Source organism: Carya illinoinensis, chromosome 7, assembly GCF_018687715.1.
Source record: "Carya illinoinensis cultivar Pawnee chromosome 7, C.illinoinensisPawnee_v1, whole genome shotgun sequence".
Classification (NCBI taxonomy): Eukaryota; Viridiplantae; Streptophyta; class Magnoliopsida; order Fagales; family Juglandaceae; genus Carya; species Carya illinoinensis.
The window spans coordinates 2,424,605-2,567,208 of record NC_056758.1 but is presented as its reverse complement, the minus strand read 5'-3'; the positions used below and the strand labels follow the sequence as shown (position 1 = coordinate 2,567,208).

Sequence of the window (142,604 nt, the reverse complement as noted above, 5' to 3'; positions counted from 1 at the left end):
TTAATGAATAAATTATCCATAGACGAAATTGATTATATATGTTGAATAAATAAAGATTTCGTCCATTTTTTTTACGAAAATTGACTATTTATGACAGATTATATGCAACGTAAATGTCTATTTAAGACCAAAACAAACTCATTTTTATATAAAATAAATATCCACAACTAAACAATTTTCTTGCAGAGATATGCCCATTTTTTAAAATTACATGAACTTCATTTCCAAAGACTATGAAATCTTTGGATCAGGAAGCAACTTCCCTAGCTAGAGCCTCAGCTAATTGCCAAATGCAAGTTTTCTAGTTCAAAAAACTGAAAATCCAATTAGAGAGTGAAAATTCAGTGATTTTTTTTTAATTATTTGATGTAAGTCATGTAACTCAGTTACCTATATGTTCTGAAAAAAAAAAAAATTTAAAACATGTCCTCAAATATTGTCTCTTTATTTGATCATTGCCTCAATGATCATTCGTCTTTAGTTCTTTTAGGTTTCCCCAATAAAGCTAAAGATTAAATACATTAAAATGTAGTCCCAGCTGGAATTTTCCATCTTTTAGCAAAAAGATCCTTTAGTTTTTAGGAATCTCATGAGATCACTGTTCCACATTTTGATTCAAATTTGTACTTTCGTCCAGATGGGTCTAATATTGCTCCGATCACAGCAGGGTGCCCTGTCAATACGGCCAATAGAATTGCCACGTGTCTTCAACCATGCCAATTCAGCTCTATACATAAAATGTCTATTAGCTCCATAAATGACATTCATGCATATATGCTGTGGAGCTAATAGACTACATGATATAGGCACAAGTATCGTTTTGAATCAAATGATTCAAAATCTGAATATCTAAAATGCAGACTTAATGAAAATTAAGGAGCCTTTTTATTTTGAAAAAAATGCAAAAAATCTAGATACCAATTACTTAATTAATTAATAGGTAAGATCATTATATATGCCTTAATATACTACAAGGTATATGCCCCATTGGTCGTTGATGCTCTGTTCATCCTTACCTATCAATTGCTTCAGTGGTGGTGACCACCACCATCTAGGCTTCTTCTGGATGAAATCGGAGTGCCGCAGCTTATCTCCGAGTGCCTGATGTCCGATGGCTACAAGGAATTAGATTCGGAGTCCGCGATGGATTCGAAGAACAACCGCCCCATTCGGTGCCCTGCTCTCACTCCGATTGCATATTCTAACAAACCCAAACCCCTACAATCCATTCAACTCACTTACCAAGCAGATCCGAAGATGAATCTCCAACACTAAAAATAAAATGCATAAGCTTTATCACTAACTAAAGAAAAATGAAATGTTGAAAAACTACAAATAAAACACATAAGTGTAACAACGATGGCCTCGCCTCGTGATCAGTGGCTCCACGGGGAGGATCAGTGAAACGGTGATAGTCTGCTGGAGCACTGAATGGCAATTTGAAGGACGAGAAGGGGAGCTCGTGAACAGGCATAGAGCCAAAAACAGAGACAAAGATGAGTGAGCTTTGTATAGAGAGAGACACAATAATTAAGTTGCGAGGAAATTGAGGGTGAAATGGATGGAGGAATAGGAGGTAAAATGGGGAGTGGGGAAGAGGGGGCCAGGAGAGAGGTGGGATCTAGGTTGGGGGTGTTTGGGAAGAAGGAAAATGAAAAAGTGGAAAGAGAAAAAGAGCAGAAAATAATGGTCTCTTCAAATTGGGGCGTGATCGGTTTTGACTGACATTAGAGAAAATAAACTTGTTATTGGCTTTGAACCGATGAACTCGACTAAAGTTGGGTGGGCCCATATCGGGCCTTTCGGATTGAACGGGCTAGACCATTTTATGCACGGTCCTAGTATATATATATATATGAGAAATGATATATATTTGCAATCGTTGAGTGCACAAACATCACATAATCGTTTTGAAAAAAATGAGTAAATATAAGATCTATATAAAAAAATTTTAATTTTTTAATAGTAAACCTTATTATTTTTCAAAACGATTGTGCGACATTTATACATTTTACGACTGTATATAATATATATATATATATATAGTCTTGGGCAGTACTTGGTTTGGACTTCCTTTAATTTCTAGTTAGAATTGCACTCTTTTTCTTCTCAAAAACTTCAGCACGCGGTTATAAATATTTATTTTTCCTGGAAAATGTTGGCAGCAAATGCAATATTAGTCTTTTTAAGTAAAATTAGAATGCAATTATCTCGTGGAAAAAAAATAAATTAAACGCTCAATAAAGATATCGATCCCCTTGAATAGTTGGATTAATTAAGACATGCAAGAAGAATAATATATGTCAGAAACGTGAGACAAATTCCTCTGTACTTTTTACGGAAATAATGAAACTTCTGTAATTGCATTGATAATTTATAACGTTATGTATTCGATCTTAAGCAGATGAATGTACATATATATGAACAACATCAACTAATTTCTAATGGGACAAAAGGATATATATATATATATATATAGGCCGGCTAGCTAGCTATTGTTTTACCTCTTTAAAACAAATAGACATTTATTTATTCCCTACCAAACAGAAATATATATGGCGCAAAGAGTGAAGCATTGAAGAAGAATCATTCTAAGAGTTATGCTCTATACTTCACCCTATATCTTATTTTTATCGAACGAATTAATGTGGCCCTAGTCATATTTGTTACCACATTACTTCACCCTATATGATCATATTTGTTACCACATTAATGTGGTACGAATTAATTTGGATATCGAACTGAGCTGAAATAAGTTGAATTTTTTTATGAATAATAGTAATTTAAAATAGTGAAATGATTTTTATAAGACTCACCTAAAATGAATTTAGATGAGTTTGGATGTTAAGATGAGTTTATATATATATTTATATGAAAAATTAAAAAAATTATAGATCTTGCGTGTAAATGATGTTGAGTTGAAAAATATTATAGATCCTATGTGTAAGAATATTTTAAATTGAGATGAGTTTAATGACTTGAGAATTGTGTATTTAAATATTAAACTTAATTTAAAATTAGACTAAATTAAATTAATCTAAATGCACTCTAACAACCAAACTGAGCCGTTAGAAAATTTTCAAGGAAAATGACATAAACAACTATTTTCATGATATTACTTTAAATGAGAGATATTTTTATAAAATAATTCATATAAATAATATCGTTTTACAAATATCTTCGATTACTTGATTGTATAAAAGATTTAAAAAAATTAAGAAAATGCTACGACGCTCGAGAGAAGTGAGAGAGAGAGAGAGAGAGAGAGAGAGAGTTGTTTTGTACGTTGTAACTATCGTTCAGTCCTCTCAATCAATCCTCTCGGGCATAATAGTACCACCCAAAATATTATACGTGTATTATTATTAAACTTTTAATTCAATAATTAATAATAAATTTAAAAAATCGATTACAATCTTACAATATCAAAATACTAAAAATAAAAGGTTTCCCTTCAAAATGTTTTTGGTGATTTTGTTATATTTTTTAATTTCTGGTGTCATTTGAATTTTGACTCCCTGAGATTTTGAGTTCCTGCAATTTGATTTATTTTCAAGAGTAATATTACATACAGTCATAGAATATATAAATGCCGCATAATTATTTTAAAAAAAATGAGATTTATAATTAAAAAATTATTTTTTCATGTAAATTTTAGATTAATTTTTTTTTAAAAATTACGTAATGCTTACACATTCATGATTGTAAATATTATTTATTTATTTTTAGACGTTGCTAGCGGATGAGATCTTATGGTAGAAAACTTGTCCTTTTTCTGCCCATGTTATTATAAAACTATTTAAAAAGCTACTTTGTTGCAGGAATACCACTCATGAGAACTCAAAATACCAAAACTGCCATTGTCTTAGCCGCCATAAATGAATCTTAAAAATTTCTTTTGATTGCTAAGTTGATTTAAGAAGAGTTAAATTTTTTATGAATAATAATGAGTTAAGAGAGTGGAGTGAATTTTATAAAGTTTATTTAAAATAAATTTAGATATAAATATTAATATGCGTTTTTATATATTTATAAAAAGTTAAAAAAATTATAAATTTCATGTATAAAGAAATGTTGAGTTGAAAAAAATTATGAGCAGGATCTCATGTAAAGAGATTTTAAATTATAATAAATTTAATAATTTAAGAATTATATATTTAAATATTAAATTTAATTTAAAATTAGATTGAACCGCATCGATGTTATCAGCTAGACGGGAAACTTAAATGGACATAAATACCATTCTCCGTCACGGGGGACACTGATCGAATCCTTATAGAAAAGGACCCGACAATAATACAGTAATTCCATTATTCACGTGGAGCGAGGGAGCAACTTCCCAGGTGGGGGGGCATTTTTGAGTATTTAAGAAAAAACTATGGGCATTTATGGGTATGGACTGCATTAATATGATACAATTTTGAACAAAATTTGTGACATGTCAATATATATTAAAATTTAAGTCCAACTTTCTTATAAATGGAATCTGAATCCATTACGTGTGCTTCTTAATTAATACACAAAATGTATATTTTCAACTCATGATGATCAGTTTAATTAATAATAAATTAATTTTGATTAATTAATATTTTCATGTCGCACATTTCGTCCTGAAACATGCTCTTTGCCTAACATACCATAATTACACGTCTATATCTCTGCATAAACGTTGTCCTCTTCGATACAACTTCCGGCCACGGCTTTCCAAGCCAATGGTAACAGAGAAAAAATAAAACAAAAGAAGGAAAAACCCAACCAAGACATAAGAATAATAGTAATAAAATGGAAAAGATATAATATAAATAATTATATATATTTTTTAATTTAAGCTTTTAATTAAGACAATATGTAGTTTCATTTGATATTAGAGCAAAAATTATAAATTTGTCCATTGATTCTATACTTCATCCTGGCCCTCTAATTAAAATTCAATGTGTTAGGTTGGGAGTCTAGCTCGCACATTTGGGCTATGAGTGTTAAATATATAATATAAAATATTAAAGAGAAACGATATTTGTAGTCGTGGTTGTGTAAATACTGTACAATCTTTTTGATAAAAGTGAATTAATACGAGACCCACATGAAAAAAAAATTAAGGTTGCTAATAGTCTTTTCGTTGTTGTAAATTGGTTGCAATTACCTATTTTTTTGTAGTACTTTTTAGTAGTAGACCCTACTTTTTTTTTCAAAATGATTATGCAACGTTTACACACTCTAGGACTATATGCAACATTACTCAATATTAAATTTATCTATTTTTCAATTAGTTTAAAATTAGAGATGAGTGAAGGCTTCGCAGAAAATAATATGAAAGTGCGCGCATATATACACTTCCATCTAAGTAGTTTCTATCTTCCTGTGATTACATGACAATATTGCATATAATTTATAAACTGATTTTCGTTTTTTTTTCGAATTAATAATAGAGATTAATAATATATATAATATTAGACCAATTAAAATGAAAGAATAATCAAAAATTTTATTTGTAGCCATTTTTATTTACTCATGAGTATTTTATTGATGGGATTAACTGTGTATTAAAAATTAATAAAAAAATATAAAAATATACAAAAATAAATACATAACACGTACCATATATAACTCAAATCAAAGCAGTACTGTGAGCTTTTGCATGTGCATATATAATAGGATCATGTTTCATATACCGAAATTCTCTGCCGATTAGTGTATTTTTTCTTTGACCAGTTTTTAAATTATTTAAATATTTTTAAAGAATAAAAAAAATCATATATTCATTTAAAAATACTTACTTAATAGCTAAGTAAAAAAATAAAAATTAAAAAACATTTCGGTAGTGATTTTCGGTAGAAAATCTATGGAAACTAGTATTTTCCTATATAATACCATGCATGCAAGAAATTGAATGGTTATAACACGAACAGCTCAGACGGCCATTAATGCATGTCTCTCTGCTATACGTAGTAGCAGTAGTAGTACTGTATGTAGGTACGTACGCAGGAAGTGTGCATGCATGGTTATTGGATTTTATGGGTGGCCACATTCTAGGAAGATGCATGTATTAATGATCATGTGAAAGCTGGCCTTGTCGGTATGAGCACATCAAAAAGCTGACTCATGATGTACGTCCTGATCATCTCTTTGCTTTTTTCTTTCCTTTGAGGTGCAAAGATTAGTTGCACGTAAGTAAATTACGCAATATATAATAAAATTGCACATATCATTATCAAGTACTTTTCTTCTTGTCTATTTTTGGATATATAATATTTGTATATATATAGAGCAAGTTATTAGTTTTGCTACCTTCGTCCCATTTTTTTTAATATAAAATAATTATTTTAATCAATTACATTAATAAAATATATAAATAATACATAAAAATTACTGTATGTAACATAATTCATATGTGATATGATTCTCGTGCATGCATGCATCATGTACTTATAATTGGTTGGAGTCGTTAATCATATATATAGCAGCCAAATGGACCAAACAGTTCTACATCATCATGTATTAATTGATATGATCATAGATCGGACGCATTAATGTCGAGGCTCTATCATGAATTATATCATTCATGGTGTGGAAGTCATGGGGTTTGAAATCAAACTTTTCCGAAGAGGATAGATGGGATGATTATAAAGGTGAGAATATTCAATATAGATCCAATAGTAATATCTCCACTCGTACGATCTGAGATGTTCATCGTGGGGACCGTCGACATGGCCAGTCGGATCGAAAATAATATATTCATCTCCTTGTCAATTTAGCTATGTGCATTATCCATTTCCATTTCTATTTGTTAGCTCAATCCACACTACAAATTAAAGATATGCCCATTTGCCACAAGTTCTTTTTCCAAGAGCCACGTTCGTGGGAATTACTCAGTTGATGCCACGGGAGACTTTCATCGATCGAAAGAAAAAATGGTAGTACTAGTGTGCTACTCCTAATACAATTTTAAGTATTTTTTTTTTTTAATTTTTTGCTTTTTCCTTATATGTATTTTTTAATACTTAAAAAAAAAATTCATAACATCAATAAAAAAAACTTCTTTAATCACGAAATAAAATAAAAAAATAAGAAAATCCCAGCAGGATCCCCCAACGGTCTAAAGCCTAGCATTATTCAAGAAAAAATATTACCCCGTACGTGAGCTGATCTAGTTAGACTCAAAGGTTGTTATTATATATACTCTATTATTAGCCGTTAATTAGCAAGCGACTTGATAAAACAAATTACTTCAAAGATGTATTAAGTAGATCGATCATGAGATCAACCTCAATTAATTTTCTTCTTAATTTTAATTGGTGGCAAGAAAAGTCCACCCTTTATCATCCCGACTAGGCTAAATATCAAACTAAAATAGATATATTAGCGGCGGCTGCACAATTCACGGTTTCAAATATCTTTTTATTCTATTATTGGGGTTGCATATCTTTCTCAGAGTTGGCATGGATTCTTCCACCTACTTTTGTTAATTGGATCACTTAATTAATTAACGAGAGATCAACGCGGGCTTAATTAATAATCTTTTGGGGTTATCTTTGATAATATAAACTATATAACGTCATGACTCATCTTGTATTCATGATTTCAACAACATGATGCATATATATAAAGCATGCAAGTGATCAAAACGTAGCTGTTGATGTCGACGGCGCCCAGCTTAGTCCATAGAAAACAAACGTTCTTATTTCTATCCTAAGCATTGGGTTTCTTAACTTCAAAACATCGCTTCAACAACCACGTACGTACGTCGATGGATCCAATGATTTCTATCCTAAGTATTATTTCTATCCGATGATCAAGTCATGATGTATTTTTTTTCCCTGCCATATTGCATCCAACGTCGAAATCTCAAATTAATACTCATCATGTACGTTTCATTAAAATGATCGAATTAGTTGAAATGGTCTTTTAAGAGTAATATTACATACAGTCATGAAGTGTGTAAACACCACGCAATCTCTTTGAAAAAGAGTGGAGTTCACAATTAAAAAATTAAATTTTTTTATGTGGGCCCTGGCCTTATTACTTCACTTTTTTCAAAAAGACTGTGCGGCGCTTGCATAACCACGATTGTAAATATAATTTTTCTTTTACAAAATATAAATATATATATATATATATCTATATATATTCAATGATAATTCGTAAAGAAATGGATCAATCAAAAGTTTCTACGTACCAATATTATATTAATTATAGTACTATTAAATGAAGTTTCCATCTGTACGTAGATCGGTACTGATGCAATAAGATCAGAGATCTATTAAAAATATATCCTTTAAATATATAAATTAGTTTTCCAGTAGTCAATTAATCAGTAGTTTGTAGCTGTGATGGGCCATTTAATTGCATGCCTCTTCTCTCTTTTAATTTGTATGACGTTATCTCTTCATCTTAACCAAACAAAATTAGCGTCTTGTCTTGATCAATACCTTTGATCGATGTACAACTTCGAGATCACATGAATAACTTCACTTTAATTAATTTCAAGATCAGCTGAAATAAATGAAAAAGCGAGCGCGCACCCAAAACCTGTGAAATTAAAGCAAAATTAAAGTCGATCGATCGGTTTAGTAAAATGATGTGCCAACTTGCCAAAATCTTGTGTCATTACTTGGTCAAATATCAGTCTTCGAAACTTGGCCTGTGCTGTTTTCTTAGTACACATGAAACACACATGCACGATCAGTACAACTGTCGTTTGCGTGGCAGTGGCAACGTATTTGAAATTGTCAAGTAGTACTTGCGCACTCATGTTCTATGTATATAAACATTTGAAAAGTCGTCTCTGATTATATCCATGCATTTTCTTGTCCATACATCATGTATAAGAACATGACTATATTTGGAATAAACAATTAACGAAAGTTATAAGGATAATTGCAACCGATGATCGATCGATATATAGGAAACAACAAGGGGGGACAGAAAGGAGAATTATTATGTCAAACATATGCATTATCAAGTTGTTGTAAAGACTCGACATTTTTTTGTATTTTTGTTGCTTGGAAAAGCACATATGGACCGATCGTCTTCGTTTGCAGATAAATAACTGAATTTTAAATCAATTAAACAGAAGGGAACAAAAACAATGTCCCAAACAAGTAGGTTACGTAATATCGCTCAAGCCAATTGCTTAACGACACAAATGACAACCATTGATTGATATCTACCTTCAAATATATATACATATATATATATGTATTTATATATTAATTGTCACTAATTAATGTGGAGGAATAGCTAGGAAAAGAGTTTTAATTAACTTTTGTCACGTACAGTCATTTTTATATAATTTTTATATACTTTATTGATGTGATTGATTAAAATATTTATATTATATTTAAAAAAGTAATATAATCAATTATAATAATAAAATATACAAAGAATATGCAAAAATGACTAGACATAAAATTTTTATTTAATCAATGGTGCAAAATATATATGACAAATTAGCTAGATAAAAAAAATGAAAGAAATTAGCTAGATATAGCTTTCCTTTTTTAATTATAACTGTGTTGAGAGAGTGAATTAAAGTACTTAATTTGTGTGTTGTATTCTGCATGGCAATGATGATAGCTAAACTTTTCAATTAAGAAATAATTAATTTTATTCGTAAGTACTACTCAAGGTGATTATCATGATTGTCCAATATATAGTAGTCATGATATGATTGAAAATTATGGGATGCATGCATGCACATAAACTTTTCGCAAGGGAATTTTAAACAGAGAACGGTTGGTGCAGATTTTAATTGTTCAACCCTACCGGCCTGATTGACATAACCCCTAGCCTCCAAAATAGAGGTCTAGAGTTCGAAACTCCACTCTCCCAAATGTTAAAAAAAAAAAAAAAAAAAAAACTTTGCTGGCATGTAAGTTTGTAACTCTCTCTCTCAATAGATCACATTATGTTCACTATATATATTATATGAAGGAAAGTTAAGATCATGATCAAAGACAATCTTCAATCATTTAACTAAAAGCAAAATGATTATTTCTTTTGGCCCGAAAAGCAGAAAGACTCATTCACCATGCATGATCGGCTGTGGAGATGCTAGCTGTTGGCTAAGCACTGGTTGCATACATACATGCAATATATATATATGAACCTGAAATGTCTATGTAGATTGAGTACTGGGCGCGCGCAAGTTTAAGGGTAAAGATGCACATAAAATTTAAAATGGTCAGAGTTGTTTTTTTTTTTTTTTTTCAATCTAGTTTAGATATTGGTCTAAAGGTGATAAAGGACTCCATAATGAATCGACCTGATCCCTTGCAATATATATTATTACTTCTGATTCTCTAGATGATCTATATCAGTAAGACCTGAAATTAGTGCCCTTCATTTGTTTGTTTGTGTTTCTAAAATATATTTCATTGACCAAATGTGGGAGGGGACTGTACAAAGAGATAGTACTCTTCCTATACTACAGCTTCTTAACTCCCTCCCTCTTTCAAAAGGAAAAGGAGATCAAAAAGAAAAGGAAAAGGAAAACAAACCTTTTGTTTAACTAAAGCATCTTGCTGATTATAAATCTGCTAGAAAGTAGATAAGGTTGTATTGTCTGTCTTTCCACATATGAAAAGGTTAGCTTTATGACTCCATGCTTAATATTGCAAGAGCTCGGTTAGAAATCAATTACTACTTTCGATCGAATTAAAGAGATCCCAAGATTCTAATCATGTCTCAAAGCTGTGGAATTATATATACAAGGCATGTGATCCTTTTAAGGGAATTCATTTATCCAATTTTAGAGTATACATACAAGTCTCACGTATTCTTATAGATAAACCTGAAACACACATGAGAAAAACATATTGTGTAATAGTGAAGTTCACTTTTTTTCAAAAAGGGTATGTAGAATTTATATACCTTAAGATTATATCTACTATAATATAGTACTGTTATGATCTTGAGGGTTAAAGGCTTAACAAAATTAGTATTTAATAATCATAAAGTTTTTGGATCAATAGTTGGGTCATTAACAATTGGTATTAGATCAGTAGGTACCATGTCACCAATTCAAGTTAAGGAGGGAGCGACCTATAGGCTGGATTAAAATGTCTTTGCACTATATATGAACATGTTGTTAAGTCATTGAATACTGATAGATGAGTGAAGTCGCCGAAAGGAAAAAAGTTACCACCAGATCATGAGTGTCGATAGAGTACTTGTGAGCCACTGTGAACATTGGATTAAAAAACGTGATGAAATATGATAATTCTGAACATTAAAAGCATAACCAAATTAGTATCCAACAGTTCTATCACTTTTGGATCAATGGCATGGGTGTTTAACTTACAAGTTTTCAAACCACATAACATTTTGCTTAGAATATAGTTTATAATTCAAGTTATACTGGCCCAGCAGATTTTAAATTCCAAAAAGTGGAGATCAAGAACATGATAGAAAGCACTGGGAAATTTCATAACCCATGCAGGCTGCAGCCTGCCTGCATGCATGCATGTGAGAAAAGGAGACATTTAGATATGGTACAATCATGTATCAAATAGATTGAAATTAAATAAAAATAAAAATAAAAAAAAAGGAAGGAGCGAGCGTCTTACGTACACAGTAACTGTACTTTGCAAGCAAAAGGATTATAACGTTTTATTATCGAGAAATGATTTGTACAGTCGGTAAATGCAGTCGATATACAGTCGGCGTGCAGTCGCTTTAAAAAAAATGAATTAATATGAGACTTATATGAAAAAAAAATTATTTTTATAACTTTTTTTTATTCATTTTGTACAACCATGAAAAAAAATATTTTTATAATTTTTTTTTTATTTATTCCGTACAGCCGACTACATGCCGACTACATTTACTGATTGCGTCTAGCAAAGCTCTTTATTATCACATATATAATGGTTGACAGGATACTGTAATCTCCCGTGAAACCCAAGCTAGCTGGATTATTGTCATTATATTAGTGAGAGCAAATGGGTCCCAATTGGAGCTACTTGATGACTGTCAATCACTTAGTAAACAAGCATAAAAAAAAAGATGACATGCAGTATGATCTGGGGCAACCTTTTTCCTCTGAAATTTCCTGGAAATGTTTCAATCTTTGTTCCCAAGGAAAAAGTTAGATCCATCTCTCGACATTGTTGATGTGGACTAACCTTGAAATGTACCTTGAGGATGATTCATTTGTAACCATTCCTGCAGTACCCTTGGTTTTCAAGGTTTTGATATATATATATATATATATATATAGGCATCATTAATTATTAATTAACTAAGCGTCTAGCCCTAGAGTTGGAGAACTCTAGTACCTAGAGTTTTGTAGATCCTAGCTTGACTCTTGATGATCATTAAAATAGAAGATGAAATGAAAGGAGAGGTGAACAATCTGTTGGCAACAGTTTGGATAGTAAGTTGAGTACTTGAAATGAAATGAAATGAGAATTGAAAATTGAATAAATATTGTTAGAATATAATTTTTATTTTTGAGATTTGAAAAAATTGTAATGATGAGATGAAATGAGATGAATTAAGAGTGTTTTTGAATCCAAACATCCTTTACTTTAGTGTTTTATAGATGACCCTTGATTATTTTTACAATTATTTATATAATTATGTTTTAAATGCAGAATATTTTTGTAGGGTAGCTTATAAAAATAAAATCACATTATATAAATATTCTCAATTTAAAATATATATAGTTGTAGAAAAAATTATAAAAAGAATTGTGGACGTATCATTACTCTTATTTAAAATAGAAGATGAAATGAAAGTATACAACTGACCTTACCTCAAACGATTATTATAAAAAATAAAAATAATTATTAATAAAACAAAGGGTTAGTTAGACCCCCATTGAAGTGTCGTCAGCCACTCCACAACCTGGTTTGAAATGGTCGGCCCATCGCGGTCAGGCCCATGGGCAAGCGACCATCCCAACGAATGGTTGGGGAATCACCTCATGGAGAACGGTTAATCTTGTCACCCGGCCTGCGAGATTAATTGGAGAATAACCCTACCTAGAGCATTCATTATCAGCCTGCATGGCTGCATGGATAGGTGGAGAACCAACACCCTTGGCATGTGCTTTAACACTTTGCATGGATGGCCATATATAGAACCACCGAGAAAAGAGGTACTGGCTCGATCCACCCATTGTAGCGACTAGCCACCCTCCCAAATAGTGCGCTTTGCCACCCATGGAAGTAACTCGAGTGGGTCGACCTCCCCACCCACCCTTTGGAGATGGCTAATTAATACTTAAAAAAAGATAGTCTGCCACCTCTTTATTTTTTATTAGTTACGATCTTTTTAGAATTTGTATTCATTAATACTAGTGAAATCGTCTATGCATTAGAGTTCTTTGAGAACTCGAGAGGATCATGGTACGAGATATGGAGTATTGGGACATTATATTTATTACAAAAGTCTTTTTAAGTATATGGATTTATGTACCAATTATGTTATACTAACTATTCACTCTTGTTTATATTAGATGTAGGGGTGGCAATATGTCACACGACCCGTTAACCCAACACGAACACGATACGATAATAGTGGGTTAGGGTTTAGCTTTAATGGGTTCGGGTCAAAACGGATTGACCCGTTAAGACACGATTGCTTAACGGGTTGATAACGGGTTAACCCGTTTTGACCCATTATAACCCGTTATGACACGTTAAGAAAGTTAAAGTTACAATTATACCCTTATATCTAAAAATAAAATTGTTAGAATTTCAATTTCGATATTTTTATTATTTGGATTGTAGTTTTGGACTTATAATTAGTTTTATAATTTTTATAGATATTGTAATTTTAACATTTATGTAAAATTATGCTAAATTTAGTCAGGTTAAAAAGGTTAATTTCAGGCCTATTCAACCCATTTATATAAATAGTTTAAAATGAGTTGTATTGTGTCATATTAATCTATTTCGTAATATTTTCTTAATTTATTTGTTTACTTATTAAAAAAACATATTTCGTAATATTTATTAATAGGTCAAAATGGGTTGACACGACACGACCCGTTATGTTAATGGGTCGTGTTAGGGTTTGAGATTTTGACACGATAAGCTTAACGGGTCGGGTTAGGGTTGGCCTATATGACCCGTTAACACAATTTGACACGATACGAACACGACCCGTTAACACGATTTGACACCCCTGATTAGATGTATGTTGTAACATTCCCATGGGGAATTAATCTCCCAACTCGCCTGCATGAAGTCGGAATCACTAGTATTTCCGGGTATCGGATAACCCGAAAACTCTAATTATCTTCTAATTTCTCAATTTGAGAATCAACACCAACACCTAAGCTTAGATCAAATTCCCAAGTATGTTTAAACTTGATCTACCATACATCAACCAAATCTCATTAGCATGCATGTCTCTGACAAATCCAAAAGTGTCATGCAAAAGTTTTAAGCATGTGGAATTAAACCCTAAAATATTATTTTTACTATTAATTTATGTGGCTAATAGTCCTTTGACCTGATGATAGCATCTTCACTAGTTACCCTGTATGGATTTAGGCTCAAATTACTCAAATCCCCCGACCCCACTTACCTGTAAACAAATCATGAAGCCATCTATTATTTTGATGATTGCTAGAACTTTAACACACTCAATCCGCACACAAAACAAAAAAGAAATACCAAGATTTCCTAAATTTCCGGCAAATTTAGAATCTAATTTGAGTAAATGACTCCTAAGACTATGAGATTTTTATTTTATTTTATTTTATTTTTGTAGATTGAAGGAAGGGAACGGTTCAAATTTGATATATAATTTTTTTTTTTTAAATTCTACATGGAAGCTTTATACCACATACTTCCGCCCAATTAAAATGTGATTTATCATTTTTGCCCTTATAATGTTTAAATATGTGTCTGTTTAAATAAAAAGATAAAAATAACAAATTACATGTTATTTTTTTTATAAACTAAATTATATGTTAATTAAGTAGAAATGTATGGTGTAAAACTTCCTTGTAGTATTTCTTAATCTAAAATAGTTTGTTTGATAAGTGAAATATGATTGGGAATATAGATTCTAAAAAATGTGAGCCCAAGCTCTTGTCCTAAATTAGGATAGATTTGGACAGTAAAGATGAAAATTTTTTATTTTAGATGAAAATTTAAAATATTATTTTTAATATTATTATTATTTTAAAATTTAAAAAAAATAAATTATTTATTATATTTTGTGTAGGCATGTGACTTCGGCTTGCTACAGTTACATAGTTCTCCACTGCTTTGTGAACCAAATGAAATCGAACTGCAAAATCAGACCCAACTTATTCAGTTAATGGGGGTACAAGTGGATGTAGCTCAACCTCACTGAACTTTTCTGCTCACAAAAGGTGGCTCAAGCCGGAAATAGATTCCATAGAATTTGTATCTATCCACAATATTAGATGTTCAATAAATGTTCAATAAATATTAAAAAGTTTACTTTATCTGACTCTCTCTCTTTTACAGGCTTTAGAATATGTACCCAACCTCTAGGAGTCCAAATCCGTTCAAGCCTATTTCCTAAAAGAATTTATGCTACACCACACAAAGATCGAAACTTTTCAACATATGATTCCATTTTTATTATCTTGAAAAAAATATGACCAACTGGTTATTGGTGGGTGTTTTGCCATCTAACACTCTTTTATCTGCCAAGTTATCGTGTGAGTCCCAGTGCAGTAGATTTTATCAGGTTAAAAAGGAATTTACGAATCATGGTTAATTTTCATGCAATGCCATTCGATTTATGACCATGCATTCAAGCAAACACAGATTGCTATACAAAGCTTAGTCCATCAGAGCAAATAAACAGTAGTACATGCTAATGACAAAAATCCCAACAGACTTGCCCCTTGCCAGCAAGATAAAGTTACTGTGCACTATTAGTGAAATACCCCAAAAGGAGTTGAGGCTGTATTATATCATTATTTTTTCAAATAAGCATTAGGGAAAACTGAATGTGTCCTGACATAAAAGTAAAATCACAGAAAATTTCAGTACTTTAAAAGTGAACATCTCAAGAAATTACAAGAAGAGTGTATTCATCACAGGATTATGCTCAACTAAGAAGACACAGAAACTCAATCTGTACGAGGTCCATTGAAACTGCCATTGCAAAGTGTGCAATTCAACCTCCATTCTGGTTGCTGATATTTTCACATATATGGCTAGTTGGTATGATCTAATTAGCCTGTCCCAAAGCTCCCTAGTTATAACTAGAATCATGACAACTTGCTTGCGTTTCAATACTGACAGCAACTCTTTCTTCAATAGGATCAAGAGTAACATCACAAGCTTCATTCACTCCATTTTCTTCCATTTCATTAGTCTTGGTACTTGAGCTACCACAATTTGAAGTTACTTTGACTCTGCCTTGGGCATTGTGGGAAGGACGAGAGAATGCATTTTCCAGTGACCGAAATTCTGAGCCCTTTTGCCTCCTTTGGATGCCTAAATACCCATTTGCAAGAGCTTCCAATGCTCTGATGCTCGGGGGTCGTTTTCTGGTGCTATGCCTCCTGGGGTTCATATTAGGCTGCTGTTCTACATTATCGAGATCCATAGAGGTTCTCAATGTGTCAGGAACCAGCTCCATTGTCTTAGATAGAAAGCATGAACTTTCATCATTTTTACCATTGATGTCTTCCACTTCCATTATTAATGCTTCACCAATTTCAGATTTCAGCGGAGCCATGGGCAGGTTCAGGTCAAGTGGTGGCTGAGGTTGATGTTTCTCATTCTCCCCACAGGACATGTCCGTGCCAAAAGAGTTACTAATGAGAAAGCCTCCACCAGTCTCGTCATCCGAACTGCCTTTAGGTGAAGAAGTAATTGAAGACACTTTCTCTTTAGGACCCACTTGAGAACCGACATTCTTGCCTGCATCTGGTGAACTCAATGGCAAACAGAGTCCCGTTTGATTTGACTCCATGCCTTCCGATAAGTCCTCAACAATGTGGTTTGTCTTTTGAGCACAAACAATTAATTTTCTCCTTTTTATGGCAGGAGATGCATAATTTAAATTACCAGGTTTTACTCTCCGACTAAACTGATGCTTGATAGTCATTTTAAGGTGCCTGTCATCTGACATAGTGGCCTTCTCATCCTGGTCACTAACCATGATTTTGTTTGCATTAGTATCTGAAATATTAGTCATTACCTTTCGGTCTGTGTGATCACTATCAGATACAATATTCTTTCCACAGTTCAACAGCATGTCAGCGGCATCCAGCTCAAGTGCATTCAGCGAATCCTCAGAGGAGATCCCTTCAGTTTCTCTCAAAAGTCTGGGACTCTCAGAAGTACTTCTAAATTCAACTGGTAAATATCTAAGTTTTCTCAGATTGGATGATTCTTCTCCATAAAGCAAGCTGGTATCAACAACAGTGAACTTCACACCATTTGGACCACTTTTATAAACTGTACCCATACTGTGGTTAAGCTTACTTGTATCTTTATCAAAATCCAATGGCATATGAGCAGCATATAGTTCATACTCATGCATTGACTCCTTAAGATGATTGGTGACATTGGAAGTAATTTTGGATTCAATTGGTAAATATCTGAGGTCTCTCACATTGGATGATTTTCCTCCATAGACTGAACTAGTATCAACAACCGTGAACTTCATATTTGGAGTACTAGTAACTTGTGGTTTAAGGTAACAATGGCGCTGATAGTTGGATGGATCATCTGGGTCTGATATCACTTCTTGAACACACCCATCCTCATCACAGCCCTTGAGTGTGGCTTCTTCAGCTTCAAGCTCAAGAAGTTTTGGTTCAGATGCCACTTTACTCAAAACATCACTGACAGAATCAAAGTAGTGGTCTCCCTTCACAAGTTTCCTCCTTGAGAACGTATTAATACCTGGTACAAGAAAAACAAGATACTGCTGGGAACTCACATAAGCCTGATTCTTAGGTTGCTCAGAATGCCATCCTCTTGCGAGCAAACGAGGCCAAACAGCTTCCCAGAAAATATCATTACACCGGGCTTTGCTCAACCGGAAGCCTCCAGTCAAAAACTTTAATATGTCTTTAGGTGTAAGAGAGGAACAAGCTTTGCCGGTTGGTAGGCTAGGACAAACTTGAAATATTTTATTGGTCTTTCCAGGATCCATGGCAAGGCCTGTGAGATCATCCTTCCCCTTACCAATACCTACAGCTTCCACAAGAGTGTGGATTTCAACAGCCGACTTCAAATAGAAGACATATTCTTCAATGGAAGTTCTTCCCTCCACAAATGACTTGGATCCCTATAGATCACAAGGAAGTGAGGATTGAAGGGCATAATAGTTCTCTGTCAAACAAATGACTTAAGTATACAGCTGCATACAAGATATAATCAAGATAATTGGAAAAGCAGTCTGTCTGCAACAAAGATCCAACTACGCTTTTTTAATAATGTAATTGGACTATGAATATTGCTGTTGCAGACACGTCATATAGAGGTTATAGCCCCCTATAATCATAGAAGCGTAAACAGCTTGCAATGGTTACAGCCATTACAAACAAGGATAGCTAATTACACATTCTGGGGAAGCTTATTTTTTTCCTAGGAATCATCAGGTTAAGAAAGCTGAAATTACATTTCAGAACCACACCATGTACTAACAAGAGGATGGAATTAGGATCTGATACATAAAATGAGGTTTCAAATTCAGATGCCATCTCACCATGTCATGGAATCCTTCCTTTACTTTAGCATGCATAAAATCATTGAGAAATTGGGAAGAAAGTTGAGCTCAATTATAAGCATTTTAGAATTGTATTTCACTTTTGATCAAAGTACTATTATACTGGAAACTGAAGATTTACATATATGGAAGAGAAATTGAAGTACCTCCAGCAAAGTATTTTGAGATTCCTCTGGGACATGGGGAAGCAAACGGGATAACAACATCTGCAGTCTCCATCCTGTAAATATTTTCCGTCCAGTCACGCATTTTCTACTTCTAACCTTCCGGGAATCATACCATCTACGGTAGTGATCAGAACTATAAAATTTTCCATAGTAGAATGACAATATTTCTCCCATCTCTTTGTTCTCTAGAAATCTCTTTATTGTAACAAAATTCTTCCCAAATATATATAAACCAAGGAGGAAAATATTAACATCAGCATCACTCCAGGGGTCACATTTTAAACCTGGAACTGGATAACATCGTTTGCTTTTTTGTATTCCAACTGTGCTTGTTTTCCCTGAAATGACGTTTTCAATATTTGCACTTGCTGATTCCTTTTCATTGTCCAACCCAACATTCAAGTGGTCAGTATTGATTGCTGAACCTTTCTTTTTCAACTTAATATGTATCTTTTTTCTATTTCTTGATCTGACTGGTCTGTTTGGGTTAACCTCTTCATCATGATTACTAATAAACTCCCATGTTTCATCTTCATTATTATTCACTTCCTGAAGCCACATGATTGGGATTGGTAAACCTATTTGAAAGGACTGAGAAACATCAACCATGACTCCTGAATCAGCAGGGTTCAGTAGAGGCTGAAGATGCTTATATTCCATTAGCAAGGAAGGAATTTCTGCTTGGTAATCATCGCCAACGCGTGTATTCACTTGTGGATCCCCAAAAATATCACTTCTATCTGGAGAACTTGGAGGAAATAACTGCTTGTCAGATGTTTCTTCAATGCAATTACCAGCATCATCCAGATGAACTGACTCCATCTGCTACACATAAAACAAAGAAAAAGGAGACTGGTGAATCCAATACAAACAATTAGGACTACAAGCATACAAACAGAAACACAAGTGATGTGCTCAACAACAGAAAGCACAATGTTCCAATGATAATTTAGTGGGGTTGAGAATTCTTGCCTGAGGGTCCTCAGATCATAGACAAGGAAGTAATTGCATACAAAAATAATTTAAAAACCAAGTTTTCGAAATGATAAAAGTTCTGTAACAGACAGAGCAAGCACACACACGCGCACAGAGTTCTTCAATTTAGAAAAGTATTGTCTATGAAATATTAATACGCAATATTTTCTTTTTCATAATACCATTAACCAATTAATCTATGAAGAAAACAAACAAAACTGATATAGTCCTATGGCCTGAGTTTTTTTTTTTTTTTAATAAATTACTGTAAAAAGAGATAAAAATAAACTTCATAAAAAGGTCAATTACAAGGACACCATGGACAATGTGACAAACTTTGCCTACCATATTTTCTACCATCCTCAACGAATTGCTGGCAGTTTTCAAAGGGTGAATTGCTAATTCTAACTTCTACAATCCCAAAAGCGGAAAAATTTCTTTTGAAAATGAGTGGGAGAATTCAAGACAAAATAATCTCAATGTGTACACTAATATATAGACCGTAACATGCCTGATATTCACTTCTGTGTCAAAGCTAAATATCTTAATCGTTGCATCAACTTCGATAAACTTAAAAAGTCTCTTTCATATCATTTCTCATGATCCTTCTCTCTTTGCTTCAAGCACCCATAATCATGCCTTTAGATAGCATAGAAGTAAATGGTCTCCCTTTCCCAGCCAACTAGAGGGAATTATCAATTTAAAAAAAAAACCAATATTGCAAGGACAATCAATTTTCCTGAGCCCCCAATAAATTCACGAATCAAACTCTTACACAAAGCCCCATCAATGGTACTGTGAAGAGACATGCATATGGTGATCACCCTGTTAGAGACACATTCTAAATAAGTGAACTCGACACAGAAAATAATTATAAGAAGAATAAGAAGGGAGAACATACGTAACAGCGAATTTCAAGGTCATTAGCCCAGAACAAAACAATCAACCCCAGATCCAGTTCTTACAAGATTTCAACATAAAAAACGATTGAGCATGTTTAGCAGCTGAATCAAACCATATAAAAATAGAAAATAATAAAAAACGGAATACTGAAACCAAACAAGTACCTTCATGCAAAGTTTGAAAACTAAACAAATCACAATAAACCTGATAACATCAAAACCGACCATTGAGAACCAAAAGTTTGTATCATCAATTATCATTGATCCCACAAAAAATTAACTAACGTTTACACATTACACGCATGAAAAAACAATACCAATGCCTAGAGTAAGATCACAAAAGATAAACAGTAGTGCAGTCAAGCTAAGATACAGAGAGATTAAGTATTCACTAACCTCCATGGAAGAGCTTGAAATATCAAAAGCCCACGTGAGAAACAAAGCCTGGGCAAATGGGTTTCCATGTTATGCATTGATTAACAACAACTATAAACTTTACCACGAAACACATCCAAACAAGTACCAAGCACGCTCTAAAAAATGAACGAGGTAGAGAGAGACAGAGAGATTACCTGGTTGAAGACAGAGAGGCAAGTTTTGATGGGTGTGAAGTTGAATTGACGGGGCCTAAGGGAGGGAGAGAGAACGAAGGAATTATACGAACCAAAGTTTCTTTTCTCTACATACCAAGTCCGTCCATAGGGAGAGTAAATGGTTTTCCTTATGGAAAATAAAGAAAAAATAAAAAAAGAAGTCTCTTTATGTCTTGCAACCAACGAGGCTTAGGTGAAAGAAAAGGATCAAAAGGCAGAGCTTTTACATATAAAGATTTTCACTTAGACCCATTGAATATTTTTTTCTGAGCCCAAGACCCATTGAATTTAGTGTGGATAGAGACCTCTTATGTTCCAATCCCCATTATCGTTTAGTGGACATTTCCCAGGGATCCTCATCGAAATGAGGACTACTCGGTGCAATATCGAATGCTTGGAGATTCTCGGATGCCCATAGAAGCTAAAAGAACTTAATGGATTAGTGATTTAGTGGAATCACTTATGATTATCTTGGTTTATAACCTTACAGATTTTGAGGTTTATTGGTCCAATGATATCTTAAGTTTCATTGCATCTTGTTATTTTTTCGGTGTTAAGATTTTTTTTTTTTTTTGAATAATTTTGTGTTAAGATTTATTTGTATTAAGAGGCCTCAATGTTACTTGTCAAATGCATAGATAATGTACAGTTATAGTATTTAATTCTTTTTAAAAAAAAAGCACGGCCCGTCTTTAATTTTATCATCTTTAATTATATTAACTGATACGGCATATTTTAAATGGTTATATAAGTTAACCATTAAATAAAAAAATCCGCTTAAAGTATGACACATTAGCCCTTTTTTATTACTTAAATAAAATTTAATTTGAAAAATAATATTTTTCTTTACAAAATAAAATATATCCCAAATTTAAATATAACAGAACTTTTAATTTCTAAGCTTGAACCTCGTAAATTAATCTATCAGATTGAGTTTGTATCACCCATCAAAAAGGGATTTTTTTTTTAATTTTAATTTTAATTTTTTATAATTATATGACAATACAAGGTGCCTGTTCCTTGATAACATTAGCTTGCCAATAGGCCAAAAATACTGTGATCTTGGAAAAGGAATTGCTATGAACAATAGAATTATGTTCAGTCCTTTGGTATGAAGCAAGGAAGAAAGGAGATATGGGTGTACAGTTTGTTCCCCCATTGACTTGCAAAGAACCAGACTTGAAGTGTGGTCATGGAACATAATTTGGACACTATGCTATTAATTAACATTGAAGGGTAGTTTATAACCTAGTATACTTGGAACATGATTTTAATAAATCAACTGCACAGAGTACTGTATTTATATCTAAAATCAAGAGGATTTCTTGCTATTGGGCTTTTAGAGTTAAAACCAATATTTAAGGAGAGATAAGGATCTCTTGGCTCTTTGCACGCGCGCACACAGAAATTGGACGGCATTCAACAAATAAACTAGAAGCATTGTCATCTTTTATCTTTTCACCTTTCGTAATCCTGAATACATAGTGACAAAAATCAATTTGATCTTCGATATTATTCTTACATTTTTCCGAGAAGAAAAAGAGTTTTGAAAGTGCATGATGTGGTGTATGTTCCTAAGAGGTGGTGATATATAGAATACGTTTAAAATTAAATTTTACTGTAAATAAAATACGAGTCAGCCATAAATGGAATGACTTGCATCCACGGATTCAGACCCAGAAACCCAGAAAATCAAGCACCATGCACCACAAATATAGCATATGGAAAATCCATGTAGGAGCTTTTATATCCACTCATGAAGAATTTTCTGCATCAATTTATAAAAAATTAAAATAAATGTGAAAGAAAAAGGGAGTGAAACTTGCATTTCGCTTTTGACAGCAGCATAAATTAGAAGGGGAGAAGGCCCCTAATTACCTCTTCGAGTGCTTGAAACTGTCGTGTTAGGATGACATCAATTTATGAAATCATTATACATTACTTTTCAACTTGAGCTTATCCTTGTTTTTAACTTTTTTAGAAGATTTTTTCTACCTCTTTTTTTTCTTAAATCTATTGGCTGATTCCTTGAATAATAAACTCTGGAATGTATAAAGGCATTTCGTTGCCTCTGAAGAGGTCGAAAACAGGGTCTTTGACCTTCTCCTACCTGTCAAGTGATTGAAAACAAAGACTTTTAAAACTATATTTCAAAATAAAAATAAAAATGGTTGTAAGCTAAAAGTCCTCTCTTGCACGTTAGGGAATACCACACTGATTGGACCTGGTTTGAGTTCTCTCAAGGTTTATAAGTGGCACCAAGTCCTCTGCTTTGATTTTTTTTAAGGATTTTCAGTAGTTTTTAATTCGTTTCTATCACTTGGGTTTGCTTTTGTAAGTGCCAAGGTGTTTAGATTATCATAAATACCATTGTCTTTAGAATTTACCGACGAAAAAGGTTGTAACTTTACCTTTATCCTTTTGCACAACCAGGTTTCTCCTGCCCTTTAACATTGTAACGTTCGTGACTCAATATCGCCTCTCTTTTTTTCTTTTCTTTTTTCAGGGGGTTTCAAGGATACCAAACGAAGAGTCTACATTTCAAAAGCATGTGATTCTATCACGCATCCAAATACCTATGTTGATAGTAAATCAATTCATTTTGATATCCCAAATAATATTCTAGAGATTCCACATGCCTTTGTTCCTAATATTTTCTTTCCTATTTATTCATAACGTATACGGATAAATATCGTCAGAATTGTAAGGCCGTTGACTGGTTTGATTCTTTGAATTCTTTGAGTAGGTTATAATAAAACTTTATAGAGTTGCCAAGATATTTTATTGTATTGAGTCTAAATCTTAACTACTGAAAGTTGAAATGAATAATTTGGTGAAACTCCATAAGAAAAAGATATAAGCTTTGTTTTCCTTTGTTTACTGTCGAAAGTGGAAGAGTCGTGGGAAGAATTGGAGCCGGTGTTCCCTCGCCGACTGCGCCTAAATTGCGCTCACTCCAACGGTCAACGCTTATTCATAATATATCAAATTGAACCGTATTAGATTTCTGAATTCACTAGTATATAATTTATAATTGATCGGAACGAGATTCTTGCATTTTTGTACCCCTCTTCACGACTTCACCAATAAGCAACCTGTTTGTTCAATTAAATTAAACCCAACAAAATCTGTTGTAAATTTTTTCCAGCTCTAGATTTAGATCTGTATCATGGCGAACGTGGAGTCTTTATGAAGTTTTTTTTTTTTAAAAAATATTATTATTATTATTATTATTATTTAAATTTTCAGTCAAGAGGGTTGCTAATAAGAAAAAGGATTAGAGTATATATGATAGAATAGTGAGGGAAATTCCAGAGAGTATATTTGACGCCTTGTGGGGATGAAAGGTCGGAGTGCTTTTGAACTTTCAAGTAATAGAAGGAGCATTTTGTTCAGACTTGTTAAGAAAAAGCGGTGAGCGAGCTTTATCGGTTGAAGATGCAGAGAAAGGGTGATTCAGCTTCATTTGATGCGTGTTTGTGCAGACCTTTATATGGGTATGTTTGATTTTTGATTATGAACGTTGGCTTTGTTTTATCCTTTGTGATGTAGTTTAAATTCAACTTCGGCTTCTTTGTTCTTGTCTTTGCCTTTTCTTTGATTGCTGGGAACAAACAAAAAGAAAATAAAAGCTTGAACCTTAAGCCTTATGCAGCAAAGTCAAATACTGTATTAATCTCAGTCGAATGAGGTTTCCTTTCAGGGGTCAAGAAAGATATATTGTCTAAGATGTAAAAAATAATAAAATAAAATCGTATACTTCCCCTTAATTTCTTGGGGGAACAAACAGAGCATGATTGTATGTTGTGTATTTTGATTGTTAGATTTAGGAACTTTTAATGATGCATGAATATTGGCTTTTGATTAGGTCGAAAATCTGAACAGAGAAAGGGCAACATTAGCATTTGGTGAGAGGAAAACTGCCTCGCATTGTGCATTATTAAAAATGGGAAAGTTGTGCTGCTTTCCAAAATTTAGGTTAGCCAGAATAATGGGCTGGCTTCAGATTGTACTGGGAGGGCTTGTTATAATTGTAAGCATATCGAGTCTCATTAGGTTCTACTCAGCCGGATTTTTCTCACCCTATGAAGATATGTGCCGGAAATTTTCTGGTGTGAAGGATGATTATGATGGTTTTGACATAAAAGCATTGTCTGATCGAGTCGGTGAAGTACTGAATAGGATGGAAAGCTTGCAAGAAAAGCTCGAGTTGAAAGTAAAAAAAATGGAGAAAAACAAAGCGGACTTGTTTAGAAATAATATCACTAGATTTGAGTATAAGAAGTATTTGGAAGAGGAAGTTATTGGACCTCTTTACAAGGCTCACATTGCTCTTAGACAGATTCGGCTGCCGAAGGTTGAAGGGATTGGGAACTCGACGATGAAGGAGGAACCTTTGATTAATACTTTTGTGACTGAGGAGATTAGGAAGTACATAACCCCAAAAGAGAATAAACTTGGGAAGATTAACATATATGGGTCAGAGAGGATACACAACACAATTGGGCATGCATGTGTATTATTTAAGAAAGAACTGGAAGAGTATATGGATTATGACATTGGTTCTTATTGCAAAGATGATTGGAACCTAGCTCAGAGGCTTATGGTCAATGGTTGTGATCCTTTGCCTAGAAGACGGTGCTTGACACGGGCCTCCAAGCTTTACCAAAAACCGTATCCGATCAATGAGTCTTTATGGAGATTACCAGATGACAGAAATGTAAGGTGGAGCAATTATCAGTGCAGGAACTTTGAGTGCTTGTCCAGCAAGAACCCCAAGCGGGGTTATTCCAAGTGTGTTGGGTGTTTTGAAATGGAGAAGGAAAAGCTAAAATGGGCGACTAATAAATCACTTCCAGTAGATTTTGTGATATATGATGTTTTGGCAATCAAGCCTGGGGAGATAAGGATAGGTCTTGACTTTGGTATTGGTACAGGGACCTTTGCTGCAAGGATGAGAGAACACAATGTCACGATTGTCTCAACTGCTTTAAACCTTGGAGCTCCTTTCAACGAGATGATTGCACTCAGAGGTTTAATTCCTCTGCATATGACATTGAACCAACGCCTTCCATTCTTCGATAATACAATGGATTTGATTCATACGACTGGATTTATGGATGGCTGGATTGACCTGCTGCTAATGGATTTCATCCTGTTTGATTGGGATCGGGTTTTGCGGCCAGGAGGGCTGCTATGGATTGACAGGTTCTTTTGCACTAGAAAAGATCTAGATGATTATATGTACATGTTTCTGCAGTTCAGATACAAGAAGCACAAGTGGGTTGTTGGTCCCAAATCAAAGGATGAGGTCTATCTCTCTGCAGTGTTAGAGAAACCACCAAGAGCCATTTAATCAGATTACGTTTCTTGCTTTCTAATTTGAAAAATGCATTGACCTGATGTTGTTAAAATACATGTTTGTAACACCAATGTTGTTTGTGGACTTGATACACTGTAAAAGAAAAAAGAAAATCTCACAAATGTGATGCACAGTAGGACTCTTTGTTTAATCAAACTTCAATGTTGTTTTATTCTGACTGGGAATTGTAATGATGACACGTCTACTTGGAAAAAAAAAAAATTGTCCCCTCACTGCGCTGATAGCTGATTCGTTTGATCTTCATGACCCTTGAGTCAACTTTCCACATGCAACAGCTGTAGCAATTACAAAGGGCATTGAACCACACCAGAGTAGTCCCATATTCTCATCAATATGAGCCGAAATTCTTGTGAAGAAAGCAAGTCTGTCTTCCAGGCAGCTTCCCCCTTTCTTTTTTTTTGGTAGCATATCCAGATCCATAGAGGGCATGCATCTCCATGCGACAGACTTCCATCAAAGAATTTGTACTTTCTGCATTCAATCAAATGCCGTCCTGCTCGACTTCATATACTACATATCGTTCGAGTGAGGCCGTCTCGACGACCTTACTCATTGCAGCTTCTAGGGATGCCCAAATGCATAATATAATTTTCAAGCCCATGAGTATGTTTCCTCACTTACCTCTATGTGCCATTCTATATGTCAGCCCAGTCTATCTGTTTGTCACTTTTGGCAAGCCATTCCTTCTGTCATATGATGACAAGCTTTATAGGGTAACTAGAGGTACATCTTTCTTGATGTTCATGAAAAAGAACTGAATAAGCCGTGATAAGTGAAGGAGGTCCTATGATTTTACCCTATATAATGGATACCAACTTTGTGGGACCAAGGCTTATCTGAGGAGGCCCAGGATTTCCTTTGGAGATTCCAATATCTTTTTAGCTTTAACCGATAGGAAGTGGCAATATCATCTGTTTTTGTAGATTTAGGGGATTGCCTTCGTAGCATAATAGCATTACTTCTTGGGCTTTGTTCACAATGTACAGAGTTGGGCTTGAATGGGAAGATTATCACATTGTTTTAAGAAACCACATGGGCAGTATGCATATATAGTACCATTCTCTTTTTGAACTCAACTACTGTTTCACTTCAAGGCTCACATTTGGTGGAAGCAACACCCTAATACCGAGTAATACGACAGTGATCAGTATCAAAAAAACCCAAAAAACTGTATGAAAACTTTTCATTTGCATCAAATGTGCACAGCTTGCCGTCTACAAAGTTCTAAGTGACCCTTTACCAGAGAAGGTAGACTCCAATTCCATCATAACAGATCGATCTTTGAAGAAACTCTTGCTCCCCTCCTTTTGTAATAAAAAAGTTTGAAATAGAATTTGTATCCCCATGAGCATGCTCAAACTTAGCAGAAAAAGGTTTTAAGCATACCCATGATCATTTCTTGCCATCCCAGACTAAGATCCAAAAAGTTCATCACAAACAGATTCTCAGGGTGCCTGACTAGGTTGCTTTTTACTAAAAAAACAAGAGCAAGTAGCCGAGTACAGTACTTGCGGTTGGAACTGTAGAAGCACCCATTGCTCCCCTTAAAAGGCCTAAGAAGAGGAGTATGATAACTCCTTATAAAGCCCAGGATGAGTTTGTTCCTAAGCCATGTGGGATTACTCAATACGCCCCCTCACGTGTGGGCCGGTATTTCCGGTACCATCATCGTGAGTAGGTCGCAGGAGTCTATCATTGATCATAGGTTAGCCTGCTCTGATACTATGTAGAAGTACCCATTGCTCCTCTTAAAAGGCCTAATAAGAGGAGTAGGATAATTCTTTATAAAGCCCAGGATGAATTTGTTCCTAAACCATGTGAGACTAATCAATAGGAACCATCATGGATAGGTGTGATAAGTATGCAATTGTGTATTTATGAGTATAAATTTGATAGATCTTTACATCGTTTCGACTTTCTAGCTGTAAATTTATATGCTCTTACTTCCTCATTAAATTAATTGGAGAGAAATATACTTAAATGAGAAGTTGAAAAGAATACATGCCAGTCCATCTGTGCAATCGTATAAAAGGGAGTGAAGGGAATCTCAGCAAAGTTGAACAAATGGGCATGCAATGAAAATGAGGAGACACCAAAATATTATATACATCTTAACATGATATATCCTCGAAAGATTTCAAGTATCTTGCGTCTATCAGGATCCTTTTATAAGGATAGGATGCTTGACACCTGCTTTAAAAAATGTATGCTAGCTATAATTTAACACAAAGATTTGCATAAAGCTACACTGTTAATGGAGCATTTAAATTTGAAACTATTTGGACACAAGTCAAACACGCGCAAACCTTATAATATGTACCCCTAGTGCATCTAAAAGGTATACTACTCATGAACAAGCCAACCACAAGCGACCTTATTTTCATAAAGAAGCAAATCCAAAGAGCATTAAATATATGTTTAATATATGCAATATTATTATATACATGACCTACTTGTAATACAGAAATGCCAGTACGTTAGCTAGCTAGCTAGCTAGAATGAATTATATATCTGCAAAGCATTAACTTTCCAGATAGCTAGATCAAATGCGCATGCACTATCTATATATCCATCCACTGGAATATTCCGAATCATATATTGTTGGAAGTAGTCGATCAGTAATAGTACCGAAAGTAATAAAAACCAGTCATAGCGTTTAATCTTTAGATTGATCATCGATCCTTATCCTATATAATCATGATGATCGATAGAAGTTGTTCTTTATCTTTGGGATATTTACTTGAAAATATTATTGTTTATCCGGCCTGACATGCACCGGGTTTTTGATCTTTTGGGATAACTTTTATAATTCATGATGCATGTAGGACTACTTCCGTTGAGTATTTGATTTCTCTTGACCAAGAGATTAAGTTTGAAAGATATGGAACTTAAATATTGCTTGACGTTTTTTCATCTTTCTCTGAGACAACCTATCTCTCTCAATTAGTCGGTCGAGTTTGAATAAATTCACGAGTCTATCAATTATAAAATCGGTTCAATAAAAGAGGTTTGTTCATTAGTTTATAAGTATATCCAATACCTTGTCCATAGACAATGTGAGATTTATTCCTCAACATCCTCATTCATGTGCAGGCCAGTATTTTTTCTGATTCTTATCACGGGGTAATTAGTGTGGGCTCACCGCCCATTTGTCTTGTGACAGACTCTAATACCATGAAAAAATTCATGAGTTTAATTCATCTCATAAAACCGATTCAACAAGAGATATTTAATTTGCTCATTGCTTATAAACATGCCCAAGACTTTATCCATATGTAATGTGAAATTTATTTCTCAACAGAGCTAAAACCTAATAACTTCAAATTTATAAAGAAAATTAATGTTTTGCCGCCAAATTGAAATTGCAAATGATGATCATGATCATGCTTTAAAGCACGAACGTAATTAATCAGACAAAATCTTTTATAATAATTTATTTTTAGGTAATGTTCGGTTGGAACCATGCCAAAACTTTAAACGTGCACAATTAATGTCGTCCACTCATTTGAATAGTGTTAAACTACAGATTGACATTAATATATTTACTAATTAATTAATACCATAAGATTTACAGATTATAAGGGCCGGTCTTACCGGGGTGGTGGGAGGGGACCATTATATTCTTACTATAATCATGGGTACGGTTTTCTAGGGTTTTGTTGATTTCAAAATTCAGATATGGCTCAGTTAAACTCTAGCAATTAGAAGGTAGATCTTCTACAATCACTGGTTAATTTACTTGGAACATGATTGCCAATTAGTAGATCATGCAATAACTGATCATGAGGAAGTCATGAGACCGATTGACTCGATCTGATGATCATTTATATATAGTAAAACAACTAGTTTGTGTTATGCACATGAAGTTCTAAGATCCATATATGTTAGCTAATAGCTAGCTATAGTTGATCTAGTCCCAATTTGTCTTTAATTCCTAGATGATCTGCAGGATTATGATCATCATGAGTTTACAGTTCTACTGCAAGTTCTTAAACATGGGCTAAAACCATGGCATGCATCCTCGGTCAGTACTGATCAAAATACTGATGTTGGGGGCCGGGGCAGGGGGTATGTGCCACGGCACGGCCAAGATCATGTCTCTAGATTATGTCTCTAATTAAGCATTTACATCAGTCGTATTGGCAGTACTCTGCAACACTCCTGATCATGACATTCAACATCTAGTACTACGTATAGTTCTTAAATCTTTTTATGACACTGATCGATATATATGAGGTAGAGTTCTTAAAACTTTAAAAAAGAAAAATTCTGAGAAATTAACCATATTAATTCGAACCCCAAACTACCACACATTTTGGAATGTACAATATCCTAAACTATAAAAAGTTGTAATGTTGTGCATATTCTAGATTATCAAGAGATCGATTTCAACGTTTACCCTTAGTTAAGTTCTAAAATATTTAAGACAAAAAAAAAAAAAAAAATACTCTCTGGCATAATCTTGATACTCATGCAGTATTAGTGGAAGTACCTACTAATTGTTTAGGATGGACATGATCACAAGTACTTTTCATATTTTAAGATATTATTACACATTGTAAATAGGTAGTTTGGGGATAAAGAATGGAATTAGCTCTATTTTTATTAAAAAAAAAAATTACTATCTTAACATCTAGCATCTTAAAGTACCATGCTTTGTGCACATATAGATATAATATATGGATGCATATTAACATCTATGTATATAAATTGAGCTGTATGCCGGCCGTCAAAGAGCAACATCGTCCAGAAATGGTTGATGAGCAAGAGAGGTTGCTGCCAATTGCAAACGTGGGTCGGATCATGAAGCAGATCCTTCCCGCAACAGTCAAGATTTCCAAGGAGGGCAAACAAACTATGCAAGAATGTGCAACAGAATTCATAAGTTTTGTTACCGCTGAGGCATCTGACAAGTGTCACAAGGAGAATCGCAAGACTGTCAATGGGGATGACATATGTTGGGCTCTGAGTACTCTAGGGTTTGATAACTACGCCGAGGCCATTGTACGGTACTTGTATAAATATAGGGAGGCTGAAAGGCTGAAAGCTAACCAAAACAAAAAAAACAGTTCTCAAGGCAAGCTTGAAGAATCAAATTATAGAAATGACCAACTTGGGAAGCAAACTGAAGGTCCTGCTCCATTAGATCAGTTTAGAGCTATTGAGAAGGGTGAACCCTCTCAAGCAGAAGCTTCTTGAACTAATGTTTCTACTGCTCTATGATGGTGATGAATGTGATATATCAGTACTGGAGGCAGAGGTTGAAGCCATGTGGATGTGATCAAAATGTGTGAGATTTGTATCTTTCTCCAATACATTCTTCATATATATTCATACTTGGCTAGTCTGAGGTAAATTTGCATCGATCTTTCTGCTGCCACTTAAATGTTTGCTCTTCCATATTTCGTCCCTTTTTTGTTTTGGTAAAGGATGGGAACTTCTGTAGAAGGTGGTCAACAATAATATATGTAGTTTTTCTTGCACTTTTCAGTTCATATATGGCAGATCTTAATGTTAAGATGGTAATTTAATTAGAACATCTGCAGAAGGTCATAATCAATATCTATATATATGCATATACATACATACATAAATATATATATAGTTCTGCTAGTTTGCTTATTGCGGAGTATACATGCATGACATGCAGCTCCTAATTTTCTGAGTGCATATAGTTCTAACCAGTTCTTGATTTTGAATGCATACATATACACACACACACACACACACACACACACACACACACACATGTACACATCTTTTTGTTATTGTGAGTCATTGAATGCATATCATGTGCTGGAGCTAGCATAGTTTACAGGGCATACAGTATATGAAGGCAATTTCTAAAGGATCACACCGGCTTATAATTCGGAGTAGTAGAGACAAAAACTTGGCTTAATTATTAGTAAGTTCATAGCATAAAATTAAAGAGGAATTTTATAACTTACATTATTAATTTGATCGATGGGGAACTAATTCTCGAAACGTTTTTATATATATTTAGATCAGTACTTAAGGCCGATCATTAGACTAGGAAGAACAGTATGGTAAATGACATTTTATGTACTTACACTACATATATTTGGCAACAAAGGCGCTGTATACAGTACTGCGTATAAGAGTACTTGAAATTTTTATATCATATTACGTACTTGCAGTACTGCAGGTCGATTAAATTTTTAACTTCGAATTTCCGTACGTAACTTTGAGCAATAATCCTGCAGAATGATCGACAAAGATCAATAAATTTAGGCCGTAGTGTCCGTGAAATTAATAATCATATATAATATAATGTCCGTGTACTGTACAATAATTGGCCGCTCTCCCTTTTCTTGTCATTCTATATATTTTGTAATTCTATATATTTCTGGCCAGAACATCGAAAGCAATAGTACTCTGATGATCTTCATTAATGAAGATTCTGGCAATCCAAGCGCTGATCTGCAGTTATCTAGTGCATGCAGATCACAAAATAGGTCAAGAACCAAAATTAAACTCTCTGTACATACGTGCAATTACTTCTTCATTCCCGTCATATATGTTTGTGTGTGTGTGTGTGAGCATTCTTCAAGATCGACCAATTTCAGAAGGGAAAAGAGAATGAAAAGTGAAGTTTTCAGCTGATGATCATGATATTCAAACATCTAATCACAATATTAGTAATTCTGATGATCAGCATGATCTTTAACCTCAAAGCTGTAAACATTTCATGTTTACAGCAAATATATAATATCATCAGGTAATTAATATATTACTCAAATACCAGTACTACTCTCTTAGTCAAAGTAGGCTAAAGATCATTGCCTACATGTATATATATATATATAATATATACTAGGTTTAGGATTTTGGTAACCCTAGAACCAGGGACCACAATCACGTGGCTTTACATAAACATGATTTGTCGTGAACATCCAGTTTCTCTGGCATGCTTATATTTTACTCTCAGAAAATGGATTAGGGTAATTTTCCCATAAAAAGTTGGCTGTAAAGTGCTACTAATAAGATTTAAATTTTGTAAGAGTTAAGGTTTCGACATGCATGCAGCCTAGGGTTTCTATGTACATGCTCTTGGGACCACTTCTCAACTATCACCTGCTATATTCTTTTCCCTCTCTTTTCTCTCTCATTTTCAAAAGACTAACTCAAAGACGCGCTTAATTCAATAGGTTTGAAAACCTCCACTAATTATGTTTGGTACGAAAGGTATGGAAGGACCTCCCACTACTTATGTTTCCCAATATAGAGAGAACTTGTCTCAAAAATGAGCATGAAAGATTAAAGGGAGAGTGCATATTTGATAGTATATGTTATACAAAAGCTAAAAACCTCGAAACCAACTATATCAGTACTGCAGCATGCATCATGTGATGCTTTTCTTGATAGAATAACTCCAGAAACTTCAATATATACTTTTGGACTAACTCTATATATGCACAAAGTCAGTCTTGTTTTATGGTGTACTAGTGTCCCGCCATTTAAACCAAGGCAGCTAGGATTGTTTCATGGTGTGTTCAACTAGGACAATTTTGAAAAGTTCGAAATTTAGGACTAATTATTCCAATGCAGTACAATCTAATGGTTTTCTTGATAGAATAATTTCGAAAACCTCAAAGATATTGGGACAAGCTACAATAAGGCAGTACTATTCAAAGATTTCCTTGATTGAATGATTTCGGATAAGCGTTGCTACCATGGACTCCGACCATGGATTTGCGGTATCGAACTTCATAACCTGCTCACACAGATGGCTAATTATCGAGTGCAAATTGGCACTTCGGCAACAGTGAATCTCATTAAACTATGACAAATCGGTGTTGCATTGCAATTATATATTGCACTCATTTTCCAGGGAGGGGGGCAAATGGCTCATGGGTTGTCATATATATGAGTGCAGCCATTTTTAAGAAAAATGCAAGTTTGTTGCAAATTGCAAGAATTAGCTAGCTAGGTACCCTGTATGATCATAACATGAAATAGTTGTTTACTTAGTGAAGCTGGTTTATGCAAATGATTTGTTGATATATAATGTGATGTGACTTGTGTATTCCTAGGGTCATAACAAATAGCCTAGCATCGGAGCTAACCTATTAATTATATATAAATCTGCACAAGCTAGAACACCACAGATTTTAGTGAGGATTGTGATATCTTATATTAATTTGCTATTAAATCACCTCATGTGATAGAGTTGCATGGATATAAGTCTTAGATTAGTCAATGTTTACTAGGTGGATATGGTCTATAAAGTAGGCTAGCTAACGCTTTTGATCTCTCTCTCTCTCTCTCTCTCTCTCTCTCTCTCTCTCTCTCTCTCTCTATATATATATATATATCATGATACCCTACGAAATTAAAAAGGCTTCATTGATATTCTAAATCATCAAATCTTTCGATTAAGACCCTAATGATCGTTCATCTATAAACCCTAAATGGCTCAGGAACTTATCTAGATATATATAAAATATATATACAGACCAAGGTAAAAACAGGTCGTAAACAATTGATTTCAGTATAGAACTGGTGCGTGCATGCAAAGCTTCCATAATCACCACCATGCAGTTACTTCCTCCATGATAATTGCAATTTCAAGCTGAACATATTTAATTGTGCTTGAACATTAGTAGATACCATCGCTACTGTGATAAACTGGACAAGAAGACTACTTAATCAGAGAAAATGTATAATCGATGATCAGGTGGGAGGATTGGTGATAACATCCCACTTTTGAACATGACACTGGATTGCAAAGATGAGGAAGAATTCAACAATAACATTAATCTTTTCTTCTCGGCCTCTTTCTTCCCTTGTCAGCCAAAAGAAAAGCATCAATGAAACAGCTAGCTTGCGTATTTATTATCATGATTGAGTTCTTGGCTTGGAAATTAGTTGGATGACAATGTGGAACTAGTCCTAGTATACGCACTAAAAGAGGCTTTCAATCTGCATCACCAAATAATAGATAACAGTTATCCATTTTTTGTAGCTTGGCTTAATCAAGCTAGCTTCAATTCAATTTATGATCAGTAGTATGTTAAACTCATTTGTATCATGTTGACGTCTATTATAAATATTGGTCGAATAATGATGTGTTGAGATTATATATATTACTAGTTGTTTCATTGAGCTACATCAAGGGTACGTATCTTCAAGATCTATGATGAGTTTTTAAAATTTTGGATCGATCATTATGACTTAAATATCAGTGGCTTAAGTTTTATAAATTCGATCGGCTTTAGCAACCAGCTGAGAGCCTGAAAGGCCCAAGGGTTTGATCACGGCCACTTGATGAGTTCTGAATCGACCTAGCAAGTGAAGAGCCTAAATTCAGGGTGATTAAGAGCGAGTTAGAACCTTTCAACAAATGAGAGAGAGAGAGAGAGAGAGAGAGAGAGAGAGAGAGAGAGAGAGAGAGAGAGAGAGAGAGAGAGAGTTGGAATCTCACTGCACAAAGAGAACCCAATTCGGGGTGGATGTAACCAGTTCGGTTAACTCGGTCTGATTTTGGACAGATTTTAGAACCAAACCGGTATACACCTATTTTGAAAATTTAAAAACCGATACGGACCAATTCATCACCAAAATTGAAACTTTTGATTTTTTCGATTTTGGTCCGATCTAGTCCAGTTTACTGTTTACATGTATGACACTATATAAGTTTAATATTATAATTTTTTTCAACACTAAACTTAATGGTTAGAATTTAGTATTTATTATTAACAATTACTAATTCATTAATGTTTAATTATACTAGTATGGTATAAGTAGTGTATAACTTACTAATAAGATTAATAAACTTGAACAATAAGATTAAAATAGTATAGTTAGTGTCTAATTATACTAGTATAAATAGTGTCTAACTTATCAAATGTTATATTAATTTTATCTTATAAGATTAATAGACTTGAATAATAACATTAGAATTTCATGTTATATCAATTAACAATTTAGCATATAATATATAATATAAAAAGAAAAATTATATATATATACCGGTCCAGTTTGATTTAAACCGATTTTCAAAACATGAAATTGATACTGCACCGGTTTAGGACCAGTTTTGGTTCTTAAGAAGCGGCACCACATCGGACCTGTTACAAACTGAGCAAAACCCACCAATCCAGTCGAGTTCAACCAATTTCAGGTTTTTTTTTTTACACTCCTAATCCCAATTACTTTTAGTTTGTGGCGAATTGTACATCTAATTAGATATGGTATCAGTGTGATCATAGAATAAGCTTTCAAATGTACCTAGCTGAAAATTAGACCCCTCAAAAATATATTTGTATCAAGTTAGATCAATTTATGTAATGAGCTTTGCTACTCAGCTGCCTATCTACGCACCACATATATTTTAATTTTTTTTTTATTCCTACTAAACTAATTGAGTTATTCTACACACCATCCCTACACCATATACTTGCTAAGGAAAAACATAAAATAAATGTGTAGAGTAAGGATGATGAGTATAATTTTTCTTATGTAATAACCCAACAAAAACTCATGCCACATCTTCACCATATTCTAAAAGGTAGACTAGTTAATGTTACAATTAGACTAGCCTCTTAGAATCATTTTATAGAAAAATAACTTCTCAATATATATAATAATATGGGATCTTCCTTTAAGGTCCAAGGGGTTGGCCCAAGTGGTGAAAGTCTTGATCTTAGGATATCACTCTCTTTAAGGTATAAGGTTCAACACTTCATAGGTGTAAACAATCATTTGGGGCCATACCGCATAGTAAAAAGCCAGCGATTTAATCAGTTCTGTGTAGATAAACTTCTAAGAGTGTTGTGCACGAGACTGGGATTTACTTTGTAAGGGTGAGTCCGAATGGCCCTGCCTTGAAGAGATTCTCTAACATAAAAAAATAATAATAATATAGAATCTCATTCACCACCTTTTTATGATCAGTTAGTACATCTTTAAGTCAATGCTTGCAATTTGCAAATAAGTATCATGAGACAAACCTCGACCAGATGGAAATGAATATAACTTGAGAAATTTGGGGGAGAGTTTGCAGGAGAGGGAACGCCCAATTTTTGCCTAAATTGCCCTTTTGAACCCGAGCATTTCCCAGTCTCAAAGAGCATATCTCATGCATGGGAAGAAGTCGACTTCAGTCTTGTTTTTGCAATCAACCTCACCTTTCTGTTTTAACAGAAATTCAAACCCAAAACCTACCCCAACTTCGGCCATTCCTTAACGGCCCAAGTCAAAGCACAGGGGCTAAATACTCATCGAACATCGTTGCCTAAGATAATTTGGTAATTTCTCCTATCAATCTAATCCTCCTCTACCTTTACATGTTTCTACATGGCCTTTAAATTCGTCGAAATCTGATAAACTGAAGAAAATATAAAACACCTTACATTTTCTATTATAGATTTCAGGATTTGCTTGGGACGAACTCATTGAAGCTTTGACCTGAAGGAGAATTGACTCTGGCGCTACTTCCATCCTCCTGATCATGGATCATGGAGAGTAATAGCTCCATCGTAGTTGCCTCGAATGCAACATCCATCCATACTTTAAAAAAAAAAAAAAAACATCCATCCATATGCAGTTTTCCTTTCTGGGGGGGTAATTTATGGATAACATTGGATACGAAGAGGACTTATTCGCAGAAAAATAATAATGACTTTGACATTTTTTTTTTCTTGCAAACTCCAAAATTCTGTCCATAAGTAACATTAAATCTGTCCATTTATTGTGCCCGACATTAACAACAGAGCAGCTCCGATGAGCCACATGAGGGCTGTCAAGAAAAAGCTCGGCTAGTACTTTGCTCCTACAAAAAGATACAAAAGATGATTTGGAAATTACCATCGTTCGTAGCACCGGGCATGACTTTGACCTAAACAGTACATGTTCTGGACTCTATCCTAACAAGCTTCCAATCATTGTTAGGAAAGAATACCTAAGATTAGCTCACTTGATTAAGGTTCGTAGCAAACAAGAAAGCAGAAATGGAAATGGGCAGCTCACAGCAACCTAATCGTGGCATTGTTGGCATGGCAAGTGTAGGTACATGCTCGTCATGATTCACATGAACGCCACAGTGAAATGGCAGATACTCTTAATTTGCACTAGAAGATATTCCTATACATTACTTGGATGCATGCCTAAATCAAGCAAATTAAATAAGGTGCCAATCCTTTGGTCAATTTGTGAGTGCAACCTCCTAATACCTCTTCCTGATAATTGCAAGCTGGCGAGTTACAGTCGAAGGTACTTAAATAGCTAAAGCTATGCTAGTTCAACTACAGCTTTGACCACAATTTTCTTTAATGGTGTAAGAATGTGGTGCTTCGTGTACTAGAGTAGAGTAGTATGCATCATGACCTAACATTCCACATTTGCCATTCATCTAGTAAGGTAAGCAAAATAAACCAAAAATCAAAAGGTTTGATTGACAAAAGCTTCAACAAAGCCCCAACCGTCATCAGGATCAGGTCCAACCCAATAACCAGCCATCACCATATGTGTATAATAACCTACATTCCAAGGATAGGAAGCAATTTCATAGACATATCTTGAGGGTGTCACTAAATGATGGCGATGGCTCCAACTCACAGACAAAATGCCGCTATTTGCATTGCAGGTGGCAAGAAGCTTTGGAGCTGCAAATGTGATTGATACTCTCAGCTCAAAAGTACAAGCACAGAGAAGGTTGTTCAAATGTTCTATTTAAATATTCTACACATTGTGGCTTATAGCATCTAAATAAATCCAATTTCTTTGTAGCGGTTCCCCTACCAATAATAATTAAATAAGTCATCAATTTTAGGATTTGATAAAATGAAAACCATACACTTTCTGTCATTGATTTCAATTGCATTGCATGTTTCTTTTTCTTTTTTTATTCACAAGGACTCATTCAATCAAGATTTGGACTTGGGTTTACAATTAACTAGAAAGAATTTTTACTTCCTCAACAAGCGGGCAAACTTGGGCTGAAGTTTCTAGACTTAATGTAGGGCTTGCACTGGGAAAAAAAAAATATCCTGTCACAATTTATGGTTTAGAAGCTTAAGCTTTTAGATGTTGTAATCCAACCTAAGTTGGATCTTAATATTTTTGTTCAAAATAGTCACCTCGTTCCATTTCCAAGAAATGTGCATGTCTTCGTAATGGAAACTTTTATCAACCAACACACGTTCCATTACTGAGAAATGTGCATGTCTTAGTAATGGAAACTTTTATTAACCAACACACGAGTGCGCACAGGTTTTATGCAAATAAACTGTACTTTCAACACTTGTCCAACCGATTCATCCTAACCTGGGGTTGGGTTGACCACATCCAGTACTAAACATAAAGTAACTGTTATTCAGCTCATCTTAACCTCGGCTTGAGTTTAGTGCATCCAACCAAGGATTAAACTATTATCCAACAAATTACTGCTAAAGGCCAAATTATTCAGCAATCTAATAAAAGTATGGTTAACGTTAACTCACACAAATGGCCTGGGTTAAAGATTTTCAAATCTGAACGGGTAACATGAGTTAATCTTATTCGTAGGATAATTGAGTTTTTAAGCTAAAGCTTTTTTTCATTTTCTTTTGTTTCCAATGTATACAGATTTTAAAAGAATGAGGATGAGTCACCGGCTATGGTTTGAACATGATGAAAACTAAAACCAAGTAACAATTATGCTTTAATGGCTTCAATATAATACTGTACGCGCAAGGAGAAAGGAAAAGCAAACCTGTTCTGGCATTTGCTTGCCTTGAGAGTCTACCAGGAGATAATCTCCTTGGATGTGCTTCCTGGAGGCAAGTCCCAACAAACAATAAGCATACAATACCAAACAAGCATTATGCCACTAAGAAAACGTCAAGAACAATGTGTCTAAGCAGCAATATTAAGAACTTTCTGAAAAACAAAATGAGTAAAAATGAAACAACATAGTTCTATACTTTAATCTTGACAACTTGCAGGACAGCCTAAAGAGAAGCGCCCCACCACCACCCCCCCCCCCCCCCCCCCCCAAAAAAAAAAAAAAAAAAAAAAAAATGTTGGACGAATTACAAGTGATACAAAACGCCACTCTTGGTATTTGACATTTTGTGATCCAGCGTGAAGGTCGCGCAAACCAAAAGTTTGTGATCCACCACCAGCTTCATAAAACAGAAAACAAATAACAAAATTTCTCCTTCAGAACTTTCTGGATGACAATGAATCATGATGTTAAAATTTATCGACCACATGGTTCAAGTCTCAACCTCTTACCATCTGCTGTTAGAAGGCTGTTAGAAGGTAGGAAATGAAAATTTGCTCATGCAAGACTCAATGGCATTCACGTTTAAGATTTAAATGTGATAAATCCAGGTCTAACTCTTACATATTTTCTCAGAGGATTTGCTAAAAAGGAAAAAAAATAAAAAATAAAAGCCCACGGCACAAATCTAGCAGAAAGGAACCGAAGCATGTGGATATAGAACCTGAATCGTAAAACACATATTTGAGTAATCAAACATGAAACTCACTAAAGCAAAATTCTGCCGCGTCAACTACGTAGTCTAATCAAGAAAAATTACAGAGAGATTGATATCTATAAACTATAATAAGCATTAGAAAAGAGCCCAGAAATAAATACACCATCCGAATGAGTCGGCTCTCATTCTTTCCACCCGTTCGGTTCCCGAGAAAATGTGAAGGAAATAAAAAAGGCAAAATTCCGAGTATGTTTGTTTTACATCCGTTTCAAGGGAAAAAAAAAAAAAAAAAAAAAAACCCAACCCAGCATAGTAATGTAGCTGTAACTTGGGTGAATTCGTTTTTTTGGCAAGCAGTGCTTTTACCTCTCGAAGACATTGAAAAGTTTGTCCTTTCTTTTCTTTTTTCCTTGAGGACTCGAAAGTTTTCTTTCCCGACATTTTCTCAGCAACCAAACAGAGGTCTGAGAGAGGAACTTTTGAAAGAGTGCTTCGGTACTAAAGGGTATAATTAACTTTTTTACCTGAAGTTGGATTCGTGGATTACAGAGAGGCGTAGAGAAGCTTACGGAGAGCAAGTACGCCATTGACGAAGCTTTTCACTTCTTCAAAGTCTTCGTAGGTGCTTCTTGGGTTTTAGAAGAAGATTGGACGACGCCGTTCTGGGCAATTGTGCACCGCTGTATTTATGCTCGTTGTCCTAGGTTTTTTCTTTTCTTTTCTTCTTCGTTTTTTTCTCACTTCCTTTTAGCCGGCCAAGCAAAAAGGTTTATTTATTTCACAAAACAATAAGAATAGACTTACTATCTATTATCATTCTTTTACTTTTTTTTTTTATATTTTTTAAGATTATGGTTAAATTTAGAATCACAAGTATTTTCAGATATTTTCTTTTCAAATATTACTTAAATATAAAATATTTTACAATTTTAAATCTTCAATATTTTTATTTAATCATTATCTAATAATTATAATTTTTCCAAACTTCTAAACACCACAAAAATTAATACAAATTTTTCACATTTTAAAATAAAAATTATATTCAAATAAATTTTCAAGTTTATTATATTTTTATGAAGTGTAATAGTACACTTACTACCTTCTTACTACTTAATAGTATATTTGTAATTTTTGTTTTTTTATTATTTTCTCTTAAGTATTATTTTAACATCCTTAGTCATTAAGAAAAAATTAAAAAAATATACAATTTCACTAACAGTTACTTTCTTAATCTTTAAATAAAAAAATTAATTAATTAATTACAAATTTATAAAAATAAAAAAAAAATAACAATAAAAATAAAAAAGAACAGTTAAAAAGTAGTAAGCTGTCTTATGGGATAATATATACCGTAAAAACAACATTCCAACCAAAAGTTGTCACACAAGTCTTTTCATGATAAGTTGAATAAACTAACCCACACACAATCAAAACACAATTTGATAAAATTAAGAATCTTCTATCATTAAAACATAAAAGAATCATCACATATCGATAAAATTCACATATGGCCATGTACGAGGATGTTGAAATTGCTTCAATGGCGTGAGTTTTAGGAAAAACTGTATCAGAAACTGATTCCATAATTTTGCTGATAAATTCTTCGTAATACGATTGAAAATCGTTGCAAAAAAAAATCAGCAACTTCGGATGCCATACGAAATTTTAAGTAAGGTGCAGTTTGAAAAGTGAGATGAGATGAGATAATTTTAGATAAAAATTAAAAGTTGAATAAAATATTATTTTTTAATATTATTATTATTTTAAAATTTTAAAAAGTTGAATTATTTATTATATTTTGTGTAAAAATTTAAAAAAATTGTAACGATAAAATGAGATGAAATAAAATACTTTCATTATCCAAACAGCCTAAGTGGTACGAGAACAAAACAAAAAAGGTACATAAAGACAACCCTGATTAGAGGATAGAAATTAATTTCCCTTCACAAATGTCTGATATATAGCTTGACTCTGAAAGGAACCGACTTCCAGTGGAGAAATCAATAAACATTACCTGAAATCAGAAAATAAATTCAGTCCGAACAAAACCAAAGTGGAGCAAAACCAAAAGAACAACTCAATCAAAGAGGGCAGAGCATACGATTCAGCAAGAGAAGCAACATGTTGCGTTTCATTTGAACTCTTCTTTGATTTGTGCTTTGATTTCTTATCCCGTTTCTTACTCCTGCCAAGCAGTCACATAGGGATTTTGGTACGAAAATAATAAACCAGGGAATTGGACTAACAATTTTATTTCTTTGTAAAAATAAAGAGTTTTAGAAACTACTCGTCGTGTGAGCCAAGACCCCAACAAGATTTCAGTTTCCGGTTAATGTGCTTCAAATCTTTTTCTGACGGGAACTGGTATCTCCTTGCCTGTATACATCACCACGAGAAGAGTAGACCAGTAAGCATAACGGAAACAACCACATTTCTCCATCTAATTTTGATTTGGACAATGCTGCTATGCCCCCTAATTTATACCACTCACTTTGCCTTCTTGACGAGGCAATGTAATGCCACGTGACTTATTAAAAAAATTTAAAACAAAAACATAAAAAGGTAAAGGGAATCTAGATTTTTACTGTTTTAGTTTAATCTTTGTGTTTTTGGGGGCTATTTTTGTTTTGAATATAAATTTTTTTTAATAAGCCACGGTGCCACGTCAAGGGAGCAAAGTGAGTGGTATAAATTAGGGAGCATAATAGCATTTTTCTATTGAATTACAGCACAGAATCTTATCTTCCCATGCCCTCGAGCAGGCAGCCAGCAAAGTATATTCAAGAAATCATCCCAGTCATATTAAGATTGCAAGAAGTAAACAAGCTTTTACCCAAGTATCTAGTGCATTTAGTGATTCAATGAGCTCTGAAATGGTATGTGCAGAACTCTGGCGAGAGAGAATGTTCCTCAGGTATCTGCAAAGAAGCATGCAAGTTGAAGAAGACTGAATCATTACTGTAGGCAACATTTCCTTTCCTGGCCAACAACTAGAGATTTAACCCCAGATCCCTCCCTTTCACACACAGTAGATTTGTTTGGCAAACAAATACAACCATGGTTTGCCTACCAAATACAAAAGAAGTATTGTAAAAACATTAGTCATAATATTGAGGCAAGACCAACGTAGGTTTAGACCTCTCAAAGTCGACAACTTGGTGCACCTCATTTGAACTACGCAAAGCAGCCAACGCCAGCTGCATCATATAAATAATAAACAATGTCAGTATTCAAACTAAAAAACAGATTACAAGATCAACCCGCAACCTAGCCCAGCAGAGTATAGGAGAGTCAACCAAGGTAATTAAAGACAGTAGGGAAAGGGATCCAATCTGAATTTAGTGGGATGTTAATTAGCTTAAGGAACCAAAGGTGTGAGAGATGCTCAGCAAAATAAGTAACCTGAAAGGATTAAAGTTATCATGGATCTTTTACAGATTCGTAAAGTTCTATAAATCATGTTATTGGTACCTGCCCGGGAGGGAATAGAAGAGGTGCATCAGTAAGCATGATTTTGTCAACTTCCATCCTTGCAGTTTCATGTAATGCCTACAAAACATTAAAGCAGCAGATGGATAAATAGATGCAGGAAAAGGTAGTTGAACCTCCATGTAAGCAAATCTAAGTGAATCATAACCATTATCAACAGGAACTATAGTGCCAAATAACATCTGCTAGGAATCTTAATCATGCACTACGATGTGGCACAAGCACAACTAGCTATCTTAAAGACATTAAAACTACTCATCATCTTCATGAAGATTTTTTTCCAAGTTTCAGTTTAAGCATAAATGGCATAGGACTCATATGATCAAGAGTACAAGGATCAGAGAGCAACCAAGATGAATAGACAGTTATAAAGATTAAATAGTATATAAGCAATTCACCTTCAGCATATGAGGTTGGTCATCTTTTGCTTGACAGAATTCCTAGGAATCAACACCAAATGTTAAAAATTACAACACAGAATTTGCAAGATAGATAAATAAATGTAATATCATGGTGAGACCAGAAACCAGAAACAGAAATAAGGAACTGTGACAAGAATAAAAGCTAAAGTTTTATTAAACAAACACACACGCAAACCCACAAATGAGTTTTCTTGTACAATCACCAAAACAGATTTCTTTGATAGGCACAATCACCAAAACAATAAAGCAGCATAATTAATGGATTAATCAACTTACCTCCATGTCATCGACAAAACCATCAATCGAGCGATACGGCGCATACACAATAAGATCAAATTCTAAACTCTGCAGAAATAAAGGATTAAGATGAAGGTCTAAACTTCTGCAAAGGAGATGCATATCCGTCGGTCAAAGAAAAGGAAAACAATAAAGAATAAACACTCAATATGCACGGCACATCCATGCCTGATAAACTATCATCTCATTATTGAGAATCAATTGATGATCCTGCGAGATCCCCTTACCAAGCTCCTCGGCTGAAACATGATTTTCTTCTATCTTACAAGCTGCGTAAATGCATGTTAACCTGTGCATGAAAAAGTAATCATACATACTGTCACAATTGAGTGCTATCCAATTTACCAAACCAAGCAATTCTAGTGGTGCACAATTTCCAACCATGCAAATTTCTTTGTTATAATTGATCACAGTTACAGCCATAGTTTGAAGCAATGCATCTTGAAGGCCGTCATGTGGCCAACGAAAAGCTACAATGAACATCAAAAATAATCTTACATGATGTTTTTGGGATGATGTTCCATGACTGACCATTGAAGATAAAATCTTTTGAAATATATAAGAGCAGTTGCCTGCAAAACATTAACCGATTCCAGAAATTTGAAAAGCCCGTCATTACCTATATTTTTGCACTGATTTTTTGGGGGAGAAAAAATAAACAATACCTGAATTTTATGAGGAAAGTGGAAGTTGTTACAAACTTCTTGAAGTTTATTCTCATAGAACACTCTTATATATTGCTCTTCCTCAATATTAAGAGGTTTCGAACGAGAATGCTTGTCAGCTAACATGAAAAGAATGGAACCATCGAAAAGATAGGTTAGAAATATTAACGGAAGAAAAAACACACACACACATCGGTCAGACACTCAACTCAACGAGAAAATGACAAAAAATGTGATTCTTAAAAGGAGTGTTTACCAGTATCTTTCAAGTTAATTGGAGGTGTTGGATATGACAAAGACCCATCCATATCTACTTCCATAAGCGTTGCCCCATACTTTAATACATATTAATAAATCAATCAGAAACAAAAGAATAATTTATCTTAATGCAACAATCATGAGCCCCAAATTAGGAAGGAAAAAAATTGAAACAATTTTTGCACGATACCTTCTCTAGTGCTTGTATTGCTCTTTGATTAGCAGCTTTGTATTTTTGAACCTATGTCATAGACCAAAACAGAAGCAATATAAAAGAAATGCACGCTTTAAAAGGGGAAAAAACTAAAACTTATAAACCTACTTACATTGGTTTACACATATAATAACACTCGCGAGGTTTTATTTTCTTGCCAATGGATTGATTTCTTTCTCTCCGGTAGACCGAACAGAGTTGTAAGGAAAGCAAATTCCTCACTCGAATAATCTTAACAGAAGTGTTTTACCATAAAAATAACTCACGCGTCTAAAATTATATTTTCCGTCTCGATTTGTTTAAATGATTTTCTTTTCCTACAGTTTCTCGGCAACCGAACGGGAAACAAATTGTGGTAATGGCAGCAAGTCGCTAGTAAGAAAGGAACGTACCAATTCTTGAGGAGTGAAGATCCACTTAGCGCGATGAGTCGAGGTCTGGAAATCTGCCATGGCGACTTGGAAACCCTAACTCAGATGCTTTGAGAAATTACAAATCATGACCAGTTATTAGTATCAAAATTTGTTAATTCATTACGAAACGACTGATTACTGAAGAAACTTTTCAGCATCAGAGATTCTTCCAGGAAATGCTTTCACTTTTTCACGCGCCTCGTGTTTTTTTTTTTTTTTTTCCGCCGTATTTTAAGCCAAGTGAAATGGAAAGAATTATTCGGGAAAGAATTAATTTTTATAGAATAGAAATTTAAATATTCTTTTATAACTATTTTATTATTTAATAATTTGTTATAATTTTATTTTTATTTTATAATTAATTTGTCGAGTAATCTTCTTTATTTATAAATATCTATAATAAAGTTTACGAGTTGTATTTATAAATAATTTGGCATCAAACTCCAAATATTGATTGAGACATTGGCAAGACATTGTGCCCAGTTGGGTTTATTCGTCTCTCGCGCTCGTCGGACAAGACACAGAAGATCTAGTGGCAGTGCAAATATCAAAAAGAAAAAAAATCTATTTATTATTTATTTTATTATTATTTTATGATAATAAATTTATAAATAAAATATAATAAATAATTTCTAATTATCTAATATCAAATCATGATATAAACAATACTCAATTAAAAATTACCCGCATTTGCACGCCATGATGGATATTGAGGCATATAAGAGAAAATAAAAGAAAAGAAAATAGTTTAGTCACAAATAAATTATATAAAAATAATCTTATAAATTAATATAATTTAATGTAATTTATCAGATTATAAAATTATTTTTATTGAAAAATAAATTTAATATATTAGATAAAGTCATATGAATTTGTGAATTATTTTTGTATAATTACTTTATAGATATAGCAATACTCTAAGAGAAATGAGACCGGCCGAGAAAAATTCATCACTAAGAAATAATTTTTGATAAAAAATAACTGGAGACAAATAAGTAATAATTGACGCTGAAGTTGGTCCACAAATTTTGCTCTCCTTGCACACTTGCTATGTTTTGGTTTGGTTCTCAGCCAGGTGAGGACCATAAGCAGGTAGGCGTAGTGGGTCATCATTTGGGCGAAGTTGAAGAGGATATCCAGGTAATTGTAATGAAATTTCCCAGTTTCCTGCTTGGCCATCATTTACAAATTTGGTTAGTATTAAATATGATAATAAAACTCGTAAATTGCCTAGTTTTTCGCCATTATTGTTTAAGTTTGTTCTGCTTCACCGGGTCCAGCTACAGCTATCTCCAATATCTGTGTGTCTCTGGATCCATGGGTAAATATATATATATATATATATATATTTATAAATATATATATTCTCTCTGCTCCCCTGAGTTAGTATTTAGTAGTATTGGATGTTCTGATTTATTTCTAGATTACTTGTAAGATCTTTGAATATGAGGCTGTTCTGAGATCTGTACAGAATTCCTCAAATAATATGCAAATCATGAGCTACGAGAACGGTCAGCCTGATCTATCAATAAAAGCCCTGTTATTTCATGAAGTATATGTTAATATGTTTCAAGTTCTTGTGAGTGATCATGCTTAGTTTACATGGTTGCAGATTACCGTTTCAAAACTCTTAAGTTTTGCAGTGTCTTCATTTAAAGCCAGATTAAGCATCTCCATATTTTTACTTTTTATCTCACCATAATATGTGTGAATATTCTTGTCTTATCTGTATTCTAATTGGTAGACAAAGCAAGATGAAAGCATGTTTGAAGCTGAAGAGGAAAGACAAAGAGGAGACGCCATTTATGAGGAATTCAAGACTGTTATTAGAGGAACGTATCGCCCTTTTCAATGGGAAATGCAATCCTATCCGTTTCTTTTCTGCCAAGGAGCTCAGCAAAGCAACAAACAACTATGACCGACGTCAACTTTTTCTGCGGGACGGTAGTGTTAAATTTTACAAGGGTTGTCTGGAAGGCCGCTTAGTTTCAGTTAAAAAATTTAATATTGGTTACATTACTAGATATGAGGACATTTTTAAAGACGTTGTAATTGCATCAAATATGAGTATTCACAACAATGTTCTAAAGCTTCTCGGATGCTGCCTAGAGACCCAATGGCCGACTCTAGTATATGAATATGTAGGGCACAAGAATCTCTTCACGCGCATTCGTTATCGATTCGAGTCTCCTTGGGTACTTGATCGTGATGATCCAGTCAAGTCTCAGCCGTTACCATGGAAGTGTAGGTTAAGGATTGCAATGGGAATAGCTAATGCAGTTGCATATCTCCATACTGCATTTTCCAGGCCCTTTGTACATAGGGATATTCGGTCACCCCTCATTATATTGGATGAGAATAATGTTCCCAAAATGGTTGATTTCTCACTCTCTTTATCTATTCCTGAAGGTCAAGTGCATGCAAACGACTATCGTGTTGTGAGCAGAATTGGTTGTATTCCACCTCACTATTATCTTACATGCAACTTTACTGAGAAGGATGACGTCTATCATTTTGGCGGATTTCTACTTGAGCTTTTGGCAGGATGGACGTTGAGTACAAAAATTACCAGGTACAATGAAAACCGTCTTCTACTAGACTGGGTGAAGGCCGAATATGATGAACAACGGTTGATTGAAATTGTAGATCCGGAATTGTTGAAAGAAAGTGTTGATCAGCAGCAGTTTCTAACTTTTGCAAACCTTGCCCTGAGTTGCCTCTCCGAAAGACGAGAAGACAGACCAACAATCACTGATGTGGCTAAACAACTCAGGCAGATTTATGATCAGTGTCTCACACCGCCTTAGATTAGCTAGCTACGTTGCATATTGATTAATGTTATATATTCAGGGTCTTCTATGCTCTATAATACATGCAGCATTCCAAGGCACAGGTCTGTCATCAAGAATGTATTCAGTTGAATAAAAAGGCGTACATGCAGCCATGTTACTACTTAGAGGACAAGGCTGGGTGTTGATTCCTCATTATTGCAGCTAAACAAGATTTACAAAGATGTATGAGTGTGGAATGTTGGTATTTTTTTAATAGATAAAAATTATATAGTTTGACGTTGAACTCTTCAAAATCTATTGGGGGAGGTTTCCACAAAATCTTTTCTTTTCCCGTTAATATTTATTTAGTTGTTTTTCGCCATTCATTATTTCCTAGTCAACAACCGACTAATCTAATAAAATCTTGTTTTATTTGCTTTTAACGGCTATGTGAAAGCTAGACCATGTGAAGCAGTCTTTCTTTTCTCTCTCTTATTCACTCTGTTATTCCTTTTCAGTTTTCATAAAAACTAGAATCAAACTTCTTGAAATCCTCTAGCCATTGGTTGTTGGGTTGCTTTCTATATTTTAGGAGCCACATGTGAGATCTGGTTTTAAAGGACCAAGTCACCAACATTCAGTTTTATGGCTTTTAAAACTTTTATGAATAGGTGGATGGGGTTGTACGTAACAAGAGGTAGAAGAAATTCATTTCTTCGTCACTATACGTATAGTGAAAACAAGATATATAGTGTCTTGAGATATTGAGAATTTTCAGACAAAAGAGAGGTATTATTTTTAGAGGAGCTTTGAACTGAGTTTATTCGAACTATACGACAATCAGTTGGGTTGTTGTATCCAGGAGGAGACAAGTCAAAAGGGAGTCTGTTGCACCAATTCAATTGAAACTTTATACACCGTAAATGGCTTGAATCTCCTTAAAAATAGCGACATTTCCGTACGTCAGTCCAAGCTGGTTTCGTTTGAATTTTTCATTTCATTGTAATTTTTTATTTTATTACAGTGTATTTCACTAGCAATTTTAAAGAGAACTCAAATATGGAGCTTACAAACGAAAAATCCATGGAAAATGTTGGAGATCTCAACAAGCCCTTCCGCTTCAAGGGAGCCCATTTCAAGATATGAAAGTGTAAGATGCTCTTCTATCTAAGCCTTGTCAACGTCTCATATGTTCTTTCTGCGAAGAATCCAAACAAGATCACTACCGAGAACATGATCGAAGCACAAGTCAAAGCTCATGAAGAAAAGATTGAGAAATAAACAAGAGATGAGTATAACTGTCGATGTTATCTTTTAAATTGTCTTGCTGATCAATTTTATGATTTCTATAATACCACTTACTCCTCTGTACAGAAGATTTGGAAAGCCTTAGAGAATAAATATGATATGGAAGAAGCTGGAGCAAAGAAGTATGCGGCAAGTCGTTTCTTTCAATATCAAATGGCAGATGGAAAGTTCGTCGCAGAACAAGCGCAAGAGTTCCAAATGGTTGTAGCAGCAGTTCAATCTGAATGCATCAAAATTGGAGACAATCTAATTGTCTGTGGCATCATTGACAAACTACCACCTTCATGGAGGGAGTTTCAAAAGTCGATGCACCACAAAAAAAATGAGACGTCTTTAGAGGCCTTAATTATGTATATTTGGGTAGAAGATGAAGCTAGAGACCGGGATGCATTGATGGTTCAAAATGGAAATGAGACTTCCATGATGAAGGTACATTCAATTTCTAAAAATGGTGTCTTGCCCAAAGGTCAGATTTCAAAAGATAGTAACTTGAACTCACAAAGAAAAAAATTCAAAAAATTTAGTAGACCTCACAAAAAAAGGTTTTTCCAACCAAAAGGACAAGAACCAATGACCCTTTTTACAAAATCAAGCTTGTTTTATCTGTGGCTATAGTGGGCATTTTGCTGGAATTTGCAAATTTCGAAAGCGAGGAAATAATCTTCAAGTGAATGTAACCGATGAGCCATTTGTAGCAACAATTACAGACATTAACATTATTCATTTTGTTGAAGGGTGGTAGGCAGATTCTGGTGCCAATAGGCACGTCTGCTATGTTAAAAAAAATTGATTCAAAAAGTATACTCCATTTGAAGAAGAGAAATCTATTATGCTTAGTGATTCAAGCAAAACCAAGATCCTTGGGAGTGGTAAGGTCGAGCTGAAATTCACCTTTGGATGTATATTGATGCTTAAAGATATGCTCTATATATTGTCTATGAGGAAGAATTTAATGTCAAGCTTTCTACTCAACAAAACTGGCTTCAAACAAACTATGGAATCTGATCAATATGTTATTACTAAAAATGGAGTTTTTGTGGGCAAGGGCTATGTTTGTAATGGAATGTTTAAGTTGAACGTTGATAATAAAGCATTGGATGTTTCTGTTTATATGCTTTCTTTTTTAAATTTTTGGCATGCAAGTTTATGTCATATTAATAGTGGAAATGTTGAAATCATGAATAGTTTAGGATTAATTCCCAAATTGAAAATTGATTTTCAAAAATGTGAAATTTTTAGTCAAGCAAAAATTTCAAAAAGGCCTCATAAAAATGTTGAGAAAAACACCAAATTGTTAGATTTTATTCACACTGATCTTTGTGAATTTGAAGGAATTTTAACTCGTGGAGGAAATAGATATTTTATCACTTTTATGGATAATTTTTCAATATATACATATATTTATTTATTAAAAAATAAAAGTAATGCTTTTGAAAAATTCAAAGAATTCCTCCATGAAGTTAAAAATCAATTTGGTAGAAAAATTAAAAGATTTAGAAGTGAAATAGGTCGAGAGTATGATTCAAATCCTAAAAGGAAAAATAGAACGTTAATCGAATTGACAAATGCCATGTTGATTGATTCAGGTGCTCCCTCAAGGTTTGGAGTGAAACAATTTTGACTATTTCTCATGTTTAAAATAGGGTGCCTTATAAAAATTCAAAAACTACACATTTTGAGTTATGGAGAGGGTATAACCCAAGTTTGGGATATTTTAAAGTTTGGGTTTGTCATTTTTAAGGCTAACAAATCCTAAAAAGCCCAAATTGGATGTTAGAATTACCACTTATATATTTCTTGAATATGCAAAAAATAGCACAGTCTATAGATTTTTTGATACTGAGAATAAAGTGATTTTTTAATTAGGCGATGCAATTTTGCATGAAGAAAATTTTCCTTTTAAATCTAAAAATAGTGGGGGTCAAGAATTTAGACAAAATATTTTTTCTAGAACTAGTTCTTCTACTCCTCTAAGATATGAAGAAAATTTTGGATTAAGAATGAGTAAAAGAGCTAGAATTGAAAAAGATTTTGGTCCTGACTATTATATTTATAATATTGAAGAAAATCTAAATACTCTACAAGAAGTTTTAGCATCACCTGATTCTGTGTTTTGGAAAGAGGCTATAAATGATGAGATAGATTCACTAATTTCTAATAGAACTTGAAAATTAGCGGAGTTACCACCGGGTTGCAAACCATAGGAAGTAAATGGGTCCTTAAAAAAAAAAAATTAGACTGGATGGAACCATTGAAAAATTTAAGGCAAGACTTGTAGCAAAAAGTTTTAAACAAAAATCTTACTTTGATTTTTTCAACACATTTTCTCCGATTACAAAAGTAACATCCATTAGATTGTTAATTATCATTGCAGCAATATATAATTTAAAAATTCATCAGATGGATGTTAAAACAACTTTTTTGAATGGAGACCTAGATGAAGAAATTTATATAGATCAACCCGAAGGTTTTATAGAGCCTAGCCAAAAAAAAAAAAAAAATGTGTAAGTTGACAAAATCCCTATATGGCTTAAAGCATGCCCTTAAACAGTAGCATGAGAAATTTGACTTTTGCATGATTGAGAATGGCTATAAGTCAAATGAAATTGATAAATGTATTTTATTGAACCCAAGGTTTCAAATTTCATGTGATTATAAATCTACACATGGATTTTGATGATAACAAATGAATTCAAAGAATAAAAGAGTTTCAAGCTCAAGTTGTCCACACAATAGAATCAAGCACATCAAACAATCAAGCATGAGCAAGAAGGAAACAAGTTCACATTAAAGTCATAGAGTAATGTTGTAAATCTCTTAAAATTTGAAATTAGGATTAATGTTCAAAATTAATATTTTATCATAAAGCATTAAAATATATTTTCCACATGTGCATGAATATTTTTGAAAATTAAATTTGAAAATTTTGAAAGATGATTGATTGTCATCTTTTACATGTGCATGGCTTGATTAAAAGGTTGAATTTTGAAAATATTAAAGATGATTGATTGGCATCTTTCACATGTGCATGTTTTATTTGAATATTTTCAGAAGTGATTGATGCTTTTTTAGACTTATACAAAAGGTAGATGATTTTGTTTGAAAATTTTGAAAAGTAAAGTGTGCTCATTTTGTCATATACAAAAAGTAAAAGATTAGGTTTGAATTTTTTAAAAAGGAAAGTGTGCTTCTTTTGTCATATGCAAAAAGTAAAAGATTAGGTTTGAATTTTTTTGAAAAGGAAAGTGTGCTCATTTTGTCATATGCCAAAAGTAAAAGATTAGGTTTGATTTTTTTAAAAAAGTGAATGATGTTGTCTTTGACAATTGAAAAGGAAGAACATTTTATTTGAATTTTTTGAAAAAGTGAATGATGTTGTCTTTGACATGTGAATCTTTTTAAATTTGAACATGAAGTCTCATATGCCTATAAATAGATCATTTGAGAGTTTTAGATTCACAACATCAAGAGCATACAACATTCATTCAAAGTTTTCATTCTCTCTTCTCTAAGCATTGAGCCTTAATCCTTGTTCATTTTGAGAGATATAGTTTGCACTATATTGTTCTTATTTTACTCATTGAGGAGTGTTTTCTGATAACCTACCCACTATCAGCTTTTGTATCAGAAAAAGAGTGTGTATAACCCTTGTGCGTGTAGAAAGTATTCTACACGGGGAATAGTTGAATCACCACGTGTAAGGTGATTGCAAGTGTAGAGGGTGTTCTACACGGATCCTTTGTAGCGGTGTTGTTCAAAGGTGTAATAGGTTTCTATCTCCACCTGAATGAGGTTGAATAGTGAATTTGGAAATCCTCAAGGGGTAGCTTGAGGCGAGGACGTAGGCAGTGGGGCCGAACCTCGTTAACATACTGAGTTTGCTTCTCTCTTACCCTTACTCTTTATATTTATTGTCATTTCATATTTTGTTTATATTTTATATTATATATTTGATTTATAATTGTTATTTTTTTAATACAACTCAATTCACTCTCCCTCTTCTGTTAGTCATCTGGGCAACATATTTATCATAAATCTTGAAAAAATTTCCATGTTATTATTAGCCTATATGTTGATGATTTATTGAGTTTTTGTTCTAATTTGCATGTTATAGATTATACAAATAGCATGCTTAGCAATCATTTTGATATGAACGATCTTGGTGAGACTAATTTTATTTTGGGAATGAAAATCACCAATACATGTGATGATATCTTTCTAGATCATTTGCATTACGTAGAAAAACTATTAAAGAAATATAATTATGTTGGATGCAAGCACGTTGTTACTCCTTCTGATCGTAGTGTTCATTTATTTTCTATTGCTAGCATGATTGGCAATTTACGTTATGCAACTGATTGTACTAGAACTGACATTGCTTATGCAGTAGGAGTACTTAGTAGATTTACTACTGAGCCTGGAAGAGACCATTAGTTTGCAATGGATTGGATAATGAAATATTTATCCGGTACAAAAAATTATGACTTGTTTAATGAAAAATATCCTATTGCACTCGAAGGTTTCAGTGATGCCTATTGGAATACCTTGTCAAGTGATTCTCTTTCAACTACTGGTTATATTTTTACCTTGAGTGGTGGTGTTGTATGTTGGAAGTCTAAAAAACAAACTATTATTGCTAACTCAACTATGGAAGCTGAGCTTATAGCTTTAGCTTCTGCAAGTGTGGAAGCAAACTGGTTGAGAGATCTATTTCATGAGATTCCACTGTGGGAAAAAGGAGTTCCACCCATATTAATTCATTGTGATAATACTACTACTATTTGTAGGATACAAAATTGTTATTATAACGGAAAATCCAGATCCATAAAAAGAAACCACAGTACTGTGAGATCTTATTTGAGTAATACTATCATTAACATGGATTATGTTAAATCTTGTGATAATCTAGCAGATCCACTAACCAAGGCCTTGACAAGAGAGAGTCTGGAATATATCGAGGGGAATGGAATTAAAGTCCATGCAATCATGAACCATACATGAGGATACCTAACCCAGAGATCAGAGATCCTGAAAACTGGGTTCAATTAGAAGAACGAATCTTTTGGTGGTAGTAAGAAATGCACTATTTACTTTATTTAAGAGTTTTCTCCATTCCTATAGTGTAAGTGCATTAATCCTATAACGATGGAGGATGAGTTTTATGAAAGAAATTTTTAATGAAATTATGTAGCTCTTATGAGTAGGGTGTTAGAATTACATGAGCACTATTGACAAATTTCACCTATGTGAGTGTGAGAGTGGGGTCTCTCTCTATGAAAATTGGACTTATTCTCAAATACACTCATGAAACCAAGAATAGCACAAGGTCGTAATGTGCTAATTAATAAAGCTCATGTCAGCATCTGGATTGTATGTGTGAACAATATTTTTTATTTCCCTTTATAAGTTCTAATTCAAGTCTGAGACTACTACTAACTTTTAAGTAAAAATTATCATTTCACTAAGTGAGAGTTCAATGCAGAGCATACCTTCATAATGCATAATAATCATTCTTTGTCTGAAAGTGTCTCTTTTATTTTTTTTTATTGTGGGAGAATGTTGGTATTGTTTTAATAGATTATATTTGAATAAAAAATTATAACTCTTCAAAATCTGTTGAGAGAGGTTTCCACAAAATCTTTTCTTTTCCTGTTAAGATTTATTTGGTTGTTTTTCGGCATTCATTATTTCCCAGTCAACAACGGACTAATCTAATAAAATCTTGTTTTATTTGCTTTTAACAGCTATGTGAAAGCTAGACTACGTGAAGTAGTCTTTCTTTTCTCTCTCTTATTCACTCTCTTATTCCTTTTCGGTTTTTATAAAAATTAGAATCAGACTTCTTGAAATCCTCTAGCAGTTGGTTGTTGGATTGCTTTCTATATTTTAGGAGGCACATGTGAGATCTAGTTTTTTAGAGGACCAAGTCACCAACGTTCAGTTTTACGGCTTTTAAAACTCTATAAATAGGTAGATGGGGTTGTACGTAGCAAGAGGTAGAAGAAATTCATTTCTTCGTCACTATACGTGTAGTGAAAACAAGATAGTGTCTTGAGATATTGAGAATTTTCAGACAAAAGATAGGTATTATTTTTAGAGGAGTTTTGAGGTCAATAACTTGTACAAAATTTATTCAAGCTATAAGACGATCAATTTGACTGTTGTATCCTAGAGAAGACAAGTCAAGAGGGGGTTTGCTATACCGGTTCAATTGAAAATTTACACACTATAGAGGACTTGAATCTCCTTAAAGAAAGCGACATTTCCGTACCTCAGTCCAAGCTAGTTTCGTTTGATTTTTCTTCATTTTATTATAATTTTTTATTTTATTACAGTGTATTTCACTAATATGGAATCCTATTAATTTGAAGTTTTTAGTTACTTATTGTTTATTGGTTGTGGGTAAGTGGTTTCTAAAGGGTAGGAGTTTATTTCTTGGTTAGAGCCTATTTGTAGTGTGATTATTGAGTGTAATCTAAGCAAATTAGTGTTATCCAAATTTCTTACTCTGTTTTCAATGCAACTTTCATTCTTACTATACATTCTGCTTTCTCTCAACCTCAAAGTTGTAGAGAGAAAACCCTTTTAAAGTGTTGAAGTTATCCCATATTTTTTCAATCATAAAAGTCGAGTCATTTGTTAAGGAATTGAGGGTTTTGAGTTTTTCTTATTTCAAAACTAGTGGGGTATGTAATGCTTATGATTTCAATCATTGAAATGAATTTTCTATTGCTTTTTTCATCTTCAGCTGAATCTCCATCATTATTTGCCTCTGATGTGGATAACTTAAATAACCATGCAATGATTGAAATTTGCAACTGAATGATCAATGACTGTTAATTTAGTGCATCCTAGAAGATCAATTTTCCATAAATTCTTGCAGTTGCTGAACTACCACTTGCAAAGACAAGCAATGAAGAGGGTATCTTTTTCATTAAAAGGGTCCTTGAATTCAGCAAAATTGAAGTACCAGATGCCTAATCTAGTTTCTGGACCTGTGCAAGGGAATGGGAGTGAAATATTGCTATTGCATATGATTTTCTAAGGGGAAACTGAAGTACTATCGTGCTGCTGCATACATACAAGTGAAGTCAACTCTCTTTGAGTGGGACTGTAATTCCTGTTAATCGTTATTCTCTCCAAGTTCTTTCACAAACAATCGTTATTATTTTATTATTATTTATTACTATTCACAAATTATTTAAAATTATCTCAGTATCCAAATATAGTATCAATTTGAGGTTATCCAAACATTGCCTCAATCTACGTGTTTAAGAACCAGTTGTGTTATGAGTCGTGCTATATGTAGTCCCTATTTTGGGACTTCTTTACGGTCTGTATGTGTATGTCAACTAAATGACCAAAAAAGCCATTGGTCTTCAACGAGCAAGGAGAAATCAGAAGTTCAAACCCTAGGCCATTCCCTCCTCTGGTCTTCAAAAGAGAGAGAGATCTAATCGTGCCATCGACTGCCCATAAGCCCATCGACACCCTCTCCATTAGATAAGAGATTGAGAGACTATACACAGCATAAGATACCAAGCTCCCCGTCGTCCATTACAATATTAGAATTTCACAAAGCAAAAATGTCAAGTCTTGTGGAAAGTTAACAAATTAATGGTTTTGATTTAACCCAGATGAAGTTTTGAGCCCAAATTCAAACAAGCTAAGTCAATTCTCCCTTCCATTACCGGCCACACAAAACAGAACTCACACACAATTCTTTGAAAACTTAATTTAATCCCAATTTTGCCACCATTCAAAAAAATACCTAGAAGAAAAGAAAAAACAGAAAACAAATATAGTAGAGCTAGGCTTCTCATCCGCCAAAATCCAAGCGAAAACAACAACAAAAAAGCAAAAATTTCCCTTATTTTCGTTCTAGAACCTAATCTAGACCTTTTACAGATTCAAAAACAAAACCAATCCATATGTGAACAAGACCTTGAGTTTCCAAAGACTTCTTGGTCAAATAACGTGGAACTAAAAAGCTGGAATTTGATGCATTTAGCTGGAAATGGGCTTCCCTTACCAGAATGTGACGGAATTCTAACAAGCTAAGCTGAGAGTTCGAGAAAAAGAAGATAGACAAGCATGGGAATCCATAGTAGTACTAGTATCGTGTTTTGTCTGGTTGTAATTTAATTGGGGAGAGGAAAACAAGGACACAACAAGACACCCTTTTCTGCATACAAACAATAATCACTATACTTAATCAAGCCATATCAGCCATAGCCCAAATGAGATTTCATGGCAACAAAGACCAAAAATTACTTAATCAAGCCAAGAATAACAGAATTCTAGTTGGAAGGAAAATGGCTTACCACCACAACCATGGAAGATTCAAATCACAATTTGAATCGATTGACTGGAAATGCGATTAAGGTTCTAGGAATTAAAAAGTGACGAAAAGAATCGAAGTGGGCAAAGGCGATTGGGCAACGCTAAGTGGCGATGATGATGTGGGATTCAGAGGCCCATGGTGCTTAGGGATTAAGAGAGTTGTTGATCCCCCCCCCCCCCCCCCCCCCCCCCCCCGGCCCGCGAACATAATTTCTCCCCTACACAGCAAAGCCAATGGCTTAGACAGCTGATTCCTTCACTTAAATGAAACGACTCATTTTGTTTAAGTGAGGTCTGCTTTGCAATCCTCCAAATTGGAGACTGCAACTAGAATATTTCTTGTGTTATTAGGATAAATGCTCAAGGTTTTTAAGCCATGATCAGTATAATTCTTTAGTATAATGTTTAATTATTTTTTTATGTATAAACTCAGAGTTCATTAATAGACCATCATTTATGATGAATGAAAACTTTAATTACATTATGAGGACCTTCGAATTGATGTGCTTGTAATCTAAGTGTAACTAGGCATCAAAATTGTCACTATAGTCTATTTACAGCGTAGAACTAGTAATCCATCATTGTCTAGTTTAAATGCCTCTGTAATTTGCCTTGCTCTGCACGTCATGAAATACCTCATTGATCCTTTTATGTTGTCGCAATACTTTAATGTATAGAAGTATTTCAGCAATTATGTGGAACAACAAATTACGAGCACTGGATTTCAGTGTTTGTTTAGCACAATTATTGTTTTGAGATTATTATTTGAAAATAATAAATATTTAAAAAATAATAATAAAACCAAGAGATGTAATAAAGAAAGAAATTTTCTTTGAAGAAAATAATTAAACAAATATGCATGACAACAATAGAAAATGGAAAATCTATGAAAATAGAGACTCATTATAAACTTTTGCTTCGGAGATCGAAACAGATATATATTATTGTAGTTAATGTCTTTTTTCATTTGACGTATTAGATATATAAAAATATATATATATATATATATATTTTGTGGCGGTAAAGCCACTTTTGTGGACTTTTATGGGTCAAAACTTTCAACAAATAGATAAAATGATAAGAAGCATTTTTCTTCTTCATTAAGAATTAGAATTTGTCAAAAATGGTGGGTTATTTGACAGCACATATCAAGCTGTTCCAGCTTGAATTCACATTGCCAAACCGTCATATTCTCACTGCCTTCATTTCCTATATATATATATGCTTTTGTTTTTCAAAATACTATCCCATTTTGGAAGCAAAATATAGAGAAATAGAGAGTTTTTTAGAGAGAAAAATAGTGAGGTTTCTCCTAAATATTGTCTTTCCTTTTATAAGAAAGAGTGTATCTTTTTTCTTTTATAAGAGAGGGTATTGTCAATTGTTCTCTTCTTATTTTAGAGAGAAATTCTTATAATCCTTTTGCTATAGTGAAATCCTTTTACAATTTGCCCATAGAAGATTTATTGCTCCAATTAGTTTAGAGATTTTTCCATGAAAAATATTTTGTATTCTTTATTTTTCATTCTTTCTCATTTCTACTTCGGTTGTAATTGTATGTCCCGTACCACAATGTCCTAACAATATTTTCATCTTTTTTTTGTTCGTAATATGTATTAATTTATAAATGCCCAAACACATTTAAGTTTATTTTTTGTTTGACTTGTACGTTGCATAATATTATGCAATTAGCATATGCAAGAGGGTAGATGAGTGTTTTAAGACAATTCTTGCGATTATTAAATAGGGGAATCAAGCAACTTGCTTCATTAGTATATTAAAAGACAGACTATTCCGGATAAGAGAAATAATATTTACAGTCTTAAAGTGTGCACACTTCACATTCTCTTTCTAAAAAAAATAGGTAGATATGGGCCCCATATAGAAAAATCATTTTTTTAATAGTAGATCCCACTTTTTTTTCAAAATGAATATGTAGGGCTTGCATATTCTAAGATTATATATAGCATTACTTGCCAGGTAATTACAATGAAGTTTTCAGTTTTATGGTTGGTCTTTATTTATAAGTTTCGTTAGTAATTAAATAATATAACTCATAAATTATCAAGAGACAAGACTTCCATATCCACAAGCTACAAAGTTGTCGTTTAAGTTTGTTCTATTTCACCAATTCTAGCTACAACATCTCCATCTCTTGTGTTTGGAATCCAGATCATAGGTATATATTCCCTCTGCTCCAAAGTTAATTTGTAGTAATTATCCCACGTGGCTGTGAGTTTTGGTATGTCAAATTATATCAAACGATAGGTAGTATTTGATGTTCTATTCGATTTCTAGATTACTTGTAATATATCTTTGTATACGATGTTATTTTGAGATTCGTGTTCTTACTATTGTTTTAATTGAATCTAGGACAATATGGCGTCTAGCCAACGAAAAGCTACAATGAACATCAAAAGTAATCTTACATGATGTTTGAAGAGCCCGTCATTATAACCTATATTTTCGCACTGATTTTGTGGGGGAGAAAAAAGAAACAATACCTGAATTTTATGAGGAAAGTGGAAGTTGTTACAAAATTCTTGAAGTTTATTCTCATACAACACTCTCACATATTGCTCTTCCTCAATATTAAGGGGTTTCGGACGAGAATGCTTGTTAGCTAACTTGAAAAGAATGGAACCATCGAAAAGATAGAAATGTAAACGGAAACACACACACACCGATCAGACACTCAATTCAACGAGCAAATGACAAAAAATGTGATTCTTAAAAGGAGTGTTTACCAGTATCTTTCAAGTTAATTGGAGGTGCAGGATATGACAAGGACCCATCGATATCTACTTCCATAAGTGTTGCCCCATACTTTAATACATATAAGTAAATCAATCAGAAACAATAGAATAATTTATCTTAATGCAACAATCATGAGCCCCAAATTAGGAAGGAAAAATGGGAAATTTTTTTGCACAATACCTTCTCTAGTGCTTGTATTGCTCTTTGATTAGCAGCTTTGTATTTTTGAACCTATGTCATAGACCAAAATAGAAGCAATATAAAAGAAATACACACTTTAGAAGGGGAAAAAAACTAAAACTTACAAACCTACTTACATTGGTTTCCACACATAAAACCAAAGGCGAGGTTTCATTTTCTTGCCAATAGATTGATTTCTTTCTCTCTAGTAGACCGAACAGAGTTGTAAGGAAAGCAAATTCCTCACTTAATAATCTTAACAGGAGTGTTTTTGTTAAGTTTCAGATGAAAACATGAAGCAAGCTTGAAAATGGAACTCGAGATGGAGCAAAGAGACTTGGAAATTAAGAAAAATGCTTTTAAGAAATTGACTGAATGAATTAATTACAAAAGAGGGTTCTGTATTTATATACAAGTGCAAGAAGAAAATAAACTGACTGACTGACTAACTAACTCTATTCTTTTTTCATTTTAACACGTGCTGCTTTAGACTTCAATTCTATTTGTTCAATGTTGGATGCTATGCTCCACCCCCCTCTCAAGATGAACATGTATGTTAATGATGTTTATCTTGCATAAAGTATGGTGAAATGGGAGAGAACCAAGACATTTTGTTATTATATCTACCAGTTGCAATCTTGAAGGAATGTGAACTAACTTGATGACTTTTTGCTGCATTTTTTCTCTGATGAGATGACAGTCTATTTTTATATGTTTTGTCCTCTCATGTTGAATAGGGTTTGTTGCTATTGATAAGGTTGCTTTGTTGTCTGTATAAAGCATAGTTGGTTGCTAGTGATTAATGCTTAAGTCTTGCAAGGCATAAAGAAGCCATTAGATTTCACATGTTGTTGATGCCATGGCCATGTACTCTGCTTGTGACGCCCCCAAATTTCGTTTAGGATCGAACGGACATTTGAAGCGTCGAGACATACAACACAAGGTTACCTACCCTCGTTCATGACATATAAGATACAATGTTCCTAACATGCATCTAACATTATGCAATATTCGCAGCGGATAAATTTTTTTCTTTAATAATACTATGCACCAAATTGAAAATATCCCAAATGCTTAAAACATACTTCATATATAAAGACACATTAAACAACTAAGATCATAACACTAGTCCAAAATGCTTATGATCCAAAAAAGTACTGGAGATGCAACTCCATCGTACAAGTAGTAATTTACGTTAACTACTATATTAATATTGAATTCGCATCGTCATTCAGTCAACTGTGTCTAATTGGTTAGCTCATGATTCTCCTTCAGGTCCTGTAACAAGATCTACCATTCGTGGGGAATGGTAGTTGGGACTACCAAAGTGAGATTTGATTACAAATCTCAGTAAGTTAACAAAAAATTTCCACACAGGCTAATAATGCATGGATGACAGTAAAAGCATGAATGCATAATCAAATTCATAAGTAATTAAAACATAACTTGACGTACAACATAGCATAACTGACATAACTTAAATTGAAACGTGAACTGAACTTGACTTGACATGAACTTGATCTGAAACTTGAGTTAACATGAACTTGATCTGAGACTTGACTTCAATGTTTTGAATACTGTACCGGATGGCGTACCGGTCAAGGCATTGGAACGAAATATTTCGGTACCGGTACCGTTTTGTGTACCGTTTCGGGATAGTCGATATATAAATAAATTATATGTATAAATATAAATAAATAAATTATATTCTAAAATAATAGTTTATATATGAATAATTTATACATAAATACATATATATATAAATTATAAATAGTCTGGTATAAATTGAGGGTCAAAAAATAAACTTGTAGTTTGAAAAAATGAAAAAAAAAAAAATAGAAGGCCGAAATACCGGCTGATACGGGCCGGTACGTAGGCCGGTACAAGCTGAAATATCGGCCGGTACGGCCGGTATTCAGACCGGTACGAAACATGTGCAATATCTGTACCGGACCGGTGACTGGTAAGGAATATTTCGGCCGTACCGGCCGGTACGGTACGGTATTTAAAACCATGCTTGACTTAACATGAACATGATCTGAAACTTATTCTTTAACTGCTTAAATACATACTCCACAGTTGTTGTGGCCCCATGTATTCTACGTGTCATAATTGCTGTGTCTCATGTAGTATATGCGTCACAATTGCTGTGACCGCATACATAAGTAATCAAAGCATAACTTGACGTATGACATATATAGCATAACTGACATAACTTAAATTGCAACGTGAACTGAACTTGACTTGACATGAACTTGAACATGAACATAATATGTACGTAAACATAACATGACATAACATAAACTTGATCTGACACTTGACTTAACATGAACGTGGTCTGAAACTTATTGTTTAACTACTTAAATACATACTCCACAGTTGTTGTGGCCCCATGTATTCTACGTGTAAATACATACTCCATAGTTGTTGTGGTCCCATGTATTCTACGCGTCACAATGCAGTTAAATACATACTCCACAGTTGTTATGGCCCCATGTATTTTACGTCAATTGCTGTGTCTCACATAGTGTATGCATCAAAATTGTTGTGACCCCATACTTCGTGTGCCACAGTTGTTGTAGACCCCATGAAACTGAATGTAACTCAAGATGAAACGTGACTAGAATACGAAAAGACAGAAGCCCTGACGTAACATAACGTGACTTGAACATAACTTGAAAGACATGACCAACTTAAGATAGGGTTATATCGTGACATGACTTAAACACCTAACACACAATATTTCATATATGATATCACATGTAACGGAAACATACTTAATATGACATACTTGCAACAGTGAATATGACATGACATATATGATAACGCACATACATACACTGTAATTCCTTTACTTAGCACACATACATAGTAGACTGCTAGTAAGTTAAAAGCTAACTTACCTCGATCTCCAAGTTTCTTATAAAACCTCAAGCGCGATTACGAGGAACTATAATTAGTGATTCTAAAAATTAGAACTAAATCACTAATAATTTTAAATATAGAAAATACTAACTTAAAGAATAAAATTTTCATTTTACCCTCTACATGTAGGAAAATGACCGTTTTACCCCTAAATTAAGGATTTTGCATGCTAATTCCAAAAGTCACCAAAATTTACATGTCTCATGTAAATTTTATCCTAAACTCAAATATCAATCTAGAAAAATTTAAAACTAATCACAACTATTAAAACTCCATAGGGCCGAAATTCTCATATGCTATTTCCATTGATTTTTGTTTCTAACTTGTTTTGATTAACCTTTTGATCTATGACTTATAAAGATGTGATCTTCAAACCAAACCATAAAATGATTTAAAAAGATGTCTTAAAATATATATAAGCTTCTAATTCAAGATCACATGGTTAAATATTAACCAAAACATAAATTGAGCTAAGAGCATCCATACTTTGGCCTATCCGAACATCTCTTTACATAATATTTCATATCTTTGAAACTAACATCAAATATCTTCAAAATAATATTCTAATATATATATAAAAGGCTTAAGATCCTCTAATAAAATTATCAAAGCCATTGGAATAGGTTTAAACTACCAAAGATTTATACTTTCTCAAAACAGTAACTGTTTTTCCTCTTCCAGTTTCTAAATTTCTAGATCTAAGAAAATATTTCATCAAAAAATTTAATCATGCAACAATCTTCAACCAATAATCATATACACATGTTAACAATACTCCATAAAAATTTCGGACCAATATCTATTCATTAGTTTGGTTAAAAATTTCAAATTATAACATATTCTTCAGTTTATCTCCCAGAATGACATTTCTAGAGTTTAAACAATATTTGACTGACCAAATGATCTTCAAATGGAACAATAAGATATTCACGCAAACTAGACTAAAAAAGGAACAACTTGTATGAAGGAGACTTTATAATAAAATACTTACAAAAGTTTCGAAATGTGCATGCAAAAGAACACCTAAAAACTGTCCGAGAGAGTGTTTGGTGTTCATCCAATGAAAAGTGTAAAGAAAAAAGATTTCGTGGGGAGTGGCTGGTGGTATTTATGGACAAAATATGAAAGAAGATGAGGCTGGAGTGAGAGTTAAGTGTAGGTCTCTCTTACCCGAAATGAGAGTTAAGTGTAGGTCTCTCTTACTCAGAGTGAGAGTTGAGTGTAGGTCTCTCTTACTCGGAGTGAGAATTAAGTGTAGGTCTCTCTTACCCAATAATACTTACAAAAATCAACTCAATATATTTTTATCTAATAATATCCACGAAATTAGTTTAAGATATTTTTATCCAATAATATCTACAAAATTAGCTTAAGATATTTTTATCCAATAATATCTATAAAAATCAGCTCAAGATATTTTTATCCAATAATATCTATAGTTTTGAACAGATGTTTCATCCGAAAATAAGAAAAAGAGTTATTGCGCCATAAAACCTTAAATAACCTACCGAGTCTAATGGCACAAACCATAATACATTTAGACACTTTTAAGTATCTCTAATAATCAAAAACACACTTCTGATAACATAATGAGTAATAACACTAATTATGTAGTTAGAATAAAACCTATATGATTAATGAATTCGTGAAAACTTATAGGGTCTTCACGAGGTTCCTAAAGCCAATAGAAATTCTACAATTGAATTTCTAGCGGCCTGTTACACTACTTCTACAGATGACCTACTTATTGTGGCATGCTTCTTACTTTTCCATGGAACCAGTCAACTGCCTAGGAAAATAGCAAACCCTGTTATACTTTTTTGAGTGTCAATGCACCCTGCCTAGTCATTATCTGAAAAGGCCTTCAATTGTAATTCTAATGATAAGGGAAAAAACAATCATTGTCATGGTGTTGCCTTCAGATATCTAAGAACTCGAGTGGCTACTTGATAATGATTGACTGCTGGCTTGGCAAGGAATTGACTTAAAACTTAAACTGAATAGGCAAGGTCAGGTCTGGTGATGATTTAAGTATAGCAATCTTCTAATCATTCTTTTGTAAGCTGATGGATCATCATATAAGGCAGAATCTGTTCCAATGAGTTTAAGGTTGGATTCCATTGGAAATGCAGCAGGCTTGGTAACAAGTACCCTAGTATCTTGAAGTATATCAAGAGCATATTTCCCTTGACTTATTGAGATTCCATTCTTAGACATTGCCACTTCCAATCCGAGGAAATATTTAAGTTCTCCCAAGTCTTTAATTGTGAACTTGTGATGTTAAAAATCCTTGAGCAATTGAATTTCTATCAAACTGTCACTAGCCAATAGAACATCATCTACATAAACCAGTATAGCTATGAAAGATGATTCAGGCCTCTTGATGAATAAAGAAGAATCTGAATTGCCTTGGACAAAACCATATTGAAGCAAGGCATTTGACAGTTTTTCAAACCATTGTCTACTTGCTTGTTTTATGACATAAAGACTCTTAAGAAGTTTGCAAACTTTGTTTTCTCCCTTTTCAGCCATACCAGGAGGAAATTTTATATAAACTTCCTCATGTAAGTCACCATATAGAAAAACAATATTTACATCTAGTTGGTGAATATGTCAATTTCTAATGATAGCTATTGTTAGGATCAACCGAATGGAAATAACCTTTGCTACTAGAGAAAAAGTGTCAAAAAAATCCAATCCCTCTTGTTGAGTGTAGCTTTTCGCTACCAACCTAGCCTTGTGTCTCTCTATAGTTCCATATGCTCTATATTTAATTCGAAATACCCACTTGCAGCCTATGGTCGGTTTGTGTTTAGGGAGAGTAACAAGTTCCCAAGTCTTATTTAACTCTAAGGCATTTATTTCATTTTGCCTAACAACTTGCCATTCAAGTATTTGGACATTTTGTTTAAAGGTTTTGGGTTCTTGAGAGGCTGAAATTGATGCTAAAAAGGCTCTATGAGATGAAGACGATCTACTTGCAGATATAAAGTCAGAGATGGGATAGAGAATACCTTTGTTATGAGAACAATCGGCATGAGGAGATGAAGAGTTTGCATTTATAATATTTTGGACAAAACCACAAAAATAATTTTGCAAGTATATAGGTGTTTGTTTAATTCTTGATGACCTTCTGAGCTACTAAGAATGATCAATATTTTGAGGATGTTGATCACCAGATGATTCAGTATTTAAAATTGATTCAATGGAAGAAGAGTTTGGTTTTGGCATAACATTTCAAACATTTGGTTCAATCTGTGTTTCAATGTTTGTCATTTGTTCAATCTATGGATTTGATTCACTAGAAGATGGATTTGATAGATTTTTAGATAAATGAAAGGAAAATTCTGAAGTAGAAGTATTTGGTGGAAATAAAAAAGAATTAGCTTCAGAATTAGATGGGAGAGCTTTAACAGGAAAATTGCTTTCATAAAATATTACATTTCTTGAAATGAATATTCTGTTTATATTTAGATCTAGCAATTTATATCCTTTGATATTAGGGGGATAACCTAAAAATAAGCACTTTGAAGTTCTTGAATCAAATTTATGTTTGTGATTTAAAAGTGTTGATGCAAAGCAAAGACATCCAAATACTTTAGATGAGAAAGATTAGGAGCTTTATGGAAGAGTATTTCTAAAGGTGTTTTATTTTTAAGGAAAGGAATAAGTATTCTGTTTATGATGTGTGCTGCTATCAACAAAATTACTCCAAAAAGTTAAAGGGATGTTTGCTTGAAACATTAGGGCTCTAGTAGTGTTTAGTAGGTGTTGATGTTTCCTCTCCACAAAACCATTTTGTTGTAAAGTTTCCACACAACTCTTTTGATGTATTATGCCATTGTCATGATAGAATTGAGTAAGAAGAAATTCAGACCCATTGTCTGACCTTATAATTCTGATAGAAACACTAAATTGTGTTTCCACTATTTTACAGAACATTTTTAAGATGGAGGAAACTTCAGACTTTGCTTTGAACATATATACCCAAACACAACGTGTGAAATTATCAACTATTGTAAAGAAAAATATGAAGCCAGAATAAGAGACAAACACCAAAAGGCCTCATATATCACAATGTATCAAATCAAACATATTATTTGAATTTGTTTGGGAAACAAGGAAAGAAAGCGTTGTTTGCTTTGCAAAGTGACATGTATCACAAACATTATTTGAATCAAGAGATATGAAAGGTTCTAATTGTCTAAGAAAATGTAATCTTGAAGCAGAAACATGACCTAGTCTATTATGCCAGATATCTAAATGACTTTGTGTAATAGCTAAAGCAAAAGGTAAAGAATTAAACTCATTCTTGTTGCAGGTAGTAGCTTGTTTGAAGTGGTAAAGTCCATATTTTTCATTAGCAATCTCAATCATCCTCTTTGCTGATTGGTCATGTAAAAGGCAGTAAGAGTCAAGGAAAGAAACAGAGATATTAGTATCTTTGGTTAGTTTTGAAACAGAAAGCAAATTAAAAGAAAAGCTAAGAACACATAACACATTATTCAAAGATAATGTGTCAGAAAGACAAATGGTACCAATGTAATTGGCAAGAACTGAATGACCATTAGGTAGGTTAATGAGAGTATTAATAGGTTTAGGTGTAAAGGAATACATAAGAGGTGAACAGATCATATGATTTGTCGCACCAATATCTAATATCCATGAAATTTCATGCTCTAAGACTGAACATGACAAGTTTAAAAGGTTACCAAAGAAGTGAGAAGTGGCAAGATTCATAGCTAGTGTGGGATTTGTTTGAGTGAATGTAGTATTCAAATTAGCAAGTGCTAGAAGTTTGTTAAATTCCTCATGAGTTAAAGAAAACTTTTAGTTCTCGTTACTATTGGAAGTGTAGACCTCTTCATTAGAAATGACTGCATTTGCAGTAGGTGGATGGCACTTTCCTTTAGGTCCAGTTCAACCAGGGGGATAGCCATGAACTTTAAGACATGGTCAGCCTATTGTCTCATTAGCAAAAAATCAAACAAGTTGCAGATACATGAAGCCATCTTCCCACAGTTACAAGTTGGAAATGGACTGTAATTGAGATATTCATCCCATAGTGTCTTGAACAAACTGAAGTACTCAGTGATCGTCAAAGAACCTTAAGTAATTGAACTTAGAGATTTTTTAAGATGAAAAACTCTAGGACCATCACTTCTCAAATATCTGGTTTTCAATTCATTCCATAGATCGACAATAGAGGCAACATAAAGCAAGCTATTTCTTATCTCTTTTGATATAGAATTCATTAGCTAAGAAAGTATCAAATTATTGGCTCACAACCAAGCAGGGTAAAGAACACATTGATCAGTAGGAGGAGCAAAAATCGATCCATCGATGAATGCGACTTTGTTCTTGACGGTTAACGCAATGGTAATCGATCGACTCCACGTGATGTAATTATTACCAGCAAATATTTTTGAAACAAGCAGCGCACTAGGATTATCACTTGGATGCAAATAGTATGGACTAGAAGAATCGTCCGAAGGATTTTGACGAAAATCAGATGAATGAACAAAGAGATCATCATCAGAAGAACTCATTTATGGAAATTGCTAAGAAATGCAAGAGAAATTTCTAGAGATTACAAAGATTTCGAAGAAAAACTTTGCAATAGTAGCAAGAATGTAAAGTTGCGGAAGCAGAGAATGTTCTCAATCTGATACCATGTTGAGTTTCAGATGAAGACATGAATCAAGTTTGAAAATGGAACTCGAGATAGAGCAGAGAGACTTGGAAATTGAGAAAAATGCTTTTATGAAATTGACTGAATTAATTAATTACAAAAGAGGGCTATGTATTTATATACAAGTACCAGAAGAAAATAAACTAAAAAGAATAAACTAATTAACTAACTAACTCTCTCCTTCTTTTATATTAACACATTTGCTTTAGACTTCAATTCCATTTATTCAATCTTGGATGCTATGCTTCAACAGTTTTAACATAAAAATAACTCTACGTGTCTAAAATAATTATTTTCCGTCTCAATTTGTTTAAATGATTTGTTGAGTAATATTCTTTATTTATAAATATGTAAAATAAAGTTTACGAGTTGTATTTATAAATAATTTGGCATCAAACTCCAAATATTGATTCAGACATTGACAAAAGGCATTGTGCCCCCATTGGGTTTATTCTTCTGTAGCACACGGACAAGACAAAGAAAATCTAGTGGCAGTGCAGTTATCGAAAATTACCCGCATTTGCACGGCATGACAAAAGAGCATGTGAAGTCATAACTCTACTATTATTAAATATTTTATTTTAAAATAAATCATAATATTATTAAAAAATATTTTCTTAATTACTAAATAAAAAAATTAAAAAAAAAATTTATCGGAATCCATCATTCTCGGCGGGTATATTTTTTCTCAATGGATATTGGGCATATAAGATAAATGTGAGCGACCGAGAAAAATTCACCACCAAAGAACACTGAAGTGGAAGAAATATCCCAAGCTCATATCAATGGACGTTATAGGTCCTGCCAAAGGTCTCTCGTTAGAAGACAAAAGAAAAAAAAGGAAGAAAAAAGGGGACAAGGCAAAGAATGTGTCAGAGGAAAAAGAATGTGGCTACGGAAAGATAAAGGAGAAAGTGGAGAAAATGGGGATGGTCAAACACACCAACGAGGGATGGAATAATGTGTGTTCCCAGTTTGGCAGGTAATTGCAATGAAATTTCCCAGTTTCCTGCTTGGCCATCATTTACTAGTCCATAATAAAACTCGTAAATTGCCTACTGCTTCGCCATTGTTGTTAAGTCTGCTCTGCTTCACCGGTTCTAGCTAGAGCTATCTCCAATATCTATTGTCTCTGGATCCAAAGGTATATATATTTATATAGAGAAAATATTGAGAGCAGTTACTATTCATCACTGCACACCACACACCTTATAAAAAATATTTATATATTCTATAAAAAACATCTCTATACCTTATAAAGTATGCAGTATGAATAGTGGCTGATGCATAGAATTACTCATTTATATATATATATATTCTCTCTGCTCCCCTAAGTTAGTTTTTAGTAGTATTGGATGTTCTAATTTATTTCTAGATTACTTGTAAGATCTTTGAAGATGAGGCTGTTTTGAGATCTGTACAGAATGCCTCAAATAATATGCAAATCATGAGCTCCGAGAACGGTCAGCCTGATCTATCAATAAAAGCCCTGTTATTTCATGAAGTACAAGTTAATATGTTTCATGTTCTTGCGAGTGATCATGCTTAATTTACATGGTTGCAGATGACTGGTTCCAAACTCTTAAGTTTCGCAATATCTTCATTTAAAGCCAGATCAAGCATCTCCATATCTTTATCTCACCATAATGTGTGTATATTCTTGTCTTATCTGTATTCTAAGGGTTCGGTAGACAAAGCAAGATGAATGCATATTTGAAGCTGAAGAGGAAAGACAAAGCGGAGACGCCATTTATGAGGAATTCAAGACTGTTATTAGAGGAACGTATCGCCCTTTTCGATGGGAAATGCAATCCTATCCGTTTCTTTTCTGCCCAGGAGCTCAGCATAGCAACAAACAACTATGACCGACGTCAACTTTTTCTGCGGGACGGTAGTGTTAAATTTTACAAGGGTTGTCTGGAAGGCCGCTTAGTTTCAGTTAAAAAATTTGATGACTATCACTTGCCTCAGTGGCCTTTTCCTCCTGTTACTAGATATGGCATTTTTAAAGACGTTGTAATTGGATCAAACATGAGTAGTCACAAAAATGTTCTAAAGCTCCTAGGATGCTGCCTAGAGACCCAATCACCGACTCTAGTGTATGAATACGTAGGGCACAAGAATCTCTTCACGTGCATTCGTTATCCAATCGAGTCTCCTTGGTTACTTGATCGTGATGATCCAGTCAAGTCTCAGCCGTTACCATGGAAGTGTAGGGTAAGGGTTGCAATGGGAATAGCTAATGCAGTTGCATATCTCCATACTGCTTTTTCCAGGCCCTTTGTACATAGGGATATTCAGCCGCTCGTCATTATATTGGATGAGAATAATGTTCCCAAATTGATTGATTTCTCACGATCTTTACCTATTCCTGAAGGTCAAGTGCATGCAACCGATAGTGTTGTAAGCTCGAGAATTGGTTGTATTGCACCTGACTATCGTCTTACAGGCAACTTTACTGAGAAGGATGACGTCTATTATTTTGGCGGATTTCAACTTGAGCTCTTGACAGGATGGACGGTGAGTACAAAAATTACCAGGTACAATGAAGACCTTCATCTAGACTGGGTGAAGGCCGAATATGATGAACAACGGTTGATTGAAATTGTAGATCTGGAATTGTTGGAAGAAAGTGTTGATCAGCAGCAGTTTCTAACTTTTGCAAACCTTGCCCTGAGTTGCATCTCCGACAAACGAGAAGATAGACCAACAATCACTGATGTGGCTAAACAACTCAGGCGGATTTATGATCAGTGTCTCACACATCCTTAGATTAGCTAGCTACGTTACAGATTGATTAATGTATATATATATTCAGGGTCTTCTATGCTCTATAATACATGCAGCATTTGAAGGCACAAATCTGTCATCAAGAATGTACTCAATTAAATAAAAAGGCATACATGCAGCCATGTTACCATTTATATGTGCAGAGGGCAAAGCTGGGTGTTGATTCCCCATTATTGCAGCTAAAATAGATTTATCCTTTCATTGTAAAGTAAGCAAAAAGGCATGTGGGACAAATCCAAGATTTCAAGTTGTCCACGTGAGTCCCAAATGAGGAAGATAAAGGACTATTCGGGCTCCCACCTAGTTCATCCTTTGAAATCAAAACTCAGATTTGTAAATCCATTCGAGAAGATCATCCATCAATGAATTATGGCTGAGATCTGACGCCACAAGGTTTGCACAATCAACCATAGACTTCAGCATGCTTCTGGAGGTTTCTTTCAAATAGAACTCGGTACTTGGCCAGTAAATCCATAGGCCAAGTATCGAGTTCTTGCACAGATTAAAATAGTTCCATAAGATAACACCGACCTGATCCAATCTTAAGATATGGAAATGGGAGAGACAGACAGAGGCAGAGACAGAGAAAGGCCGGATATCTACCTAGCATATGGTCTCTATATGGTGATGGCCGAACCTCTCGACGTTTTTGATACAAAAATATAGCCAGGCAGGGAGGGGGTAAGGGGTGAAGGAAGATGCTCAAAGTCAGAAATCAAGTTTTGTGTTGCGATTTGTAAAAGTGGATAGATAAGGTTTTCAAAAAAAATTTAATTTTTTTAGTAATTGGTTTTATTACGAAATGGTTAGACTGTCTTTGGGTGATACTCAAGTTGTGTTTGGTAAGTAAAGTAGTTTTAGGCTATTATTTTACTATTATTTACTACTATTAAAAAATTATTTAAAATCATCTCAACATCTAAATATAAACTCAATCTACATTTTAAATAGCCCATTTTCTCCTTTTCTTTGACCCATTTTCTTTTCAGCGTTTTGCTCATAGCCAAAGACCACACAACAAAATCCCATCTTCTCTACCCAAAGGAGGGGTGAAGCTTCAGCTTCTCCCTCCCTCCTCCCATCTAGTTAGACCAGAACCTATGCAGTCTTTTATTTTCCAATTTTTTTCCTTCCAAAGCATGGAGAAATGCCGATTTGCTATTTTCCAAAGTTCATCGACCACCACCTACTCCACTGTAGGATTCTCAACCATTGATCCTTCAAATGGCCAAAGATTTTCATTGAATGAAACAGCACGCATGGGGGTCAAAGCACACGTGAGATTCACATGCCAGTGCACTAGGAAGCTTTTGTTGCTGCCACACACAACATTTTTAGGGCCAAGGACCTCGGTTCCTTTATCCCCGACTACCTGCAACACTTTTAGTGTGGTGCATGTCTCTCACGCACCACCAATCCCTACTTATAGTCCTCCGGCAATTCGACTGCTCTATTGTTTTTTATATGCCTATATTTTGTTTTTTCCAACTAAGGATCAATGAAAATAAGTAGTGGAAGTCTCGTGCAGTCAATCTAGACCAGCAAAATGCAATACAAATCACTTCATTACTACTTTCAATCGTAGTATTACAGTCTATTTATCGAACTGTATCAAAACCACCTCAAGCAGTTTCCCCTTGAGGAAAAATGGGTGGGGGTCTAGTTATTGATCCCATAGCCCGCTTTTTTTATTTTTATTTCTTGTGTTGTATTTGCTGGTTTGAGTTGAATGTTGGGGCTTCCCACCCTCTTGACTATTGTATCATGTAACTTGTTAAATATATCTATAATATGCTTGTTTAGGGAAAAATAAAAAATCTACATTTTTAAGAACCAGTTGTATTATTAGGATAAATGCTCATGGTTTTTAAGCCATGATCAGTATAATTCGTTAGTATTATGTTTAATTTTCTTTTATATATAATCTCCGAGTTCATATGACGGAGGAAAACTTAAATTACATTACGAGGACCTTCGTATCGATGCCCCGTGCTTGTAATCTAAGTGTAACTATGTATCAAAATTGCCACTATAGACTATTTACAGCGTAGAACAAGTATTTAGTAATCCATCCTTGTCTAGTTTAAGTTCCTCTGTAATCTGCCTTGGCCCTTGGTATGCTGTGCATTTCATGAAATACCTCATTGATTCTTTTCTGAGGTCGCAATACTTTAACGTATAGAAGTATTTCAGCAATTATGTGGAACAACAAATCACGTGCACTGGATTTAAGTGTTTGTTTAGCACAATTATTGTTTTGAGATTATTATGTGAAAATAATAAATATTTAAAAAATAATAAAACCAAGAGATGTAATAAATAAATAAATTTTCTTTGAAAAAAATAATTAAACAATAGAAAATGGAAAATCTACGAAAACATAGACCGATTAGAAACTTTTGCTTAAGATATCGAAACAAATATATATTATTGTAGTTAATGTCTTTTTTCTATTGACGTTTAGAGATTTAAAAAAAAAAACATATTTTCATCTTTTTTTGTTTGTAATATGTATTAATTATTTGTATTAATTTCTAAATGCCCAAACACATTTAAGTTTGTTTTTTGTTTGACTTGTACGTTGCATAATTTTATGCATTTAGCATACGCAAGAGGGCAGATGAGTTTTTTAAGATAACTCTTGCGATTATTAAATAGGAGAATCAAGCAACTTGCTTCATTAGTGTATTAAAATACAGACTATTTAAGGTAAGAGAAATAATATTTGCAGTATTAAAGTGTGCATGTTTCAGATACTTTTTCTAAAAAAAGTAGATAAATATGGATCCCACATAGAAAAATCATTTTTTTAATAATACATTTCACTTTTTTTCAAAATAACTACATAGAATTTGTGTATTCTAAGACTGTATGTAGCATTACTTGTCAAGTAATTGCAATGAAGTTTTCAGTTTTATGGTTGGTCTTTATTTATTAGTTTGGTTAGTAATTAAACAATGTAACACATAAATTGTCAAGGGACGACTTCCATATCCACAAGCTACAAAGTTGTTGTTTAAGTTTGTTCTGTTACACCGGTTCTAGCTACAACATCTCCATCTCTGTGTGTCTGGAATCCGGATCATAGGTATATATATATATATATATATATTCCCTCTGCTACCGAGTTCATTTTTAGTAATTATCCCACACGACTGTGAGTTTTGGTATGTCAGATTATATCAAACGATAGGTAGTATTTGATGTTCTGATCGATTTCTAGATTTCTTGTAATATATCTTTGTATATGATGCTGTTTTGAGATTTGTGTTCTTACTGTTTTTTTAATTATATGTGTATCCCAACATAGTATGTGTGTGTATTATTGTCTATATGTATTCTAAGGGTTTGGTGGACAAATCAAGATGAATGCATGTTTGAAGCTAAAGAGGAAAGACACAGAGGAGACCCCATTTATGAAGAATGGAAGAATGTTGTTAGAGGAGCGTATCGCCCTTTTCAATGGGAAATGCAATCCTATCCGTTTCTTCTCTGCCATGGAGCTCAGCACAGCAACAAACAACTATGACGCAAGTCAACTGGTGGTTTTGAGTTTTACAAGGGTTGTCTGGAAGGCCGCTTAGTTTCAGTTAAAAAATTTAATATTGATCACAGCCCTCTTACTAGATATGAGGACATTTTTAAAGACGTTGTAATTGGATCAAATATGAGTATTCACAAAAATGTTCTAAAGCTTCTAGGATGCTGCCTAGAGACCCAATGGCCGACTCTAGTATATGAATATGTAGGGCACAAGAATCTCTTCGCGTGCATTCGTGATCGAGTCGAGTCTCATTGGTTACCTATTCGCGATCCAGTCAAGCTGTCTCAGCCGTTACCATAAGTGTAGAGTAAGGATTGCAATGGGAATAGCTAATGCAGTTGCATATCTCCATACTACATTTTCCAGGCCCTTTGTACATAGGGATATTCAGTCATCCGTTATTATATTGGATGAGAATAATGTTCCCAAAATGGTTGATTTCTCACTCTCTTTACCTATTCCTGAAGGTCAAGGACTCAAGTGCATGCAACCGAAGGTGTTATACGCTCGAGAACTGGTTTTTTGGCACCTGACTTTTGTATTACAGGCAACTTTACTGAGAAGGATGACGTGTATTGTTTTGGCGGAATTCTACTTGTGCTTTTGGCAGGATGGATGTTGAATACAAACAGTACCACGTACAGTGAAGGCCATCTATTAGGCTGGGTGAATGCCGGATATGAACAACGGTTGATTGAAATTGTGGATCCGGAATTGTTGAAAGAAAGTGTTGATCAGCAGCAGTTTCTAACTTTTGCAAACCTTGCCCTGACTTGCATCTCCAACAAACGAGAAGATGGACCAACAATCACTAATGTGGGAAAACAACTCAGCCGGATTTATGATCAGTGTCTCACACCACCTTAGATTAGCTACTTTACAGATTGATTAATAAATAAATAAATATATATATATATATATTCAGGGTCTTCTATGCTCTATAATACATGCAGCATTTGAAGGCACAAATCTGTCATCAAGAATGTATTCAATTGAATAAAAAGGCATACATGCGGCCATGTTACTACTTATATGCGCAGAGGACAAAGCTGGGTATTGATTCCCCATTATTGCAGCTAAACAAGATTTACAAAGATGTATGAGTGTGGAATCCTATTAATTTGAAGTTTTTAGTTACTTATTGTTTATTGGTTGTGGGTAAGTGGTTTCTAAAGCGTAGGAGTTTATTTCTTGGTTGGAGCCTATTTGTAATGTGATTATTGAGTGTAAACTGAGCAAATCAGTTTTATCCACATTTCTTCCCCTGTTTTCAATGCAACTTTCATTCCTGTTCTGTTTTCTGCTTCAGTCTCTCAACCTCACAGTTGTAGAGTGAGAAAACCCTTTTAAAGTGTTGAAGTTATCCCATATTTTTTCAATCATAAAAGTCGAGTCATTTGTTAAGGAATTGAGGGTTACGAGTTTTTCTTATTTCAAAACTGGTGGGGTATGTAATGCTAATGATTTCAATCATTGAAATGAATTTTCTACTGCTTTTGTCGTCTTCAGCTGAATCTCCATCATCATCTGCCTCTGATGTGGATAACTTAAATAACCATGCAATGATTGAAAGTTGCAACTGAAGGATCAATGACTGTTAATTCAGTGCATGCTAAAAGATCAATTTTCCATAAATTCTCGCAGTTACTGAACTACTACTTGCAGACACAGTCAATGAAGAGGGTATATTTTCCATTAAAATGGTCCTTGAATTCAGCAGAATTGAAGTACCAGATGCCTAATCTAGTTTCTGGACCTGTAAAAGAGAATGAGAGTGAAATATTGCTATTGCATATAATTTTCTGAGGAGAAACTTAAGTAGTATCATGCTGCTGCATACATACAAGTGAAGTCAACTCTCTCTCTCTCTCTCTCTCTCTCTCTCTGAGTGGAACTGTAATTCTTGTTAATCGTTAAACCCTGCAAGTTGTTTTTACAAACAATCGTGGTTGTAATCGAGTACAGAGCTATTATTGATAAAGGAAAGGGAGTGGAAAGAAAAGGTCTATGCACAGGAAAGACAATGAATTACACAAGAACTTTACATGGTACTTGGGGAAGAAATTAAAGATGTGCATATAAACATTTTCATTGTACCATTGATTATAGTGTTCCCAAGTTGAAGAAAGCAACAAGACTTCAGAGTTTTCCCATGAAAAGTTTTGATTTTTTTTTTTTTTTTCTCTTTTAAGCGGGGTTGTTTGTGTGCATTCTCGGGAAATCTATTCAACATCTTTCCAGAAAATCCCAAGGCACTATCATCTTGTTTGGGGGTGCGGAAAATAAAAGGGAAAGTATGTACCTTTTTGTTATAAAATGAAAGGAAAAAAATGTTATACATGACTTGATAATAAAATTAAAATAATTATTTGTTGAGAAATCTTTATATATTTTTACAAGATTCCTGAGAAAATGTCCCATTGCTAGACACAAAGATGCTTGCTGGTGAATCAGAAAATTGGTGAATGCCATACACAGCCCACCATTGTTTTCACTAATGATTGTGGAATAGACAAGACTTTGAGGCGGAAAAAAAAAATATTTCTTTTGGGTATCTAATCATGAGATTAGAATTTCGTACAAAGGGGCATTAATCAGAGGTCTTTTCTTGTTCACTAACAACCCGACCAAATTGCTTGAAAATCCTTCCAATACAAAGTCACATTTCACACCAATATTATATATTTTTATATATCAAATCATTGCTTGCGATGAGACAGACATTTTCACACACTCGGATGATGTTGCCAACTTATTTTTATGTTTTTTCTAGACTATATTCGAGTCTTTTCTTATTACTTCTTTATTATTTATAAATAATTTATTATTATTTACAATTCATTATTATTTACTTCTTTGTTATTATTTACAATCGATCTATTAATATTTATAAATTATTTTATTATTATTTTCAGATGATTTGAGATACTCGTAATTAAGGATGAAGATTTTTTAGTCCAAACCAGACCAAATTTATCCATACTTGATCTCGGTCCATGGTATCTCTAAAATTTGATTTTTGGTCTGGTCTCTAGGTGTATTTTTTTTAATCAGACTTGTCTAATCCGGTCTGATTCTTCGAGATAATCGGTCCACTCCAAAAAAAAATGATAGATCAAAATTTTCAATTTGTAACCTCAAATTAGATCAAAGTTGAGGTGAAGTGGTGTTGACGAAGTTGTTATATATGTAATTTTAAGATTTATGAATACCCAGAGAAAAACTTTAAATATTATTTGTATAACAAATATTAATTACTAAAATAAGTTGGCAACATGCATCGTACTCCATTTGAATATTAAGAGTTAATGGAGTCTAATATTAACTATTGAAAGTTATGTTTGGATGTCAAGATCATCTAACTCATCTCAAGCTAATCATTAATAGAATCTATTATTTTTTTTAAATTTAAAAAAAAAAAAAAATCATCCCAACCCACTTCATATATTCAAACACATATTTCAATTTATTTAAATTTAAACGCATCTTAATAGAACCTATAAAATATTATTATTCATAAATTAACTCAAATTATATGAAATCGGTTTAGTATTTAAATGCAAACTTAATAAATTAGAAATTGAGAATAATTTTTTTCCTTTTAATTTTGCTTCCTTTGTTTCTAATTATTATTATTATATATTTTTTGGTAAAAAGCGAAACCCTTTTGCTTGTGGTTAAAAAATAGACTGAAAAAATAAACCCCAATATCATCATCACCTTCTCTCTCTCTCTCTTTTCCTATCGTGGTGGAGCTGCCGGGAATCACGATTTGCCCCGGGGTCCACCGATGAAGGGCCATGATTCCAGGGGCCCACAGAGCATCACATCATCACCGTCCATCCCAATTAACTCCTGCACATCAGGTCTAGCTTCGACGTCTATGATTAGGTTCTTGCTTAGCCTTGCCTTTCTACCCACCTCCCCTATTATTATTATTATTATTATTATTATTATTATTTCTTAATTTTTCTTTGTCTTATATACCAGAAAATCTGCCTGAATATTATTTTGTCTGGTAACTTAGGCCACTATGAACAATGGCTTGGTATTCCCTCCTCTAGTTTTGATTTAGAGGCGAGGTATAGTGGAATAATTTTAAATAAAAATTAAATAAATTATTATTTTTTTAATATTTTTACTATTTTAAGATTTAAAAAAATTAAATTAAAATTTAAAAAATTGAATTATTTATTATATTTTATGTAGAAATTTAATAAAAATATAATGATGAGATGAGATGAATCTCTAAATCCAAACAAGCCTTAATCTTATCTCATTTTATATCATCTTTTTTTATTTTAACATTTAAATATAAATATTTTTCAATTTCAAATCTTAATTTTTTTATCTAATCATTAACTAATTATTATAACTTTTACAAATTTTTAGATGAAACATAAAAAATAATTTAATTTTTTAAAATACAAAAAAAATAATATTCAAAAAGTATATTCAAACAATATTTTAATTTTATAATATTTTAATTTAATTTATTTTATTTTATTTTATATTAAAAAAAATTTAATTCAAATAATTTCACTACTATTCATAAATTTTTAATTTCATTTTACCTCAACTCGACATTCAAAATAGAGAGGTTGAAAAGAATAATCATGCTAAGCAAATGCATCCGTATTTTTAAGCATCTCTTTGCTTATAATATATACAAAAATTTTATGTGCAGTTATTTTTGTGCACTTTTTTGTGCACTCTAGTGATATGATTGGTTGGATATTAAAAAAAATTAATCCAGCCAATCATATCAGTGGAGTGCGCAGGGAGTACGTAAAAGTGACTGTATGTAGCATTGCTCTAATATATATGTCAATTTTATTTTCTTATAAAAAATATTTAAAGTTTTTTTTCTCGTATTCATAGATCTCAAAATTATATACGCAATGACGAAGTTGAGCAACAACTTAAAAGCCGACGTTAAAAGTCTCGTTGGTACGATTCTTCCCAGCAGCGTTACCGCAAAGAATATGACGTCGAGTCAGGTCGCTTCAGCTGTGGTATTGTCGCTATAATTACTTTTCAGAAAGGTCGGAGCTTTCCTGGAATCTGGGGCGCTCAAAACGACGACGCCTCTTTTCTCTTCTTCACCTTCATGGTTTTACTGTAATTATCAGTTATTATGATCATTTGCTCGCTTCCCCCCCCCCCCCCCCCAAAAAAAAAAAAAAACTCTCTCTCAGACACACACACAGAGATTCTATCTCGGAGCCCACAAGACCATCGAAGATCCAACAATGTCACACACCCTCTCCGTTTTTTAGACCCCTTGAGGTTTTCTCCCTCTGGGTCACACTTTTTGAGCCCTTTCGAGTTCATTTCAATTACACAAGAAACAACTTCCTTGCGTTTTTAATTCTCCTCCAAGTTTCAAATTTTGGGGTTCCCGAATTCATTTGGTGGGGAATTATTCGTTTTGGGTCAAGATCATAGCTCAACCGAGATTCGAATTTTTTTTTGGCTTATTTTCGTGTGGAAATTTGGGTTTTTTTTTGTACTCGTGGAGCTTTTTGACTGGTTAAGAAATGCTGGGATTATCAGGTGTTGGATTTTGTGGTTGCTGCAAGTAGAACTTGTGGAGCTGGTGGTGGAATTTTCAGTACTTTTGGGTTGTTCAGTACTTTTGGGTTGAAGGCTGTGATTGGGGATTGGTGGTTTGGTTGTTGAAAATAGGGTTTTGCATGGCTTGGTTTTGATTTGGTAGGCTCTGAATGTGTAAGCCTTAAGGGGTCCTCTGCTCAGTTGTGGAGGATCCCTGTTGAAAAAGAAAAGATTCAAACTTGAGGTGTGATTATCGGAGGGTTCGTAAATTTTGTGATAAATGGTTATGGTGGTCGAATTGGGTGGATAATCAAGTGGGAGGTGTTGGAACTTGCATTTCGTGCGGTTTTATACAGATTTTGGTGGAAATGTTCGGTCCAGTTCCGGATAGGGGGCATGATAACAGTGCAGTTTCGGTACCAGTTTTGATTCCCTGGTCATTCGTGTGGCGTTATGGGGGAAGAAACGTGTCACTTTTCGGTTCTTTCACCAGGTGGGTCGCTAAGATTATCATATTTTGATCTTATGTTACTACCCAGATCTGAATTATTCGTGTGACGGTATCTAACATTCTTTTTTTTTCATAGGTGATATCTAACATTCTTTTGGCTCATAAAAAAACTAACAAATTTTTCTTTTCCTTGGTTACTAGTATATATTCCTTTTTCTATTTGTAGTTTTTTTAGTAGATAGATTGGATCTGTGATAGGGGTTTTTATTGGATTTATCATCTAAACAGGTGGTCAGGAAGTATACCTATGTCTCCGGTGGAGGGACGCGATGATGTATTTCAAGTTGTTTGCAACTTGACACCAGGAAATCACCAGGTTAATTAACTTGCCTGATTGATATGGGTCAACTAGATAGCCTTAATGTTAACTGCTCTTATGCCTATCATCGTTGTCATTGGCTGTAAGATAAAATCAAAATACAATCACAAGCAAGTGAATTCAGACAGTTCACAACCAATTTAGCTATCAAAGCTGTTGTGGATTGCTGAATTTTTTTATTAGAAGTTGACATATAATGCAAAATTTTATCCTTTCATTGTAAAGTGAGCAAAAGGGCATGTGGGACAAATCCAAGATTTCAAATTTTCCATGTGAGCTCCCAAATGATGAAGATAAAGGACTATTCATGCTCCCAACTAATTCATCCTGTGAAATCAAAACGTATTCAGATTTGTAAATCCATGCTGGAAGATCATCCATCAATGAATTATGGCTGAGATCTGACGCCACAAGGTTTGCACAATCAACCATAGACTCCATCAAGCTTCTGGAGGTTTCTTTCCTATAGAACTTGGAACTTGACCAGTAAATCCATTGGCCAAAAGGTCTAAAATCCCAAGGCTTGTCATTTCACTAATACAGTCTGAAACCTCACCAACAAATGAGTTCTTGCACATATTAAAATAGTTCCATGAGATAACACCGACCTGATCCAACCTTGAGATATGGAAATGGGAGGGGGAGAGAGAGACAGAGGAGGGGAGGGGGGGGGGGGGGGGGGGGGGGTAGATATCTACCTAGCATATGGTCTCTATATGGTGATGGCAGAACCTCTCGGCATTGTTGGTACAAAAATCACTGCCAGGCAGGGAGGGGGTAAGGGTTGAAGGAAGGTGCTCAAAGTCAGAAATCTAGGCCTTCATCATCTGGGAAGCAGGTCTCCGAAAGGCTGGGGCAAAATCAGGACTTCACCTGTTTTTCTTGGGTCAGATCAGGTTTTTCTTGGGTCAGATTAGGTCATATCTCAACGCTGTGAATCTTTTTGAACTGTTAGAAAGGTCAGTTCGTCAGAAAGCATAGTGAGAATTTTAAAAATGATTCTGATTTGCTTAATGTGTGCATTTGGAGGGAGCAGAATGACTGAAGCTTCGAGAATTGTGAGAATAATTTTTTCTTTTTTAGGTATTGTGAGAAGAGCATTAAGGAGCATAAAGACTGATTAGTGTGGAGGAGAAGACACATTGTGGTGAATGATTAATGTTTAATTCTTAAAAGGAGTGGGGAGTTTGTTGGCCATCTTTTATTCTTTTCGAGATGGCTAGTGCTGTGTAGTGACCTTTTTAGATAGATTGGTTAGATTTGGGCCATTACTATATTTCCTTTTTTTTTTAAAAAAAAAAAAAAACTCTGAACGAGGGTTAGAAAGGAAGCTCACAAATTGTAGCAGTGGAAGATGGCTCTACTTGCCTGGTATGGTGTATTTGGAGGGAAAGAAATGACAGGAATTTTGAGAAACATGACCAGATGGAGAGGAACTCAAAACTTTTATTTTTTATTAATCTTTTCCTTTGGACAACATCTATTGACTTTTATTGGCCAGCTTATTATGAGTTTCATATCTTTTTCTATTTCGAGATAGGTGAATCTCTTGTATACACTTTGTGTACCTGGATGCACCTTTTGCGGGGTTATTGAAGCTTTATTACTTATAGAAAAAGGTCTTGAGAAAATCTTGACAACAGATAATTTGAGAAGGTATGGTTTCATCACTATCAATTGGTGCTTGTGTTTAAAAGGAATGGAGAATACCTAGATCACCTACTTCTCCATTGTGAAGTGGCAAAGGTCCTATGGGATGATATCTTTGATGGCATTGTTATTGCCTGGGTGATGTCTAGGAGGGTGGTGGGTCTTCTAGCTTGTTGGAGAGGTATCCATGGTAATCATCAAATTGCTGCCATTGGGAAGATGGCTCCCCTATGTCTTATGTGGTGTATTTGGCTTGTGAGGAATGGGCATAGTTTTGAAGATAGAGAACGCTCATTGGGAGAGATTAGAGATTTTTTCTTCCATGCATGATCACTTTGGGCATCTGCTAGTGTACTTGATGGGGCTTGCTTTCATAATTTTATTGTTGCGTTTTCTACTTCCTCGCATGTAATTAGGTGTCCTCTCTTACTCCTTGTGTACTTGGGCTATGCCTAATTACTTGGTTTAATAAACTTCTTTTTACCCATTGAAAAAAAGGTCTTGCTATCTATTCTCAAGGTCGTGGATGGTACTTTTAATTGTTTTAAAGATTCTCTCTTAGTAAAAAGTAAATTAAAATAAACATGTGCTAATTGTTATGACCAATAATTAATGTCACAAATTTTCAGCTAATGAATTTTCTACTCCAGCAAAATCAAAATATTGTACCTTGGTTGTTGCTTAGACTAAATATGCTTTGAAACCCTTTTTTTTCTTTTTGCTTTACCATATTTCCAACACAATGTTGAGGTGAATTTTTAACATAATATGATGTGCATAGAGGACTGAGATTCCTTGCCTTTATTCATGTTAGTAGATGCACTTTAAGAAATTCTATTTGTATATTTATATGTCGCAACCAAGTCATCGTGGGCATGGGACCTGTCTACCCTTGGGATAAATATGCTTACACATTGATGCATAATGCTGATGGTTTGTTTACCTAACAAAAAATATAATGCTGATAGTTATTCAAATCTGTTGTTGATGTTCAAATTTGTTGTTTCCATTCATTTGCAGTACAAGTTTTGGGTTGATGGAGTGTGGCGGCATGATGAGAGCCAGCCATTTTCAAGGGGGGATTATGGTTTAGTAAATACCATCTTTGTTGGTAGGGAGCCAGATATGATTAATTCTACTTTTGGTTCTCAGACACCTGGCAGATCCAACATGGATGTGGATCATGATGACATTATGCCTGCAGTAAGGGAATTTCTACTCTGGAGTTATTTTTTCCAAAATTCTGCTAGAATTTTGTTAGTGTTTTTTCTTTTAATTGGTGTGGCTTCTGAATAATTATTAAGAATGTGGCACATAACTTTCCCCATCATAAAAAATGAAAGAGTCATGAGAAATGTGAGAGTCATTTTAGGTTGCCAGCCCCTTAGCAGCCAAAGAATCTGTTATCAATTATGTTTCTAAGAGGTTTCCCAAAGGAAAATTTCAAAGGGCTCCAATACATTGTTGATAATCATTGTTGGATGGTAATGTTTTTAGCTGTTCAATTTCCCATACTGCTGTTAAATAAAAAGGTGCACCCCAGGGGAGGGGGCTTATGTTATTGTTATTTAATTTGTCTTAATACCTTGTGGATTTTATGTTGTAATACAAAATAGGTCTCATTGTCACATGGTGCTTCACAAGAAGCCATTCCAAGGATATCATCTGCCGATTTAGAGGTTTCTCGCCACCATATATCTGTATTCTTGTCTACACATACTGCTTATGAGTTACTTCCTGACTCAGGCAAGGTTTGGATGCTTTACCCTGTTGAGGAGCTATTTATGGTTTTATTCACTGGGGTTTGACCACTCTAACTAGGTAAATTCGTCACTGTCAAGATCAGTTATCTAATAGTTTCTACTGTCTAGCATTGCAGATCATTACCCTGGATATTAATTTACCAGTGAAGCAAGCATTTCATATCCTACATGAACAGGTGACATACCCAAATGAATTTCTCTCTGTTAATACATTGCTGAGCATTAGCTTAGATTTTTATCTTTGCTGATTTAAGTTACTTCCAGGGAATCTCTGTGGCGCCTCTCTGGGATTTTTGCAAGGGCCAGTTTGTTGGAGTTCTCAGTGCATTGGACTTCATTTTAATTTTGAGAGAGGTATCTCTGGGATAAACTTCTGTCTTATATTGCAATGTTGTAGCTATGAAGAAAAATAGTTCTTTGTATTTTGAAAATGAAATGTACAAGGGTTGATATCGGAAGTATCTGAAAGAGTTTCTAGGCTCTGGTAGCTTTTAGAGAAAACTGTCATTTTTAGCTTATCGCTAGAAAATGGTGGAAAACTAGGAACTTTATTTAGGTTTACATTCTTTCTAGAGCCTAAGGATGTACAAGGTACAACATGATGCTCAGTCTAACAAAAGCTGCCAAATTAAAATTAGCACCTGTTTTTACCAAAATAAGCCATAAGGTCATCGATTTATCTTTTTTGTTTCATCTGATGACCTAGTGTGCTTAGGGTTTCTTGCACTCTTCACAATTGATTCCATGGCTACTGATCCCTGTTTATGATCCATAGCCAACTTCCTATTACAACCCTCCAGGACAGAAGTTTTAAACTGACATGATTTTTTTTGTCTGCCCTTTGTTCTCTTTCTAATTTAACTTTTATTTATTTAGTGGAATGCAGTTCAATGTCCATTTATCTTCTGAATGCTGTTTTCCTTGTCCATTTTTTTTCTGACACAAATAAGCTCACATATGCGTGGGTGAGAATAAACCCATTTAACATGTGTGACCCTTTAAATTTTAGCTTGGGAATCATGGATCAAACATGACAGAGGAACAGCTTGAGACACATACAATAGCAGCTTGGAAAGAGGGGAAGTTACATCTTACCAGAACAATGGATGGCGATGGGGGATCATTTCCTCGTCAACACCTTATCCATGTAAGTACTTCTTGAGATTCTATGCCAAGAGGATCTAGCATGCAGAAGACTTGCACACCTCTGCACTTTTGGTATGACTGTCCCTTATCAAAGAATTTGGTAAGGGTGGTACTCAAGCTTCATTCTGACTTGCATTCTCTACTGGTAAATTTGTCAAATGCTCACATGTAAAGATATAGATATCAAAATTTGAAATGTGTCTTAAGGGTGCCGTAATTTGCATGTTATATTGTGACTCCTTTATTTTCAAATCTCTGTAAGAACCCTATTTGTAGTTGATGGGATTTGGAGAGAGATGATTGGGTTAACTGGCCAGGACAACAGGTGTTCCCTACCAAATAAACTTGCAGAAGATGATGATTACTGATCTTAGGGTTAGATTGTCCTTTTCTTGGTAGGCTTTTGGAGGTATACATCAAGAAGCCTTGGGATAATATGGCACAAATGAGTCTGATTAATAGTTTGGCAAGCTGGTGGCATGTTGTGCAAGTTTGTCTGATTTTCACTGATTAGACTATTTGGACTTTTTGATGGATCTTGATATATTGCACGAACCCTATATACTTGTACTCTATCACCCCTGTGCAAAGTCCACCCCATCTTACGGATTGTCACCTTTATGCGGTTTTTTTTTTCCTAATATGTATATATACATTTAGTGGTGTGCCGATGATTAGTTTAGTATGAATTTAATGATTAAATATTGTTTTTGCCGATTGCTGGGAGAACTTGGACTTTTTAAACTCAGGAGTGCCTTGTATTTTGATGTTGGAATATGATAACTGGTAGTCTGATATATTTAGTTCTGAAATGCACAGGCTGGGCCTTATGATTGTATGAAAGATGTTGCTTTGAAAATTTTACAAAACAAGGTGGCCACAGTTCCCATCATCCATTATTCACAGGATGGGTCTTTTCCACAGCTTTTACATCTTGCTTCGCTGTCTGGAATACTAAAATGTAAGCTTCTTCCAAGATTGTCCCTTAAAGGTCCATGAATTGAAACTAATTAATGGACCTAATTTTCAGGTATCTACAGGTATTTTAGACATTCTCTAAGCTCCTTGCCCATTCTTGAGCAACCTATTTGTTCAATTCCTTTGGGTACATGGGTTCCGAAAATTGGGGAGTCAAGGCCATTTGCAATGTTAAGGCCAAATGCATCTCTCAGTGCTGCTTTGACTTTGTTAGTTCAAGGTGATTTCCTTCTCATCTCAAACTATTGCATAAGGTAGAAGTCAATTTTATCTTGTAGGAACTGGCATATTTGTCTTAACCTTAAAGTCTCTGCATTATATACCTGAACTTGTTTCTTCTTTTCTTCCTGCACACTGTTTCCTGCTTTCCTTCTTTTCTTCCTGCATACTGTTTCTGGCTTTCTGAATTCTCTCTAGGACAATGCTAATTATAATGCTTATTAGTTTGAGAAGGCATCCTTTTTATAAGTATTGCAGTCTGAGCATTATTTGTTGTTCATTATTTTCCATCTGCATTTGACTCAATAAGCAGCAAGCAGGTTCCATTTCAATTATTCCATCATCTTCTTATGTTATTACACCTTCCTTTTGCAGCTGAAGTTAGTTCAATACCAATAGTGGATGATAATGGCTCATTGCTGGATATTTATTCACGAAGGTAATCTGTTTTCTTTCAGCTGAAGTTATTACACCCTTCCTTTTGCTTTCTCAGTATTGCATGAAGGTATTATTTGAATTATCCATATTACATAACCATCTTGAGATGCGCTTGCTATTTCCTTCATAGTGATATCACCTCTTTGGCTAAAGACAAGGCATATGCACAGATTCATCTCGATGAAATGACAATTCACCAGGTAATTTCTCAATGTTACCCACGCATTGGACTCAATTAGGCATGTAGGCTGAATGATAGTTGGCCGCTTTGTACATAGATATATCCTTGGTTGCAAAACAATATATAGTAAATCTCATTCCAGATTATCATTTCTCAGTTTAATGTCCAGTACTTAGTCAAAGTGTGTTTTCCCCAAATTTTGAGTATATGAGTTGTGGATTAAAAAACAATTACAGTTGTTTGCTCATATTTATACAATCCTTGAAATGAACACTTGTGAAAAGTGTGGTGAAAATAATAATAAAATTTTATTGTTGTGCTAATTTTGAGCCAGTCAGTAATATGCATTCTTGCAAATGATTTGCATTGATGTATATGTGCACATGTGCATGTATATCTGAATGCATGCATATGTACACACACACTTCGTTTTACTTGTTTCTGAGTGTGTTGTTTAATGCTTATAGGCATTACGACTGGGGCAGAATGCAAATTCTTCTTATGGCTTCTTTAATGGGCAGAGATTTCAGATGTGTTTACGATCTGACCCACTGCATGAAGTGATGAAACGGTTGACAAATCCTGGTAATTTGCAATAGCTCTCATTAAGATTTTTTTTTTTTTGATGTTACCTCTCCCCCCCCCCCCCCCCCCCCCCCCCCAAAAAAAAAAAAAAAAAAAAAACCCCCACCTCTTCCCTTGTCATGATATGGCTTTGTTTGCTCAAATCCCTTCAGGGGTTAGGAGACTTGTCATTGTAGAGGCTGGCAGCAATCGTGTGGAAGGTGTAATATCATTGAGTGACGTGTTCAACTTCTTGCTACGCTAGCTGGAACTTGTTGGCCATCATTTCGCATGAGAGGGCTAATTATGGTGCCATTGTGGAAGTCACATTGTTTTTTCAACATCATGTATCTTTGAGCTTACTCTCTTCCTTCCCATTGTGAAATGTCTAATTTGTTTCTCTGAGTCTTGATTTACAAGCCTCGTGCTTATGAGCCCCCACCCCCCCTTTTTAGGATAGAAATTTTTAAAGAGAAAAGAAATCTGTAAATTGTGAGGATTCCATTTTTCACTTTTAAACACTGTGCCCTAATTGTTATCCTTGTAGCTGGCACAGTTGCCATGCTTGTGACTAGTGCTAACAGAAAATGAGGCCGGCAAAAAAAAAAAAAAAAAAATTGTTTGTGGCATTCGTCTTGCCATTTGGTGGGCTTGTAGGTAAAAAGTTGGCTGCTTAAATTTTGAATTTCTGATCTTTGCTTGTTTGTATCCAGCAAAGAAAAAGGTCTTTGCTTGTCATTTTTATTGTAACATTGGCGTTTGGGTGGCTGGGACAATTTAGGTCACAGGTTTTAATTTTGTATAAATTTAAGAGGACTTTTCTTTTTCAATCTATTGTCTACAATCTTGATCCTTTTGGGGTTTAATTTAAAGTGGGTCCTCCATGATCTAGAGATAATCTCTCACAGAGCCACTCATTCCCTGATCACCTTAATCTTTTACTATTTTATTAGTCTAGTTATATTATTCTCTTAATCATAACATAGCACTTCTGTGATCATTCACTTTCAATTGTCAAAGGACATCAATTTCTACTTTCCTGAGGAATCTAGCTTCATTTAAGATCAAGGCTTTTTTCTTTTTTTCTTTTCCCATAATAAATTTAGGACATTTTTGCCCTGCTATCCCAAGTACTGCTCTAGGATGTCTAACGAGTAATGATACACAAATAATATATTTCACAACACGTCGTAAAATAAGTATATTTTTGTAAAATGATATTTTGATAAGGTATTTTACGAAAATTACCCCTCATTTTAAAACATCCAGTCCAGCCAAATGACACCTTCCATTGCTACATTTTTATGTTTCTACTTTTCATAACTAATGATCAAGACAAAATGATAGTGGAAGGCTCTTACAGCCAGTCTACACAAATAAATTGCAGCACACACCGACTCATTGCGACTTTTAATCGCAATCTAATAGCCAATTTATCATATTACAACAAAATCGCTTTAAGTGACTTCCCCTCAATGAAAAATGGGTGGAAGCCATTTTTTACTCTAAATCTTTTTTTATTTTTTTATTTCACTAGTGTTGTTTTTGTTTATTTTGAAATGATTGTTGGAGACTCACCCTATTGAATCTTGTATCATGTATCCGCTTATTTTATCTAGGGGTGAATTCGGTCCGATCCGGTCGGTCCGCAGGGGGATTTGCGGACCGGACCGGACCAATTCGGTCCAGGGTTTTCCCACCCTGGACCAGACCGAAATGGACTAAGGACCGGTCCGGTCCGTCCCTTTCGGGGGGGGGGTCCGGTCCGGTCCGTCCGTCGGTCCAAATATGGACCATGTGGCCCATGGGCCCAATCGGCCCAACAGTGAAATCACATTAATTTTTTATCTAATTTTATGTCAAAAAATACCTAAAAATAAAAGATTTAAATGCAAAATAAAATTAAGCATAAAAAGGAAATTATCTATATACAATAAATTTGAATAAATGATTTTACAAGGAAAAAAAAATAAAGAAAATTGAAAAAGACCCATAAATTACAAAAAATCCATGACTTAATGTCTAAATTAATGATTTGCAAAGGACCTATGATTTCATTAAAACTTAAAGAGCACCACTTTTACATCCAAAAATAAAAAATCCAAAAATTCATGTCAAATCCTCACATACAAGCAATATTTTATATCAAATGAAATTTAATACATCTAAATTCTAATTCTATGCCAACTAAACATCCATATTTCAAAAGAAAAGGAAAAAAGTTGAAAAGTACATCTAATTCTTAACTAAACATCCAACTAAACATGCCAACTAAACATCCAAAAGTCCAAATAAAAGGGAAAAAAAATAAGAAACCAAAAAAAGTTAAGCAAAGGACATAAAAAATATTACAATTTACAATCCATGCATCTAGGCTTCTAGCCATAATAACTAATAAAGTGATATTACGAATTACAAGTGACTAAATAATAACTAATACAAATAACAAATAACTAAGATATGATCTCTAAACGGCAAACACTTGATCTCGTCAAAGCTTTCACCACCAAACGAAATGCTGCCAAATAGGACACAAAAATTCAATGAGAGACAATACAAAAGTAAAACTAAATTGGACAAGTCACAATTGAAGAAAATAATCTGAAATTTTAAAGAAAACAATTTAAGTTCTCACCTCATGAATTTGCATTAGATGTAGACATTGTATTTGACGCCTCCATAGAATTTTCACCCTCCTGAGCAAGTGCTATACAATAAAGGCAAAAAAAAACAATTTATATAAATTTTCACTACATATATAAATCATAAAAGTTATAAAATGAAGTAAATAATAAACATACGTTACATACCCATATCCAACTGCCTCTCAAAATCTTTCACATCATCCATTATAGTCCTAAGGCTGATTGGAGTAGATGAAGAACGAAGCCAATTTTGTGTACAAATGAGGCCCTCAACCATCATTGGAGATAAACTACTTCAGAAAGGATCAAGAACACGACCTGCTGTGCTAAAGCAAGATTCAGAGGCAACTGTAGAGACTGGTATTGCAAGTACATCGCGTGCAATTTTTGAAAGTACACGATATCTAAATGAGTTAACCTTCCACCAAACTAGAATGTCAAAACTTGCACTGTCTGTCTCACACTTTTCATCTAGATATCTATCAACCTCTAACTTACTTTCAAGAGAGTCCTCCGACTACAACCGTTGCTTAAATATGGCCATTCTCTGTGCACGAACATCCACGTCTGTACTTGCGCCATCTTCACCAATAAGATTTACATCTTCACGTGATAAACTTCTAGACTGCTGTTGTTGTTGTAAAGAGTTGCTATACTCATCATTTGCAAGGTATGCCTCATACATGCTGGTTAAAGTATTCTTCACTGAACAACTCAAATCAACTGCTTTTGTGGGATCATGGGCATACATCACTTCCAACTCAAAGTCAAGATATCGCATCTTGTACCGAGGATCAAGAAGAATTCCAACAAACAACAACATATTCATATTATCCAAGTTGCCCCAATATTTGTTAAATTTTTTCTTCATATTTGTGGCCATTGATCCCACCACAAGGTTTTGATTTTGACACTCCAAATCAATTGCACCGGATATTGTAGCTAACTCTGGAAAAAAAGAGTTGCAAGTTGCATACAGACCCCCCGAAAAGCGTAAAGTTGCATCATGAAATAGTTTAAGAAACTTTACAAACAACCTTGTCTTCTCCCAATCAATATTATTGGGAGGCCCCAACTTTTTTGACGTTCTCTTATTCACAACTTGCTCTACATCTTCCTCATCATCGTCATCATCATCTCCAATACTAGTAAGGAAAGACGAATCCTCTTCTTCCAACCGTTCAAACGCTTTTTGAAATTTTATTGCTCTCTCTAACATAAGATAGGTGGAGTTCCACCTAGTTGGTACATCTAAGCAAATGCCACTTTTACACGTAATTTCTTCCAACTGTATATATTTATTAAACATACTCCACCTTTGAGGTGATGACTTCACATATTTTACAACACCTCTCACATTTGCAATAGACTCATCAAATTCCCTCAACCCCTCACGAACTATTAAGTTTAAGATGTGGGCACAGCATCGAACATGCAAAAATTCATGTTCCAAAATAGTATCCTTCCTATACTTGGTTTTTTTCTTCAAATAAGAAACTGCACCATTATTAGAACTTGCATTATCAAGTGTGATAGCAAGATATTTTGGTCGCCCCCAATCATGCAAACACATCTCAATGGCCTTACCAAGTGTATCCCCTTTGTGATTCTCAACCAAACAAAAAGAAAGAATTCTCTTGTGTAGATTCCAATCATCATCAATAAAGTGTGCAGTAAGACACATATAATTGAGATTTTGCACGGATGTCCATGTATCCGTAGTGAGGGAAACTCGTTGCCCTTGAAGAGCACTTCTCAACTTATTTTTTTCTCTCGTATACACACTAAAGCAATCCTTTGCAACCGTAACACGAGATGGAATCGTTACCCACTTAGGGCAAACAGTAAGCATAAACTTCTTGAAACCCTCTCCCTCAACAAACCTAAAGGGTAGCTCATCAAGAATTATCATCTCTACTAAGCTTTGTCTACAAGCATCAACACTAAATGCTATAGACACAAGTTCTCCACTACCACTTCCTCCATCCGCCTTTCAAGCTAGGGTAGTTTGAGACTTATCCGTCCTATTAAAATGACATTTCTTACATTGTTTTTCAATATGATATTTCATGGACTTTGTACCGTTGGTCTTCGTATCACATGCATACGAAGCAGTACAATAATTACATTTAGCCCTAGGTTTACTTGGATCACCGTTTGGTATTCTAGTAAAATGATCCCAAACCATTGACCTATGTCTACCACTTACATTGGGTGCAAGTGGAGGTAGGGCTGTACCACTTTGTGTAGGCATACTTGACTCTACATCATCTGTAGTAGAGTCTTGAATCTGGTCCCCGTCCATCTACAAAAATATACTAGAAGTCTAGTAGTCAGTAGAGTCTTGAATTCCTATAAAATATACAAACCATTAGATCAACCCTCATTTTTAAAAACAAGTCCAAGACTTAATAAATAACATCATATCAACAAAATAAGTCTTGAATTCCTATAAAATATTATTTACCAACCATTAGATCAACCCTCATTTTTAAAAACAAGTCCAAGACTTAATAAATAACATCATATCAACAAAATAAAATATAAGATATAGATATAAATTCCTATAAAAATCCCAACTTGCAAACTTCTAGAACCACAGAGGGTTCTCACCCCCAATCCTCACCGAACAGCAACATTTGTTTCTGTTTATTTTTTATTTTTTTTTAAATATAATGCAATTCGGTAAGAAATTTCCGTGGGAATAATATTTCCCTTATTTTTTGATTATCAACAAAAAATATGGTTTATGTGTAAGTGTAACCTTTCACTGAAATAAACACATTTATTGAAATAAAATGGTATTAAATATTACGGAAATAAATATTAGAGGTATTAAACACATTTATTAAACACTGGTATCAAATGGTATTAAATATTACAGAAATAAATATTAGAGGTATTAAACACATTTATTAAACACTGAAACGGCGAGCTGGGGGGGGGGGGGGGGGGGGGGGGGGGGGGGAAGGTATTTATTAAATGCATGTATTATTACCTTTAGCTTGATGCTTGTTGTAACGGCAAGGGCTACCGCTGCTCGTTGAACGGACCGGTTGGTTTGTGGGAAGGATGCGACGGAGGGGCTAGTTTGTGGGAACTGGAAGGTTGCGACGGAATGGGTTGCGACGGAATGGGTTGCGACGGAAGGGAGGGCGATGGAAGGGGGCCAAGGGTCTGCTGTGGTCTGAGTAGAGGTCGGCCGTGTGAGGGTTAGGGCTGAAGTAATGGGGGGAATCGATGAGCTGGGGGGGGGGGGGGGGGGAGAGAAGGGTTCGGTCAAAATTTTAGGGATAAAACGGCGCCGTTTCACAGACCGGCTCATTTTAAAAAAATAAACTCGATTGCATGAAACGGCGCCGTTTCATGCAATCCGGTTTTAATTTTGGTTTCCACTGGACCTAAACGGCGCCGTTTAGGTCCAAATTTACATTAAACGGCGCCGTTTTCTATAATGCCTAATATATTCATCCAATATTATTTATCTTCTTGGCATATAAATTAGAAAATATTTAAATTAATAAAACTAAAGTTAAGTAAACTAATTGATGTAATAATGTGGATTATTTCATTAACTCAAAAAATAATTAATTAAACTATATATTGATGATGTTAAATTGTTAATTACTAAATTATTGATTCATTACTAACTTAGAGACATAGACTTATAGTATGTCAATGAATTAATGAGTTATATTAAACTTATAGAGGCAAATTTTTTTATATGATCATGAATCATGATTCATAGATGTAGATGTTAATAAACTATAATTAGTTAATAGTGAATTGGTGATAGGTTAGTTAATTGATATCATATATTAGTTCATTAAAATTTACATTAATATTTATAATTGCTTTATATTTAGTTATAAGTTACAACTTAGGTATTAATTAAAAAATTTATCTACTAACTTTAATTAGATCATAGATGTAGTGTAGTCTTGACTCTTGTATATGTTAATAATTAACAGTAACATAGTTAATGGTGAATTGGTGATAAGTTACTTAATTGATATCATATATTAGTTAATTAAAATTTATACTTGATTTATATTTACAAAGTTACAAGTTACAACTTAGGTATAACTTGTTTATCTAATAACTTTAATTAGATCATAGATAATAATTATATTAGTAATTAGTTAATTCACCTACTAATTAGTTAATGGTGAATTTAATCAATTGATAATAACTACTATAATATTAATTTAAATTTAAAGTTTTATATTGTTAAAATTAATGGTAATATTTTAGATGAAAATTACATAATTATTTATACAATTATTATATAAAATAATATATATAATATATTTTAAAATAACAATTTCCATTCGGTCCGGTCCGGTCCGGTCAAAAAAAGTCATAGACCGGGACCGGACCGAAAACCGAAATCACTTTTTTTGTTGGACCGAGACCGACCGGCTCTAAGGCCGGTTCGGTCCGGTTCGGACCGAATCAGTCGGTCCGGTCAGTTTTCCCGGTCCGGACCAACTGACTGGCTTTCACCCCTAATTTTATCTATGAATTTGCTTGCTTAGAATAAAATAAAAATGTTGTGAAAAGTGATGTGATTATCATTTTTCATGTCCGATTAGGTTATCTATGGGCAGGTGGGGTGCAGCTCTCGATTTCACCCCCTACAATTGCCCAATGCACAGGAAACGCAGGATGGTAGCGGTAATACAATACTGGGGTAAGACAGTGATCATGACGCTCAATAAGGCTTACATGTTGCCATGTAATCAGCTTCATATTTTGATGATTTTCCTCACACACACACACACACACACAGAGCATCCTTTCAACACATGCATTAACTTGGCACAAAGAAATATATATTAGATTAAGCTGAATTACAAAATAACTGTCACTAGTGGAAGTGCTAATCCCAATTAGCTTGATCATAAAAGGAAACTCCGAAAAGAAAAAAAAAGGCAAAACTGAGGATGAAATCAAAATTCGAGCATAATACTTACAAGGTTAATTGAACAGATCAAATTAGGAAAGCATAGCAATCAAGTTGGTATAAGAGCCAATATTTGGGTCTTGATTCGTCCCACGCACATTTGAATCTCTCTATAAATGGGAAGGTTCTGAGGACAGCATGGGTGCAAACTTGTGAGAGCAGAATCTAATATCTGAGCCACATCAGCTGGAGGATACTGTCTTTCAGTACAAGTCTGCATGTTACGAGAAATTACACTCAGTATAATAAGCTTTTATGAGAATAAAGAGAGAGAACGTAAACCTGCAAGTGAAGAAAAAAAAATCACAGTAACGAGTCATGATCATAGCTACCTTTACTACAAGCTTTTCAAAACCCCATATATCTTGGCTGATTACAATTCTATTACTTAAGTACATCATATGGTGTAAAAATGTACACCAGCACTAGTCTACCAAAAAGTGCATATTGAAGCTTTAAGATAATTCAACTTTCTTTAATGCAGTACCAAGATAAAGTAAACTGATCCTGACCAAGAAATTCCTCATGATATCAAAATGAATTAATAAAAATTAAATGCCTGTTGAATGCAACATAGTAAAGATCGAAATAATAAAAGCAAAAAATAGTAATGTTTACAATCCACAAGGGTAATACTCCAAAGATTTCAGCCATTAGCATTAAAGATCAAGATCAGGAGTTTGTGGCATCATCTGTTATCCATCAAATTCAAGAGAAGGGAAATGGAATGATTGCAATTTTGAGAAAAAGCACCAGTTGAAACAGAAATAAAGCTGTAGATGCTTTTGGCAGATGTTCAACTATTGCCCATCACGTTCAAGAAAGGATGAGTTCGAAACTAATTGACTGAAAAATAGAACCAATATGACAATAGGAAGTGGTAGATGCATTGGCCAAATGCATCAAAGATCAAGCAATATGACGGTAAGAGCTGATATGTTTTGACTAAAGGTGTTAGACCATTACCAGCTGTTCACAGCCGCAGTATAAACTATTCAAAACGTGTGACCTAGTAATAAAACAATACAAGACAACATAATTCACTAGGTGGAGATACAAGACTTCGTTGGGTAGAGCTGTTCCAATGGGCACGTTGAGTTTCTTTGACGTATGAGATGTTCAGTACTTGAGATATGATAACAGTAGCCTGGCATTGGCCTATGTCTGAGTACTTGCCACCTGACAACATTAGCCAGGCATCGGAACTGTCCTCCGTGATAGAGGTGGAGGCAAATCAAAGCCTATAAAAAGAAAGTCCTCTATGTTGTTTTATTGGAATTCACACACGCCAATACATGCATGGCACAGGTTGAGGGGAAGAGAGGAAGAGAACTCGCCTCTTGAATACATTAAGTTAAAATATAATCTCCAAATTACCTGTATCATGAGCAAAGCAGCAACACAGGAAGTGATAAGCTCCGATGGGATTTGTGCCTCAATTTCGTCAGAATCATTGCACAGCCTTTTCACAGATGCATCGCTAGTAACAAGGGGCTCTGATGTGTAGAAAGACATCTGACTGTGGTTACCTAGACTGCCAGTGTCCTGCTGTTGACGCCTGATCACTGGTACCCTAGAGTCGGATGTTAATTGTTGGTTATCAAAAGAATCTAAAGCTTGTCCGATCCTCACAAAAGCATCTTCCCCTTCTTTCCTCAATGTGAATGCCTGAGATGAATATTACATGATAAAGCATTATCAGCCAAACCGCTCTCTCTTCAAAATAAAACATAAATGCTTAGATTGTAAGGCAAACAAACAAATGAAGTCAAGATGGATAACACGTTCAAATACATCAATATATAGCTGCATAAGAACCAGTTGATCCAGGCCATAAACCAGGACTTGTGACCCACAAATAGACATGGCAATATATGCTACAAGCCAACATCATATATCATATTTGGCAACTACGAACCAAATGTGGAGCATAAATGTTACTGAATGGCAATATGGGGTCCTCCAATAAAAGGACATCAATCTTTGGTGCTTAGTCACACGAAATAAAAGACCAAGTGAAAGAAAAAGATAACGCATAGTTCTTTCAGATTGTAAATTCTACAGAAGCTTCTGTAAGCAATCAGTCTGTTTTGCCGTTCCCAATAATGAATTCATCTCTCCCACCCACCCACCCACTTACCCGCATAGCGACATGTGCACGTGCACACCAATGAGTGCAAAAACACGGTAGTACACAACCTCACAGAGAGAGAGTACTGAAGCTCTTCATACCTGAATAGCCGCATCTACCATTGTATGCGCTTTCAATCTTGAGCCTTTGACAATTTCAACTATGCTAGATGCTGATTCTCGAGATATAGAAGAGTTATCAGAACTTGTAAGACCACAATGGACATTGGAATTGGTTGGAAGCTTCATCCAAGGAGGTAGGGTATTTCCTGGATAAGTATTGCGCTGCCTTAGATCAAGCAAAGCAGAAGAAACCTGCACGTGGGAACGATAATCAAATTTGCTTCAATGCCAACGCAGAGAATAGTACACTTGATGTAAAGATCCAAAACCTAGTGAAATTCATGGAAGCCACATGCCTGGCCACTGGCTTCCTTTAGCTGTACAAGTACCATGGCATAATGCTTCTTGAAAGGTTCAGAATCCTTTAGAGAGCAGCCTCCATTATTTTGTTTCTCCACTACATCATTGTTTGTGCTCCTAAGCTCCATCAATAATGCTTCCTACACAAAAGCAACAGAAAAGCCTCACAGTATGAGTATCATACACAAGGGGTCAGATTCCTAAAAACATCTGTATATAGTGCAAGACAAATGCTATTATGAAAAATAGAATGGCCAACCCTGATGTTTGAGAGGATGAACAACAGATATAAAGCTACAATGTCCACTTTTTTAGGAAATAAAGGATGGTACTTTGTAAATTTATAAGTTTATTAGGCATATTCACCAGAAACGATGATGAACACAATCTCACAGATGTTAAAAGATGTCGGGTTGATATGGCTAAGAAAATAGAAAATTTCAAAAATAGGTTCATCAATCATACATGTACTAAATTGTATAACCTTTCTATCTAGAGCACGATTCATTTCAGAAAGAGCTATTATATCAGCCTCCCTAGCTTGATTCTGGGCCAGCATACAAGGTTGATTATTGGAAGCTTGAATGATGTCAATAGCTGCTGCCTTAGCTTGTGAAACAGCATGGTTTGCATCCACCTGTGAAAATATTAGAGCCAATTAGATATATAAAAATTTAAGCTCAAACTTTAACATTTAATCTATGGCACTGCATACACAGGCAATGGAATTTTTCGATAAGTAAAAGATTTTATTCATACTAACAGAAGAATAGGCATAGCCCAAGTTCAAAATAATAAACTAATATAATGCTGTTATTTTAGAAGAAAAGGCATGGCCTGAGCTTAAAATAATGCTTTGATGAGGATCACAGGAAGAATAGGCATAGCCCAATCACAGATAAAAGCCTTCAAAACTAGATATTAACTTCAGTAAAGATAATATTTAGTTTTACCTGTAATGCTGTTATTTTGCAAAAAGAAAAGGACATTGGAACCAAAGTTGTAGTGCAACCAATTAAGATACTCTTTAAGCTGTGCAAGAAAAGGGACCAACCTAGAACAGTTCGTCAATTTAGTTGTCCTGACTAACGTCGTTACAAGTATGATAGAGAATAAAAAGAAACTATGCTGATTTGATCAATGTAAATGAAACTGGGTTGCAGAAATATTGGGGTACAAGACCCTGATAACCAATCAGTCTGTTTAAGGGAATCTTGGGAGCATCCCCACTGACTTTACAGTAATAGATCAGGATTTCAAGCAACCTTGTACCATGCAGGGGTAAAAGGTGGTTTGAGTGTGCCATATGCAATGTATCACTGCAGACACGGGGAAAAAAAGAATTTGTTGCCTGGTACCTACTTTAGATTTAAATTTCAGTCTATGGTTTTCCTATATCCGTTAATCTCTGATGTCAAGAGGCATATACTTTAGTCACCAAGCTTGGTAGTTGAACCCTCACCACAATATTCTAAAAGAGAAATACTTTAGCTACAAAGGAATTATACAAAAGTAAACCCATAAACTGATGTGGCTTGATACAATTCGTCAGATTATAAAGTTACTTTTATTATAAAGTAGATCTAACGGATCACATGAAGTCACATAAGTTTGTAGATTTATTTTTGTGCACTCTCTTTGTATATGTACCACTTCTCATTCTAAAATCCAAGCGACAAAAATAATCTGAAAATTGATGTGCAAAAATAAAAATAAAAGTGAATAAATACTGGTGTTTGGTAAACAATCTGACCTTTCCCTGCTTTAGCATAGAATTCACAGCGCTTGAAACCCTCTCCATATGACCACTTGAAGCACTCATCATAGATCCTTCAAAACTCAGATGTCCATTAATTTGTGGCTCCTTTGATATAAGAGAGAACTTTCCAGTAGCAAAATTTTGTCTCCTAAGAGCTTCTGGCATGTTATCCGACGGATTTAAAGGCATGCAATCAATATCCTGTAATGAATGTTTTCATGTCATTAGGGAAGGATAGAATGTGAATCATCCTATACCAGATAAACAGTTCACTGATGACTGCAATTTCCTTTTTTTGGATAGGTAAAATTAGAGTTTTATTAATAAAAAGATGGTGTGGCCCAATTAAGCAGGAAGTACCTAACAACAACTAGGGACTGCAATTTCTTTGCTATGAAAAGAAGATTGAAATAAAGAGCAAACCATCACATGGGCATATACGAAACCCACCAAATATAATAAATGAACGGAAAAATATAACTTTGATAAAACAAAATAATAATTTTCTGATCAACATAGTGATAGTCCTTGGACCACGTGTTCTTCATTTAAAACATAAATGGACAAAAGAAAATGTACATAAACAAAAAGTTAAAAACTCTGCTTCCCATTATCCCCTCAAAATACCATCCTGAGTATAAGTTTTAAAGGATTAAACAATATGCTTTTTCGAAGGAAGGGAGAATACTTTTTTCATACGTAAAATTCTCATTAATTTTAAAAGACAAGTAGACATTTCCCAAAGTACACAGGAAATGTACAAGAGGAAGCACCTAGCTAGGAAGAAGAAATGTATAAATAAAAATATGGAAGTCAAGCCCATTAAAATCAATAGCTAATGCCCATATAAATAATGTATTGACAAAGCGATATCTAAGCTCCTCCAGTGATGACAATCATGCATAGGTGTTGCTCTTGTATATGTCCCGTGTACGTGGGCTATGCCTACTTTTCTTGCTAATAAAGTTCAACTTTACTGATAAAAAAAATCTCCTACAACGAATGTTCCCTATCTTTAAAACTCCAATCATTTTATTCCTTCCAAATACACCACGAAAGGCATATGGGGAACATCTTCAAGACTGCTGCAATTTGGGGAATACTGTGAAGACTTTCTCTAGTTGGTAAGAAGCTCAACCACATTCACAGGCACAACCCATGCTAACCCAACTCTTCCAAAAACACTCAACCGATAGGGCCTAGCAACCTCACAATGAAATAGCAAATGATACATCAAATTGCTCTTTTTCTAGACATGCAACACATTAAATAACAATGAGTCAGCATTTCTGTAGATTGTTCGTGATTAGGATCTTCCCCATGGACGTTTTCCATACAAAGAAAGCTGCCTTTAAAGGCGTTTTAGTCTTCCAAATGCTCTAGTTTTCTAAACATGCAACACAATGAATAACAATGATCCGGCATTTCTGTAGGTTGTTCGTGATTAGGATCTTCCCCATGGAAGTTGTCCATACAAAGAAAGCTGCCTTTAAAGGAGTTTTAGTCCTCCAAATGCTCTAGGGAAAAGAATTTTAATCCTGATACACCACTTTTTCTACACATGCAACACCAGTCAATAACAACCTCTCTAGGAAAGATTCTTACCATGGATTTCTTTAGTGGCATTGGGTCTGGATTGGGTCATGCCCAAAAGCACAGTGGGCCTTTTTCCTCTTGGAGAGGATTAGGTGGCAATGCACAAATTTCAACAGTGGAAAATGGTTCCTAAATGCCTCATATGGTGTATGGAGGGGAATGAATGATAAAGATTGGGAACAGGTAATGGAGGTGCTCAAGACTTTCTTTTCAACACTCTCCTCCTTTGTACAGCTTCTATAGACTTTAATGGGCTTAACCTTCACCACTTTTTTTTTAATTTTTTTCTCCTTTTTAACTAGATGACTTTCTTCCACACAGCTCTTTGTACTTAGTGCACCATTTGCCCTTTTAATAAAATTGTTATTACTTGTAAAAAAAAATACTGCCAGTCTCTATGTTTCTCTCTCATACGCAAACGCACATATTCAGGCATGCATGCACAAATAATATGTGCACATGCATGTAATGACGTATAGAAATAACAGCATCAAAAACACCCCACAAACTGACAATATGGATCAACCAGGAAAGAACTGGAATGAACTTGTGTAAAAGAAAACCCTACCATGACAAATTCAACTCCTATCTCAGGACTGTCAAACTGAACCCTGCATTTGTCATGATCAACAGTGAGCACACTTCCATCGTAAAGTTCTCTGGTTTTAGGATGAAGTGCAATTACTCGTTGTCCAACTGATAGAGGCCTGGCTAAATCTGTTGGAAGTCCTTCCCTAATACCAGCACGAAGTTCATTATAATGTTTTCTCACAGATTCCCGATATTGCCTAAGTTTCTCTCTTTCTTCATGAAGAAAATGTTCAGAGAACCTCCGAGGTTTACCAAGAGAACTGCAATAATAACCAAACACAATACATGTCAACAGTGTTTTCAATAATTCCATGCCATAAGCCAGCTCTAATGAAATGTACGTGCAGTTAAAAAATACCTCCTTATGACACCCCATTCGACACGAGTGAGCCTTGGGATGTGCCCCAGTCCAACATGATTTAAGTACTCCACAAACTCCCTTTTTGCAAACCAAGGGTAGTCAATTGCGCTATAAAACCATTCAAAAGTGCACCATCTACGGACCATACGAGATGAAAGGTAACATGAAAGCTTTTCCTGAAATTTAAAAGGGAAAAAAAATAAATGTAGATCTAAGCTTCAACAAAGATTTAAATATTAAGAGGAAGGGAAAGTTTACTTTTAGGAGGGCTTTGTCATGTGATGAGGTGGAGTATTTAAGTCTATTTTTCAAAATTTTTTCATAAGACTTTGTCTCTTCTGCGGTTGATAACTTCGGTAGACTCATTTTACGTCTCCTTCGTCGTTTAGTTGATAAACTAGCATGGTTCGCCACAGGAATTTGTTCAGCTGATACAGCTAAATCAGCCTCCACTCTTCGATGATCAATATCCAAGGAACCTTCTGACAATTTCCATTGTTTTGAGAAGGTAAAACTCTGACCAGAGCGTTTAGCTTTGACCACTGGTTTATTCTCTTCTTCAGTTAAGACCTACAAACATGCATATAAAATGGAGAAAAAAACACTATCATTTCAATTAACAAGAAAAATAAGAAAGAAAAAAGAGAGTTAACAATCATATACCCCAAGTAGACCTTACTCCACATCCAGTATACGACCAGACTTCTTGAATACAAAAGCACAACATATTACATATATACATGTAGATGATTGTCTCATTTCTGTTTTTGTGAATCTATGTTTTAGTGTTTAAGAATTAACTGAAAACAAGTATTACTTCTTGTGGGATAACCAGATAGGTAATCATTTGTGCCCTTACATGGGATAGAACCTGGGACCTTAACCTCCATCCCTTACGAAGGAAGAAACACCATTTAATTCAGTGACCATTATCTAAAAAGTATTGCTTATAATATGAAAAATCTAATAACCTCCTCTCACTTATACTGTCAAAATGAATTGGGATGACTGGATACTTTTTACTTTCTATGTAAACAAAGCCATTGTCGACTTAAAGTGCTGTGGCTCTAATGAACATAGAATACAAGCATTTAAACTGATGATGCTATGGAAAAACAGATGATGCTATGGAAAAACAATCACATTCCACAAGATTGGTTTATTTTGTTGCTAAAGTAGTTCAACTCGCCATGTTCAGCATGCTTACCAACTGTGTCATCTTGTCTTGTGAACTTAGCATGAAAACCAACCATAATTATTTTAGATGGTCAAGTCTAAAGTTAGTAAGGAATACCACCCTCTGGACCATGTTAATTAAATGAAATCTGCTGTGGGATAGAGGTAAGCAACCATGACACAACTCTCATTTTCACCTGATAGATATTAAATTTTCTTTGTAAAATTGTCAGCTCATAGGAAGCTGACATCACACTGTTTGGGACCAACTCAATTCAATTAGAGTTGTAACTTCACAATGAAATATCAACTTCAGAGATAGTACACATTTTTGTAGAAATAAAAAAAGACACTTGCTCATGTGCCTGTGTCTTCAAGGGCAATTAAAAGATAATCAACAAGAACTTTGTCATTTAATATCTGCAACTTTGATAAGAGTTGGCTTGTCACTAAATCAATTAATACAGAAATAGAGATTCACATGTTCAGCATAGAGAAAAAGATTCAAATGTTTAGTTAATGTGTACGTGCAGGGGTGTGTTAGAGAGAGAGAGATACAAATATATATATAGAGAGAGAGAGGAAGAATTCTGCTTTAAATGGAGGCTTAAACAGTTTTCTCCACACAAGTTTCCATTTTTCCTGATGATCATTCCCGCTGATCGTCGTCGTCGTTGCGAGTCTTTTTCCAGTTTGGTAGTAGCAAGTTTGTGGTTTTTCTTAACATGGGTTACTCAAAACTGGTTCTTGTAGAAACAGAAGTGGTCGAGATTATGGCAAAGGATGGCAGGTCGGTACACATTTTAGAACGAAGCAGGAAGGTATGGAAAGAGAGGGTTTTGAATGTCTACATGGTAAAGTGGTTCTACAGACTTTGAAGGACTGTTCTCGGCTGGATGGAGAGCAGGAGTTTGTCACAATCTCTAGTGTTGGCAGTAAAGCTTACATAGCTCAAAGTGGTTCAAATGATTATGGTAGATATCTGACCTTGGTGGAATACAGTGGTGAGGGGAGAAGAGATATTATCATTGTCTGTACATAAGTGGAGGGAAAGGGCTGGCTGAGATTAGTGAAGGGGCTCCGTGAGGCTTGTTGCAGCATGGAGGACTTGAAAAGGGCTCTTGCCCTCACACAGACAAAGCCAACAATGGGTTCTCATGCAAAAGGTGGTGCCAAGTCATAAGCGGAGGCAGTCTTGACACCATGCCCTGTTCTGGAAATCAAAAACAGAGACAAGGAGGTGTATCGGGGATGCACAGAGGAGATGACTTCAAAGGACAAGGAGATGACCATTGTGGAGGGACACCAAAAGCCTGCTGCACCACTTGCCTTCACACGTTACACTAGAAGGGATGGTGGCCTACTGTTCAAGGGAAAAGCAACTGAGCAGGTGACCCTCGATGGTATTAGAACAGAGCTGCTGAAAGTGAAGGGGGGTGATCAACAATTTATTACAAACCATAGACGTGAGCTTGGGTCCAAATGTAGAGCAGCCTGGCCCAAAGAAAGCTTTATGCCCGGGTATTTGTGGAACAAGGGAGAAAGCAAAATGAGGTACAAAAGTGGGTTACACCTCTCCTAGGCCCAAAAAGGAAAGTCAAAGACAAGCCTAGCCCATCAACCCAAAGTTGGAGGGTCAGAAATGGATTCGGTTCTTCCTTTGCCATGGGTTCATACTCTGGAACTGCAATATTGGCAGCACCACCATTGAATCATCAGTTATGGCTTACACAAAACCTCATTGAGAGGAGATAGCGACAGGGTGGCTGGACTAGTGGATGACAGTGCACCGATGGTGGAGCCAGCAACAGGCGATACCGTCGTGGTCTCCACAAAAAGAGTTGCGGTATTGGGAGAATGCGACAGCGACCTTGGATTTGAGATAGGAAGTGACGGCAACCTTGATAGAGATCAAGCCGGAATATAAGAAGCTTGTGGAGTTGTCAACATGTGGGTTGGTCTTAATTGCCATGGAATGTGTCATCAAGGAGGTTATTGGTTGTGGTATAAAAGAATGGTGGAAAAAATGGATGAATGTGTAGGGGAATTCATGATGGCTATCTCATTTAAGAATGCAGCGGATGAATACTTGTGGGCCTTTATGAGCGTTTATGGCCCCAACTAAAATACCTTGAGAAGACTGATGTAGGATGAATTGGCAGGCCTTTGCCACTTATGGAACGTACCATAGTGTATTGGTGGAAATTTTAATGTCATTTGGTTAGGTTTGGGGGGTGAGATGAGAATTTTTTGTTTTAGATAAAAGTTTTAAATATCATATTTTAATATTATTATTGTTTTGAGATTTGAAAAAGTTAAATTGTTTATTATATTTTGTATGGGAATTTGGAAAAATTGTAATGATGAGATGAGATGAGAACTTCAAGTCTCATCCCATGCCCCAAACCTAACCTAATTTCTGAGTGAAAGATTAGGGCAAGGATATCTCAACTCAGCTATGGTGGACTACTTTGATTCCATCTCATAGCACAATCTACTCTTTCACTTCTTCGTAGCACATTCACTTGGTCTAGCAATCGGAAGCGGCCTTCTTGGTCAAGAATTGATATATTCCTGGTGTCCCTAGATTGGGAAGCACATTATCCCAAGCAAATCCAACGACGACTTCCCAAGTTGTGCTAAGACCATTTTCCTATTATAATTGGCTATGGGGGCATCAATGAAGGGAGAAGCTATTTAAAATTTGAAAATGTGGCTGAAATCTAAAGGCTATGTGGATAGAATTAGACAGTGGTGGTCTTCCTACCAATTCCATGGTACCCCAAGTTATATCTTGGCACAGAAGCCCAAATCACTGAAGAACGATTTGAAGTCATGAAATGAACATGCGTTTGGCAATTTTCTAAAGGAACTTCATGGTTTAGAAGTTTTAGAAGAGGTAAGGGCCCTCTCAAAAGTGGAGAGCATGCAAATTACAAGTCACAGTAGACTTGGAAAGGACTTCCTTAATGGAAGAAATTTCCTAGAGGCAAGAATCAAGGGCCCTCTGGTTGAGGGAGGGGGATAAGTGCACCAAGTTCCTTCATTGTGTGGCTAATTCATAGAGGAGGAACAATGTCATTGAGATGATGGTGGTAAAAGGAGTGCCTACTACCTCAATAGCTTTGAAAAAAGGGAGAGGGACTCGATGAAATGGGTAGATTTAAAAAAGCATCAATGCCACTTTTAATGCTCTCATCCCAAAAAAAAGGGGGCATGATAGAGGTAAAAGACTATCGCCCATTAGTCTTGTGAGTGTAATGTACAAAATTCTCTCAAAGCCCTTGGCAAACACATTGAGCACAGTGATGGAGAAATTAATATCAAAGCCTACAAACTCTTTTGTAAAAGAAAGACAAATTCTTGACTCAGTTCTTGTTGCGAATAAATGTTTGGATAGCAGGATTAAACAAGGAATATCTTGACTTCTATGCAAACTTTTTTTTAATAAGTAATAAGATATTTCATTGATATAAAGATAGACATAGCCCAAATACACTTAGAGGTATACGAAAGCATACACCCATTTAAGAACTAGAAACCGTTACAAGGAAATCATGGAAGCTGAGACCGTTTAGATCTAAAGCAATGGCCCACAAAAACAAAGTCTTCCAAAAAAAGCTCCTAAACTCTTCCAGGGAACATTCATAATCCTCAAAAAAATCTCTCGTTACATTCACTCCAAATACACCAAAAAACACAAATAGGGGCCATCTTCCATACAACTGCAATTTGTGGTGTCTCAATGAGACCTCTCCAACATGCTAAAAGTTCAACCACTCTGCTTGGCATCACCCATGCTATTCCCATCTTGCTGAAAAATAATTCTAGATATCTCAAACAAACTCACAATGTAAAAATAGATGATCCGCTGTTTCCCCACTGTTACGACACAAACAGCACCAATCCGTTATTATAAGGCCCCATCTTCTAAGATTATCATTAGCAAACTCACAATGTCGAAGGCTTATGATCAAATCAATTGGAACTTCTTGCTTTACATGCTTGCAAGGTGTTGCTTTAGGGAAAACTCCCAACATGGTAATATTGGATCAAGCGTTGCATCTCTTCTGCCTGCTTCTCTATCTTGGTGAACGGTGCACCAGCTGGCTTTTTGCAAAATTCCCCAGCTTGAGGCAAGGTGACCATTATCTCCATTACTATGTGTTTGTCACGGAAACTCTTAGCAAAATGATCTCAAGACTTTTAGAGGATGGATTCCTTCTCAAATTTTGGGAGGAACAAGCAATTGCAACTTGATATATCCCATCTTTTATTTGCATATGGCACCCTTGATTATTGTGGGGCTAACCAAGACCACATCCGAGCTTTAAGTGCTCTCTTCCTATGCTTTGAAGTTGTTTCTAGTTTGGAACTAAATTTAGCAAAGTCAGAGATGGTTCTGGTGGGCAATGTTCTTTATGTGGAGAATTTGGCTTCCATTCTCAAGCACAAAGTTTTGTCCTTACCTATGAAGTATCTTGGTCTCCTTCAAGGTGTTTCCTTCAAGTCAAAAGCTATATGGGATGAGATAATTGAAAAAATGGAGCGAAGGTCAGCTAGTTTGTAGTGGATGTACTTGTCTAAAGATGGAAGGGTAACTTTTATTAAAACCACTCTTTCTAACTTGCCTACCTACTTCTCATCTCTATTCCCATTGCCCACTAAGGTGGCTTACCGTATAGAGAAGCTACAACATGATTTCTTACAGGGAGTAATGGATGAGTTTAAATTCCATCTGGTCAGCTACACGATATGCACTCCAATCTTAGAAGGAGGCTTGGGAATTCAGAATCTCCTAGTCTTTAATAAGGTCCTATTAAGAAAATGGTTGTGGAGATACCATCTAGAAGTTGATGCTCTATGGTGGGCTGTCATCGATTCCAAATTTGGTGGGGCTTGGGGTGGTTGGTGCACAAGTTAGTGGAATGGTTCATATGGGGTGGGGATTTGGAACACATAAGAAGTGGATGGGATATATTCTCTAGATATACTCAGTTCTCCGGGCAATGGATCTGGAATCAAGTTCTAGCATGACCCATGGCATGGTGATCAAGTTCTCAAGGAAGTTTATCCAGGAATTTATGGTCTCAAAGGTCACAGGAAGCTTCAGCTGCTAATCTTCTAGAGTGGTCCAGTGATGTTCCTCAATGGAATGTCACTTTCTTCAGAGCAGCACAAGATTAGTTGAGGCATTCACGGAATTCTACAACCTTTTCTATTCTATTAAAGTGAGGATGGGAGAGGCAAATAAGTTCATTTGGAGTCTGTCCGAGGAAAGGGAAGTTTTATGTTCGTTCATTCAATCAGTCTATTATCATGAACAATACCATCTCGTTCCCATGGAAGAGAATTTGGAAGACTAAGACGCCTCTAAAAGCAATTTTCCTCGTATGGGCAGCTTTTTTAGGACAATCCTCACCTTAGACAGCCTACGGAGACACCGGATCATCATCATAGTGGGTTGGTGTTGCACGTGCAAAAAGATTGGGAAGACTGTGAATCATTTCCACATTTACTTCTTCATTGCAAGGTGGCCATGGCTTTATGGAATGAATTCTTGGCTAGAATGGAGATAGCTTGGGTAATGCTGAGAAGGGTAGTTGATTTCCTAGAAAATTGGAGAGGCTTGTGTGGTAACTCGCATATCAAAGCCATATGGAAGATGGTTCCCATTTGCCTATTGTGGCATCATTAGAGGGAGAGAAATGATAAAAGCTTTGAAGATCGCGAGCGGTCAATGGAAGTTTAGAGCTTTCTTTTTTATTACTTTACTCCATTGGTCAATTGTATTAGACTTCAATGGTCAGAATGCTCATGAATTCCTTCCATCCTTAGCCAATCAAACCTAGGTGTTGTTCTTGTATGTCCAGTGTACCTAAGCTATGCCTAGTTCTCATTAATAAAATTCTTATTTACTGATCGAGAGAGAGATTATACACCAGAAAAGTAAAATCCTTCAACCCCAACCTTCCCCCTCCCCCTCCCTAGGGTAGAGGGAACCTACGGATTGATTTTTTTTTCTTTTAAAAGTAAACAAAGAAAAAACTTTGTTAAAAAAATTCAATAACCTTTGATATAGTGGGCTTGCGCTTTCGTTTCAACGGTTTATCAACAGGCAGAAGCTCTTCTTTTGCTTCAGAAGTAACAATAATATCAACTGATGAGTCCCTCACAAGTTTTGACATCTTGGAGGTTGTGCCATCAACCCTAGAGATTGCATTTACTGCCTTCTCTTTCGCCCCTGAGAGTATATTTTTGTCTTCATGGTGGCTAATAGATGTAGCTTCTGGTGCACTGGATTTATAATCCATATCAAAAATTATTCTTTCTTCCTTCAACTGAACTGATGATTCTAGGTCCAACGAGGAAACAACAAGAAACAAGAGACTACATCATTTATTTTGCAGAAAGATATTTAAAAGAACAATTACAGACAGACAGGAGCACTTACACATGCACAGCATCACACTCCAAAGAAACTATAGAATAGTCATAAAACACTTACCAGATTCCATTGTGGATAGAGACAAATCAGCCAATGTCTGCAGGGCATGGAAGCCCATAGTTTCATCTACAAGAAGAACAAACAACAACATTAGAACATCTTAGGAACATCTATACATCTAACTGAGTTGAAAGCAAGCATTCAACAATGCCTAAAAATTTTAATTTTGGTTCTTATTAAATATCAGAGACCAATTTACTCAAAACTGGGATCTCCTGATTGACAGTCCAGAACCCTTGCCCAGATTCTTCTGGCGTCCAAACAAAGCTTCTTTTGAAAACTAATAGATAAATGCCTCTCCCTCGGTTTTAAACAAAGTGGGGATACTTTTCATACATAGCTCCTGATATGTTGATATGAAGTTCTCCAAATATCAGGAAACTGAACGCATATATCCCATAATGTCGAGCCACAACTCCATTTTTTATTCTGAAGTTGTAACCTATTCCCACATTCAAGAATACACGCGCGCACACACACACAGATATATAATAAAAAAAGCTTAGAAACAAGGAAAAGTCATATTCTTTAAAAGGAAAGTGATATCAACTTCACTCTACTTGTTTTTTTCAAAGTAAGAATAAAGTTTTATTGATTGGAAAGAGGCATAGCCAAAGTACACAGGAAGTAAACAAAGAATACACCTATCATCATCTTTATATATATATATATATAAATAATACACCTATCATCATCTAGGAACTAGAAATGAATACAAGCATCAATTTCACTCTACTAAAAAAGCAAAGAGTTAGAATTTAAATTCCGAAGATATTATTATGGCAGCTTTTGTGGGGAGTGCACAAATAGTCATAGCATGAAAGACCAGAAAAAGAATAACTCCCATTTGTCTTCTGTCTGGAGGTAAAGGAATAATAGAAACTTTGAAGATTGTGAGCAGACATTGGATGAACTCAACTTTCTTCTCTAAAACTTTATTTTTTTTTATAAGTAAAATTCTTCTCTAAAACTTTATATATACGTATATATAACAATACTATGGAGACCCCCATCCACATAACAGAGAATTAAAAGAACAATAGTAAATGCTTGCCCTGACCTACAAACAAGGCAATTGCTAGTAACGAAGTACCTTCAAAGAAAAGTTTCTTGCTTCTCTTCCTTTGACCATGTACAGAGAATCGGTCAGATTTTGTATTTGAAATCTCTATATCAACTTTTCCTTGAAGGGAACCAAAGTTAATTCCTTCTTCAGTACCACTACAGGCTTCACATCCATCATCATACTGATCATTTTCAATGTCTTCCACTTTCTCCCTTCTGTAAAACTTCCTCCCCTGTTTATGAACTTCAACAGTCCCTACACCTTCCATATCCATCAAGGAGCTAGTATCTCTAGCAAAATCTCCATTTTCGGCTCCCCTGCTTCTCATACTACTTACCACCCAGTTTTCATCAATGGCAGCATCACGGAGCTTGGCATGAGCCGTGTCAGATTGTGCATGCTAAATCAAATCAAAGAATTTTAACAAAAAAAAGTCACATGCAAGTGAAGGAAGGCAAAAGGTATTTGCAGGACAGGTAAGTGAGTTGTGAATACCATTCTTTCCCAGCTCTGAGCTGGTGAGGATGTTATATGTTCTGTTCTTCTGTATGATGTTTGAGAAATCTGGGGAGAGCCTCCTCTCTGTGAAGCCTCAGCTAATGTCAATGCTGCCACACGTGCGACTTTGTCATCATTGGTATCAACCTCTAACTTCCGGCCTCTTTTACTTGGTGAAGCATAAGTTTCTGCAACGTCTTTCTTATGTGAAAATGAAACAGGAAACCGAGGTGTCCTTTTCCTCACTGCACGAGGCTGGGCACCTAATGTAATTTTAATTTATCAACAGTGGAATTTAGAATTTAAACAAACTCATGTTTTGAAAGGAAATCTCTCTCTGGTCATAAGAATTGCACAAAACAAAATTTTAAGGTAGAGTTCAAAATGGACAGAATTACAACCAGCAAAGATCCAAAAATAAAAATAAAAAGTAACAATGCAGGAAAAGTCTAGGTGCTTGACTCATAAGGAGTTTTGCTTTATTCTAAGAGAAATGATATTTGCAGTCCTAGGGTATGCAAATCCCGCACACTCCATTTGAAAAAAGTGGGTAAATTTGGCACCCATATGAAAAAAAATATATTTTTTTAATAGTGGCCCCACTTTTTTCAAAATGAGTGCACAGGATTTGTAAACCCTAGGACTATATCTAGCATTACTCTTATTCTAATTAATGGGAATGCTAATGCAAACCAACAAAGATACCCAACAAACAAAACAAAAAACAAAATAAAGTATGATAGACTAGCTGCTTGAAACCCTAAAGGTTTTTAGCTTTTATTCTAATTAATCAGAATGATTGTGCAAACTGGCAAATCCAGCTGCAGGAGAAATGACACTTATATCCTTCCACTCTCGATCTAATTCCAGGATATGATTAGTCATACTCAAACTGTTAAAAGCATTTGCTGTTAACATTCTCCTCTTCATCCTCTTTGCCTTCTATTCATGAGGTTGATATGTACTTACATTAAAAGAATTTTTTTTTTGATAAGTAATAAGAAATTTTATTAATAAGCATATTCCAGGTACACTGGAGGTATACATGTGAATACACCTATTTAGGATCTAGCAACTGATACAAGGAAATCTTGGAAACTGAGACCATTCAGCTCTAGAGCGATGGCCCACATAAATAAAGTCTTCCAAAAAAACCTCCTAAACTCTTCTATGGAACGTTCTTGATCCTCAAAAAGTCTATCATTTCTTTCACACCAAATACACCAAAGAATACAAAGAGGAGCCATCTTCTATACAGCCGCAATCTGTGGTGTCCCCGCAATTCCTCTCCAGCTTGCAATTAATTCTATCACTCTTCCCGGCATGACCCATGCTATATCCATTCTACTGAAGAAAAAGTTCCAGATTTCCCGAGCAAATTCACAATGTAAAAGTAAATGGTCTACTGTTTCACCATTCTTTCTGCACATACAGCACCATTCGGTTATGATTATGCCTCTTCTTCTTAGATTGTCCACAGTAAGAATCTTCCCTAATGCTGCTGTCCATACAAAGAAAGCGACCTTTTTAGGTGCTTTGCTCCTCCAAACATTCTTCCAAGGAAAATTGTATCTTCGCTGCATAGTAATTGTATCATAAAAGGAGCACACAGAAAACTTCCCTTTCCTCGAAGGTTTCCATACTATCTTGTCCTCGCTTGTAGCATTGATAACCGTGTTATACAGCAAGCTGAGAAACTCCACCATCCCGGTAACTTCCCAATCATGTGCATCCCGGATAAGACTTATATTCCACTCCTGTGCACCATTGCTTATTACCCTCAAATCAGCCACCATTGCTTCTTTGTCCCGAGCAATTCTGAAAATATTAGGATAGACCTCCTTTAAAACCGTGTCTCCCACCCACACCTCATTCCAAAAGCTGACCCTCCTACCATTTCCCACCCAAAGACGAGTGTTACTAGCAAAGGTACACCAACCTTTCCTTATGTACTTCCATAACCCCACCCCATAAGTCCCTCTACTTTCCTTAGAGCACCAACCCCCTCGTTCACTTCCATACTTCATATCAATCACTTCTTTCCATAAGGCTCCCCTTTCCATAACGCTCCCCCCCCTCCCTTGGGGGGGGGGGGGAGCACCAAATTTCTGCATCCTCAACCTCGTAATTCTTTTAAATATAAATATTCCACTTTTTTCCACAATAAAATTCAAAACAGAAAGAACCACTTTGTTGGCCTCTTCCTTAAAAGATTGTGCTGTGAATATTCTTTAACAACCCATTCTCCATATGGCAAAACACCTCTTGATATAAGAGAAATAAGAATAAATACAAGCACCGCAAAAATAAATGAGAAGCATATGAACATAGCTATAAAACACTGACAAGAGTCCATGACATTTACTCAATAGTGTAACTAAATGATACCATCACAGTTTCTCCTGTTCAGCAGAGATAAATATCCATCACTTGATGCAATTGACCGAGACTGGAAAATATCTTTTGAGTCACTAAGCTGAACTTTCCGCCGCTTGTGTTTCAGAGGTTTCCAAGATGCTGAAGCGCCATTGCTCTCCCTTTCACTATCACTCTCTTCCTGATGTTTATTCCATGAAATAAAGATTCAAACAAACCAAGTGAAAAACTGCAAGAAGCACTAACATTGCACAAAAAACACATGATGATTCATCTCATGACTGTGATTCCAAGGCCAAACACTAACATAAAACTTATCACTAATGTTGTTGAACCTCAAGCTGGCAGCTGGGGAGATGGCTTTAGGAGATACAAACTAATAAAAGGAAGAATGCTTTTGCAATTAAACTAGGAATTGTTCAGTAATTAATAACCAGAAACGCAGAAGACAATGAATAAAACATACATCCACTGCTATTTTGCGTAAAATAACACCTCATAAAAGGATTGCAGTCACAATCTACCGTCACTAAAACACAAGGTCCTTTACCAGAGAGAATAGATTTATTTTCTTCAAAATAATTAAGGTGCTTAAGTTGTATAGGAGCCAACATGCCACACTAGCTTCTAGCCAAACTCATCTGAACAGAGGATATATTAAATCCATTCTCACCAGGATATTATAGTAATCTGTCATCATAGCTATGAGACCAACCACGGAAGCCGTACCCTCTGGCAAAGATAAGTATGCCTAAAAATCAAAGGCATAAGAAGGTGAATAATGCCAATAAGTTAAAGACACGTACCATCAGAATTCATAACGTAAATTCCCACAATTAGAACTAAAATACTTGCAGAAGACCATATATGTAGTCCATATTTTTGTTGCAAACTTGTATCATGAAACCCCTTTGACTGGATGGCATTTAGTAATGGAAAGGGGAAAGTAGAAAGACATTAAAAACATCAAGACAGGACAAAACACCACGTACAGAATTAATTTCCAATTGGAAAAAAATTCCAAATATTCAGATTTATAACCAAATTTAATATGTCACCTATCTTCTTAAGCACAAATTGCTGTTTTTGGCCAAATTACTTGTACATACAAACCAACTTCATTTCTGAATTTATGACCAACATTCCCAAAAATGTATTAGAATGATACCAAGAACCTAATAGAACTGATGTTGAAAATTGAAACTAATCATTAACCAAAGTTAAAAACTAGCTCCAACCTATATAACCAAAATTCAAAAGGAATAAATCAAACAGATTAAAGCAAATGCAACACTTCTTTGAATTTAAATTTGTAAGACTAGTTTCAACAACAAGGTAGAGACATTTTTAAGAAATAAACAAACGAAACATCAAAACTGGGTCATAGAACCTTTTTTTTATATGTAGAAACGGGGTTAGAACCTGATAATTATTTCAAACTTCATCCATATCAATTACATCAAGAACCAAGAGATAGAGTGAACAAGAAAGCTGCAAATAGAGCTTAAATCCAAAAAAAGTGACTTGCACGAAACCCAACATATTTACTGGTACGAAAGGAAAAGGCAGTAGAGTGACAAAGAACCACTTGAACAAAACCCCATAACCCACCTAAATTACATAAAACCAATATGGATGTTAACAAATTCTAATTAAAATTAATCTGGCATTCGTGGACCACCAACCCGGTTTGTAGTGTAGAGAGCCTCTACCATATCGATGGATCTGTTACGCACTACAGCAGCCACCTGTATATGCAGAGAAGACAATGATGAAAAAAATAAAAAACAAGAAAGAAATTGGAGCACATTATAAATTTACTCATTAAAACAGATATTATGATAGTAAACACTCATGAGGTAAAAGGCAAGAAGATTTTTTCCCAATAATGCTTACCCAAGCTAGGCAACAATTTTCACGACTTTAACAAAAAGTACTTTATTTTTGGTTAGTAAAGTTAATTTATGTCATATAAGCACAAACAAGTTGGAAAATAAAGAAAATTCCAAAAGAGTAAATAGAATCAGTGTAAAACGAAGGCATACCTTCTTCCAGTCTTTCCCATACTTCCGATAGGCTTCATAAAAACGCCCAAGCTCCTCCTTGCTCCATTGAGGCCCTAATTTATCGGAATATTTCTTCTTCTGTGCATAAGATACAGCAACAACAAAAATGAAGGAATAAAAACTCACATCTTAAAGCTTCAAAGTCAACTCATTTATATATTCTCATATACTAATAAGCGTTGGCCACATGTATAACTCTCCGCCATTATCTTATCCAAATTACCCTCTCTGTTACCTCAAAGCTTTTATGATCCTCAAAAGATATATATGCTTCCCCATTAAAAAATAAAAATAAAAATAAAAATTAGAAAAAAAAAAAAAGAGCAGTAAAATATATCTCTATATTAGTTTTCAAAACAAAGTTTCATGAAGCTTGGTTAAAAAATGTAACCAAAACAAGACATAGACAATCAGATACAGATCAAGGAAAAACTTTAGCACTGGGTGTCAGAAAATTTCAATCATGGTCTCCCAACCTAAGCAAGACTTACCCGCAGCGAACTTTTGCCCAAGTTCCTACCATCTTTCTTTGGAGTGACATCATTTATAGTAGAAAATCGCTTATTCACACTTTTAGGTTTTCTTGCCGGGGCCATTAAAAACTCTTAGTTATCTATCAGAGACAAACAATATCAAAATTAGTACATTATATTCTTAACTACCAAATCACGTCAACAACATGCACATGCCACTTTTAAGAACATTTAACGACGGAAATTAGAGCAATTTTTAAATCAAAATTTAATTCTTCCACAAAATAATACTTCGTTCATATATCATCATACCAACATGCTTTTCAATACCCCAAATGATCTATTATGCAAAAACCCCGTAAAATCAACAATAGGAGCACATGTAGAAGAACTTTACAGTACAGCTTTTAATAATCCTAGAGAAAGTTTTTGTGCTATACGTTTTTTCTTCCAGGTTTCAAATAAGTATTTTCTTAATCAAACTCAAATTGAAACCCCAGTTGAATGAAAAATGGTTAGCAAAAGACAAATTCAGACCATAGAAAGTTGAATTTTTGTACGTTTCTGTAGCAATAAAAAATTGTATTTCTTTCTCGATACTGAATGCGAGATAGAGATTCACTACAAGAAAGTAAACCCAGCTCAAAGAAACTGCTTTCCAGAACTACTTTCAAAATCGTCAACCAAATTGAGGTTTCAATTACCCAAATTAATCAAACAGCACGCACAAAAACTAGTTCCAATTCGCCATAAGAAACCTAATGCACCAGTTCACAGTGGCTGAATTCCCATACTCAAGATCTATTCACCCAGATGAATCAAACCGTACGCACAAAACCCCATATTCTGATTCACCGCAATATACCAAAGACATCAGTTCAAAGGAACTGCTTTACAAAATCACTTCCAGAAAACAACCACAACACTTTGAAGTGACAATCGCAATTCAAATTTCGTAGTAATCTAAAAACCACAGGGACAAAACTTGAAGGAAAAAAACGGATTTCTTCTTCTTCTTCTTTTTAGTCAATGGTCGCCATTGACCCCCTCCCAGACCCCCCCAAAAAAAAGTTTAACTTTGCGAAATGCTCCAAACAAAAAATCGAGAACCCAATGCTGTGCATAGACGTTTGTAAACTCGACCTCTACAATACCAAATGAACCGAATCTCACAAGAACGTCCCCATATATACACTACCAAAAGAATATCCAGCCCGAAAAAAAAAAAAAAAAACAGCTTTTCGAAACTACTTCTACCAAACAGCCAAAATACTTCGAAAAAAAATCAAAATTTCGACAAGAGTTCGAAAAATCAGAAACCCCAAACGAAAAAACATAAAAATCATCAACTTTATCCTAATTGAAAGGTCTGAGACCGTAATCTCACCGGTCACGAAGTCAAATTCAACCATACAGGAAGAGTTTTCCACAGAGAGAGAGGCACTGAGACTGAGAGATTTAGAGAGAGAGAGAGAGAATATCAGAAAGTGGACGAGACAGTCAGAGAGAGAATAATAGAGCAAAGTTGCCGCGAAACTTGAATATATTTATATATAGAAAAATAGGAGGAGGCGGAGAGGGAGCCAATTGGATTTTTGGGCAGTGGTTACTGGTGAGAGCGAGAGAAAGGTGATTGAAAGGGAGGTCACGGAGGGAGAGGACGGGGTTTGTATTTGGAGAGGACTATGACCGTACACGTGGCTATACCCGGGAATTTGTACGGTGAAGATTGAGTTGTGTTCCGTGGATTCGACACGTGTGAGAGATTATGTATTTGAAATTTCTTAGGAGACAAATCTCATATCATAAAGAGGTTTCAGGAATCATTTTGGCCCGCAGTGTTTTCTTATTTATACTTTTGGCCCAACTTCATTTTTTTCTCATTCATGCTTGCCTATGTAACTTTTTAATTTGCCTTTGTCGGACTGATTAAATGTTTTTCTATCAAGAATATAAATTTTCTGTAGAGGGTTGCTAGAAATACGAAGAGATCCTATAAAAGAAATTTTATAAACTATCACGTCAGCTACTTTTTTTTGTAGGGCTCGAAAACTTGGTTTCAATCCCTCTGTGTCTCATTTCCTTGCTTCTCAGCATTTCTCTGCATTCTCAAACCCTATCCCTATATTTTCGTCCCAACGTCATCAACTAAATTACTTTTCTTTTCCTTTTTTGTTGTTTTTCCACAAATTCAAGGGAGCGCAAGGTTACTCCCTAACTATTTTAAAATCTTTACAAAAATGACTTTTTTTTTTAATTTTTCCACAAATCCATTATTCAAAGGTTGTTTTTACATAAATTCATCAAGTTATTCATGTTTTTTAGTAAGCTATTTTGATTGTTTTTCTCATCCTCGAAGTTCTATCTCAACATCTAGTTAGCAATGTTTGGTAGTGTAGACGTTATCTCTGCATTCCATTCTAGTCCCAAACGTTGTCCCTGCATTTCATTTTCATCTCTGACATTGTCACCGTTGATTCCAGTCCCCGACATCTACAATTGCTCAAGGCTCTTGACCACAAGCCTCACTTTTTAGTGAATTGCATCAAATAATCATTTATCAACCTTAAATATCATTTTACAGTACTTCATATACGATAATTACTCGTTAACAGAGTAGATTGACATTCATCTTCTATTTTTATTTAATGTAATATGTGAAAATTACTCATTAATTATCTTTTATTAAAAAATTTATGTTATGTAAAGAAAACAACTTCGCATTCTGATATTCATTTATGACACCGGGAGAATTAGATTATGTTTTATTTTATTATCTCATACCTATAATCAAGATAGAATCAAATTCATTGATATCCTTCGAGAACAAATACAGCAATGGAGCTTTTAACATTCCATGTGGTTAGATGTTAACTATTGAATTTTTAATGGCATTATTTTCTTATATTGTTATATGATTTCATTATAGATTTTGATTATATCTTAGACTCTTTTATTTATTTTTTTATTTTTTATTTTGGAATCTTTTGTGTTGTGATTAATGTAGACCAATAAGAACAAGTTGGATCTCAATATGTTTACTATCAAAAGGTTGAAAAACCAAATGTTGATATGATGTCTTGGACTCAAAAATAGGTTATTGAATACTATATGAAGTATGCCAAACAAAAAGGGTTTTGAAGTTTCGAAAAAAAAAAAATCGACTATTAGGGATGATGGGGAAGTGGACTAGTTCACTATTGCATGTAGTCGTCATCACAAACTAAGAAGCAAGTTATCTAAAATTGGCGAATCAAAACCATTAGTAGGACAAATTGCAAGGCTAAACTTAATGCAATGTAAATAGTCGACAAAATATATATAAGTTATCCATTATTATCCTTGAATACAATCATGTTGTGAATTAAAGTAAGGCAAGACATATTGTTTGCCATAAAAAAAATTATTGAATTGGTCAGAAAAAAAATTGAGATGATGAACATAATCGAAATCTGTCCAACTAAAAATTACAAAACCGTGGTTGTTGGGGAGTAAGAATGAGAATTTTACTTTTAGAGAAAAATTGTCAAAATCATATCAACAAAGTTCAGAATGAGTTATATGAAGGAGATGCAAAACCATTTAAAAATTATTTGATACAATTACAAGAAAAAAATAATGACTTTTTCTATGTTATGGGACCTAGATGAATATTCGAGATTGAGGATTGTATTTTGGGCAAATGCCTGAAATAGTGCAGCATATGAATCATTATGAGATGTTATAATGTTCAACACAACGTATTTGATGAATAAGTATAAAATGGCATATGCCATTTTTTAAGGAGTCAACCACCATGGTCAGTTAATGCTCTTTTTAGGTGTAATCTCATATCAAACGATAACATAAATATAGTTGTGTGGTTATTCGAATCATGGTTGAGGTGCATTTTAGGACAAGCTCTTAATGCAATTATAATTGATGAAGATAGGGCAATGTAAACAATAATTATAATAGTTTTTCCAATGACAAAACATAAATTTTGTTTATGGCATATTTTATGTGAATTACTTTAAGAGCTTAAATCTTATTCACAATATGACAACTGTAAAGGTCCTTTATTAAATTCTATATATAATTCTTTGAATTGTGAAGAATTTGAGCAAAAGTAGTACAACATTGTTTAGACCAACGATTTAACGGACAGTGCTTGGTTGAGTAAGCTATATGAGGAGTAGCAATAATGGGTACCTAAATATATGAAATGTACATTTTAAGCTAGAATGTCATAATGCAACATAGTGAGAGTATGAATATATATTTTTTATAGCTATGTAGATGCTACTACATTGTTGATGAAGTTTGGTAGACTATAATAATGCATTAATGATGATGATCGAGAATGACTGCATAGTTGATTTTAGTCAATTCAAATAAAAGATTCATTGCATTAGAGTCCATGTAATTGATAAGCAACTTTAAGAGGTATTCAATAATGTCAAGTTCAAAGAGGTTCAAGTAGAATTTAGAGGAATTATGAATTGTTAGTCTTTATTAAAGAAAATTGAAGGTACAATATCGACATATGACATTGTTGACCATTTATGATGATATTGTAAAAGATGCGAAGTATTGTGTATACTTTAATGACAATGAATGTGAGGTAATGTAGTTATGCATAGTGCTGGATGTGTCTTTCTTTCGATCTTTCTACCTTCAACAGAAAATTGAAAATCGAAGAGATTAGGACTGTCCAAATTTTATTATTCTATTTATTCAAGTTTTCTTCAAGCCTTTCTATTGCTGCACTTACACCACTTTTTCCTTCTCCTCTTTGAGCTGAACCAAGATAAGCGACCTCATTCACCTCATTTGCTTTCTTTATAAGCTTCAGCTAAAGCCAACCTATCACATAATGCATTTTTTAAATTGAAAGATCAACACTTCTCAAAAAACTTATGCTGCAGTTTATTATCTTAAGACTACTCAAGTAACAAGAGAGTTTAAACTACTGAGATCCATTTAAGAACTACAATTATGATTGTCTTGGAAATTATGCTAAAATGACCAAGGTAGCCCTAGTAGTTTGTGTTAAATTATTGTGTTCCAATAGCCACAACATTTAATTTTCTGTTATATTTAAAGTGTAATTTGAAAGCTCAATAATAACATAGGCAACGAATCTATTACCAAGAGGGAAACAAATTGCTGCTCACATAGGTTTAATGATTTATGTAATAATCATCACAAAATAATCTTACCTGCTTCAAAAAATCATAAGACTTATATAAAGTAAAAGAGTAATATGCGCAAGTTTAAATAAAAGTTGAATTAGAACATCATAAGGGATAATTATGTTGTATGTTATAACAGAGCTAATAAAACTAAGTAGGAAAATGAAAAGGTACGTAATCCTATTGGTGGTAAATTGAGGGAAATACTTAATTCAAAACAATGAGTCTTTACAATAAAAAAACGTAGTCAAATGGATAAAAAAGAGACAAATAAGAAATATGACAAAGGGGGGTATCATAAAGTTACTAGCAAATATCTTATTACATTGTCATGGTCATGTGAATACAATCCTCTACCAACATTGTGTGTGTGTATATATATATATATACTAGGTAGGAGCAACGTGCATTCAACGTGCAATGCACGTTGCTCCAGTTTAATGAAATAATTATTTAAAAAAAGTATATATTTTATAAAAAAAATTGATTTCAATCAATAATTTAAAGCTTATAGAAAAAGTTGTAAAATCTAGCAAATATTTAAGATAATGATAGTTAAGTATAGTATAATAATTACATGCTTGTATAGATTAAAAGATAAAAATATTAGTTCAAAATATGATATAGTCTAACACATATTTATAACATTGATAGTTTTAGCAAAATTTCATATGATAAGTTTAATACAAGCCCAACAAAAATATTAGTTCAAAACATAACTTAGTCCAACACATGTGATAAGTTTAATACGAGCCCGACAAAAACATCAGTTTAAAATATGAGTCCTTTGATGTTTTTACTCTGATCCATCATTTGTGTCATCCTGTACAGCTTCAATAGAGACGACATTGAAATTCTTGTACTGCTTTTGGTTGAGTCGATCGAGGTCTACTAAAAGTTCAATTTTCCACTCCTTCTGTGAAACTTCTGCCACAAGATTTTCTATATATGACAAATGTTCCTGCAAAGGGAATTTTTAATTATAATTGCATAATTAATAAAAATTTAAATACCTTATATGCTGAAAATTTATGTCTTTTAAATTAACACAAATTTTTGAATGCAATGTTTTTAATTAAATTACTATGCATGTTATAAATAAAAATAAAATTGACATAATAGACAAGTAAAGCAAATAAAATAAAGCCAAGAGAGCAAGAGCCGGGGTAGATTTCACCCATCAATATAAAAATGTTTAAGGAATACAGAAGAAATTGGAGGAGACAATTCATAGGCATTGCCGATTTCACTCTTTCCGCTTGTCCATCTAAGTTACGACATTAAATAACTTGTCTAAGTTACGACATTAAATAACTTGCACACGGCATTAGTTTAAGACTTTGAAATCAGCTATAGCAATCTGATGAAACATCCAAAGTTCTAAACTTTTGACTAACCTATACAGTATCACATTTTGAATCAAGCATGTGGATTATGGAGGCTCACATGTAAAAAACAAACCAATAAAGCCTCATGCATTTAATTCAGAAAAACATATCCAGCTAGATCAAGAGTTCTTGTTAAATATTGGATCAGTGAACAAAACTCACCGGATTAAAAGTTTACAAAACCTCTTACACATGCAAAGCAAAACTCTTAACGATCAATTCTTCAAACTAAAGCCTTTTTAACTTGCTTGTGTGCAGATGGTGATTTAGGTGACATAAAAAATTAATTTCAAATCCAAATCATAATTAATTGAAAAGTTTTTTTAATATAAACCTCAATGGATTTATAGATAATGTACTAAATATGTTAAAAATTTTGAGATAGACTTTTCTACTTGCAACAATAAAATGAATGAAAAATAAAAAGACGTACATCTCCAGTATGTTTCATAAGATCAACTGCTGAACAACCAAATGTTTCTTCTACAATTTCACCGAACATAACAGCAGATAATCTTCCTGTACCATCGTCGAGTTCAACATATGCTCGACAACTATAAATTTGTTGGAAATATTATTTTAAGTTAGAATCAATAAAAACTATACATTAAATCTATTATATAAATTATCAAACAAAAAATTTGAAAGATACATACCGTGGTTGGGAAATGCTTTGGTGTTTGCAATGGTAACAAAGGAATGTATCATTGTAATCATATCCAGTTCCTTTATTACAGCCAATACATGACATGTAAAAAAATATCTGGCGCAAATCAACCACAATTATCTTCGCCTTTATCCAAAATTTTGTTTTCTGCATCACATTAGAAACAATTTTTTAGAAGAATTGATTGTATAAATATTTGAATTTGTTACTGAGAATAGGATTTTACTGCCATGGGTTGTAAACTTTTGATGAACTCAGCAACATCACAATTCTTGATTATTTCCCGAATGCCAACAGAAGATAGAGATGCAGATGGGTATGTCAAGCTTTTTGCAATAATACTCTTGAGTAATAAATCATTAATTGCCGCCCTTAAAATTCATAAAAACAAGTATAACATAAGAAATAAAAATATGAAAATTTCAATATTCAAATTGTATGAAACAAATAATGATTTATTTGTAATGATTACCACTCTTGCAATGAAGTTGCCTCAGGAATAACAGGATTGATCATAAATTTACTTTTCGGACGTGATGATAGAGATAATCCTTCATTAGAAATAGGCATCATAATTAATGCAAGCATATACAATGTAAAAGAAAATATAAGATTGTTAATTATTAAAAATACCATTATAAGAACCAACTCTTATTTTTGTTCCAAGTATAACTGGCTTTGTCTCAATTATTTTCCAGATTTTTTTGCATTCATCTTGCACAAATCGACCCCACATAGTTAAACATATGGGGTTTAAGCTACAAAATTAGAATAAAAAAAAATTAGCAGGATATGCAAAAAATAAAAATTGAAACATAATTCTAAAAGAGTGAACTACCCAAAAAATATTTTTACCCTTGATCGATAACATATATCTCTTGAATAATTGTTGGTCCATGCGCTAAAGTTATCTCTCTACATGGCCTGATTTGGATCGCAACAGCTAAAATATCTGACAAATAAGATTTAAATTTTTAGTATATTGATAATTAAATATTCTAAAATAAAGAGTGAATTACCTATTTCTGCAGTTGAATTCTTGTAAGCATCTAATTCATTGAACATAATGAATTGGTACTTTGGTGGCTCCAATTGTCCTTCATCCTTTGGAACTTCCTCAATTATCGTTTTAGCATTCAAGATCCATTGATATTCATGTGTTTCAATTCTATATTTTGGATCCAATGGCTTCACAAATGCATTACTGATGTAATATGACTGGAAAATGTGCAAAGTATCTTGTCGCGAGTCAATATCCTTATCAAATATCGTAGCTTGCAACCGATTTCCCTGTATAATATAAAAAATTGTAACGAATAATTTGCAAAAAACAAATTGTAATAAATAATTGAGTATAATGATTTTCTTTGATTTTAAATTGTTTTGAGTTATGTGTAAAATTTTTGTTTTTAAATATGTTACAGGAAGATAACTAAATTAATAGAACATCATCGAGATTTATATAAGGAAGCTAAAGATTTAAAAAATCGTCCACATCAAAAGACCCAACAAATTAGTAGTAAAACAATAAAAAATAAGAACAAAACTTAATAGATAGAATGCAAAAATAACAAAATCATTTACCAGTTTTTAATCCATTAAAAAAAAAAAACAGTAGATAGAAATAAATACTATACCTCTGGATCAATCAATGTTAGGTTTTGGTACTTCACTGGTGAACGTTGACCTGTTCGTTTGGGTGATTTCTCTGCCACAATCATTTTGATTTTCCAGTCTCTTGTACTTGGAGTGATATCTTTTATCGATGTATAAACCTTCCGTATCTTTAAAGCTGTTCACATACAAAGATATTAAATGTGTAAGTATAGTAAACCCAATACTAAATTAAAAAAAAAATTGCAAAGAGAATTGAAAAGTATAATAAATTAAAAAACACAATACTAAACATACAGAAAAGAAAATTCTATTAAATGCGCAATTTTGTTGAAGTAATTAAACTGAAATTATACAATTGAATCATTACCTATTTAACATTAATCTGAAGATGCCAATCTTAATAATTCTGTATAGACAATATTTTTTGTGCAGTTCTTTTCTGATCGTTCAGTTGACACTGGCCGTAGTAAAATCCTTACTGTAGATGCAGTCTTTGCCCTTGATAGAGCCACATATAATTGACCATGTGAGAAAACAGGTTGAGGTAAATATATTCCAACAAAATCCAATGTTTGCCCTTGTGACTTATTTATAGTCATTGCAAAACTTAATCTGATAGGGAACTGAGTTCGTTTGAATGGGAAACCACTATTTTCATCAACATTTGGTAAGAATGGGATCCTTGGAATAAAGACTCTTTTTCCGCTGTGGTGCCCAACTGCGATTTCTGCATCAATGACATTTCGATCAAAAGCCCGACAAATTAGACGTGTTCCGTTGCATAGTCCTTCTGAAGGATTAATGTTTCTAAGCAGCATGATAGGACAGTTTATCTTCAGTAACAATTCATGAGGAGGAAGTCCATTTGGGGTTAGAGTATTTAAAAAATCCTCCATAACTGATTGTTCAGATGCATCTATTGCTTCGTCAAAACTATAATATCGCTTAATCTCACCAGGAAATCTATGAATTAGTAATGCATTTATTTCATCAACATAACTATTCTTTGGTGTTAATATGGCCCGATTCATCATAGCTGAAATATTTATTGAATATTCATGAATATCATGGAAAACAGCATCTATTAAATGATCCAAAGAAGTACAGTCATCTTCATACGGAACAAGCATGCCATCAGGAATTTTTATAGTTTCATCAACTGTGATTGGTGGCATTCCGTTGCCCAATTCTAACACATATTCTGAAAAGACTGGATCCAATCTTGCTCGCATATTTTCAGTCAAATGAAACTTGATCAATGTAGGCCACAAGTAAGAAGAAACCAAACTGGCGTCAACATGTTGTTGCCTTGTTCCTTTACGAACCACAGGTAAAACTTGGCGAAAATCTCCACCACAAACGATAACTTTTCCACCGAATGTTAATTCTGAATCATTAATGTCTCGTAGCATTTTATTTAATGTTTCAATATGTTGTTTTCTTGACATAGGGGCCTCATCCCATATAATTAACCTTGCCACACGTAGTAACTTCGCGATGGCACTTTGTTTACTGACACAACACATGCTATGTTCATCAGTATCTAGTGGAATCTTAAAGCGTGAGTGTGCTGTTCGACCTCCAGGAAGGATAGATGCAGCAACACCAGATGAAGCAGTTGCAAGTGCGACTAATTTTCTTGATCTTACTGCGGCAAGAAGTGCCTTGTATAAGAATGTCTTTCCCGTCCCACCAGGGCCATCAACAAAGAATGTAGCAGCTTCATTAGAAAAAACCTTTCCCAAAACTGAATTATAGACATGTCGTTGTTTACTATTAAGGGCTTCTGATGCAACAATATCTTCTTCTGAAATTTCAACAACCAATTCATCATCAATTTCCCTAGATTCGACTTGCTCTTCATCAAAACGAATGTCGTCATCAAGAAGATGGAACGAATTAATGTCTTTCCCCATTGATTCAAGTGTAAAAGAGATTGAGCGCAAAACTTGCATTCTTACATTCAACATAGAATCTTTAGTCGACCTAAAATTAACTGACATATCTTGTTCAAAACGTTCCCAAAGCTCTCTCGGATTGGTTGGATTACAATAAACCAAAATAGTTGCAAATAGTCGTCTCAAACTGGATGGCATTTGATATAGAGATGCTTCATGTAAACAATCTTCTAAGCTACTGTCTCTTTGTAGCAAACCATGCATAGTTGCTGCCTCACGAAATGTTGGAGCCACGACACCATCAACTGTCCTAAGATGTTCAAACGACAAAGGTCCTCTTACATGATTTAGCAATATCCGCAGATAATATCTCTCGCCTTCAAATGGATTTGCTGTAACAATTCGACCTATAACAGTTTTTTTTTTCCGACGAGTCCACTCTTTGTATTGTTGGCTCCAAACATAAAATTCTGGAAATTCTTTGTACAACAATGTCCTGGCATTTTCATCCACCCGGTTTAATGCAAAGAATTCTGTTAACATTGATTTTGCAGACCGATCAGAGTTGAGAACATTGATTAAGTCTTCATTTGCTCGAAAAGTTACTTGGTGTTGATCTTCAAGATGTAAATGTAAACCATATACTGCTGGGTACATTTCATTAACAATGAAGCCGTATATTCTCCACATAGCTTCAGGTGGAGCAATCCATCGGGCCGATTGGAATTGTTGGATTTCATCAATTTGTTGATTGTTTTGTTCCGAAACCAAATTGAAAGCAACACGATCATGCCCTTTGTAAATATACTTATAAAGATATTTGACTGCTTTTATCGTAGAACAAATCTCGACATTAATGTGACAGTCAAATGTTGCAAGCAAATACGGATTATATGGAACGACCCAACGGTTATCCAAATTATGGCCTCTCACTCTGACAGTTATTCCATTGTCAGAACGCTTATATATTGGGAGGCAATCATTTCCAACAGTCGTACCTGATGCAAAACTTTTTGGATATTGGCTTTTGCAACAACCATTTTTTTTCATGCAAACATTTGTTGGATTCAACACTCCACATGGTCCATGGATCATATGGTTGATAACAGCATTATGCAAGTGCAAATTTGTATTTTTATCAGGTATTTCTGCCGATACAATCTGATCAAAAGATTCAGGCGCATAGAGTTTCCAATCTCTCTGTAATATAATTAAAAAATGTGCATGTGGAAGCCCTCTTTTTTGGTGCTCAATAACATAAACATATGCTGAGACTTTTCCAAATATCTGCTGCTTGAATAATCGATCTTTTAATTCTTCTAATTTTGCACAAAAGACCCGAGCAACCAAATCAGGCCGATTTTGACTTTCCTCATGCAGGCGTAATTCATTTGAAATTTCTTGCCAGTTTGGATTGCACGTCATTGTTAAAAAAATGTCTGGTTTACCATAACGTTGAACTAAAGCCATTGCTTCCATATATCTTTTTCGCATATCTCTTGGACCCCCAATAAATGAAGAAGGCAAAATAATCCGTTTTCCAACTTTAGAAGCATCAACTTCCCCAAGTGTAATGGTATCAACAATACCTTGATATAACTCAGATCGAATATGTTGTTGTTTGCTACGAAAATAATCTAATCTCGACGTCTCAATCTTAACATACATATCAACCACAAATTGTTGCAATAGACGACCAGACAGTAACAAAATTGATCTGACATTTTCTCTGATTTGTAACTTGTAGCAATAATATTCACGGCACGAAACAATTGGATCCTTCATTTTTCTGTTTAATGCTGCAAAAGTTGTAAGAGAATGAAATATTACAAAATTGGACGTCTACAAACTAAGTACAAAATGGGAAGATTAAGATTATAATATAACCTCGCTGTTCTCTTCCAAGTAATTGTTCTGCTGACATTGATTGATGAGGATCTATTGATCGGGTTGTTTCATTACTTGTTAATGTGCTTCCTCTATTGACCCTTTGAATTCCTTGATGCCAACCAGTATCGCCAAGAGGAAATAACAACGGATACTGAAGTGGATCATAGCAGCCAAAATAATATTGAACTATATGACTTCCACCAGAATGACTAAAGACACAAATGTCTCGTCCTCCTAGCTGATCTGCATCTTCATTTTCAACCCATATTGCTGCAACTTGTGAAGATGTCGGGGTATTGAATACACGTTGATCTAGACCAGCATCTGATCTTATATGGATTACTTGATTTTCCAAATTTGGCAAATCACCAAGAGACCGGAAAAACACAGAATATGGATTGATGCGAAGAATATCGATGAGTTGAGCTATAATTGATGGATTCATTATGTCTGAATCAGAAATACGATTTTCTAATTCATGCTTCGTATCATAGAAATACAATTGGAGATAAGAAGGACGACCATTTAAAGGGATTAAATCATTGATATAGTGATAGATTTGTCCCTGAGTTCGAAAGGTATAAATTCCTCTATTCCGTCTGCAAAGATCTCTATCGAATTTAACTCCAAAAGATGTAAAAGCGAACTTATTATTATAAGTCCGAACATAGGTCTTAAAATGCGCAGATTCATCTGTGTTGGAAGTGAAAAGATCATAAAGTTGATCAGGAATAGCATTTGTGGCCAAAGAAATTGTCCCATCAGCACAACAAAATCCTTTCGTTTCATGATAGAATCGCTTTGCTTTACAATGTCTGCAACAAGGCACATACGGCAAAGAATAGGCTTCAGATGGCACAACTTGTAATAATTGCCTAAGTCCAGTAGATCGGCGATGCCCCTCACCTATTGAGTTCAAAAGTGAATATAAGACAATATGTATAAACTCATCGATTGTTCTTTGAATGATCTGACCCAGGACACTACTGGAAAAGTGCCAAGAGTTGACAACGGAATGAGAAGAATGAATAATATAATTATACTGGTTTCTTACCCCTACAAGGTGGCGATATACTTGTTTCAAAACTTGACTGTTCCTGAACAACACATGGAGGCTATTTGAATAGAATGTTCCCAAATTTCAGTGAAAAAGAATATAAGGACGTTTGAATAAGAAATATGACAAAATAATTTCAGGAAAACCTGTTGAATCAGAAACTGATTTGAGACGGTTGTTTCATCTATGTATATATTTCCTGATTTATGTGTCAGAAAATCCATAGAATCACTCGGACAATTAGACTGATCTGTCACATTGTTTAATGATGAAGTTGCCTCTGAATCAACCACACAGACATTTACACCAGGAGGAACACATACTTCATGAGATGAACTCAATTCGTCAATATCAACATCAGCGTGGAAAATTTGTTGTCTCTTTGACACCTTTTGTAGAACAGTAAAGTCTTGGATGATGTTTATATGTTGGACATCATCATTTGAAAGTTCATCAATTGATGTAGTCAGTTGATCACCACCAAATGAAGTTGAATCTTTTAATTGGAGGGAATTGCTGCTAGATGCCTTTTTTTTAGCATATCTCTCTCTCTGTTTTCTACGGAGTTCTTCCTTTTTCTCTTCTGGTAAATCTTTATACGGGATATTCTTCGCTTGTTGTTTTCTATGATCTTCAAAAAATAGTCTCGAAACTTAACTTTTACAAAATTAATATTACTATTTCAAAACAAATGCTACATAACTTATTAACACAATCTTACCACTTCTCATTATGTTAACGAAGTAAATGATTCTTCCAAAAGTTGGATACTGTTCCACACAACCAAAACTAAATGAATAAATAACAACTGATTAATGCGAAATCCATACATGCATGATGTTGAAAAATAACAACTATAAATAATTTAGTTGCTTCATATGTTGAAAAATACATTCAACCAAATTAAATGATACTTTAAATCAACAAGGAAATGAAGATAACAAAATAACACATGGAATGAAAAAATACCATGAAAATGAAACTTATAAAAAGACCCAGAATAGATTGAATACATCTATTTGTTTAATAAAAATTTTATATGCAATCACTTTTAGGTACTATTTACATATTCTATTAATCTAATCGACTATAACAAATATTATTAATTTCTCACATTTTCCTTAAATTTATATTCGCTTTTTTAAGTTAATTAAATTAGACCCTTAAAAAAATTAAAATAAATAAATAAATGAACTCCTCTTCTTAATTCGATCATAATATAAGGACATTCTAGGAAGACCAACCACTTTTATTATGAGTTTTCATTTTTCATTAATTAGAGAGAATATAAACTATTTATATCAATAATTCATTTTTGAAAGACCCTATAAAAAATAATAAAAATGCAAAACATTAATTGAATTTGCATTCTCTCACTTTGAAAGTAAAATATTAATAATAACACATTATATTTTAAAATTAATATGAAACTATAATATAATTCATTATGAAAATTTCTAATTATACTATCTCACTTATTATTATTACTTTTAATAGTTAAAGTGGAATATGCATGTTGTATACTACCTATTTATAGAATAAGAATATAACGTTTAATTTTAAAATATAACATTTTAACTCACTATTATTAAGCAATTAATTTTATCCAACAATAAAAAATTATTTACATTTCGAAATTATATATTTAAAGAATCATTAAAATAAAATTATTAATAAAAAAAAAATAATATACAAATAACTTAAAATATAAGCAAATAAAATATTGCATAATATTAAAATTTATTTTGTTAAGATTGCATTTCTATATTTTTATCAACATTTGGTATCTATTTGAAAAAAAAAAAGAGAGAAAATTACAGTGAAATTGATAAATTTAAACATATTTTTAATATTATTTATTTCTCAAACTCACAAATATTTAATTTTTGGTAATCTGAAGGCCCAGTCCTCTAAACCCCACACAAAACTACGTCGTTTTGGGGGAATACTAATCTGAAGGCCCAGCCCGTGTGATGAAGGCCGAGTCCTCTAAACCCCACCCAAAACTACGTCGTTTTGGGGGGAAAACTAATCTGAAGGCCCAGCCCGTGTGATGAAGGCCTAGTCCTCTAAACCCCACCCAAAACTACGTCGTTTTGGGGGGGAATACTAAACCTAGTTCCTTATCTTCTCCTTCCCCTCTCTGCGCCGCACGAAGTCTCCAGCACCATGCCCATTTTTATTTTCTCTCCTGCCAGCGCTGCCACTACCGGTGAGCAACACCCACCACCCCCATCGCCACCACCACTGCACAACGTAGCCGTTCCTCCTGTTGCCTCTCTCATGCCGAAACCTAGCCCGTGTCACGCTTCCTTTACTGATCGAAGATATGTTTCTTCATGGCCGTGCTCTTGTACTTTTCGATCTGTTTGGCTAGATCTACTATTTTTTTTTTACGTTCTATTCGGCCTGTGTATCTTATTTTTCTTCTCTGTTTGCATTGTTTTCCCTTTGTTGATTGTGGGTTTGTTTTTACATATTGTGGGTTTCTTTCTTCATGGCCGTCGTTTTCCCTTTGTTGATTGTGGGTTTGTTTACATGCTATCAGTAGTCGAAGATGGGTTTATTTTTGCTAGATCTGCTCTAATCGGAGATAGCATTGCTTCCCGTGATTCTTAATTTATTTTTTAATTTGTGTCTATATGCTATCAGTAGTCGAAGATCTACTCTGTTTCGAACATGGGAATCTTTTTTTTTTTTTTTTGAAAATTTTGAGGCATCAATTTTTATTCATCTGTTCATCTATTTCGAACATGTTATTATTGTAAGTATACCATTCTTGATTTGTTCTATGTCATATATTGTTTAGGATTGATTATTTTTGTCTTTTTCTTTTAGTATACGATTTGATTTAATTTTTGGTAATGGATGCGAATTAATCATATGGCTTATTTGTTTCTGTAAAAGCTTGGAACTTTGCTTAACGTATAATGGAACGAAAAACAAATTACTTATCTAGACTTTTTCGTTTTGAAACTTATTTGTATTTTTTTTTTTTTTGTAGGGCTAGGGTTTCTCACCCAAGAAATCAGCAATCCTGGAATTAGCCTTGGAAATCAGAAATCAGCATATAACAATCCCGAGTCTCAGATATGTTTTGCTATTTCTTATTACTGTTAGGCTATTGGAATTATATAAATATTTATTTAATTTCTAGAGTTGTGGCTTTAAGGGTGACTCCAATAAATTGTGCATGTTGTGTGATCTGGTTTGACTGTGATTACTTCATCTGGTTTGATTGTGATTAGCTCATCTGGTTTTCTTTAATTGTGAGGTTTTATTTATTTATTTGGGTATATTATATGCTGTTGGCTCTTGGAATTATATGGCTTCTTGGGTTAAATGGATTAGGGTCTGTTTTGGGTTTTGGGTCTGTGATTAGTTCATCTGGTTTGACTGTGATTAGTTTATCTGGTTTAACTGCTGTTCCATCTTCTTTTTGTAGTTTTTTTTTTTAAGTTTTCTAATTTCCAATGACACAACATCACACTACTTCACACTACTTTTCTCTTTTTTTATTTTTTTTTCAGATTAAGAAATGCGATTATGGGTTTATTTTTGCATTTGATGCGATTCTCTGTATTGTGGGCCTCATTGTACATTGAGAATAGGGCAGGCTCTATGTATAACTTGGGTTTGTATCAATTATTTCCTTGTTGTGAAAGGTTTTTTTTTTTTTTTTTTTAGTGCAAAGTAAAATCACCTTACTTACAATTTATTGTGAGAAGATGATAGGCATGAAACAAAAAAGTTTAGTTTGGGCCTCATTGTACATTGAGAATAGGGCAGGCTCTATGTATAACTTGGGTTTGTATCAATTATTTCCTTTTTCTGAAAGGGTTTTTTTTTTTTTAGTGCAAAATAAAATCACCTTACTTACAGTTTATTGTGAGAAGATGATAGGCATGATAAAAAATTATGATGCAGAAAAAATGAAGTTGATGATTATACTAATATATTGTTGATTTTCATGCATTCTCTGTTTGTGATGACCCTGATTACTTTTATGACTTTGTTCAAGGCCTACTTGATGGACTTGATGCATATGTTGAAATATGTCGTATATAACAGATCTGGGTAAGGCCTACTTATGTTCAATGCATATGTTGAACAGATCTGGGTAAGTTTTGTTTTTTTTCCCTATAATCTATGTACTCATCTATTATGTTGGTTTGTTGGTATATAACTCATCTAAGTAGAAATAAGTAGAAATAAGAACAGAACAAATACAACTTTTTGGTTTGCTTAGTGTAGAGTTTGGCTTTAAGGGTGACTCCAATAAATTGTGCATGTTGTGTGATCTGGTTTGACTGTGATTACTTCATCTAGTTTGATTGTGATTAGCTCATCTGGTTTTCTTTAATTGTGAGGTTTTATTTATTTATTTGGGTATGTTATATGCTGTTGGCTCTTGGAATTATATGGCTTCTTCGGTTAAATGGATTAGGGTCTGTTTTGGGTTTTGGGTCTGTGATTAGTTCATCTGGTTTGACTGTGATTAGTTTATCTGGTTTAACTGCTGTTCCATCTTCTTTTTGTAGTTTTTTTTTTTAAGTTTTCTAATTTCCAATGACACAACATCACACTACTTCACACTACTTTTCTCTTTTTTTATTTTTTTTTTCAGATCAAGAAATGCGATTATGGGTTTATTTTTGCATTTGATGCGATTCTCTGTATTGTGGGCCTCATTGTACATTGAGAATAGGGCAGGCTCTATGTATAACTTGGGTTTGTATCAATTATTTCCTTTTTCTGAAAGGCTTTTTTTTTTTTTTTAGTGCAAAATAAAATCACCTTACTTACAGTTTATTGTGGGAAGATGATAGGCATGAAACAAAAAAGTTTAGTTTGGGCCTCATTGTACATTGAGAATAGGGCAGGCTCTATGTATAACTTGGGTTTGTATCAATTATTTCCTTTTTCTGAAAGGCTTTTTTTTTTTTTTTTTTTAGTGCAAAATAAAATCACCTTACTTACAGTTTATTGTGGGAAGATGATAGGCATGATAAAAAATTATGATGCAGAAAAAATGAAGTTGATGATTATACTAATATATTGTTGATTTTCATGCATTCTCTGTTTGTGATGACCCTGATTACTTTTATGACTTTGTTCAAGGCCTACTTGATGGACTTGATGCATATGTTGAAATATGTCGTACATAACAGATCTGGGTAAGGCCTACTTATGTTCAATGCATATGTTGAACAGATATGGGTAAGTTTTGTTTTTTTTCCCTATAATCTATGTACTCATCTATTATGTTGGTTTGTTGGTATATAACTCATCTAAGTAGAAATAAGTAGAAATAAGAACAGAACAAATACAACTTTTTGGTTTGCTTAGTGTAGAGTTTGTCATTTTCTTAGAACATAAGAACATAACCAAGCACAACATTGAATATAACCAAGGAACCAAACCAAAAAATAGCACAAATCTGAACAACAGAAAATGAAAGATAACAAAGTAAACCATACTATATACTTACAAAGATAAAAACCAGAAATGTGTGGAACCCTGAAAGTCTTGAATACAGCCCACACTTTGACCCACAAACTGTAAGAATACACAGGAAAGTATAAAAGTTTTTCTTAGGCAAATTATGTGTAGACAGATTTCCTTTACCATGAAGAAAGAAATAAAATTAAGGAAATATGTACCTTCTGAAAGAAAAACCAAATCAGCTAAGACCAAGTTAGAAGTGAAGACAAATGAGCCATAAAGACCCTTTTAAGGTGCCTGTTGTCCTCAATCATCCAGATGTCTGTATGATGTCTGCCCATTACATCGAACTTTATACCTCTGCCCAATTACTTAGACCATTGCTTTCATTATAGAAGACAAAATTTAATGGAATATGGAAATACACATGCACTGCTTTTATTATTAATATTGTTATAATTGATTGAGCTAAATAATATTGTTATTTACTTGTGCAGGGAAGTGTTGAGAAGAATGTAGGAGTCATGACTATATAGAGATTGTATTTACTGTATATGATTTGTTCCTTTTTCAGCAGAGAACACGTTTAAGACATGCATGCCTTACAACACAGACAAATATAAGCTTTACCGTATGCATGTCTGATTTGTTCCTTTTTCAGCAGAGATTGTATTTACTGTATGTAGATTCTGTGCATGTGTATGATTTGTTCCCTTTTCAGTAGAGAACACATGTAAGTCATGCATGTCTTAATCGTTACTGTATGCATGCACTGATGCGCTGACCAGGGAGCTATACACGTTACCTGTAGGCATGCACTGATTATGGACAGGCTGTACTGACAGCTGCTAAATTATGTATTGGAAATGGACATAGTGGACTGACGGAAAGAATATGAGTGGACTGCCAACAGACTAAAATAATTATATAACAAACACAAAATAGAATTGCACGGACAATATGCACAAAAAGTGGACGAAATGGAAACGGAATTAGAAAACACTGTTCATTACTGTAGCAGATGCATAGACGTTTTTTATTATAGATAGATATTTGTGTTCCACAGATAAAATAAATACATAATAGAATTGAGAGTCGAGATAGTATACTTACCCAATCTTGATAGCAATGTTGGAACATATTTGAATGTTATTTCGGAGTTAGAACATAATTGAATATGATTTCAGGGTTGAAATATAATTTTAGTGTTGGCATTGAGTCTTTTAATTTGATATTGGCATTATACTATTAAGCTGCCAATGTTTTGTATTAGTTCAAAAAGTGTTATTATCTTAATCAAAGTATTGTTTGCAAATATTGTTTTTATGATGTTCACAAAATTAACAAAGAAGTTTTGTACAAATTTCATAGTACTAAATGTCAATTCTATTTATGTCTTCTACAATTTGTATAATTCTGCAAGCATATGTTAATATTTTAACAAAATGACAACTTAGTTGCAAAGAAGTTACAATACGTTAACAATTTCATTACAACTAAAGTTTGGTTTGGATGCCCAAATGAGAGATAAACTATCTCATTTGAGTTGTACTGCTCATTTCGTTAGGGTATCCAAACAGTCATCCTCAAGTTTGCATCTCATCTCAAAAGTTTTTCAATAAATGCATTGAGTAGTGAAAAATACTAACAGTGAATAGTTAAAAAACATTGTCGATTAACAGTAAAAAATATTGATAGTGAATAGTAACAAATATTAATAGTAAACAATGAAAAAGTTTTTCAAAAATTTGTATCTCTCTAATAGTGAACAGTAAAAAACATTGATTGTTAAATGTAAAAAATTCTGAAAATAAATAGTAAATAGTACTCCTTTACTTTTTCCATCCCATTTCAAATTTTTCGGTAAATTGGTGGGACCCACTACAAATATATATTACAAGATTTAAATATGTTTATTATTATTTTGTAATTAATAATAAATATTACTTTTTTTAATATATTCATAATTGTTATATAATAATGCTAAAGATTGATCACAATAGAAAAAATAATTCATGAATAATTGATATTACTAAAAAAACATGATGTATTTAGTCTTAACTTGAGTGTAATGCTGGTTGAATATGTGTATATTTGAGAAAATAAAATTATGAAATACAAAACACAACTTGTTGCATAATGTTTATTGCAAAGCCTAGTAACGATTATGAATGAGAGTATTTCCTTGTAATAGATGCAATTATATTCAGATATTTTTATTGGCTTAATAGTAATAAAAAGTTCAGATATGAGTTTAATAAATGTGGTCATAACATTTTTATATAAATTACTAAATAATGATATATATGAAAATCACTTAAGGATATAAAATGCATAAAGCATATAATTTAAAATCTCGAACTATTTATTTTAGCAAGCTACAAGATATTTACGTTGGTTAAAACAATGTGAATGCACGTGGTACAATCTTATTAGTGAATAAACCGATTTGAAAATAATCAAATTCTAGATTTATTAATATTGGTATATGTAGAAAATTTAATTGTTGAAATTTCAAAAGTTGCAAAAATGACAAGTTATTCAAAAAATGAGTTTGAAAAAAGGTGTTGGAAAAATGAGTTTATCTTGATTGGCAATTGAGCATTTTCTTAACAGGATTCTATTTCATTAGCCAATATATACAAAAAAGTTATAAAGTGGCTTATCTTTTATAGACCAATAGTTGTTCAATTACTTAATGTGAATAAGACATCTTTTAGCTCAAGAAGATGTGAAAAAATCCTTAGGACTTGTTTGGTTGCATAGATGAGATGAACTGAGAAATTTGTGAATAATAGTTACATAATTTATGAATAGTAGTTAAATAATTTGAATTAAGATTTTTATGGGATTTTAGGAAAAGAGAGAAAAAGTTGAATAAAAAATTATAAAATTAAAAAAGGGTTAGAATATAATTTTTGTTTTGAGATTTGAAAAAGTTAAATTATTTCTTGTATTTTGTTTGAAAGTTTAGGAAATTTATAATGATTAGGTATTAATTAAATGAAAATTTTGAAAAGTTGAGATTGAAAAATGTTTGTATTTAAATGTTGAAATGAAATAAGATGGCATGAGATAATTTAAAAGGTTTGTGAAACCAAATCTAACCTTAGTCTTAAAGTACAATATATTGCATACAATCTAATATTATATTTCCAACCAATTCATTAGCAATGTACAACTCTATAGCAACTCGAAGGCAATAGAATAAAGTCAAACATATTCAACATTACTTTCGAACAATTGTTGACGTGAGATTATTTTATCCTAAAATATTAAATATAAAATTAATTGGTAAATCAAACTCAGATAATCTTTCTAATACACACAATAAGAATATATCAAACAAGATGCATAACATATTCCAGTAATAGGCTCCCCATTGCTCCAAGTGCGTGAGATTCTTTCACCTATGAATTGAAATATTTCTCAACTAAAGGAAATTGTGGGTGATGAGATATGTGAACATATTGTAAATTCTGATGTTAGAATTCGGCAAGGCCAAGATCTTTTCATTTGATCTCATAATGCCGATGGTAAGTTTTCTACTAAAGGGGTATGGAACTTGGTGAGAGTCCATTCGGATACACTGCATTAGGCTAAATGGACTTGATGGAAATGTTTGCCGGAATTTTTTTTTTTTTTTTTTTTGTGACTTGATGGTTTTGGAATTATACATTAAAGTTGGATTTAGCAATTCAGAAAATTGGAATCCACATTACATCCAGGTGCCATTGTTGTAGTGAAAAAAATGATATGGAGTCTTATGATCATATCTTCAGGAATGGGTGGCTAGCTGAAAACTTTTGGAAATTTTTTTCTAAAAGGCTTCAAGTGCCGTTTAGCAGGGGACAATGTATGTTAGGTTGAGTATCTCTTGGTGGGCTCGAGCGAAACAACCTTCTCAATTGGAAATTTTGCGTGGTATTTTGTCAATATTGATTATTTGGGTATTATAGATTTCACGTTATAAGACTCGAATGGAAGGTTATGTTGCTTCTTGTAAGCAAATTATTTTTGTGATTGTGTCTCAAATTCAAAATTTTTTCTCTAAAAATATGAAGCTGTCTTCAGGTATGATCTTGATTTGTTGAGAAGTATTTATTGTCCTATTATTCCTACTAGAATGTCGAAAGTGAGGTCCTTTGCTTGGCAACCTCCTCCTATGAGTTATTGGAAATTGTTGATGGATGTTCACTTGGGAACCCAGGTTTGTTAGATGGGTGGTGTGATTTGAGACATGAAAGGTAATTTTTTTTTGCTGGCTTTTCTCATAATTATAACGTGCAATCAAAC

The 142,604-nt window shown here is 34.2% G+C and overlaps 9 protein-coding genes across 22 annotated transcripts; 5 read left to right on the top strand and 4 right to left on the bottom strand.

The window, feature by feature from the left end:
* Positions 1 to 15,865: 15,865 nt before the first annotated feature.
* Positions 15,866 to 21,588, bottom strand: LOC122314880. The gene is made up of 4 exons (XM_043130516.1): positions 21,298 to 21,588; positions 21,122 to 21,169; positions 18,828 to 19,670; positions 15,866 to 18,240 (listed from the first exon to the last, which is right to left on the bottom strand). Exons 2-4 carry the CDS (start codon positions 21,125 to 21,127, stop codon positions 16,189 to 16,191), a joined length of 2,901 nt encoding a protein of 966 aa, XP_042986450.1. The 5' UTR covers positions 21,128 to 21,169; positions 21,298 to 21,588; the 3' UTR covers positions 15,866 to 16,188.
* A 1,959-nt stretch (positions 21,589 to 23,547) lies between these two features.
* On the top strand, positions 23,548 to 26,855 carry LOC122315125 (probable methyltransferase At1g29790). Its single transcript, XM_043130894.1, has 2 exons — positions 23,548 to 24,815; positions 25,187 to 26,855. Exon 2 carries the CDS (start codon positions 25,265 to 25,267, stop codon positions 26,672 to 26,674), a length of 1,410 nt encoding a protein of 469 aa, XP_042986828.1. The 5' UTR covers positions 23,548 to 24,815; positions 25,187 to 25,264; the 3' UTR covers positions 26,675 to 26,855.
* Positions 26,856 to 31,453: 4,598 nt separating this feature from the next.
* Positions 31,454 to 32,451, top strand: LOC122317319 (nuclear transcription factor Y subunit B-4-like). Its single transcript, XM_043134332.1, has one exon. It carries the CDS (start codon positions 31,454 to 31,456, stop codon positions 31,898 to 31,900), a length of 447 nt encoding a protein of 148 aa, XP_042990266.1. The 3' UTR covers positions 31,901 to 32,451.
* Positions 32,452 to 39,045: 6,594 nt separating this feature from the next.
* Positions 39,046 to 47,164, bottom strand: LOC122317070 (cyclin-H1-1-like). 5 transcript variants are annotated; one of them, XM_043133970.1, is made up of 17 exons: positions 46,883 to 47,164; positions 46,467 to 46,517; positions 46,275 to 46,353; positions 46,019 to 46,137; positions 45,852 to 45,925; positions 45,522 to 45,642; positions 45,333 to 45,401; positions 45,033 to 45,074; positions 44,617 to 44,694; positions 44,284 to 44,342; positions 43,979 to 44,063; positions 43,433 to 43,521; positions 43,247 to 43,330; positions 41,670 to 43,159; positions 40,739 to 40,827; positions 40,416 to 40,476; positions 39,046 to 39,327 (listed from the first exon to the last, which is right to left on the bottom strand). In XM_043133970.1, the coding sequence occupies exons 1-14, from the start codon at positions 46,940 to 46,942 to the stop codon at positions 43,156 to 43,158; spliced, it is 1,014 nt and encodes a 337-aa protein (XP_042989904.1). In that variant the 5' UTR covers positions 46,943 to 47,164; the 3' UTR covers positions 39,046 to 39,327; positions 40,416 to 40,476; positions 40,739 to 40,827; positions 41,670 to 43,155. The 5 variants fall into 5 exon arrangements, with proteins under 5 accessions (XP_042989904.1, XP_042989906.1, XP_042989903.1 ...); XM_043133972.1 differs by having other exon boundaries at positions 41,715 to 43,159; XM_043133969.1 differs by lacking the exon at positions 40,739 to 40,827.
* A 1,080-nt stretch (positions 47,165 to 48,244) lies between these two features.
* Positions 48,245 to 73,803, top strand: LOC122315088 (non-functional pseudokinase ZED1-like). Of its 3 annotated transcripts, none has more exons than XM_043130846.1 (2): positions 48,245 to 48,904; positions 72,828 to 73,803. In XM_043130846.1, exons 1-2 carry the CDS (start codon positions 48,607 to 48,609, stop codon positions 73,649 to 73,651), a joined length of 1,122 nt encoding a protein of 373 aa, XP_042986780.1. In that variant the 5' UTR covers positions 48,245 to 48,606; the 3' UTR covers positions 73,652 to 73,803. The 3 variants fall into 3 exon arrangements, with proteins under 3 accessions (XP_042986780.1, XP_042986781.1, XP_042986782.1); XM_043130847.1 differs by lacking the exon at positions 48,245 to 48,904 and adding an exon at positions 71,661 to 71,861 and having other exon boundaries at positions 72,561 to 73,803; XM_043130848.1 differs by lacking the exon at positions 48,245 to 48,904 and adding an exon at positions 71,868 to 72,023 and having other exon boundaries at positions 72,561 to 73,803.
* Positions 73,804 to 77,034: 3,231 nt separating this feature from the next.
* On the top strand, positions 77,035 to 78,080 carry LOC122315460 (wall-associated receptor kinase-like 2). Its single transcript, XM_043131364.1, has 2 exons — positions 77,035 to 77,203; positions 77,761 to 78,080. The coding sequence occupies exons 1-2, from the start codon at positions 77,035 to 77,037 to the stop codon at positions 78,078 to 78,080; spliced, it is 489 nt and encodes a 162-aa protein (XP_042987298.1).
* Positions 78,081 to 82,368: 4,288 nt separating this feature from the next.
* Positions 82,369 to 91,228, top strand: LOC122315875 (sucrose nonfermenting 4-like protein). Of its 2 annotated transcripts, XM_043132157.1 has the most exons (13): positions 82,369 to 83,262; positions 83,509 to 83,596; positions 86,270 to 86,452; positions 86,866 to 87,000; positions 87,129 to 87,188; positions 87,277 to 87,366; positions 88,022 to 88,159; positions 88,978 to 89,119; positions 89,189 to 89,356; positions 89,731 to 89,794; positions 89,924 to 89,993; positions 90,442 to 90,559; positions 90,712 to 91,228. In XM_043132157.1, exons 1-13 carry the CDS (start codon positions 83,138 to 83,140, stop codon positions 90,801 to 90,803), a joined length of 1,473 nt encoding a protein of 490 aa, XP_042988091.1. In that variant the 5' UTR covers positions 82,369 to 83,137; the 3' UTR covers positions 90,804 to 91,228. The 2 variants fall into 2 exon arrangements, with proteins under 2 accessions (XP_042988091.1, XP_042988092.1); XM_043132158.1 differs by lacking the exon at positions 83,509 to 83,596.
* A 6,768-nt stretch (positions 91,229 to 97,996) lies between these two features.
* On the bottom strand, positions 97,997 to 120,816 carry LOC122315086 (protein ALWAYS EARLY 2). 7 transcript variants are annotated; one of them, XM_043130840.1, is made up of 19 exons: positions 120,560 to 120,816; positions 119,191 to 119,312; positions 118,679 to 118,774; positions 118,319 to 118,381; positions 117,307 to 117,384; positions 116,646 to 116,814; positions 114,255 to 114,520; positions 113,787 to 114,159; positions 112,694 to 112,759; positions 112,257 to 112,540; positions 105,268 to 105,579; positions 105,007 to 105,185; positions 104,626 to 104,908; positions 102,456 to 102,662; positions 101,187 to 101,339; positions 100,699 to 100,842; positions 100,382 to 100,594; positions 99,527 to 99,817; positions 97,997 to 98,363 (listed from the first exon to the last, which is right to left on the bottom strand). In XM_043130840.1, exons 2-19 carry the CDS (start codon positions 119,293 to 119,295, stop codon positions 98,199 to 98,201), a joined length of 3,447 nt encoding a protein of 1,148 aa, XP_042986774.1. In that variant the 5' UTR covers positions 119,296 to 119,312; positions 120,560 to 120,816; the 3' UTR covers positions 97,997 to 98,198. The 7 variants fall into 7 exon arrangements, with proteins under 7 accessions (XP_042986774.1, XP_042986772.1, XP_042986776.1 ...); XM_043130838.1 differs by having other exon boundaries at positions 118,679 to 118,777; positions 120,560 to 120,815; XM_043130842.1 differs by having other exon boundaries at positions 100,732 to 100,842; positions 118,679 to 118,777; positions 120,560 to 120,815.
* Positions 120,817 to 125,142: 4,326 nt separating this feature from the next.
* On the bottom strand, positions 125,143 to 135,148 carry LOC122315458. The gene is made up of 11 exons (XM_043131359.1): positions 135,074 to 135,148; positions 133,010 to 133,252; positions 132,861 to 132,921; positions 131,804 to 132,712; positions 128,542 to 131,715; positions 128,039 to 128,193; positions 127,421 to 127,691; positions 126,874 to 126,952; positions 126,611 to 126,772; positions 126,168 to 126,288; positions 125,143 to 125,307 (listed from the first exon to the last, which is right to left on the bottom strand). Exons 1-11 carry the CDS (start codon positions 135,146 to 135,148, stop codon positions 125,143 to 125,145), a joined length of 5,415 nt encoding a protein of 1,804 aa, XP_042987293.1.
* Between the last annotated feature and the right edge of the window lie 7,456 nt (positions 135,149 to 142,604).

Excerpts from the sequence above, each read along its gene's own strand:
- LOC122314880 (XM_043130516.1), bottom strand. Across the intron at positions 18,241-18,827 it reads CTCAAAATACTTTGCTGGAG|GGATCCAAGTCATTTGTGGA; the intron begins GTACTTCAATTT and ends TGTGATCTATAG.
- LOC122315125 (XM_043130894.1), top strand. The coding sequence starts at position 25,265 with ATGGGAAAGTTGTGCTGCTTTCCAAAATTTAGGTTAGCCAGAATAATG.
- LOC122317319 (XM_043134332.1), top strand. The coding sequence starts at position 31,454 with ATGGTTGATGAGCAAGAGAGGTTGCTGCCAATTGCAAACGTGGGTCGG.
- LOC122317070 (XM_043133970.1), bottom strand. The coding sequence starts at position 46,942 with ATGGCAGATTTCCAGACCTCGACTCATCGCGCTAAGTGGATCTTCACT. Across the intron at positions 46,518-46,882 it reads TCTTCACTCCTCAAGAATTG|GTTCAAAAATACAAAGCTGC; the intron begins GTACGTTCCTTT and ends TCTATGACATAG. Across the intron at positions 45,075-45,332 it reads GTTTTGTCGATGACATGGAG|GAATTCTGTCAAGCAAAAGA; the intron begins GTAAGTTGATTA and ends GTTGATTCCTAG.
- LOC122315088 (XM_043130846.1), top strand. The coding sequence starts at position 48,607 with ATGTGTGAATATTCTTGTCTTATCTGTATTCTAATTGGTAGACAAAGC. Across the intron at positions 48,905-72,827 it reads CTTAGTTTCAGTTAAAAAAT|TTGATGACTATCACTTGCCT; the intron begins TTAATATTGGTT and ends CAGTTAAAAAAT.
- LOC122315460 (XM_043131364.1), top strand. The coding sequence starts at position 77,035 with ATGAATGCATGTTTGAAGCTAAAGAGGAAAGACACAGAGGAGACCCCA. Across the intron at positions 77,204-77,760 it reads AACAAACAACTATGACGCAA|GCAACTTTACTGAGAAGGAT; the intron begins GTCAACTGGTGG and ends TTTGTATTACAG.
- LOC122315875 (XM_043132157.1), top strand. The coding sequence starts at position 83,138 with ATGTTCGGTCCAGTTCCGGATAGGGGGCATGATAACAGTGCAGTTTCG. Across the intron at positions 86,453-86,865 it reads ATGATGACATTATGCCTGCA|GTCTCATTGTCACATGGTGC; the intron begins GTAAGGGAATTT and ends AATACAAAATAG. Across the intron at positions 87,001-87,128 it reads TACTTCCTGACTCAGGCAAG|ATCATTACCCTGGATATTAA; the intron begins GTTTGGATGCTT and ends CTAGCATTGCAG.
- LOC122315086 (XM_043130838.1), bottom strand. The coding sequence starts at position 119,295 with ATGGCCCCGGCAAGAAAACCTAAAAGTGTGAATAAGCGATTTTCTACT. Across the intron at positions 116,815-117,306 it reads CAGATTACTATAATATCCTG|GAAGAGAGTGATAGTGAAAG; the intron begins GTGAGAATGGAT and ends AATAAACATCAG. Across the intron at positions 102,663-104,625 it reads TAGGAGTTGAATTTGTCATG|GATATTGATTGCATGCCTTT; the intron begins GTAGGGTTTTCT and ends CATTCATTACAG.
- LOC122315458 (XM_043131359.1), bottom strand. The coding sequence starts at position 135,148 with ATGAGAGAGGCAACAGGAGGAACGGCTACGTTGTGCAGTGGTGGTGGC. Across the intron at positions 132,713-132,860 it reads TATATCGCCACCTTGTAGGG|GTGAGGGGCATCGCCGATCT; the intron begins GTAAGAAACCAG and ends TGAACTCAATAG. Across the intron at positions 125,308-126,167 it reads TTATGAAACATACTGGAGAT|GAACATTTGTCATATATAGA; the intron begins GTACGTCTTTTT and ends TTCCCTTTGCAG.